Here is a 144,179-nt window from a genome sequence, read left to right as displayed (position 1 = left end):
GAATTATTGATAGGGCCTTCAGTGGAATTATAGGGCTCCTATTTTGCAAAGCAAGTGGTATTGCTATTATTGAGTTGCATGCTAATGGCATTATTATTGGATTAACTAATGCTACCTAAAGGGTGGAAAAAAGACTTGGAAAAAGCAAGTCTTTAAACAAAATCAATAAGTAGTTTTTAGACAAATTTTGAAGACTTGAATTGGAGGATAACATTAAGGATGAGGATTTTCCCTTAGGGTCAGATTCCAATAGTGAGCTAAGCGAGTTTGATAGTGAAACAACTAAAAGGAAACACAAAAAGAAGTTGAGGAAAGACAAAGAGTCCTCTAGTAATGCAAGGAAAGGGAAGGATAAAAAATGAAAGACATCCTTGGAAAGGAGACTTGAGAAGAAAATTAAAAAATAGTTGATGAACATAAGGGTAGTGAACACTCCATGGAATTTGAAAGCCTACACCATTTATAAGAAAATTGGACATGAGGCAAAAGAATACAACTATAACCCAAATGTTAAGAATGCTAGGATTCCATTATCACTGCAAGTAGCACCTATAAATAAAATTTTACTTGAGATGATACCACAAAGAGGATTAATAGGGTTTGCTAGAAAAGGTGAAGCACCAAAATAGTGAAACAATAACTAGCCAAGTCTATGGAATGATGCACAACAAAGACCAAGAGAACCTTGCTACTACTATGGAAGATAGGGACATATATTAGGATTGAACTGTGAGTTATGGGTACACCGTAGGGGTGAAATAGGGATGCATATTAGAAATGTAAACAACAGGAGCACCATGTTCAACAACCACTAGAACCTATAATAGCAATTTTCATAGAAATATTTGAATAGATCATAGATGGTTAGTCTATAGGCTCACAATAGCTAAAGGAAAAAACCAAGGAAGTTGAGTCAATGAAGATGTCATATGTAAAGAGGAGAAACCTAAAGGTCATTATGTATTAGCACAACACATAGGATGTGATTGCTTAAACTGTAGCATAGTTGAAGAATTTCCAAAGGAGCCATAAGTTCTAAGTATTACTAGAGCTAAATCCAAGAAAAAGATAGATTTGGATGTGTAAGAGATAGCTAAGGGAGTAGTATCAAAAGAGGTGCAATGATTTTAGAGAAAAAGAGAGTAAATCTATTTAGCACCACAAGTTTGTTGTAGAAAATGCAAGAGTTAGTTGAAGAAGATAATAGAAAGATAATAATGATGAATATTTAAGTCTATATGAGTGGCGAGAGGGCTCTCATGAGTTGTTTAGAGCATTGGCTAAGTCTTCTTTTTAATCAACTCTAGAAAATATTCTAGATCGTATTCTAGGTTTTAAAGAAAAGTTGATATCAAGAATCATGACTAGCCAAGGGAAAGTATGGCAACAATATGCTTAGGATGCAAAGGATATGTCAGAATGTTAGCTAGTGATTCCTACAGTGATTGCTGACGGGAGAAGCCCAAGTGGAAGTATGAGTAAGTGGAAGTAAGAGAGGTGTGAGCTATGGTAGGTGGAGAGAGACTCAAGATGTGGGAACTCCAACAGTCATAATGTGTGATTGGCCTTTCCTTTATTAAAATGTAATTGAAAGAATAAAGAATGAAGTGACAGTGATGGGCACTTGTTGCCTGCAATGTGTAGGTGTAGGTACTATCAGTGTAGTAATACACTGGCGGCTAGGCACAGATGCCTTTAACCCCAATAACCTTAAAGACAAATGTACCTTGAGTGAAGAGGGAATAAGAAAAAAAAAGTGACAAGTACAACATGATGAGGAATAGAGGTCCTCATCCAGCGCCCATTAACTTTCTAAGGAAGGAAAAATGCTCTACTAAGAGACTTTTCGTGAGCAAATCTGCAAGATTTTGGTCAGTTGAGATCTTGACAAGGTCAACAACTTGTCCTCACCCTCTTTGATAGAGTGGTATGCACCTTAATGTGCTTTGTCTTTGCATGGAAGACCGGATTCTTGGCTAATTGGATAGCACTCATAGAATCCAAATACAAATGTAGGAACCACGTCAGTCGTACCAAGGTTTTCCACCAGACGACCTAACCAAAGAGTCTCCTTACAAGCCTCAATGGTTGCAACATACTTAGCCTCTGTAGTAGCAGAAAGGGATGTGCCTTTTTTCACCCTAGACATCTAAGAAACAACACCCCTAGCAAAGGTAAATACATAGCTAGAGGTGGATTTTCTACTGTTTGCATGTCGTGCATAATTAGAGTCAGTGTACCCCATGACTCTTGTATCCTGGCCACCTTAACATATGCACATATCTGCTATCCCCTTCAAGTACCTCATGATACCCTCCTTGACGATATCCCAATGCCACATGCCAGGTGTAGCCATATAGCGTGCCACAACTCCCACTGCAAAAGCTATGTGAGGATGAGTGGATATCATGGCATACATCAAACTGCCCATTGCAGATGCATAAGGGATCTTGGACATCTTAGCCTTCTACTCATTAGACTGCACAAAATCGACGTGGCTTACCTTCACTGAGAAGGCAAGAGGATAGCCAATAGGCTTAACATCCTGCATATGAAACCGCTCAATGACCTTTTGGATATACTCCTTTCGTGACAAGTAAAGAAGCCCCTGAGAGCGGTCATGCGTAATGTGCATCCCTAAAATATGTGAGGCATGTTCCATGTCTTTCATCTCAAAGCTCTTCTTGAGCTGACTTTTTAGAGCATCCAGCTCATGAGGAGCTCTCCTAGCAATCAACATGTCATCCACATAGAGTGCCAAAATCAAAAGGTTGCCATCATGAGCCAACTTTGTGTATAAACACGAATACGTATCACTACGCCTATAGCCTTGTGAATTCATAAAATCATCAAACTTGTGGTACCATTTTCTAGGTACCCGCTTAAGGCCATAAAGACTCTTTTTCAATCTGCACACTCGATGTTCCCTACCTTTTTCCTCAAAGAAGCTAGGTTGCTACATATAAATCTCCTCATGTAAGTCCCCATGTAAGAAAGCTATCTTAACATCCATTTGATGAAGCTCTAGATCTACCTGAGCAACCAATGCTAGTACCAGGAGTAGGGTAGTCATCTTGACTACAGGAGAAAAGACTTCCTCAAAGTCAACACCATGCTCCTGTTTAAAACCCTTAGCAACCAATTTGGCCTTATAGGTAGGCTTGGGGTGTCCATGGGTGCTCTTCAACTTGTATATCCACTTGCATGGCAATGCAGGCTTTCCACTCAGTAAAGGAACCAATTTCCATGTATGATTTTTTTGTAAAGAGTCAAACTCTAACTACATGGCCCTCTCCCAAAAGTGACTATCACCATGACACATGGTCTCATCATAAGTGAGAGACTCACCTATATTTGTCACCATCACATAATCAACGAAGGGCTCAAACCACTCTCAGGAGGACATCTAGCTCTAGCAAAGTGTCTCAAGGCAAGTCAAGGAGCCTGCACATTTTGTCTAACATCATGGTCATCATGGGCCACTAGAGTATTAGCTGCTATTGTAGGCTGTCTAACTGGCTATACGGGATTAGGAGGCTCCTCCTGAAATATAAACCTACGTATCTCAACTATTCACTCATACTGCTTATGCGTCTTTTCCTCATGGAAAACTACATCATGGCTGTGGATGACTTTTCGAGCTTGTGGATCCCATAGGCGAGAGCCCATCTCACCTGCATCCCCATAACCAAGAAAAATGCATTTCACGGGCTTAGGATCCAACTTTGTGTGCTTGTCCTTGGGTAAATGGTAGGAAGCCTCATAATCAAAGACTTGGAAATGATCATACGGGGGAGGTTTTCCAAACCACACCTCCTCTACAACCTAAAAGTTAACAGAACTGAAAGGAGATCGATTAATCAAGTGTACGGCAGTAGTCACTGCCTCAGCCCAAAATTATTGTGGTAAGCCTTCTTGGCTAAGCATATTACGGACCCTCTTTTATATTTTCCTATTTATGCACTCTCAGCCACATCATTCTGGGATGGGGTGTATGGGGCAGTCAATTGACGCTTAATACCCCTCTCATCGCAAAACTTCTTAAAAAATTTAGAGACATACTCATCCCCATTATCTAACCGTAGGCATTTCAATCTATACCGAGACTGGTTCTCAAAACTAATGGAAGACAATGCTAAAAGGTAGTCAAAACATTAGATTTTAGCTTTATGGGATATGCCCAGATCTTATGTGAGTAATAATCAATGAATGTAACAAAGTACTTCACATCTCCTAATGACTAATAGGGTATAGGTTCAAAGACATCAAAATGAACAAAAGCCAAAGGCTCACCCATGCGTAGAGTTCTAGCCAAAGTATTTTCATTTCCTTTAAGGATGTGTGCCCAAGGTGATGATGCCAAAGAGATACATGTGGAGCTATAGCCATAGACAAAACATGATCTATGGATCCATATACAACCAAGGGATATAAAGTGTTAGACTTGGCACCATGTGCCAGAACAAGGTTTCCACCCATGGGTTATTTTCCAAGAAGAATCCCCAAAGGAAACAAAGTAACCCTCATCATCTAGTGTGCCAACAGATATAAGACTCTTCGTGAGAGCTAGTACATGTCGAACATTATGCAAAGTAAACATACTACCTGAACCAAATTGCAATTGAATATCACCAATACGAACTATTTGCAATGACAAGTCATTCCCCAAATGGATAGATATAGTCATACTGCGATATGAGTGGAGCCACTCTCAATGAGGGTCACATGAAAGGAAGCCCCTCAATCCATCAACCAATACTAAGTAAAACTAGGCAAAGGTATCGGACAACTGTGACTCATCTAAAGAATCTAACTTTTCAATGTTGAAGATGACACTATCATTTGAATGACCAGCCATACTCTAGGAAAAAGAGGCATAATATAGACCAAACAGGCTACTGTAATACCCGCAAACAGTCCCAAAACCACTACCAAAAAAGCTAAAAAGCAAGAGGTATGGACCAAATAATAAGCTATCCACAAACTATGACCAAAATAACATCAAATTGAGGAGATTGCTCTCACAAAAAGTACAACAGTCTGCAATGACGACATGCTAAAAACAAGGTACAGCATACTCGAGCTCATTGCAAATAAAATCCAAAGCTCAATGTAACATCCAAGTGTCAAGTAAGTGGCTCCCACTGTAACAAAAGTCAAATGCCAGATGAGAAAACAAAGCTCAAATCCTCATGTGAGTGGCATCCAAGCATCCAAGCTACATGAAGTACATAGCCGAGAGCATAAGACCCAATAAAAGCTTCAAGCTCGTAGGGTCATAGACATCAATAGCATACGAGAGCATGTCCAAGTATGTGGCATCAACCATAGACATCGATATATCATCCCAAGTAGCTGAGAAGCATCAACAAACAATAGGCATATGCTTGCACTGATAAAATAACATTGAGCCCTGCTTATTACAACAATAAAAAGAACATTAAAATTGAGCCAAATATGGGCTCAAATCAGTCCAATACATTGGCCAAACATTCCCCAAGTGTCCAACATCAAATGAGCATCACATAAGCCAAGAGCATGATATTTCCCAAATAAATAACATTAAGCTCTGTTATGATAGTAGTGATATCTATGAGAAAATTGAGCTAAAAAGTGCTCAAATCAATCCAATAGCATCTCAAACCAATGACATATGATCCCCCAAGTATCTGGCAACAAAACATAGGTATATAGATATCTAGAGAAGCATATACAAGCTCCACACATTGAAGATATGGCTATCCATGTTTTATGACAGCATGTTGCCCTATTTGCATAGTTAATAACTAAAGATCAATGACTCAAAACCAATGCTCAATGTTAATTGTCAATGTCGGGAGGACTGGTAAACAATGCGAAAGCCTTTGTCCACCAATGCTACGGAGTGCTTGAGCAAGCACAAGTGCTTGAAAGTGGCCACCGCTGAAAAAACTATTTGTATTTCTAGACCTAAATATTGAGTTGAATACTCCTTGAAATAAGCTCAATGTAGGCTCAAGATTGCCCTAAGATAGCCCTAATAGGTCTTGAGAAGTCCTAGAGCAATGAGAGCTCAATATGAACCTCAAGAGGTGGAGCTATGGCTACCAATGGTGAAACCTTGCTATAGGTAACTCGAATGAGAGCTAAAGCAATCCTGGATTAAGCTCAAGCTCACTGAGAATGTGGCTCTGATACTAGTTGAAGGGAGAAGCCCAAGTGGAAGCATGTGCAAGCAGAAGTAAAAGAGGTGTGAGCTATTGCAGATGGAGCAAGAAATCAAGAGAGAGAGACTCAAGATGTGGAAACTCCAAAAGTCACAATGTGTGATCCACCTTCCCTTTATTCAAATATTACTGAAAAAGAATAAATAATGAAGTGATAGTGATGGGCACCCATCGACTAGAGTGTGATGTAAAGGTACTATTAGTGTAGTAATACACAGCCAGCTAGGCACAAGTGCCTCTACCCCCAACAATTGCTACTATGACACATGTAGTAGATTGCAAGGTATCCACCATGTAAGTGGAATAGTTGGGAATAAAAATGATGATATTTTACTAGACACATTATCAAGGAATAATATTATCCCTAGAGGATTCTATCTTCCTCATAAGTTATAAGGATTGGTGCTTGCACCATTTTAATTCAAGATGGTTGACTAGAGCAGACTTCAACATTTGGGAGTCTTGAGGTGATGAGAGTAGCATGTTTAAAATTTAGAGTAAACTTTGTTGCACTTTGCATGGAGGGATTAGGTGTTTCTTATCATATGTTGTTGGGCATACCATGATTTAGGTTATCCAAGCTTAAGCAATATTGGGGAGCACATACATTAATTGTCTCTCATGGTACTAACAAAGAGGTAAAGCTTTTTCCACCCAACCAAGTGATTTTGAAACCTAAGTTTAGACATTTAGTGGCTCAGAAAATAATCTAGCACTAAAAATAGGTGATGCTGAAGAAGAATTATTTATTCAAGCTAATCCAACTGTGATTCCATTTTTAAAAGTGGACGAGGAAAAGAGTTTAGTAGAATATAGTCCATGATCTATAAATCCTCTACAAGAAACTACAAATTCTATGAAAGAAATCATTACTCCTATACAGGGAAGTGATAGCCTTATGCAAGAAAGTACAAGTTTTGAGGAAGTAATTAGAAGTCCTATGCAAGGAGGCTAGAAGACTAATGAGACATTGCAAAAACTGCAAGATCATCAACAAATAGAGATCGAAGAGACTTTGGATAAATGTAGTCAACAAGCAATCATTCAAGTAGAGTTGAAATTTGAATAAACCACAAATAAATCAACTATAGAGTTTTCGAGAATGATGTACATGAGGTAGATTTAGACCTTGTCATCACTACTTCCAAACGAATTAAGATGAATTCTTATGTAGATGAATATTATAAACAATAGTTAGCATAGCTTTGCCAAGAGTTCCATGATATTCACATAGGAGTACATTCATATGAAAGGCTTCATCCCTAAGGTATGCTAACACCAAATTAATTTGAAAGAGCATACTAAACAAATAATGCAAAAGAGAAGTACATTCATATGAAAGGCTTCATCCCTAAGGTGTGCTAACACCAAATTAATTTGAAAGAGCATGCTAAACAAATAATGCAAAAGAGGTATCTAATGAATCCCAATTATGTAAATCAAGTAAAATAAGAGATTGATAAGTTCTTTAGACTTGGTTTCATTGAATATATTAATGAAGCTACATGGTCCCACAGAAGGATGGGAAGATTTGGTTTGTGTGGATTGAAGGAAGTTGATTGCAACTACTCTAAAATAGATTCTTTTCTCTTCCATTTACTAGTTCTCTATTAGATGATATTGTTGGACATGAGATATACATTTTTATTGATGGAATATTTGGGTATAATCAAATTAGAATGCACTTAGATGTCATGGATAAGATGACATTCATTACAGAATGGGGAGAATTTGTAAGCATAGTCATGAGTTTTGGGCTTAAAGATAATGGTCCATCTAAATTTTGAGGAGTAATTTACCAAAACATTGACCCATATCTTACAACCTTTATGAGGGTTTTTATATATGATTTTTGTGTCTTTAGGAGAAGTGTGGATCATTTGTAGCCTCTAAGGTTATGCTTTGAAAGATGTAGAAAGTTTGGAATGTCATTGAACCCATTCAAGTCTATCTTTGCTACTAAGAAGAGAGTATTGATTGGGCACATTACCTTTGAATATAGGATGGCTATTGACACTTGGAAGGTTCAAGTAGTTCTGAAAGCTACAAAGCATTCAGTATATTGAAAAAAATGTTGGTACTAGCTTCAATTCAGCAACCCTCGTAGTGCGATCTACCATTTCATGAGTTTGTTAATGCTTTTGAGATCCATGGAAAGCAATCAAAGACATGGGGCAAGATACCTTTGTATTGGTAACCTTGCAAGGCGAAATCATCATAAATGAATTTAGATTGAAGAAATTATTCAATTAAATTATAATAATCCCAAAGATGGTTCAAGAATGAAAAAGGAAGTAGAAATTAATTTACTTCAAGTGATTATTGCATTTCCTCAAGCAAAATTGTAGGATTTAGTGGTGGATATTCATGTGTTTTATAAGCATTTTGGTAGGAATAGATTTCAAGTACTTAATTTTACCTTGCTTTGTGACACATTAGTGGTGGTGGATATTGAATTTATTGATTTTGATTTGTCAAAAAAATTTACAATCCTATTGCATGAAATGCAGAGTTTTGAAAGTATTACTGGAGTTTCGTTGTGGCGGGAAGGGTAGTATTTTCCCATTTTGAAGGACTCATCTTAAAATCAGTTTTTTGATGCTTACTAAACTAGTAATTATGGTAGCTCCCCAAAAACTCATTTAGCAATTATAAGTCAATTTAAGGACTTTCATAAAGACATTATGATGCATGTATTAATGGGTTATGATTATCTTAAAGAAAATGCATGTAATGTCATTCCTCATGGAGTTTTGTAGGATGATGTAGTGTCTTAAAAGGATGTACAAGACTCTTAGTTTAAAAATGGTGAGAAAATCCATGATTCCACTCAATCTTCACAAAGTGATGTGGTCAAAATAGCAAAAAGTATGGGCAACCAAGGTTCAACAAATTCATGGCATGCTACCATTATCATATCTTCTTCCTCCTCTTTAAGCAAATATCTCTCCTTCTTTTTTAGCCATCGCAAAGATTAGAACCGGAAAGCTCTCGAATGCCCTACCCTTACCATGTGAATGGGGGACTTGAAGGGAGGGGGGGATTAATTTTTTTTTAAAATAAAACATTTAAAAAATCTTAAACCTTTACTTACTTGCCCGCTATCTCATTATGTTATTGTTCTTTGTAGCCTGCCATCCATTGCCATGCAAATGCGATTGTCTACCTCATCCTCACCTCCACAACTCAATCGTCTTTTTCCCTTAGCATCTGTAATGTCTCCATTACTTAGTTTATTTTAATAAACAATGTGCGTATAAATTCCAAAGAAAATTGATTTATGTTGCACATTTTTAACTAGGTGTAATTATGAAACTAGCTCTACTTATGAAGATAATTGTTACTATTAATGAGGTATTATATGTCAATTCATGGAAGAAAGACTTGGAAAACCCTCCTAAGACTAGCTTATTAAAACTATGTTTGTAGTATAGAACAATAAAAAGAACTAGCCTAGAGGATAGTCACTTGGCAGTTAAGTGCACTTCACTGATGACACTGTCTGGATGGGTGACCTCTCGGGAAGATTTTCCTACAAGCTAGTGGGAACTTCTCATGCACAACCAATGATGCCAATGAAGCTTTCATAGCCCGAGGTTACCAAGTATGCCAAGGCCAAGATGCCAAGGTTTATGCCTTGGTCGCCGCCTTACATGATGTGTGTTGTCAAAAATGCTAAAAGAAAGTCTCCTCTCTTTATCATCGATAACATAATTGAAAATGCTAAAAAGCAAGCGTTCTCTCTTCACCCCCCAATTACTATATAAACAGAGGTAGAGCATCACGTTAGAAAGAAAGAGAGACAGAAACAACAATGACCCATGCAGAAGTCTTTCTGCTATTGACGCGGCGAAGCTTTGCTGCACACACACACACACACACACACACACTCTCTCTCTCTCTCTCTCTCTCTCTCTCTCTCTCTCTCTCTCTCTCTCTCTCTCTCTCTCTCTCTCTCTCTCTCTCTCTCTCTCTCTCTCCATACCTACACGGAAGTGCTACTTGAATCCATCAAGCTTCTTCCATGGCTCCCAAGAGACGTCGAGATGTTGAGCGAGGTCACACTCTGAGAGCTCCTCAACGTGAGGAAGTAGTCACTATTGTTGAAGCACAAGCAGAAGTTAACCCCTAATCCATTCAGCCTGAAGGACCAGTTATTCCACAACAAACTGAGATTGTGGCCATAACCTGTAATCACGATTGATGGCCGAACGGAGATAATCAGGTTTAGTGCATAAGAAAAGGATTACTTTTTAAAGCTATTAACTCTACAATTTCCTAATGAGGGATAAGCTAGTGTGTTACATAGATTACGATTAGTTAGAACATACTTAAACTTACAAAAACATGTTAGTATTATCAATTTCTTTTCAGAAAGGAACATGGGAATTGAAGGAGGGAATAGATTCCATGCATCGCATACTTTGGCAAGTGCCTTAAAAATCATCTTATAGTTATGAATGCTTTTGGATTTGTGAATGATGAATTATGGCTCTTATGATTCTGTGCTTGCATAGATTGACAAATTGTGGATTATGGTGGTTCGGGACAATGGGGTCCCCAATCCAATGCTCCCTAGCACTCTGTGGAGTGTGGAAAAACTCACATGCGGGTTGGGGTCCTACGCTCTTCAGGGAGATAGGTGTTTTTTATTTTTGATCACTCGAGCATCTGAGAGGGCCGAGGGCCGAGTGAGAAGTGCCCCTATTATATAAGACGGCTTCGGAGGCTCAAGGAAGCTTAGAGGGGCTTTGAGCTAGTAACTTTCCTGTTGACCGCGGATGGAGTGCGATCACATATAACCCAATCGTGAGGGATTGGAGGGTCCTATCCTAGGCTGGATGGTGTCTTTCTATAGAAAGACCGTTTTGTACCACTCTACGCAGTGATGGTGAAATAAAGTATCTGATGTTCGAATTGTTTGTTATGTGCTAAAGATTGAATTTAATAAACCCAATACACGGAGTAATAAAAAGAAGCTGATTTTATATATCTAAATAGTGTGGTAGTATGCTTTGCTAATTAAAAAACTAAGCAAACCCCATCAAGGAAAGTGGGAGGCTTCGTTCTTGACAATCAAACACCTATGGCTCGTTGGACTCGATAAGTCAGGTAACTTTCCAACAATAGATAGAGCTGATTAAATCGTGGATCCTCCCAATATTGATAAAATTAGTTACTAGGTTTAACACCGTTTTAGGGGACCGAAGCTGAGATTTTACCTTATGGGTAGGGGAATCAAGTTATACTCTCCCTCATCTCTCACTCTCTTTTGAACTAAATGCGGCGTTAACCTCACTCCTGCCTTTAATCGATTACAAAGTGGTCTTTCTTAGGTGGGTGTTACTATTGTTGTTAGGGGTGACTTGTCCACACTTCCCATGTGAAATAGAAATGAGTTTCCCATGTTCAACTAAGTCCAAGGTTTCCCATGGGGAGATGGGATGGTGATGAGCATGGATATGAATTTCAATCGACTATTAAGAGGACTCCTCCGGGTCTATTGGAGGAGGCACCCCACAACATCATATGAATCACCTAGCCTATTGATAGTTCCCACCCCATGCAACCAAACACGAGCTATGCACATTGATAATTGTTGAGATAACGAGCTCAATACATGCAAACTTGATGATGGACCATCTGGTTAGATCAGTATGCATGTGTGCACTTAGAATGTCGATGATCATTATAACTCTTATATGGCCACTAACTTATCACTTATTATATTTGGTTTGTTACACCTATCTATAGCTAGCATAGTTATAATGCCATTCAATTAATATAGTCTATTATGTATTACTTGACTTATTAGGCCACTTTCTTTTATGTTGTACCTTATTTTTACTTTGTGTCAATTAGTATAGGTCGTTATGCACTACTTGACTTAGTAGGTCACTATCTTTTATGTTGTACCTTATCTATTCTTTGTGTACATTGACAAGTGTGTAATAGGAGAAGAAGCTTCATATGAGAAAGGAAAATGTAGGTGTGGTCATTATAGTCATCTATGTGGATGACTTGATTATTATAGGTGATAGTGACAATGGGATTGTTGAAGTCAAAGACCTTTTGAAGAAGAAGTTTGAGATGAAGGATTTGGGTGAGCTGATGTACTTGCTTGGTATTGAGGTAATCAAATGTTATGATGGTATATGGCTATCCCAAAGTTGAGTATTGATATTGGAGATGAGATAAAAAATCCTACTATATTCAAGAGGATTGTAGGGAGTTTGATTTACATGACTATCAGAAAGCCAAAACTTGAACTATGGTATTGGCCTTATTAGTTAGTTTATGCAAATGTCTAGAAAGTCTCATTTGGATGCAATTAGACATATATTGATGGAGTTATGTTTGATTTAAAATTTCTTTAAACATCACTAGTTGTTTTATCCTTTCAAAACCTACTTAAAAATTCATTTTAAGTGCATCATAAGTAGGAAAGTTAGCAAAACCAAAACTATACATACTATACCAATCCATCGCCCTCCCTCTAAAAGTAGTAGTAAATTGTTGAAGTTTATTAACTTGATTCCCATACAAATTGTTGAAACCACTGGCAATCCACCTAGAAATCTTGATCTTCTTTACTTTTGGCTGAAATTTAAAGGCTTTAACCTTAGGGTTAAATAGTGATTATTGAGCCATTGGAGGATACTTAACTTTCTTCTTCAAAAAGGGGTGAAGGATTGAAACTCAAGGATTTCCTCGATACTACTACACAGGTTTGCAATTAATACCATATTAGAGATTTTGGCAAGCTCCCAAGTTTCACTTTCAAATAAGGAGTAAAGATTTAACCAAGTGGCTAGATCTTAATCCCATATTTGAGAGTGAGACTTAGGGGAATTGCTTATATAGTATCTAGTAAAAATTTCACATTAAAGTAAGGGGATAATATTTGACCATGTGTCCAAATATTAATCACATTAGGAATTCCCAAACTTTAAGAAAATTTCCAAGTTCCTGAATATGTGGTTAATTTGATTGCACTACCAAAAGTACTAGTGTTGTAATCCTTCAAATACTTGATGAGGAGTAGTCTAATCTTGAGTGAGAGATACTATTGCCTCTTCATCTATGGAACTAGTAGGAGTGTGGCATACCAAGGGTATTCTCCTAGAGGGACCATCGTATAGGTAATCCTCTGTATAATTTATGTATCTTTCCTCATCTAGTGTTGCAAATCCTCTTGCATTTTCTCCTTCATTCTACAGTGGCTTCCACTCTTGTGTTGTTGTATTGCCCATAATTCTCTTAACTCTCTAGATTTTCTTCTTGCCAAAATAACCTTTGATGGATAAATATAGTTTTCCAACATATAAGTAGAAAGACAAAACTAGTTTCTTAATCTGCATTATCGTACTAAATAGGGTACACTGTTGCTTCAAGATTTGCAAGACATTACAGAAAAAATAAACTTAAAAATTGGCCTTTTAGTCCATTGCCTCCTTAAAATAAGAAAACATGGAGAGAAAAATAGTAAAATAATCCTCTTCTCTCTCCACTTTTGTAACGTCTTTTTGCCTTTTTATATTATCCACATATGTTTTCTCAAACTCCTCTTTCTGTATTCAATAACCCTTTTAAAACTAAATTTTATATTAAAAAAGAAGTTAGTTATGGGAATATGATGCTTGGTTTGTAGTGTAAAATGATTAATAGATATGAAGTATTTTACTTTTTAATAAGACATCTTTAAAAATCAAGAGTTTCTTTTAAGATTTTCTACGGATTCTTTATATTTTGGTTTTAGTCTCAAAAAACAAGCCTATTTGTCAAACTTTTCATTATTTGGAAATATTTTTGGAGATAATTTTGAATTTACTAAAATTTGAAAACCCTTAGATATCTCTTCTCTCCAAGCTATTCTCCTCCATTTCACTACTCTCTCATACCTTTATTGTGAGCTCTTCTCTATGTCTATGCAATCTACCTTGACAAAGTGAACTACCTTGACCTTTCTTGCTCATAATCAATCATATACCAAGTGTATGCAATTCTATCTATATATATGTACTTTGTATTCATGCCTAACTATTCTATTTTCATTAATATCTCTATGTATCGATCCATTCTATATTCATATGCTAAGTTCCCTACTTTCCTTTGATATCTTTGTGTATTTATCTATCCATCTTGTCTTCATACACTAAGTTACCTACTTTCCTTTGATATCTTTATGTATTTATCTATGCCTCTCCAGTGTATCTCCTCAAACATCTAGCCTCCTATCTTTGTGTGTCTATTTGTGCCTCTCCAATCTACCTCCATAGAATCTAGTCCCCTAATACCATTATCATTGTGATATCTCCACCCCTTCCCATGTGACAAGGGACTAGAGGAGGGAGTTTAAAATAAAAAAGAAACCTTTTTTATGTCATTGCTAGCCCACCACCATTAGTCAGCACATTCATCCTCCCCACCATGCCATCACCACTACTCAATCATCCACTCCAACACAGAGAATGTATCAACCTCCTCCACTTGCTATGCGAACACAAAAATCGATGAGCTACCTTGATAATAAGGAATTGAGAGAGGATACCCCCTCTACTAAGGCTATAAAAGCCTTAATGATTAAGGCTTTGGGAGATGGATTTGTTGGGTTGGGATGTTGCACATGAACATAAATAGATAAATAAATGAATATATATATATATATATATATATATATATATATATATATATATATATATAGAGAGAGAGAGAGAGAGAGAGAGAGAGAGAGAGAGAGCGAGAGAGAGGAAAAAAATAGAAATAGGTGAGGTCGAGAGAGAAAGGTAAAGTAAAGAAGCAGATGATGGATCTTGAAGAAGAATAGAATAAATTCACCATCTTCAAGACCTCTTTCTATCAACACATACTCCATCTCTGTATCATCACAAGTGCTAAGGAAGATAAAAAGAGGTGAAGCTTAGAGAAGGCCAAGACTTCAAGCTAGGAGACAGTTCTCTTGAAGGACTCTAGTTGTTCCTCCTCAATGATTTATTGCTTTAACTAGTGGTAATCAAAGAGTTAAGATTATAGTTGTCTTATGGTTCTCTTTATTTCATGGATCATGGTTTTAATTTCTAAATACCTAAATTAGTTGATATTGCATAGAAATTAGAAAATGATCACTCATTAAAAGTAAAGGCTATTTATGGGATTAGAGAAAAATATTGTGATGTAAATAAAAGACTAGAGATGTGTTATTTTAGCATGTGACCTAGGTACTAGGAAGAATGGCTTATGTCACTTTATGTGACCTAGGTATTAGGAAGAATGGCTTATGTCACTTTATGTGATTGCACTCTAAGGAAGAATAAGTTGTTATGGATTGATATTCTTTTGTGAAGTATTCAAAAGACATTGTTTTGGTTTGTGAAATTTGTCTTTTTAACATAAGGTTTATTGTTTTGGAAAAGAGTTGGTCTTCTTAGCCAAAGATAAGTTGGTTGATTATTATGGAATATTCAAAGTGATTGTTTCGATTGATGTTATGGACAAGAAACATTTTCTTAGCTAATAACAATAGGCTGGTTGCCTTGGTTGCATATTCTTATAAGGTTAAAATAAGGATTGTAATAGACCTCCCCTAAGGTTATTCGCAGAACCATTCACCAACAAGGGGGTTGGTTTTACTGCTTCGGAGAGCTCGGGTAAGCCCCGATGTTGAGATCACTCCATAGGGATTAGGTAGGAGGTGGTAAGGGTGCCAAGGGGAGCCCTAACTAGTAGATTTCTTATGCACCTACTAGGAATTGCCTAACCCCTAACCTCCAAGATGGTATTCCTTGAAATCCCTTATACTATTTAAGGATGGATTCTTGATGGGATTGAACCTTCAAGTTGTTACTTTTTATAAGTAAAATGAGAAAGTGTAATACTCTTGTATGGGCAGGAAAAGAAAAAATCGTAATAAGAAGATGAACTAAGGAAATGTTTGGTCTTGTTTGACAAATGACTTTTTTATCATGATTGAGTGTTATGATATAAATTATGTAAATAAACCTAGTGACCTAAAAGGATAATTAAGAAAGCTACCTTTATGTATTGAAATATAAGTGTAGTAGGTAATTAAACATCTAAAGTTGATCCAAAGAGAGAAGTAATTGGGAGAGATTCCCAATAGTCCCCATCCTAAGGTGCTAGGGTGGTCTCAGTTTGCCAAGAGCATTTTCTCTTAACCAATGAAAGATAGGAAATTATATGAGGGCTCACTAGTCAATCAAGTAGAACACTAACTCGTGTGAGCTATTAGATAACCTTAGTATATCCTAAGAACTTGGATTCAGGTTGATCCTTGTGGGGTACATTTGGAATCTTCCATTGTGAAGTGGAATCAAGTAGACCTATGTGACCAAGCTCGTGTTATTCTAAGGAGTATTGGTGGGTGGTACCATTAAGAAATATCTCTTGATGAGCCACTAAAATCATGTCATTGAGGGCGTTTTAATGAAGCACATTACATGTGGTATTAGATAAAAACAAATAAGTAAGTTAGTAATAAGATATACATGTGTTGCCTTAACATTTTTCCTTGTAATTCAGGAGTGAAAGAGTTGAAGCTCTCTTAAAAGCAATAGCCTAAATGATATGACCTTGATTACCAACCATCTTCTATCGACATGGATACTAAGCTACGAATACATTCTCTGCCATTTGATCAATACTTTAGTACCAAACTGAACTGCATATCTTTGCACACACGCTCCATGTCTCCATTATCATGGGTGCTAAGGAAGATAAAAAGAGGTGAAGCTTAGAGAAGGCCAAGACTTCAAGCTAGGAGACAATCTCTTGAAGGACCCTGGATGTTCCTTTCTAGTCCTTCCTCTTACTTTGTGATTTATTTCTTTAACTAGTGGTAATGAAAGAGTTGAGATTATAGTTGTCCTATTTTTCTTTTTAACTATAGGTCATGGTTTTAATTACTAAATACCTAAATTAGTTAATATTGTATAGAAATTAGGGAATGATCACTTATTAAAAGTAAAGGTTATTCATGGGTTTAGAATGAAGAGTTATGTAGGGATTTTGCATGATAGAATGATGAATCATCTAGAAAAAAACCTTGTGATGTAAAGAAAAGACTAGAGATATGTTATCTTAACATGTGACCTCAGTACTAGGGAGAGTGGCTTATATCACTTTATGTGATTGCACTTTGATGAAGAATAGGTTATTGTGGATTGCATCTTCTTTTACGAAGCATTCATAGGACACTATTTTGGTTTGTGGAATTTGTCTTTTTGAGATGAGATTTATTATTTTGAGAAAGAGTTGGTCTTCCTAGCTAAGATAACTTGATTGATTCTTATGGAATATCCAAAGTTATTGTTTGGATTGATGTTATGAAAATGGAATGTTTTCTTAGCTGATAATGACAATAGGCTGGTTGCATTGGTCGTGTATTCTTAAAAGGTTAAAAGGAAGGATTTCACTAGACCTCCCCCAAGGCTAGTCATGAAACCCTACACTAAGGGGATTGTTGTTTATTGCTTTAGAGAGCTTGAATCGGACCCAATAGGAAGAGGTCACTCCATAGATAGGATGTTAGGTAGGAGATGTAAAGGGTGCTGGGAAGATTCTAGTCCGTAAATTTCCTATGCACCTAGGAATTTCTTAACCCCTATATGACCTAGGATGGTATTCCTAGGAAGCCCTAATACTAGTTAAGGGTGAAATCTTGGTGAAATTGAACCTTCAAGTTGTTACTTCTGTATGGATAGAATAAGAAATTATGATACTCATGTACGGGCATGAGAAGAAACCATAATAAATAAGATGAATAAAGGTGCTATTTAGACCTATTTGACAAAGGATTGTTTTATCTTGCTTGAGTATTGTGATATAAATTACATAAGCAAACCTAGTGATCCAAAAGCATAAGCTACTTTTATGTATTGAAACATAAGTGTGGTAGGTAATTAGACAACTATAGTAGTTGATCCAAAGAGGGAAGTGGGAGAATGAGATCCTCCACAAGTCTGTCCTAAGGTATCATACATTATAGGCATTTACAATAGTATCCAATTTCTATCCTTGTCACCTACATGAAACATGTTTACCTTGTTCACGTTCATGTGGCTAGATAGTGGTGCAGTTCTAAGCTTGAAGATGAGCCACAAAGCAACAATATTCAATAGTTGAGGAGTAGAACTAAGAGCATCAATTGTTAGCCAAGCATACAATAGCTAATGGGCATATGATTTAGAAGCTTTGTCCATATATATAGTCGAGGATTAGAACTAAGAGCATCAACTCTTAGCCAAGCATACAATAGCTAATGGGCATACGATTTAGAAGCTTTGCCCATATATATAGCCGAGGAGTAGAACTAAGAGCATCAACTCTTAGCCAAGCATGCAATAGCTAATGGGCATATGATTTAGAAGCTTTTCCCATATATATAGTCTCCGCTATGGAAGGAACCAAATCGGATGAAGCTAAAGATCCTTGTTCCAAGAAAGAGTAATGGCTTAGTTTCATACAGAAGCAACTACTGGTGGTTACAAGAGAGTAACACAAGTAACCAAGCCACCTTCAATGGAAGGGACTAAACTAAATAAGACTCAAAATCCTTATTTTAAGGAGAGAGTTATGGACTTAGCTCAATAGGTAACTTGGACAAAATCAGTTTTTGGCATAAGTAAGGCCATGTTCAATGGAAAATTGCCTAATATTACGTTCCTCTTATATTATAAAAAATTTGAGGCCATAGTTAGAGAGTAACATGTAAGTTGAACTCATAAGCCCTATTGAACCACTTAAGAGAAAGAGCCATGAAGGTTTTTAATGAAAAGGGAAAGCACTTAAATCCCCTAAAGTTACAATAGCCCACAAATTAGTAACCCAAACAACAATAATAAATCCTTCAATAATTTCTAAACAATTGGGTGACCACATTGTAGCTTAAACCAAACAATAAACATGTCTGAATAATGAAAGGGAAGCCATCAAATATCAAGCCTGATAGAAAATTGCAAATAAGGGGACTAAATTAGTATAACTTATTCACCAAGGGATTTTGCGCTAGGAAGTAAGACCCAATGATAGGGGCATTTTTTTACAAATCATCATTTCCCGAATAAGGATTACTCATTTCGTGTGGATAAAATAAGGGGTAGGGAAATGCTTCAACCTTGTTGTGTGCAATAACAATTAATTTCTTTAGTACATGAGAAAAAATTAAATGCAATAAGGAGCTTAATTGTTGCAAGCTAAGAAGATAACTAGAAATATGGCCCTCTTGTATACCCATCATAGCCTTAAACACTAAGAGGGTGGTTGTAGTTTTCATGAAATGGATTCACCCTTAAATAATTACATTAGAAATGTACAAACTACGGAAAGAGAAATTACTACTAACATACAAATGAAGATTTATTAAGAGAAGTATTGTAACTATTACCATGATTCCATAACGAAAAATTAATGTAAGAGAGGATTGAGAAGGGGGGGTGAAATAATCCTTGCAAAAGGCTAGATTGCCTACCTACATAGGCCAAAAGTCAGGCATAATGTCAAATTGCAATCTGCCAAGTGAGGACATGCCTAGGTCCAAGCCCAAGGGAGTTAGTTATACTACCATGTAGGTAAAAGGCCTGCAATACTTGAGCTCAAAGGGTACTAGAGTGTAAGTAAATCTGTAGAAAACTAGACTTTTAGGAGTTCCTTGAATCGCATGCTAATAATAAACCTGCATTGCGGGCGTAAAGCTAAATCCATTGGAAGCGGGAGTTTATAATACATATTATAGCTTGCATTTACTAGTAATACGCAGACTGCCAGCCTGTATTGAAAGTGCCACCGGAGAGATCGTAGAATCGTAGCCATCATGCAGAGAGCAACGCATAAGAGAAATCAAGTGAGAAGAAGTACAGTATTTCCGGCAACGAGCAGGAATTTAAGGTACCCAGTAGCTCCCTTTTGCCTGTATTAGGTGGACCGAATGCCTGCAGGTGCCACAAGACAAGACCAAGCGGAAAAACCGCAGATGCATGCGGCGCAGGAGGAGCTCCAAGTCAGCAATCTGACATGCCATGCAGCCAATGCCGATACCATGGCTCCACCATGCCATAAACATGGCATGGGAGGTTAGAGATTAAAAAAGGGAATGGAGAGGGCAGTCAGTGAAAGAGAGGGAGGGTTACCACCCCCTCTCCAAGGCTATAAAATCCTTAGAAATATATAATTTAGCATTATGAGATAGTCTTTTTGACTAGAAACATCACACTACTCATATGCACACACACAGAGAGAGAGAGAGAGAGAGAGAGGAGAACTCCCAAAAAAATAAGCTTTGGAGTCTTGCAAAAGCGCTATAATTGAAGTGGGAAGCTTAAGGATAACATGATGATGCCTCAAAACCTAGCTACTTCATCCAACAAAGCAACATCCAAACCATAACTCACAAAGGATCCCTCATACTTGTTACGCTTCTACTCCTATTCTTGATAACCTCAAATCCAAAACATGATTGAATAGGAAAGGAAGAAAGTTATCCATTATCTTAATCCTAAGAGGAGAAGAAAGCAAGTTGCCTTCTATATAAACTTTTCTTATATTTAGTTTGAATTCCAGTGATATTAAATTGATCATGACAATTGTATGAAGGAACAACTAGTCATTGAAAGCAAATGTTATTCATGGGATTAGAATGAAGAAAATTGTGTATGGATTGTATATGAAAGAAAATGTTATTAATGGGATTATAATGAAGAAAATTGTGTATGGGCTGTACATGATAAAGTGTTGAATCATTTAGGGAAAAATATTGCAATGTAAAGAAAGGGCTAGAGATGGTTATTTTAATAGTGACTAACATGTACTGCATTGTAATTACACTCTAAGGAAGAATAAGTTGTGGATTGTATCTTCTTTTGTGAAGTATCCAAAGGATATTATTTTGATTTGTTAACTCTATCTTTTAAGATAAGGTTTATTGATTTGGAAAGGAGATGGTTTTCCTAATTTGGTTGATCCTTATGGAGTATTCAAATTGATTGTTTGGTTGATATGATGGAAAATGAATGTTTTCCTAGCTATTAATAATAGGTTGATTGATATGACGGAAAAGGAATGTTTTCCTAGCTATTGATAATAAACTGATTGCCTTGGTTGTGTATTTGTACAAAAGTTATTGTGCTCCCATGGGTGGATTTATAGTAATGCACTAAACATCCCTCGAGGTTATGGCAAAGGCCCTTCAGCAAGGGGCTTGTGTGACTATGTTGGAGGCTAGGATCAACCCAAATGCGAGAGGTCTCTCTATAGGGAGGACTTTAGGCTAAGAGGTGATAAGGGTGCCAAGGGGATTTTGGCAATAAATCCCTTGTGTTTTTCGAGGACCAGCTATCCCCTATAAGCCCATGATGGACTCCTTGGAAGGCCATAATGATAGATAAGAACAGATTGGTGGATAGTGTGCTATGAGATTTGGACATGATTCCCAAATTAAGAGATGAAATGTCAAGTTGATATTGCACCTTGGAGAAGATGTGGATAAATATTCTTATTTTACAACTATTTTCCAAAGAATGTTTGATATTGTCTTTGTATTGTGAATTAATTTATATGAAGGAATCCAATGCCCTAAAAAGTTAATTAAGAAAGTTGTCTTTATGTGTTGAAACATAAGGATAGCCTGTAATTAGATAATTAAAGTTGATCCAAAAAGGAAACCGGGAGGATGGAATTCCCGATATGTCCATCCTATGGATGGGTGGTTTTGATGAGCCAAGAGTTTTCCTTCAAGGCACTAGAATTAAGGAAGACCGAATGCTTGGCTACCAAGTGTGTCATCTTATGTCCTGATCAACGCTTTTTTAGGGGACCAAAGTCGAGACTATACCCTATGAGTAGAGAGGTTGACACATATCCCTTCCCCTTGTTTCTCACTCACTATGAACCAAGTGCGGTATTGATCATCTTTAGTTCAAGTTGACTTGCAAAATGATGTGGCTCATAGCTAATTCTAGGTAAACCAATAGGTGACCTTAGTCTACTCTAGGAACCGAATTCAAGTTGGGATCGTTGTGGGCTATGATTGGAATCTTCCATTGTGAAATGGACTCAAGCAACGAACATAGGTGACAAACCCCATGTTAATCTAAGGAGTACTAGATGATGCCACTTAGGATTATCTCTTCATGTGCCATTAAAATCATGCCATTGAGGGCTCCTCAATCAAGCATGTTACAAGCTCAAAAGCCACATGTAAAACCTCATTGTTGTGACCAATATTTTGATAAAGATGAAGACCTCAAATGTAATGCTAGTCCACTTAAATTTATTAGAAAAAATCTAGACCCACTTTTGGGCCTTGTAAGAATTATTATATCATTATCTTATTTAAAAAGAGGGGTCCATAAATAACTACATCCATTGTACCTCAAAATTATATCATATGTAACATCAAAAAGATCTTGATTAGAGGATTCTAATGCACCAACCTTTGATAAATATGGAGTTTGTATGCTCAAGTTATGGACTCGTGATGACCAAAAAGCAACCTCAAAAGTCCTATAATTGAAGCCTTGCCCTAATCTATCTTTATGCAATATTTCCTAGAATCCCAAAGAGTTCGCCCAAAGTGAATCCAAGTTTCCCCTGATGAACTCAATCAAAGCATGACGATCATGCAATACATAAATCAATGAGATAACGATCTTGATCTCAGTTTTGATGAGTAGCACATACCATTTATTGTTTCCACATTCCATCTTGATACCGATGATGCTAATATCTATACATGATTCATGCAAATTGGCCTTCTCCATAATGTTGAATCACCATGGAATGAATGGTCTAATAGCTCATATGCAATAACCCAAATGGACATAATTAGGAAAACCGAAAAGGTAGAAAATAAACTTGAATTTACTCCTTCATTAGCCTCTAATGTTTTTAATCTTGTGTATAATGATAATGTGAAGCATTAGCAATTTATGAAAGCCATGCAATCGAGTTTGGGCATCCCACATGTACAAGAAACCAATATATAGTTCATTAGCTAGACTCATTAAGAAAGCATAATATCGAGTGCTTTATAGAATGATTTCTTATTTTCATCAAGATAGATATCACTACTTGTTATACATGCAAAATCCTATGGTTTGTTGAGAATAAGTGCAACTATTTTATGAGCCCTTATTTGGAGTTTTTGCAACTCTTTTTGGAGGTTTTTGGGAGTATTGTGAAAACACGGAGTTTTTCCATTCAAGTTGTCTTTTTGGGGAGTATTATGGTTGCCACACATATTTATAATTAGTTCAATTAAATTACATACTCTGTTTTGTTTTCAAGTAGTGTGATCCCTGAGTTGCTACATTTATAAATAAGAATCACACATTTATAATCATGCCATTGATAATCTTGCAAAAGTAGAAACCAAGATGATAATCAACAAAAATGAATGTTAAAGTCACTATTTACATACTAACACCTTGAGACAATTTTTTCCAAAACAAAGCAATTGATATTTTCATTAATACATCGATCCATAGCACACAATGACATTATGATCTAAGTATGGTTGGCATGCTACATGTACTAGAATGATTGTACACAGTGAAGTCTCCCTCTAGACACACAATAGCGTCACAATTTTGCACATACTTTTCCTAGCCCTCCCGAACTTGCAAATGGCTTTGATATATGCATGTATAAACACATTGATACTTGTCATGCTATGTATCCTATGAGATTTATGGATAAGTGTAATCATAATCATAATGCAACTAGAATTGACATAGTTGGTGCTCTATTGTGGGATATGAATTAAAATCACTATAATATGTGCAAGAAATACCAATGAAACTTTTGGACATAGTTTTGGTGTAAGAAGCTGGGAATACTTAGAATACTAATAATATGCCATGTCACATTGACACTGGTATATAAGGAGAGAAGTTGTAATTTTTCATATCTTTTGACATATCAATACATTTACAATCTTTCTCTCCCTTCTTGCTTCAAGCTTCCATGGCTTCTACATCTTTCCTGTCTTTCTCTCTCCAATTCTAGTCTTTCTCTCTCCTCGTCACTCTATTTCTCTCTCTTCCTGCAGTCTTTCTCTCTCCTCTGTAGTCTTTCTCTCTCCTCTTTCTCTCTCCCTAGTTCTCTCTCTGACAAGTGGTATCAGAGCTTCAGTCTTTGATCCATTATTTTCTTCCATTTTCACTCCTATTTTCCTATTTCAAAACCAATTTCAAACAAAAATGGTACAAGACAGTGACTAGTGGAGTGCTGCAGGACAACTACAGTTAGCAATGACTACATCTGGAGTTATTCAAGGTCAGATATGGCGGGTAAAGGCTTAAATGGCTGGACGTCATCAAATTTCATGCAAAAATGGAGGTAACTAGGGTAAAGAATGGTTAACCGGGCTTAGTTACAGACTAAACTACAGTTACTTTTCAAAAGAGAGCTTCTCTTCTCTCTCCTTCAAGCTTTTGGCTGAAGCTTCCATGGTGGATGTCAATAATCTTCACAAATCTCTCTCTCTGTGCTGAATATCTCATTGCCAAACCATGGGGTAAAGATTCCTTGTGTCATAAGCTTCAAGAGGAGTACCAGGCTTGACCATTGTTGAAGAAGATTGGCCAGGAAGCAGCCCGAAAAATGCGCCGAAAAATGCGCTGATTTTCCTGCTCCTGCTCCCTGCTCAGCTTGCTCCACTACCTCAACCATTAATCACAGCTCTTGAAGGCTTCATCAAGCACTGATTGGCAACAATCTTTAACCTCTGAAGTATTCTGATCAGCCATTCCTCTGTTCAAACCCTAATACACAGCAGGGCAGCCATAGCCACAGACATGGAAGCTCAAATTTCTCAAGATTTTGGACTTTCCCGACCTTCAAGGCTTCTCTAAAGCTGAATACAAGCTGGATAGACTTCAAGATTGAAGACATTGAAGAGATTTCAGCCCGTGCATGTCAATGAAGCTCAAATGGAAGGAATATTTTGGGGCTTTTCATCAGAGAGCTTGAATCTTTGAAGTTCAAGTGTTCAAGCAAGGCTGGAGTATTGATCTTTCAAGGATTTCATCATATTGAAGCATGTATGGACTGATTTCATGGAGATTTCAAGCTTTATGTTGGATTCATGGTGGATTATGAAGAACTCTTGCATCAATCGGGTTAAAGCTGATATCCATCATCATTTTCAAGCTTAATGGAGGTATTTTCTTTTGCTAATCTCTGAAATCTCTCAATAATCCTATTGCTAATGGCTTTTCCACTTGTTGATGAGAGGTTATTGATCAATTAATTCACTGGATTGATCAATAGATCAGAGAATAGTATTAATTTTCTTCAATTTCAGCCTATTTCATTGAATTCCTTTTGATTCAAAACCATTACTCATCTTAGGTAACATTTGATCAGCTTGATGCATAACCTTGATCTGTTTTGTTGAAATTCTCTCTTATCCAAGCTGAAATATTGTAAAAGGGTAAGTACTAGCAATCAGTGAGTCACTGAATTGCATAGGTAAACCCTTCTCCCATCTCAAGTTCTTTTATCTCAATCAATTGCATCTCATGAAAGGCTGAATGAATATTTTCCAAATGCATATCATGCTGATTGCTTAGTACACTAGCCTCTGCCATGTTGATATTCCCACCGAGGAAAAAGGTGGATGCCGGGGGAGATAGTGGGACAAAAGAGAGGTGACCCTCCCTCACTATCGAAGATCCCGAAGGGGTGCAACCAACCGACCCGGGTGGAACTTTGCCCACCTCCCGGTGATTCGGAGCCCGTGTAGGGAGCCCGTCCTGCCGTTTTATCCCTCACACAGGTACAGCGAGTGGAGAATTGAAGATTGAAGACTTTCCAACGACTCAAGTACCTATTGGAGTAAAACAGGGTAAAACAGGGCATTTTCAGGTTACCCACAAGGTATTTACAGGTGGATACAGGTACACCATTTGATACTGAAGTACAGGTGCAGGTACTACAGGGTACCCACAGGTCCTATATACCCCTTTGCAGGGTTTGGTAGCCTTTGGAGGTTACTTTCTTGCATTACAGGGTCAAAACAGGGCACTTACAGGTCTAAACAGGGTGCAGGACTAGACAGTTCAGACTCTGAAAGTCTGTTACAGAATTTTCTGTCCTAAACCTGTTATAGCGTGCTATAGCTCATCTCGAAGAGGACATTGTAAGCTTCGATTCGCACAAAAAAGTTTTTCAATCGGAGTTTTCTAGCCAAAGTTATAGCCGTTTTACTGACAGGGGGTACTGCAGGACTGCACTAGTATGGCAGGGCATAAAGGCAAAAATAAGGTCCAGGAGGACTATGCACAGCAAATCAGGGATTCTATGATGGAGAGCACACTTCAAGAGAACCCTGAAGAGCCTCAACAAGGAGAGATTAGTATTCTCAATGACGCTTTGTGTGCCCATGAACTAAGACATAAGGAACGTCATGAGACTATTTTGTCAGCAATGGAGCATATGATTTTATCATTTGATCAAACGAAGTCTACTGTTGAGAAGATGATGGAATCAACTAACCGAACCAATGCTTCCATTGATAAGTTGGTAGAATCTAATGCCCAACTTATGGCACAATTTTCTCAACTCATGCAGTCACAAAAGGGATCAAAAGAAGCAAATGAGAAGGCTTGTTCAAATAGTGACCCCTCAGTTCCACTTCAGCCATCCAACCAAAATGGTTATGGGGATGGGATAATAGGAAGAAGAGGCATACCCAATAGTCAATATGAAGTGGGAGAAGCTTCACAAAGGCATGATGACTATTTGGGCAGTTTGAACAGCGCCAATACTCAAGCTTTTGGACTGCATACTCAGCATTCTAGGGGTGCTTTACCAACAGGAAGATTACAGGGTAATTCTCAGCCACCTGTTGGAAGATTTCAATCTCATTTTGGGGGTTCTGTACTTAGAAATTCCGATCAGCCAGTTTTGGGACAGCAACCTTTCCATGATAGAGAATTCAAGGATAAAATTGTTTTATCCAAATTCAATGGCCAGTCATCTTCACCATCAGAATTAGAGGAATGGACTTCTAAGATGGAGTCTTATTTCGACATATTCCCTAAAACTGATGACATGAAGATACATTTTGCCTCCCTCCACTTAGAAGGATTTGCTCACACTTGGTGGAGGTATATCAAGAAAGAGAATGTACTTATTGAGAATTGGGAAGCTTTCAAGGCACTTATGGCTGAAGTCTTTGTTTCACCTCTTGAGAAAGAGAAGTTAGAACGAAGATGGTATAACTTGGAACAAAGGAGCCTAAGTGTAAGGGAATATACAAACCAATTCCTCAACTTGACCATGTATGTGGAAAACATCAGTGATGAGGCCAAGTTACACAAGTTCATGTATGGTTTAGAACCATCCTTGTCAGCTGATGTTATGGCACAGAATCCTACTTCACTTTTCAAAGCTATTGAGCTTGCAGAGCACTTTGGAAGGAAGTATAGGAAAGAGTCTTCATTTCAGCCAAGTTATGGACAGCCAAGGACTGTTTTAAAGCAAGGGCAAGTTGGTAACAATTATGGCAGCAACCATATGCCTAGTGGGAGCTTATGGATACCAACTTATTCCCCATTTAATGCTTCTAGGCTTCAAGGCAATTTCAGGACAGCAAACAGTCCAAAGGTTGAATTTAAGCAAGGTGACAATAAGCCTAAGTCTACTTCAGCCAATACAAATTCCAGAAATATTCCCATGGATCTTTACAAGGAAAGAAAGGACAAAGGCTTATGCTTCAAATGTGGAGAAAAGTATACTCCTAACCATGCTTCAAAGTGTGTATACAAAAATGCCAAGCCAAAAATTCAGAGTATGCTAGTTCTTGAGGATCTTGAAAATGACATAGATGAAGTTAATGCAGTCCCAATCAATGCTGAAAATGAAGATTTCGAGGATGATGATGGACAGGAGTACTTCTATGATCCATCTGACTCTTTTCCTTTTGATCCAGGTGGTGATATCCCATTTGATCCTGGTGGATTTTGTAATGAGTTGCCTGCTGCCACTACTTGTTCTATCTCTATGGATGCTTGGACGGGATCTAAGAACCCTAATACACTTCGTATGAAGGGAAGCATATGTGGAAAGCCAGTGTTCATCCTGATAGATAGTGGCAGTACCCACAGTTTTGTCAATAAATCCATTTTATACAAGTTGAATTGTATTCCCACCGACTTACAGCAGCCCATTAGAGTACAAGTGGCTAATGGTGAAGAGGAAATCAGCACACAGATTTGTCCACAGGTTTCTTTGCAGATGGCTGAAAATTTTGAAGTCAAAGTAAACCTGATCACTTTGGAAATGGGGCCCATAGATATTGTACTTGGTTGTGACTGGTTGATGACCTTAGGCAGGATTACTATGGATTTCTCACAGTTATATATGGAGTTTTTCTCCAATGGACAGCTCATCCGTTTACAGGGGATCCCTAGTAAATATGATTTTCAGCTTATCACCATTCAACAACTCAAGAAAGAGTACAAGAAGCGCTCACAGATATTTGTATTGCATTTGAACAAAGAAACTCAGGATCAGCCCAATAATTTAGCAAACCATCCAGCCTTCACAGCTCTTCTTGAGGAGTACAGAGATCTATTTGAAGTACCTACTTCATTGCCTCCTAAGAGAGCGGTGGATCACCCCATTGATTTGGAACCCAACTCAAAGACGATCAATAAGCCACCTTACAGACTATCAAAATGTGAACGAGAGGAAGTAGCCAAGCAAATCAAAGAGCTTCTTGAAATGGGATTCATTGAACCAAGTTCTTCACCGTATGCATCCCCAGTCTTGTTAGTCAAAAAGAAAGATGGATCTTTCAGAATGTGCATTGACTACAGGGATCTTAACAAGATAATAGTGAAGAACAGGTATCCTATACCCAGGATAGATGATTTGCTTGATGAGCTTAAGGGGGCTCGATTCTTCACGAAGATTGATTTGAGATCAGGGTATCATCAGATTCGCATGAGAGAGGGTGATGAGGTCAAGACTGCTTTTAGGACTGATCGTGGGCTTTACCATTTCTTGGTGATGCCATTCGGCCTTACAAACGCTCCAGCTACCTTTCAAATCCTGATGAATAAGATTCTACAACCTTTCCTCTTTCAGTTTGTCTTGGTATTCTTCGACGACATTTTGATCTACAGCAAGACTTTTCAGGATCATTTGTTGCATATGAGGAAGGTTTTTGATGTGTTGAGACATCATAGGCTTTTTGCTAAGGAGAAGAAGTGTTCTTTCATGCAGACTGAAGTGGAATACTTGGGACATATAGTCAGTGAAAAAGGAATACAGGCTGATCCCAAGAAGGTGCAATGCATAAAAGATTGGCCAACGCCTACTACTACTACCTCTCTTAGAGGATTTCTTGGTCTATCTTCATTCTATCGCAGATTTATAAAGCATTATGCGGCAATTGCAGCCCCTTTAACTGACAGGTTGAAGAAAGAGGCTTTCTTTTGGGATTCTTTTGCAGATAGCAGCTTCAACCAGTTAAAGGAATTACTTACCTCCGCTCCTATTCTTGTATGCTCGGATTTCTCTAAAGAGTTTACTATACAATGTGATGTTAGTGGCCATGGCATTGGGGCTGTTTTCCTTCAGGAGCATGGAGTAATTGCATTTGAAAGCCGTAAGCTTACTGATAAGGAGATGGCCATGAATGTTTATGATCAGGAAATGTTGGCTATTTTGCATGCAATCAAGAAATGGCACCATTACTTATATGGCAGCCGATTCAGAGTACATAGTGATCATCGCGTACTCAAGTATTTCCTTACTCAGTCAAATCTTACTCCAAAGCAACGACGATGGGTAGAAACATTACAAAATTATGACTTTGACATCACTCATACAAGGGGCAAAGATAACATAGTGGCTGATTCTCTCTCTCGTATGTGGGCCTGCAAAGTATCAGCCATGACGGAATTACATGGTGATTGGATTGAAGAGCTACAAGAGGCATATCTATTAGATGAGGAATTCAGCCAAATCTTTCAGAAATTACAGCAAGGTCTCATGGAAGAAAACTCGCACTACCAGCTTAAAAATGGTCTTATTTGGTGGAAGGGCAAGATTGTTATTCCCTCTACTTCTTCTTTCAAGCGAAAAATTATGGAGGAGATGCATTCTTCGCCTTTAGCTGGACACTTGGGAGTTTTCAAGACTTATGACAGGATCAGCAAGAGCTTTTATTGGAAAGGACTGTGGAAAGATGTCAAGGACTTCGTTATGAAGTGTATGCCTTGTCAGCAAAACAAGGATAGCACCCATAAGCCAGGGGGTTTATTGCAGCCATTGCCTATTCCTACGGGTAAATGGACTCATATTACTATGGACTTTATCACTGGCTTACCTACTACCAAGAAGGGGTGGAATAGTATTTATGTGGTGGTTGATAGACTCACCAAAGCAGCTCATTTTATCCCAACAAAAATTCAGTTTACTGCTTCTCAGGTGGCCAACCAGTTTATGGAGCATATTTTCAGATTACATGGATTACCGCAGGTGATTGTCCATGATAGGGACTCAAAGTTTATGAGTAACTTTTGGCAAGCGGTATTTTCATCTATGGGTACCAGGTTGGCTCCATCTACGGCTTATCATCCCCAAACTGATGGACAAACAGAGAGAGTTAATAAATGGTTGAAGACTTATCTTCGCCATTTTTGTTATGATGTCCAAACCTCATGGGATTCTTGGTTACACCTGGCTGAGTTTGCTTATAATAATTCCACTCATGCGAGCATAGGAGTTTCACCCTTTGAGGCTTTGTATGGTTACAAGGTGCCCCTACCCACAGTCATTTTTAATGAAAAGATCAACCCTCATGGGAAGGAAGAGTTGGATAGAATGCAGACCCTTCTTCAGCAATGCAAGGTGAATCTAAGGAAAGCTCAAGATCAGATGAAGATGTATGCTGATGAGAAGAGGAGGCCTTTAGAGTTCCAGGAAGGAGAGCTGGTTTTGTTGAAGGTGCCCAAATCCAAGTATTCTACATTGAAAGATGGATCCAGTAATAAGCTTGCCCACAGATTCTATGGCCCTTACAGGATCCTTAAGCGGATTGGAGATTTGGCATACAGACTAGAGCTTCCCTCTTCTACAAAAATTCATAACGTCTTCCATGTTAGTCAGCTCAAGCCCTATTATGGTGATCCAGTGGATTTAGTTGATGAGCTGCCACGTATTGATGAAGATGGTATCGTTCAGTACATCCCAGAGGCTGTTATAGGTTAGCGTGAAAAGAAGCTTCGATCACGTTCTATTGTGGAATATTTGATTAAATGGAGAGTTTTACCCTCTGAAGAGGCTTCTTGGAGACCTGATTCAATATTGGATGAGTATCCATACTTGAAGGATACATTGGTGGCTGAAGCCTATTGCTTATGGAGCTAGTATTGGTGCAGACTGGTTCAGGACAGCACGCTGTTTTAGAACAGTTTTTGTCATACTTCATTTTCAGAATTGAGCTATCTGCATAAGCTTAAAGTACTCTTCAAGAGCTTCGTTTTGATATGTGGTACACTTCATTTGGACACTTCTATCAAAAGTTATGGCTGATTTGGTCCAGCAAGGACTGTTATTTCAGCAAGCTGTCTACTTTCTTCTGGAACTATTTGTTGAAGATTCTATGGCTCCAATGGCTTCTAAAGTTCTTCAAATCATGTATATAGCAGGGTCCACTTTCCGTACTTCAAATTCAGCCCTTGTAATGATAAATTCTTCACTCATTCCCTATTTGTAAAGCTGTAAAACAGAGTAGTACTCTGTTCTATCCATCTTTTCTTTAGCTCTTTCTAGTTTTGTTTTTGGGGACAAAAACTTTTGGGAAGGGATGGATTGTAAGAAGCTGGGAATACTTAGAATACTAATAATATGCCATGTCACATTGACACTGGTATATAAGGAGAGAAGTTGTAATTTTTCATATCTTTTGACATATCAATACATTTACAATCTTTCTCTCCCTTCTTGCTTCAAGCTTCCATGGCTTCTACATCTTTCTTGTCTTTCTCTCTCCAATTCTAGTCTTTCTCTCTCCTCGTCACTCTACTTCTCTCTCTTCCTGCAGTCTTTCTCTCTCCTCTGCAGTCTTTCTCTCTCCTCTTTCTCTCTTTCTAGTTCTCTCTCTGACATTTGGGAAATTTTGGGGTGTAATATACTTGTCCTAATATATATCCATATATTCATTTCCGTTTCTTAAAAATTGTAGCAATGTATATTCTAACACATGTCTAAAATACCAACCCATATTGCGAGGTGTATACCGCCATTGGTGAAAGGTAACAACCAAAATTCACTTTTCTTCCTCACTTTAGTATCACTAAGGTTGTAGGTATGCCTAAGACTTTAGTATCACCCCACTCTCTGCCTCATGCTCATCTAATAGATATAGAGGGCAATTCGTACTCACTCCATCCAATTCGGATGACTCACATCACTTCATGGTTGTTAATGAAGATTAGCTTCAACTTGTTGATGATGCCAAACAATAGTGGAGGGGTGTATCCAAGGAGGTAGCCACCGATAGATTAGGAACTTGGAATGGATGAAGATCTTCCATCTATTGTAGGACTTAGGCATTCTCTAGAGTCACAAGGACAAAACACACCAAGGGAGGTGGCTTCAAAATTGTACCCTAGAAAGATTATCAAAAGGTTCACATGATCTCGACTGCAAGTTGTCGCCACCTCTTTCACAACTAGCCTCTCGCTCAAGCATATTTGCCATCTTTTCATGGAGCGGGGTCTGTTAGGACATGAAATTTCTTCATTTTCTCCCATAACATATTGCATTCTTTTCTTTTTCTTTTTCCTCCCTACTTCTAAGGGTGTTTTCACCTTTTCACAAAAAGTAAGTCAACAAGGCAAGGATGGAAGTCCTTTTCTCCCATAATCAATATGTTTTTTTTCTTTTTTCTCTTTTTAATTTATTGTTCATATTACATTAGCACTATGGGTCAAAGCCATCCTCGCCACATTTGGAAGGTTATCCTATAGGGACTCAGAATCTCCAAGCCACTCACAAAGAGGACAATCTCAACTCAATGGTAGGAAAGTTTGCTTCTATGCCATAGACCAACTGGAAGGGTGTCTATCCTATTGTGGCCTTATGGGAGGTTCTCTACTCCTATAGAGCCTCTATAAGTCAATTGTCCTAGTCACAACTATTTGTAGCAATCATCCTTGTTAAGATCAAATAGAGGATGCAATTGGTGACTTCAACTTGGCAGTTAGCTCTAGGGTAATATGGTGTGGACTTGCAACGGAGGATCTTGTAGATCTTTGTCAGCTCATCCATGATCTTTTTCAAAAAGTGAGTGCCACAATCACTTACCAACTCCAAGGGACTATCAAACTCTGTGATAATTTTCTCGACATGAATAGGGCCATGATGTTGCCATCATCTCACTTGTTTTTGTCCAAAGCATTAGAGCTCAATATTGAACCTATTGGTGGTGCCAATGAATTCCTGCAACCACATAATTGAGACAATACTAGGTGATTTCTAGGTAAAATTTGGTCAAGATAATAACTTTGCTGACACGGGTAGCATGTGCAGTTTGGGTAGGGGTTGGGACAATTTGGATAGTTGTCCCAGTAACAATCGTAGTAGGCTGACTAACTATCTACAAAGTTTTGTTTTGGCTATGCTTATGGCCACTCAAAGCATGTCCTAGCAGAGCATGGTGAGACTTGAAGTCAAGCTTGCTTTGGTCAGAGTTGGAGGGTTCTACTGCAAAGGTGGACTAAGGGGTGGCATGGGTGGCTTCTATGGCTATAGGATTGTCCTCACTAGCACCCTTTTTTGGGATGTCCTGTAGAAGTCATATCCATCTTCTCTTATATTGTGTTGGATTGTTTGTTTCACTAAGCCCGAGAGCAGTAGCATCATGTGGGAAAGAAGGAGAAGGGTTGTCAACGTAAGTAGTGGGAAGAGAGGGGGCAAGATCCATGATGGCAGCAAGGGGGAAGAGGAAGTGAAATGTTGGCCACACATGACTGTCAGGACTTCAAATCCAAAGGATAAGTGGCCACACGCAAGCGTTCAAGAAAGACTCATGCCTAAACTATGGCTAGAGTATCAGGCAAGAAAACTATGGAGGCCACCCTACAAGAGATGCTAAAGGCCTTGGCCTACAAATACAGAGCTTCTAGAAAGAACTTGAGTATCTCCTATTTAGGCTTGTGGTTGCCCAATATACCACTGAGGTGATACTTGTTCTTTGTGGCAAGGCTAAAGATGGCTTCCATGTCCTCGTGGGTGGGGAGTAGAGAGGGGGTCTCTAATGACCCATCCATGGGGAGGTGTAATTGCTCCTACATGCATTGGGGGATGAGATTGTAGGTATTCCCTCCCACTTCAACATGAGGACCATCGTGCAGTTGCTAAAGGATAAACTCGATCTCAAGGTGGACTGGGGTGCTCTCCTACGGCAACACGAGGAAGGCATCAAGGTGCAAGTAGTGAAGCCATAGCTTGAGAGTCTCCTTTCGTTTGGGAGCACTAGGGTACCCCTGTTGAGGTGAAGGATAGAGGAGGTGACCATGGCTATCAAGGGCAAGAAAATAGCAATGAAAAAGAAGGTAAGATAAACACAGTGTGTCGAGAGCACAAAGTGGCAATGATAAGAATAGACAACAAAATGAGGATAAAGATGATGAGCAAAGTGCTTTTAGGGGGGCTTGATGCATGGAGGTTGAGGTGTTTGAATGTGACCAATATATATGTACCACATCAACCTTGGTGACCACAAGGAATAATGAGTGTCATGCACTTCTTGATACATTGTACCACCACCTATAATAGAGATCAAGCTAGAATATGATGTGACACATTAAAAGAGGAGCCACAACACCATTAGTGGTGGATTCAAGATCAAATTCAATTTGGAATCTAGCAATCATCAAAGTTTCAAGATCAAATTGGAAACAATCAGAGTTACGAATGGACAAAGCCACTTTTGGGCCTTAAAGTGACTCCGAAAGTGATTGGAAAACAAAACCATTGTCATCAGACCCCACTATTCTGGTGATTTCTCTTTGATTCAAAGGCCAAGTAATTGACAATGTCTTACTTGACAATGGCTCAAGAGTCAACATCATCATAGTGACAACTTGCCAGCATTTCTTGCTAATGAATTGGGAATGAGCCCCTTTTTGGTCCATATGGCTATTCAACAGAGAGTGTAGCCTCGTGGGATTGCCCACACAGTCTTCATGGAAGTTGCTAGTGTTCCATTCTTGATTTCTTTGGTAGTGCTGAATATGGAGCATGTAGGTGAGGATTGCCACATCTTGCCTGGACGGCCCTAGTTGCAACAAGCCCATGTCAGTAGTCATAACTTGGATTGTGATCGGCTGACAATCCAAGGAGGTTCTAATTTTTTAGGTGATGATGAGGAATTTTCTTTCCTAGTAGCCAATGCGCATTTGGAACCCTTCTGTCTTGTGGAAGTAATGCAAATTAGTTAGCAATACTTGGGTCCACACTCCCCACTTTATCCTGCCTCGAAGAACTGGTACCCACATAGAATCTGATTTTCCAAGATATAGAAATCCTGATTCTGGATTCCACAGCAGAAGTGGCTCAAGTTGTGGCTATAATTGGATTAGATATAGTAGAAGTGCTTAGATAGGAAATAGAGTTTAAATCACAAATACAAAGGTGGCTAGGGTCACAGAGGATGCACTTTCTACAGTATATCTTGGTCCATAAGAAATGAAGCTAGCCAAGATCAATGCTCATTTGTAGTCTAAGTTCCAAGAGCAACTCATTGCCCTCCTAACATAATTTAAAGATGTATTCACATGGGATTATGTTGAAATGAAAGGAATGGGATTCTAGGTTTATCAACATTGGATGCCACTCAAATCAAATGTTTTTCCAATCCGCATGCAAATGTATCGCATGAATTCGCACATGGCCAAATTGGTAAAGGAAGAGCTAGATCGACTCCTCTAAGTTGGATTCATTGCTCGAGTGGATCGAGCAGAATGGATTTTCCCAATTGTCATAGTCTTGAAGAAAAATAAGAAATTAAGAATTTGTGTGGATTATAGAAACTCGGATGTTGCAACTTGGGGACCCATTTCCCATTCCATACCTTGAGAGCATTCTATGTGAGGTTGCTGACCACGAAATATATTCCTTTCTAGATGGCTTCAACAGATACAATCAGGTCTAACTTGCTATGGAAGATGAATCCAAGACTACCTTCATTACAACATGGGGCATTTTTGTCTATATTGTGATGTGGTTTGACTTGAAGAATGCTCTAGTCTCTTTCGAGCGGGATATATTGTAGGAAATCTTTAGGCCCTATTTAACCAACTTCTTGTGGATATTTTTGGATGACTTTAGTATCTTCAATACAATGCTCCTCCACTTCCATCACTTTCAGCTCTGTTTTACCAAATGTCGTGAAGTAAGCCTCTGCCATTATCTTTGTTGTAAATGGTGGTGTTTTGTTGGGCCATGTCATTTCAAGAGATGGCCTTGCTATGGACCCCCATAAGGTGGTTGCCATTATGCAAGCCATGATTTTGGATTCCCCATCCATTGTATTGTGGTTTCTGGGGGCAAGTTCACTGGCATGGATAGCGTCTACACCTCCGAGCCCATGTAGTTATCCCTCTACATCAATTGGCCCACATTCGTAAATCTGCCTTCACCTAGAATGAGGTTGCAGATTTGGCCTTCCAATCTCTCCAACTATTACTTTTAAAGGCCCCAATTTTGGTCCCTTTAGATTGAACCAAACCATTCCATGTCTTTGTGCATGCAGCTTGATAGTGTAGTCATGCAACATGATACTAATGGATGGTTTTGACCCATTTTCTATGAGATGAGAATACATTGGGATGCTTAGCATGTCATTGCTAATTTCCTCTCCTAACTTCCCAAATGCTCAATTGTTTTTCACAATTGTTGATAGTCTGATCAAACCTAACCCACCTAATCCTCGCTGGACTTGGCACAAGGAAATGTTGGTCTTCCTAGACTCAAGACAAGTCCCTGACCACATGTTGATGGACCAACACAAATGATTGGCTCTTTAGAGTCAAAAATTTGAGTCCTTGTCTCTTATGCCAACTTTACCATCAAACCTTGTCTAGAGTGTCGCATCGTGTGGTTCTTCCCATGGAGCAAGATGTTTTGATCAAAGAAGCTCATCAAGGAATTGTAGGTGGTCACTTTGCGGTTGATGTTGCTATTAGGAAAATTCACCAAGTAGGACTATGGTGGCCTATTATGCATGGAGATGTCTGCAAGTTTATCAAAAAGTGTGATTCTTGCCAATGGCTCAATCACCCCTTTCTCAAGATCGGTTACCCCTTTATCCAATCTTGCCATTGGAACCTTTTCATAAATGGGGACTATATTTTTTCGATGGTCCTATCAAACCTACAACATCTTACACCAAAAATAGATATATTCTCACTACAATGGATTAATGTGGTAAGTGGGTAGAAACTTGGGCAGTTTTGAACCATTCAACCTAGCCAATGGCTAAGTGCCTAATCAAGGATATTTTCACCCACTATGTTTTATCAGTAGAATTGATGAGGGATCAAGATGGCCACTTTATTAATAATGTCATTAAGCATGTGAATACCTTCTTTACGGTGCTTCATAAGAAATGCTCTTCATACTACTTGCAAGAGAATGGCCTAGTCAAATCAATTAACAAGACCACGTGCGAAATTCTTACCAAGCTAGTAGAGCAACATAGGAAAGATTGGGATACCAAACTCCTAGTACCATAATGGGCTTACCACACATCCTTCAAGGTGGCAATGGGCTTGACTCCTTACAAGCTTGCGATTGGCATCGAGGCAATCACGCCTTTGGAATTCATAGTTCCCAGTCTTCGGATTGCTATGGGAGACTACCTTCTTTCATAGCAATCTCTCCCATTTCGGATTGCAAGACTTGCAAAGCTAGATAAACATTGGATCTAAAGTTCCTATGTCTTATCCAAAATTCCAATTTTGACAGAAACACCAAGCAGATCACCTCTCCAAGGAGCAGCGCTTCGAGCGAGGACAAGCAATGTTGATCTTCAAGACTCTGATAGGCAAGCTTCTTGGAAAACTAAAGATGCATGTTTTGGATTTTTCACACAACCCCAACCAATTCCTTTTACATTACTAATTTATGCGGAAATCTTCTTCCACACCTATTCAACAGATTCTGATTACTGCCATCCACATAGCCACCTAGTGGTGGCACACTTTCTCTTGCTCTGCCCATGGAATTCCTGTATGCTTCTCCTTCCTTTGAGATTTTTGCCCAACCAGGTAACCACATTGACTTTCGGCTCAAATAGCTCTTAGATTTCCACCATATTGATCAATAGTAGGGAATTATAATCCTGACTTTGCCCCTATTGAGCATCATATTGTTGGCCTTTCAAATACTCTAATCTCTAGTGTTCTACCTACATGCAAAAGAAACATTATTTGTATGAGGGGTAGTAATTTTCTCCTTTCCTTGCTCTATTTCTTCCTCGTCCTCCACAGGCCATGCTAGGAGATGAATAATCTTGTTGGGTGGGTGCCACTACTGTAGATGGATTGGGGGTATTCCAATTGATAGGCTACACTCCTCTCGTGCCTTACCAACTAGCAAGCTTTGCTCCTCTTGTGCCTTACCATGACCCAACAAGAAGTCCCATCTAACTCCTAGCACTGTATAGGTAAACCTATATATTATGAGTAGCCATATCACAAATACAACATCATCATTGATTAAGACTGGAATCAAACACCAGATGACCTGAATTTTGCAATTGGTATACTAGAGGGTTTTGGTTGCAGGCTTGCAAGCATCCTCAAGGGTTTGTAGCTCTTTTCCTTTCGAACTTTATGGACTTTTGGCGTCCCTCATCCTCGAAGTCCTCTTCCTTACTACTTTGCAGGACTACAAAGTCCTAACATGCTTAGATACGACACAATGATATGCTAACATCACACGTATATCAGTCATAGTATATCAACAAGAGTCTATCTAGATAGACAATCATGGACAATACTTGACAGAAACAGAAATGCCCATATATTCAAATAGCTCAGTTGGTATTGTTCATACAACACACCGTGGTTACTCAAGGAGATGATAATAAGAATAGATAAGACTCAAACCAATGGATACGTTCAAAGGTTTAACCACTTAGAAATACAAGGCATAAGCTAGATGACCATGGTTGCAATCGCGGCGCAACAATGAAGCTAATTGTGAGTGTATGGAGTTGTATATCTAGGGGTAAATTGGCGTTGTAGTCATGCCAATAGATAACCAAGGATGCAACCCTCATTTATAGTCCTAACCCCCATGACACACTCTCTCTCTCTTTGCTCCTTATATAGTCTTTGCTACCTATGGTGCCTTGAAGTCATGTCGTTATCTTCAACTAGACCGTCGCCTTCCATTACTATGCCACTGCCATCCACATTGATTACCACTTTAGCCATCAATTTTTCCCATTCCCTAGCAAGCCCAAGCTTTATTTCTTTTGTAAGAAACAAAGTAATCAACTCCTCAAAGTCTAGAATCACCTCATAGAAATAGAGGTATCTGAGGACTTATATGAAAGCAAGCCCATTTAAGGTAACTAAAACCAAGTCATCATCATGAATAGTTGCATTAATCAAAGCAAGATCCTCTGCAACCTACTTAATTTTTGCACAGTTACTAATGCTTTGGTTTTTGACCATGTAGCCTTTGCGTTAATTGTATCTTTCTTGCCTTTATGCGAGTGCCATACATCTACTCAATGATCTTCCATGCATCTTTACACGTGCTAACTTTCTTGATGTATGATATCAAGGTCTCTAAAATGCAAACAAAGATTCAATGCAATACTTTCTTGTTTTTGCATATCCAAACTTTATAAGCCTTCTTTTGTTCTTCCCTTGATTTATCAAGGTTCTCAAAACGTGCATCTTCACCCATTACAAGGTCCTATACACCTCTTCCAATCAAAAAAATTTCTATGCAATAGGACTAAACACTAAAGTTATCCTTAATCAATCTATCATTAACAATTTGCATGATTTGTGCAATTTTCAACATTATGACTACTACAGTTTTAAAAAACCAACAATATACAGTGTGCCAAATCAATGTTCAAGAGTATAAGTCAATCCCGAGCATCAATCACTCAATTATCAAGACAAACAAACATTGAAGAGGCCCAAAAAATACATATAAACCAAATTCCAAAAATATGACTATCATAATTATTTTCAATTGCTACCAAATACATCGATACAATATGCTCACATGTCGTGCGCGCGCGTGTGTGTTGTCCAACAAGAGACTAAATTCGAAGCTCAAACGGTGCTTGTACATCCAAAAATGCATCAAAATATGAACAAAAAAAAATGTTTCCTATTGTTTTCCTATAGTTTTTTATGCTAAATATGAAGTCCATATGAAGTTCACCTCCCAATAATTTTCTTGGATTTTTTAACATGTTTTCTCTTTCGAAATGTCACCCAAAAATTACATAAAAATCGCCCTTTTTTGCATTCAAAACTAGTTCACCTCTCTACAATGTAAACACTCAAACTATGAGCCAACTTAATCTAAACTAGTCTAGCCCAATTCAATGTGAAAACAATTTGCCAAATAACCAATTCATGACATCTCCAATGTGAACACAAATAAATTGAAAGAGTTCAAAACTTGTTAGTGTGAGAAGGGGTATTTCGAGGGGAGGGCTTTTTAAAGCTAAGGTTATTATTAATCTTAAGCCTATTAAACAAAGCCTCGCATTCTTGCACGTTGTCGTCTCTAACTACTATCAAATCTACTAGGTCTTTAGGACTTTTTTGACGAGGTCAATCTCGACGAGCACATAATTAAGTACTAATTAATGAGATTTTGAGCTTAAAGCTACTTTTATACTCCCAATCACAAAACTTCATCTATGCTTCTTTTCAACAAATAAGCCCTTGGTTAAGTGATCCTTGAGCTTAAGCAACCCCCAAGCTTCTGAGTATCAACCAAGAACCAATTTGAGGCCGAAAACAAATCAAACCATTGTTTTTAAGCATTATCTATAGTCTTCAATGGCTTACAAAATACATCCAAAGTTTTCACTAATGCCCAAATTCCAAGCCATAATGACTCATCAAATTTGTGTACCTGCTTTGAGTAATCCAGTTGGAGAATTGTACCTAATTTGTTGTAGATAACAAGCTTAAGATCAATGTAAGTCTTGTTTGATGCACTCCTCAATCTGATTTTTCACACTGACTCTAATACCAACCTCTCTTTACTTGATATATGCATAAGCTATGGACTTAACCTATGTCTATATCATCTTTCTCAAACAATTTATCCAAGAACAACTGCTTTCGCTACATACGACTCTTTGAGTCGCATGGATTTGAAGACCTATTTGGCTTTGCTTAAGAGCACTAGTTAACACACTAAGTGGTCTAAAGATACACCTCTTTCCCAATATGATGCTCTTACTAGTATAAACTCTAATATTACATAGACCGTTGCCACAATGAGTGACGCAACTACATGTTGGTTCCATGCCACTCTTCAAGATTTGTACTCCCAACTACTTGCTCTTGTAGATAAGGACCCTAATGCCACTACCTAGTGTCAAATCTATCTTCCAATGGATCCTATAGTTTATGTGGCTCTAGAGTTTAACATGAAGTACTCATCTACATGACAATAGACAGGCAACTCCTGTACCTCGTTGCCTATACCTCGAAGATGTACTTTCTTGGGATTCGTTTTGGCATCTTTGTTTATCGTTTAAAGGGAATGGGAGGGAAGGAATAAAGCACATGTCATGCACAGAGAACTCACAAGAGAACGATCTTTAAGATAAGTATACCATTTAGCCAACATCCCTTGTCACGTTGCTGACTCCAGTTAGTTCAAAAAAAGTGTCATGCTATTGGTATCCAGCATTTTATTAGCTCCTCTATCCTAATAGCGTGGCTTTACTCTCTTAGATACCGTCTAATGTCCACCGATCTAGTGAATGAGAGAATCCACTGACCAGGTAATAACGCTAGAGACATACCTGGCCTTATAACCGTGCATAAAGGGTCTTTTCATTGCTTGTTTACCTTATTTTAGATCTCATCACCATGGTTTCATTTAGACCCCGCTTTAGCTTATTTTAAAGCCTGCAACATAACAAATTAAGCCTAACGAGATGGTCACCGTGGGGTAAGGCATAGGACCCTGGAAAAATACCAAACAGGAGCATAAAAGGTAAAGAGAACTTGGTGACATAGTGGTTCTTGCGCTGGTACACATGGTAATCATTCACAGCACCAAATAAACACTCGCCACCTTCATTTCAATGAGCTATGGTTTATATGAAGGAGGCTCACCAATAACTTATGAAAGAAGAGTGCACTATTTGGAGTACAAATAACATGACACGGAGAAATGCATCGATCGTCCAGATTTTGATACAGAGAGTCATTGGAGGGAAAAAAGTCTTCTCAGGTAAGGTGACGACCCATATGTTGCATCTAGGCGTTTGAAATATTATTTGAAATTCGGCTGAGAAATATATATCACTCTGGGGCAGTATTGTCCATCGATAAATTAGCTGGAAAATGCATCCACCATCGCATTAAAGAAGAATGACACTATCGACCTCCCATGCGCTTTTCCCATCTTTCCCATGGCTGGCCTACTAAAATTCAACACAGTTAGCATGGCTCATCAGAAGCCGTGAATGTGTCATGTTTACATCAGTCAAAGTTTGCTTCAAGCTAAAAATCTCATACACGGCACAGCAATGTCGGTCTTTGTAACCTGAAAAGGATCATTTAGGATATCGAATTGCTTCTGCTCTTGTCGACAAAGCTCGGGGACGTTAGCGATCCACTTGGAAAGCCAAAAAAACTTTGACGCCAGATTCTCCCACTAAACTTAGGCATGACATCTGGAAGCTATTTGCCACCAGCACCTTGTGCTTCCAAAACTTTGGGACACGAAATGCCCAAGTTGAAATCACCTATCGGCACTATGCCAGCAGCACTTTGGACTCCAAGATACAGAATTCAGGGACATTAAAAGTCCATCTTGAAGTTTGTAACCAGCACTCACCTACCAGCAATCATCTACAATTTCATGTCCCTGTTGAAATTAGCTACCAGCACTTTGTGCTTCAAGATACATAATTTAGGGACGTGCAACGTCCATGCTGAAGTTTGTTACCAGCACTCACCTACAAGATGTAACTCAGCTACATACAGATTTCTCAGCCGACAACTATGCTCCACATAGAAGACTCAATCAAACCAAGCAAAAGGATGCCGATTTGAATACATCCACTTTCTTGTCTTAATCTTAATCGTTATCACTATCTTCCATCGATTGCTCTGAATCAACGGCACCCTCTTCACCCTTTCGGCCACCATTTTCGAGAACTACATTATCATCGCTGTCACCACTGTCCCCTTCTTCTGCAGTGTCAACTTCCATAACATCCTCAACATCTTCCTCACTCTCATCATACACTACTGCAGCTGTCATCTCCTCTTGCCTGTCCAACTTATTGGCTGATACCTGACAGGCAATAGAAAATTTGAAAATATCCAAAATATCGTACAGTGCACCTTTAGTCAAACAAAATCTTTGCAACAAACTCAAATTACTAAACCAGATTTACCTGTGCCATTAACAGATCAAGTCGGCCTGACAGTGATAGCAGTGGCCTAAAAACAGACAACCTTGCATCAATAGCCTGCAAACACAGGTGGCAGCCATGAGCTATTTTAGGGACCCAACAGTGCTGCAGGCAGTATAATCACTACCTCCCTATCTTCCTAAGCTACCTATGAAAGAGCACAACTTGAGAGAACAGAAGGTTTCACACCCCAACAGCAATATGATCTGACAAACTAATGTATGAGAACAACATTGAGCATGGGAATCCGGTAGCAAAAGGGCACCACCCCCTTTAAGGATACATTGACTAAATAAAAAGGAATTCTCATACAAAACATAGAGCAACAAGGTCACTCCATATTCAGTCAAGAAAGTAAACATTATGAGCTTATCAGATGATTCATTTGTAAGCCCCTAAAATGAAGAGAGATGCCCAAAGGCAGCAGTGTTAGCAAACACTCTGCTAATAAATTGCGTAAGTTAGAAACCATTGAGGCTAAAATTCGTCTTTAGGACAAAAACAAATGAAGAAACATGAAACACTACCTGATAAAGAGAGCTCAATATAGGCTGTAAAGAAGGATTCGACATTATGTAAGAAGCATGATAAAGAAGCACTGCTTTTATCCATGGCACCAGCAGCAAGCCTCTATTCGTTCTGTGTACAAAATAAAAAATAAAAAAATACATATTCAGTATTAAATGTCATGCCTGAAACAGGTTCAGCATTACTGAAAATTTTGATGTCCAACTCTCTAGCTACAGAACCTCCCTCACACAGATGTATATGTATTATTTGGTGCAAGTAGGCTGTGCATTTGGACTAAGGGTTCTAGGCATGCAATTATAGAGCACGAGGTGAGCTAAAAGGAGGAAGAATAAAGAGGAGTAGGCACAGGAAAGAATAAAGAGGAGTATGCACAGGCAAGTGTGTTATTGGTAAAATGCCCGTGTGCATGTGTGTGCAGAACTTGTAATGGGTAAAAGGAAATCTTCTGGTTCACATCGCCATCAGTGCATATATTTTGGCATCAATTAAGGGTAAACTGTTCAATAATACTTGATCAAATTAGGCAGTGTCACAAGATGAACACATTTATTGCTAGATTCATGGCTCAATTAGAGACATTGTGCCTTTATTGAAATTGTAACATCTGAAATCATTGTGAAAACTAAAATAGAGACAAATCGGCCCAGTAAGCTTGCACAGAAACCAGACTAGTCACAACAGAGTCCTGACCAGTGTACAAATCAATCAAACTGAGAACACAAGTGCAAACAAGCTCCAAGCATGGCATTACACAATCCCTTCAGCATATGCATGTCTTCTGCCCTTCAATATTTGGTCTCAAAGTAACTGATAGCAGTGTGGAGACTGCAAACAACAAGATCCCTCAACAGACAATCGTTTTTGAAGAGATCAGGCTGGTATAACAGTACGGGATCAGAAAAATGTAAAAGGCAGAGGAAACCAAGCAGCGAACAAAATATATAGCAAACTTCTTCTCTCACAAAATTTCCACCAGAGGAACAGTTCCTAGGGGAAAACAAAACAGGCTAGAGTTTCTACTTTTTTTCTCATTCCCCTCCTTTTTAAAGAATCATACAGAAAATCTCATTCATGCTCCATTCTGGCAATATTTATTTCATGGAGCTAAATACTGAATGCATAGATTAGAGTCCCTCCGCTCATTTGAAGAGTCCAATGCCATGTTGCTGGAGAAGGAGATGCAAAGAGCTGTGATGGAGCAATGGTGGAGAAAATGCATAAAGAAAGAGAATGATGGAAAAAACGACACTCCAAAGTTTGTTCAGAAGGCAAAGACTCCATCAACATTGCTAAATCTAAGATATAGCTGTTATTTGCGATTGGGGAGGTTTGTTCCTCTGCTCAGACTCAAAAGGCAGATGACTCTTGGGTGTAGTGGAGCTCCCACCACATGACAAGTAAGGAATGGTACAATTCTCTAAGGCCTCCAAGAGAACCCCTTCATAAGACAAACAAGGGCAATGCAAAATGCCCAATGGAACGAATAGGCTTGTTTCTCTTCAAAGACTGAATTAGCTACTACTTCACGAGTTAAAACCAATACCGTTTCTTGGAGTGATAGTAGCAGTTTTGAATTTTGGACATGGCATATTGGAAACACTACATTCGATCTTTTTCATCCACGTTATACTCCAGCAAACAGAATAAAGAAAACACTCATCTTGAGGCTGGTGTTTGAACTTGAAACCCACAGCAAAGCATAATAAAAAGCAAACAGAGGTTATACCTTGAATCAACCTTGAAGATTGAAAGCTGAAGAAACTTTGCAGCATCCAAGGGATTCAACATCCTTACTGTCTTTGCAATGATCTGAACAGAACCATAGAAATGATGTTGGATTTATGTTGAAACCAAAAAACATTTCAGCTACAAACCCTGAAGACACTTACATTAGGGGTAACATCTAAACACGACTGCAAACTAACACATAAGGGTGAAACGTTGAATGCATCAACAAAATGTTCTGGCACAACCCACAATATAAGGGTTTTATGATCAGTCAAGATCCTCAAAAATAACCATTTTTTGACTTGTCTAGCATATTTAGAACTTCCCACCTTAACCCCAGCTTCATTGTCATTTGTAAGCCAATTGATTACACCTTCACTTTATGACCAGAAAAATATCCCATCCATGAAACCAAAAGTATTATCAAATCCCTTTCATTTTCCAAATCAGCTAAAAACATTGTTCTCGCTTGCAAGCAAATGTCCGTGGCCAGAGTTTCCTAAATTTTCCCCAAGAAAACCATCACAATTTTCTACCCACCAATCAAATCAGTCTATGAATATCTCAACTGGAGACATCTAGTAACTGCTGTTAAAGAGGCAATAAAAGGCCACAACAGACACATTTGATAAATTTGCAACTAAATCTAACAGCTAGTAAGAAATGGTAAGCGGTCAATTATCTGTAATCATGTCCTACCTGCATGTTGCTGGAGCCCATACAGTGTTCAAGCAATTAGAACTTCAATACAGCAGAAACTTTAACACATTATCAACATCAGAGACTAACACATCATCAAAGGTCTGATAATTACAAACTCACCTTTTCGTCAGTCACATGAAGGCACTGTTCAAGAAGTGCCTTATCATCTGACTGAAGCGCTTGTGTCATTAAGACCTGTAAAGAATCTGCTTTGACAGGGGCTGCATGATCTGGATCTCTTTCTACTTCATCCGTTACAGTATCCTCAATTATACCTAATGCTTTTAGCTTCTCTTCCATCGTCTCCTCATACTCGTCCACACTAGCATCCGAAACACCTTGTACAGCATCTGACATGAAGTTTCAGATGTCTCAGACACATCTTGTGTACAAACAGAAAGTTGCAAGATACTTTGATGAATCTAGCCTTAAAAATATTAAATCTCCACATATACTCATTTCTTTTGTGCTCTCGTCACAAGACACAGAAGCACCACTTGGATACAGTTCAAATGAGAAAAATAGTAAAAACTGATATTTAACAGTTGAACTAATTCAGTGAACAGCAACTTTTGTCTGCATGCTTTCTCATGAAAAGACAGAGAATCACAACTCTGACACAATGAAAGTGAAACAACCTATTAAATAGACGAGAATGACTGGAAGGTTATACGTCACATGAATGGTGAGACAATAATGCCAGTTGGCTCTTGTCATAGGTCGACGCAGAATGTTCTGACAAAGTGAACATCGCTAACTTGAGAAAAATAAATTTGCAGGCCCATAGCACTCTTGGGTCACATATACAATTTTTGTTCTATAATACAAATTCTAAATTTGTAAGCAAAAAGCACAAAGACTTGATGAGACAACATGACTAATCTTTGTAGACTAGAGTATTTTCCAGGATATTTTGTGGATTTCAGGAAGCAAAAACAAGCTATTCAAGTTAGTTTTCCCCTGTTGTTTAGCATATTCTTGATTCAGAAAGAAGAATCGGCTTTTCAATTCAGGGAACTGGGAGCAGGACTATTTAGGTAGCCGCTAAGGGGGCACACTAGAGGAGCATTTAAAGGTGCATTTTGCAAGATTTGAAGCATTTTGGGTGGATTCGCAAGTCGTTAAGAGCATGGAATGAATCAGAGGGTAATGAATTTTTAACTCAACAGAGTCAAGAAAAAACATGTTTATGTATGCCATAACATCACTAGAAAGACATAAGGATAAGCCATTACTAAAACTAAAATTGCCCACAAGGTTTATTTTTTATTCGCATGCAACAAAGCCCCTTATATGGGCTCATTCACTGGTGGACACCCACCCTAAAACATCATTAAAAACCTGTCATAAGAAGTCCGTTCCTTTTGGGACTATGTCCCGATTTCCAATTTGACTTTGCTAGTTTACCTTTTGTGAAATTAGACAGTGGAATTCTGAGAATAAGAGTTCAGAAACTAGTGGAGCAATGCGGCACCATAAACGCTAATCATAAGCCTTGGTACGAATACAGGATCTTTACTAGTTGCACTACTACATCTCAATTACTGTTTTAATATCAAACCTCTGCTGTTAATATTTAGCCAATCAATACTGGTTCATTATGAAAGTGTAAAAGCTGCTACAAGCCTGAAAAAGTTCAATGTGATGTACCTGATGGATTAATGCGATCCACATCCACTGTTTGTCCTTCATCTAAAGGTGAGTCAGTTGTAGCCCGCCTCTTCTTATGGGAGGACTGCTTGTTTACCAAAGGAGTGCTTCCCTGTTCCACAATTGTTCTTGGTTGTGTGGCATCAACAGCATTGTCAGGACCCTTGATATTTGCTGCGGAAAAAACAGTTTCTATCTTTTAGCCACAGTCAAACTACCAATTCTTGTAAATGTGGCAAAAAGTTGAGGAAAAGTGTTTTATTATCTTTTCTCAGACTAAAAGTGTGGATTGACTTTTGAGATGCATTGATATCAGCCTTGACTCGTAAAGAATTTTCTGCATAACGCTACTTCTGAAACTTGGCAGGAGTAGCATGACAGATATTACTTATTTAATCAGTCTTAATCAGCAATGCAGAGCTGAAAGTAAAGGATCTAACAGAAACGACAATCATTCTGCGCTAGCCAGCTCTGCCGAATTCCATCCATGACAAACAGCGCAAACCAAGAATATCTTACAAAAACAATTCTCTGCTAGCCACTCTGCCTCATCGCATGGCTGAGGACGTAGTTCCTTATCGATGAAACATAGAGCAAACCAAGAAAACCTGATGAAGATGATCCTCCTCTTTTGTCTCATCAAGATGGCTGAGAAATTTGCAAAATGGAAAATCCAGAGCAAAAACTTGGAAACTCAAGCAAGATGACCTTGCTTTGCAAAAGACAAAATTAGAGCAACCTTGCCAGATAAACTGTTAGCAAGAAACCTCATCTGCCAAAAACAATAAAACATGCAAACTGAAGGAAAAAAGCACGGCACGAATAGTTCATGACAAGAAAGAATAATGCAGGGTCCCATGTTTCCTTTACACATGCTAAGGACCTAATTTTTAAGTAACAACAAAGGAAGCTCTTCCTAACAAATCCCGATGGATCATGGGAACCTCTCCCTTTTAGAATATTTTTATAAGGTCTCCTGTACTGCCATTCAGCCTTGGCTTTTGAGCAATTCCACTTTCTTGGCATTTTTCTCACCTTGAAGTCTGTTTCAGTTTTCATCAAAACTTGATAACTTCTAATACTAAGCCACTGTTTTTTGAAAGCATAGCTCCTCAAGTTCCAGATTTGAAAAGAATGTATCAACTTGGACTTTTAAGTTAAGATGCTCCTTCTAGGACTACAATATTCTACTTTCAAGAATGATGTAAATATGCACCTTTCTGGACTTAGCCAAATATTTGATTTGCAAAAGTGATTTCAAGTAAACTGAAAATAATTGCATAGATTCAAGCAATGCGCAAAGTACACAAAGAAAATGTGTGTATACAACTCATATGGATGCATATGGATGAGTGGACCATGCATATTAAGAATTTTCCTTTCAGCATCATAATTGTTAATCCGCTCAAAGTTTGAATGCAAGCAATAATGTGAGAGTGTGCAATGGAAAAAGAACACGAACACAGAGAGAGAAAGGAAGAGAAAGGCTGCAATGAAAGAAGAGAATTGAAGTGATAAATCTGCACTAAACTCCAAACAAATGCTGAATACAAGGTGGACTGATCAGTCCCTGCATGCATCCCAAAGTATGAATGACTGGACCAGGCTAATGACAAAAGGCAGCACTAGAAGACGGATGAGAGTCCTGAAAGTCAGTGTGCTGAATCTGCAAGACAAAATAACGACTGGCCAGAATTTGATGGCTATAAATAGCCAGAGTTCTGAAAATCTGGTCGACTTCAATAAAATAATGGGAAAATGCTATAGCCTGTCACCAACTATATGGGCTTATCTGCTCATCAATCTGGTGTAGTGTGAACACGCTAAACGACATTGAAAGTGCGACGCACTATATTACACTCTCTAAAATGGGCTAAAACAATTAAAGCTCCAACGTCCCTATCAGACTTTGATGGAGCTCACAACTAGGAGATGATAGACTAACATAGTCCAAGCTTACAAATAAAGCCATGATATGTCCATTACTAGGCTCAAAACAAACACATCAAAACCAATGTCCAAGAGTACTCCTTTGATATACTACTCTCAAATCCTAATCCCTACATCAATTTTAGAAACTAATCCCCCTAAAATATCCTTAGGATCCTATCATGATCCCTTAGGTCATTCTTGATACCCACGAAACACACATCACATTTCCAAATGGGATGCAAAATCTTAACACATAGATTAACATTTCGTTATTTTATATGAATACTAGTTATTCCTCCCACTATGATTGCACTTGCCTTCAACTACAACTCACAAGTGACACTTCTTCCTAAGTCTGCAACAAATTTGATAGTCCTTTTATTTATTCTTATTGATCCATTTAGCATCACTTAAATCTAATTGTTGACCTTTGCTAGATATCTTCTCAACATCAAATCGTTTATAATTTTTCCCTCTTTATCATAAATAATTTGCTTTGTCTCAAGCACTTAGCTCATCTACTAGATCTTCAAACCACTTTATCATGTGGTTCCTTTGCATATCTTGCCGAAAGCCTTGCATGAAAGCATTCTGAACCTTCAAATGCTCTATCACTACCATCCTAAGCAACCTCTTTGATTCTAATGTGCAGTCCAAAAAGGCCTATAGAATCACTTCATATAAAGGCTTTTCTTATTGTTTCTTCAATCTAGCTTTCTCAAACTCAAGCAAAACCAAATTGCCTTCTTATCATTCCACATACTTTCGACCTTATCTATAGCTTTCTTTTGCACAACCTTTGAATATCTATTTGCAATCTTCTTTGGGCTAATTTGAGACCTTTCAGTACTAATTTTAATTTGTCCAAATAAAGTATCAAAATTCCAAACAAATTCATCAGTTGCAAAAACTTAAACATAGCAACAAAGAAACGTGTTTCTCTAAGTTTGAAACTTACAAAACGTTTCTTCAAGTAAGGAATGTTTCTTATAGTTAAAAATATGAAAAAAAAAAATTGGTTTGTTTTGTTTTGTTTTTTTAATTTGGGACAAAAAGCATGGCTTTTTTGACAAAAAGTATTGGGCAATGTTAAACATGATGATGATGATCTCATGAGGCCTCAAGATTTTGAATGAGAGACTTACCTTTTTGGGATTTTATTTAGTTATTGGGCTTTGTCACTCCAGTATGTATTCTTGTCTCAAGAGTTAATTGTTATATGACTTTAGTCTCATTTATAAGTGATTTATGATATATTATGATTCATTTTAGATTTTTAACATTTTGACAGTTTGTTTTGGAATGAGAATCGTGATGTTGCAACTTGACTCATTCCATATTGTTCATGGACTATTAACATGTTTATTTTAATTTTTTGTATGTGATGTATCAATCATAATGTTTGAGGTCTAAACCATAGTATAGCTTGTTCCAAGTCTAACTTTGACATAAGTCAATAACGGATCATGAACATGTAACGTACATGTAATGTATTATTCTCAATTGACTCTCATGTATCATCACTTAAGCTCGATTGACTCTCATGTATCATCACTTGAGCTTGATTTACCTTTTTTTTATTTGGAGAAAGTTCCATAGAGGTTTAAACCTCTTTCCCTAGTTAAAACTATCAAAAAACCCACATTTCTTATTTTACCCCCTCTTGAAAGAAACTTATGAAACACATTTCTGACGTTTTGGATGTTTACGCTTAATCTTTGGTATTAATGGACAACAATCATAGCTTTCTATATATGAACTTGGATACAGTTTGGCCTGTGGATATATGAGTAACATTCATGGAATAAACTCTTGTAGCATAAGCAAATGCTCTTCTTATTCATTCCTTCTATGATGGCACTAAAATTCTAACAAATCAAGTATCCATAGGTTTCTTACCTCACTATGCATGCCTATGTGTGATGCAAACAAAAATGTTGAGCCACCATTTTCCCTTGGCATCCGTACTGACAAGGGGCATCATTCAATATCGGCCTGCTTTTGGTAAACTATAAAAGAGCCCCTTTCCCTTTGGGCAAAATCCAAGTTGTGAGATGGCTACACTTGAGGCTCGAACTCTCCTCTCAAATTGGCACGTTGTGTGAAGCATACCTAAAGACACAAGAGTTTCTAAATAAAATATTGTTTTGTCATTAAATATCAGTGCCCCTTGGCACATGACCAAGACATGCCTCTATACATGCAACAGCCTGCAGCAAGCCAATAAGTAATGTTAGCCACTTGCTAGTCCACCCCTTGCTCTTGGGTCCCCAATTTGCTCTCTTTGCAAGAAGGTGCTTTGCCACATTTGGTAGCTCTTGCTACCATCATCTAGTCAGCCTAGATATTCAGCTCTAATTTGAGGTTTATGATGCTTCCCTCTAGTTACCTCCTCTCATGCGAGGTAACGTACATTTACTATTCTCTTTTTCTTCATGTATGATCCTGTTTACAATCTTGTGATTAACAGATTTATTTATTTGACATATCTCACGGAGCTTTGGTTAAGTCCTTTGGTGCTCACCAGTGATTTCAAGGGTTTCAGATTGCTTTGGCCTTTGAGGACCCTTTATTTCCATTATCATGTGGCAAACCAATGCTCATGTATGGTGTGACTCGTTGTTACTTCAAAACACATTCAAGATACAACCAATCTCTTCTTGTTGGAATTGGTGGCAATGGTTGTTTTATGCATTGCCACTGTTCATGATGGCATGGCAATGTAGAAAGGAATGGTGGTATTATGCATTGCCACTGCTCATAATGGCAATGTAGAAGGGAATGGTGGTATGATGCATTGCCACTGCTCATGATAGCAATGTAGAAGGGAATATGGGAGAACAAAGTAAGCAATACATTTTCAATGATGGGGATCAAAAGATACAGGAAACATTACCATTGAAAATCTCTATGGAATATTTGGCAAACTGCAAAATATTCCACAAATGTACATTCCATATGCTTTTTCAGGTAAGGAACAAAACCATTCCAAACCCTGCTGCTCCAAAAAGTCATGCAGGATAAGGGTATTGATGTAACAGGATTTTGGTTTGGTTTTTTCATGGGACTTTACACCAGATGTGATGTGATCAGCTTTTTAGTAACTTGTTTATCTCATATGTTTATGGCTTTTCATCACATTAATATAACTCTTTCACTTTCTTTTCGCTCTTGCCCGCCTGGCACCATAGAACTGTTAACGCACATCTAATGTTTACATGTTTTTATGAACTGCCGATAACTGAGAAATGCGATTTGTTGAAAGCTGTCATTGAAAAAATGACTCTCACCATATGCAAGAAATAAATACTTGGCAATAAACAAGTACCTGCTTGAAGCCCTCTGTTTTGAACAGCTGAAGCACCTTGTGAAGCAGGCAAGAGAATTCCATCTTCATTAGCTTGCAGCAGAACATTGGTTCCCTGGCCTACCAATGAAATTTGTTCAAAAATTGGTTTTACAGTGGACCCATGTGCAATCATAATAGAGCCAGGCCCTTTTTCACTTTCTCCCATTAGTTGCCCAGCAAAAACAGCTGGCCTTGAGCTCTTCAAGCTTTTACTTGCAGGAGATGTCTCATCTTTAGAATGAAGTACACTGATTTTGACAGGCTTTGCTTTGGAAAGTTCTTCTATACTAGAGGCATACCAAACATAGCCTGCACCTGCTTCAGAGATTGCTAGCACGCGCAAGGATCCAGAAAGTTCACCACTGCAGTGAAGAGAAATAGCAGGGTGCTCCATTGACAGGAAGCAGGCTGCTGTCGTGCCTTTCTTCATGCCATCAACCTGCCAAACAGCCACATGCCTCTCCCCCACAGCAGATGAAATAAAATGCTGATGATTCCCACTGAAGACAATGGCCTTCACAGCATCCTGGAAGGTAGAGCACAAGTTATCTTACATAACATAATAACAACTTAAAATCCATCAACTCCACGTTATCAAGTCACAAGACAGAACTCACAGGGTGACCAGTAAACTTGCAAACCCGCTTCTTGGTAACCAAATCAAACAGCTTAATTTCTGCAGATCCTGCTGCCAGAAAACTGCCATCTGTACAGCAAATAACAACAATGACCCAGCTTCAAAAAGAGTTCAAACATTACGTAAGTTGTGCCAGTGTAGAAAAAGAAACTCATGTCTGCAAGAGACTATTCTGTATTCATGCATGTTTGAATGAATAAATGGGCAAATACATGTTATGTTTATCTTATTTTACCAAGCATTTACTTTAAATTAAAAAATTCAATGTTTTAATGTCAATCAGTAGTACTTGTGACCTTTCGTACCTCCTGACACTGCAACACATGAAATAGCTCTTTTAGAAGCTCTAAATTTGTTCAGAAGCTCCCCAGAATCAACATCTAATTCGCAAACATTTCCATCAGCTCCTGCAGTATACATAATACTCCCAGACTTGGCAAATGTTAAGGACTTCACACCCCTGCAGGAATTTACAAGGTCCATTTGGTGAAACAAAGAGAAGAAATGGATGGAGAGAGAGAGAGAGAGAGAGAGAGAGATTCACCCTGAATGACAATCTTGGACTCTCCATTTCAGCTGTCCAAGAGCAGTATCAAGAAGAAGAACATCTCCTGAACCTGTTCCTAAGCCTAAGAGGAATGGTGATCCATGCCCCCCTGACTTCTTTTTAGCCTACAAAGATTGGAAAATCTGAATTAACATCCTTGATATAATCAAGTGTGCAATTACTACTGCATTTCTGGAATGGAGAAAATAAGCAGAAAAACACACACATTTAGTCAGTACTTTGCTAACCCAACTGACAGATATATTTGGAGAACTTTCAGCTACACAAAGAACTTTATTTATTGTTGGGAATATCATGTAAAGGAGTCTTGCTCGTGGAAACTACTTCATTGTTTATCCATGCAACACTAAAGTGATTTATCATTGTTCTGAAACACTTCAGTACCTCACTTTACTAGTGAGAAAAACCATTATGAGCTACTTGAAGTGGATGCCCTCAGGTCTGACACTTTAAGGACACTTAGCATCACCAGCTATGACAAGCCATGGCAAGACATGCTCACACTTATAAACAACTGTCTCCTATAAAAGGAGCTATGCATTATTTGATTTCTTATGTAAGCTAGCAAGAAATAGACTCTGGTGTTCATTGCTCTTGTAGGTTAGGTATGTGATGCTTTATCTTGTTATGCCTCTTCCTCATTATCTTCTTCAGTAGTAATCACCCCTCCACCAATTGGTATCAGAGCCGTGATGTGATTGGTCTTAAATGCCTCAACTCTCAATCATTTCTCCTACTCAGCACTTGCTGGTTATTTTGCTTCCCACAATCTACACACTTCAAATTGGGGGGTTTACTCTCAATTTCACAATCCTAGCCTTGCTTCAAGATGTGACAAACAAACATACAGCCATGATGAAACAAAAAAGAAAAGACCAATTTACAGTCCGTGAGGTCCAAGCAAAGAGAGAGGAGAAGCTCCTTCTATAGGAGAGGATCAAGAACAAAAAGCATCATGTTTCATTAAACAAGGATTGCAAACCTTGGTGTCAACATGCCGATCATCAGTTTGGATCAATCAATATCCCCCTTTCTTCAAGGAATGCACCAAACAAATCGTGCTCCACACTATGCCTTCTTTCACACCACCATTTCATCACTTGCTAGTGTTCTTCAAACACAATGTTTAAGCTTGCTGCATTTGCGGAGGGGAAAAGCCATCATCCAAGAGCTTGGAGTAGCATGCAAGCTTGCAGCTGATGCCCTACCTTGTCAGAAGTGGATGCACCAAGAGTAAACATGTGCTGAAATAAACTACTCAACACAAGATAAAAGAGAAAGGAACACTGAAGAACACAATACACATGAGAGCTCAGATGTATGCTCAAGAAATAGAATCCATATATCCAACATGAAACAGTCGCATATAACAATGAGTCCCTAGCTATGTGGGCACCGGCACCGACTCCTCTCTCCAATAGAAGATCCACACATGTGATGGTGACTGGGTGACTGAGGACGAGCCTGAATAAATAGGACAAAAATATGTCCTCAATATGATCAGCTCAGCCAGTAATAAATGCTAAATATTACCAAAATGAAGACCATAAAAAATTCCTAAATAATCTACATAATGCCCAACCCTAAAGCATGCACAAACTCATACATGAGCTGACATATCTACTAACACCCTCTCTCAGATCATGGGTGATCTGATACGATACAATGGTACAATGATAATGAATCATAAACCATACAACATAGAACCACCAAGTAGAACCATGAATACCCAAGTAGTGGGTGCACAAGCCACCACCAAGGTGCCTTGAAGAAAACCGGATGTCAATGTCGATAGTACTAACACATAAAAATAGAGAAGATTGTAGCATATCTTTGTGTTTATCACAATGTCTCTCGGTAGCATACATGAGCATCCTGTCAAAAATGCCTCTAGAGTATATGTGACCACGGATTCCCCGACTGCCAAAGTGTCCCCTCATGTGAGCTCATGACAAGGAACCAATCCCATTCTCTGTCAAACAACCCATCATGAACCTAGATGTCAATCCTAGCTCCAAGATTTGAACCTTCGTCTTCTACTCCTGCTTCTTGAAAGCCGCCAACTCTTTGCAATCCTCCCGTAAATGTCCTTTCTTCCCTCACTGGTAACACTGGGTCTTCGACTTCTTCTTCGAACCTCTCTCTGAAGTTACAAAAGTCTCACTCGAACCTCTATACGGTAATGAAAGCTTCCCCTGTAACTGCAAAGACGCCTCATGCTCAAGTAGCATCAAGGTCATGTGTAAAACTGACAGGAGTGGCTGATGTCTGCACCCTCAAACCATTCGCCACTCCATCAAACACCGGAGGGAGTTTGGAGAGTACGAGTCCAATGAGATGAGCCTCTAGAAGTGCAGATTGCATTTGCCAAAGCTGGTCTTGGATCTAGATCACACAAAGAAGAAAAGACTAGACAGTGTCTTTAGCCTTGAACGTAATTCGCCAGAGCTGTTCATAAAGAGAAATTGCCCTCCTAGTGAAAGGTGCCGCGTACATCAATTGTACCTTCGTCCATACTTCAAAAGATGTCCTACAAAAGTAACTGCCAATAGGACTTCTTCAGAAATACACCGAAGCAAGGCCGAATAGGCACGTACATTGTCTGAATCCCATGTAAGCATGGCTTCCTCATAGTTATCTTCATCAAAATCATCCGATGTCGGAGTAGAATGATAAGGACAAGGAATAGCTCCACATACTACATACCATAACCGCTTTTGCACAAACCAAGCTTTCATCATAGCACTCCATGTGAGATGATCAAGTCCATATAACTTATTATTAGTGGATGTGCACGGAGGAGCCATTTGTAGAGGATGAGAAGAGGAGCAGAGAAAAGAAGGTATTTGGAGAGGAAACACAGCCAAACCACAAGCACAGACTACAAAAAATGAGCGTTCACATGCAGTATTCACCCAAATCTGACAAAAACAAGAAGAAATCCGCTGCTAAAAGTCAAAAAAAAATAGCCAAAAACTACCTGAAAGAGCAAAAACGGCCTAATGATGAAATCGCCCAGCCAAGAGCAGATGCAAAAGCACCAAAATGCAGGCTGAACACTGCCGCCAACGAGAGAAAACTATCGTAAATGCAGGCTGGATCAGAAATGCAGGTAGCAGAGGGGCTGATGCAAGTTGTACAGATGCTGATGGCAGCAAACCCAGCATTAAACGCAGGAAAACAGGTCGGCTTGATCAAGACGGCAGTTGCCTGATTAGTAATGGTCAAAACAGTTAGCAAGAGCACAAAACCTAAAATCTGATACCATGTCAAATGTGGATGCAACAATGGAAGCATAAACATGTGCTGAAATAAACTATTGAACACAAGACAAAAGAGAAAGGAACACTAAAGAACACAATACAGATGAGACACATGTGATGGTAACTAAGTGATTGAGGAGGAGGAGCCTGAATAAATAGGACAAAAATATGTCTTCAACATGATCAGGTTGGCCAACATTTAATGTTGGTCAGCCAACAATAAATGCTAAATATGACCAAAATGAAAACCAAAATGCCTAAAATAATCAAAATAATGCCCAGCCCTAAAGCATGCACAAACTCACACATGAGCTAACATATCTGCTAGCATACCTCGCTAAGCCCCCTTCCCTAATGATGTATGGGTTTGGTAACACATCCTTGCAGGCAACACTTCTGTCAACAATATTGCAAATCACCACACCACCATTTCAAGGCACCATTCTCATAGCAAGTCGGAAGCACAAGATCTTGATAGCACGACTAGCGCGATTGCCAGTCAGACAAATTTTAGTTCCTCTCGCCACCATAAGTCAATCTAGTCTTGTTGAAGTTTTCTTTTGATTTAGTTTGTATCTTTTATTTGGTCAAAACCTCAATACAAGTCTATCCATTATAATGCATGTTTTTTAAAAAATTCACCTGCCCACCCAATTCTCTGAATTTGAGCTTTCTAGTTACAATATTAGGACCTGCTCAAGGCAAAGTCTAAAAGTTTTGGACCAAATTGTGTTCCCTACCTGTAAATCTGATCTTGCTCCTCAATTTCTACAATTTGGACCTACTATGTTCACATTTGGGCCTTACTTTGTTCACATTTGGGCCTTACTCCAAGGTGTAGACTCTTATTAGCACTTGTGCTTACTCATTGACGGAAATTTTTTAAACGGTGTTGAGAACCAAATTCAAGTGCACATAACTGTTTTGGGATGTTCACGGTCATTTCTATATGTAAGTTGCATGGGATCTCCAACTTTTGGAGTGCTGAGAACAAATTCCAACATGCAATATTTTTTTGGGATATTTATGGCCATTTCTATACACCGCTTCACATGAGATCTACCAATTTTTACTCTTCTCCATTTAGGTGTGTCTTGTACACACAAATCCACAAAAACAACTAATGATACTTTCAGAAGCTATTTTCGGCTTTTAACACAAGCATCACATGCAAGCGCTAGTTTCTATGCAAAAGGCATGAGTTTGTCAAAGTGCAACGAATGAGAAAGCATATGGACAAGACTGAAAGGAGACAAAAGAACACAAAAATCTGCAGTCAATGCATGCTGAAATGAAGAGGGCAGATGTACAAGGCATGTTGGTGTATATCCTCGAGCCGGATCTCCCTCACCAACCCAAAATGAACAAGTGAGAATGGCAGGTTGCATGAATGCTATATAAAGCACAAAAGAATGCATGAAAAATAGGCAAGTCGGCCAGCAAAATCTGATCAACTGCTGCCAGATCTGGCTGACCTGCCAAATCTGGTTAAAACACCACTAAAATGCAGTTGACAATGCTGCAATAACTAAGATCTTCCTAGCCTGTACACATGGCACTGAACTACTTGCCGAACTTTCCCAAACAGTAGCGACTACTGAAAAGAATGCCCAAATAAATGACAAGAAATGCTTAAGTCCCTCCAAGAGGATTGACTACACCAACTGTATCTTGAGAAATGCTAGTCCAAGGGATGACTAATCCTTAACACCCCCTCTCAAATCCTTGACACGGCATAAGGCTCAAGAATCTGAGGTGCTAGAGAACAACATGAGGAAGCGCCTTCATTAAAAAATCTACTAGATTATCCTCTATCTTGCGGTAAACCACATCAATAGTCTCATCCAAGACCTCTTAAATGAAATGGTGATTGTATTTCAATGTGCTTTGAGCGAGCGTGAAACACTAGGTTTCATGCCAAAGCAATGCAACTCTCATTGTTGCAATGAAGGGTCGTAGGACTTGGCTAAATGGCAGCCAAGTTCTCCTAGTAATCTCCAAAGCCACACGTGGTAGATGATACTGTGTGGTAGAAGATGCCGCTCTATGCTCCACCTCCGTGGAAGAAAGGGCAACAATGGGTCGCTTCTTGCTACTCCATGAGATAACACTTACACCCAAAGTAAAGCAATATCTTGTAGCGGACCTCTGTTGGTCAACGTCTCCGACCAAATCTGAATCTGTCCAACCTGTAAGAACCAAAGAAAAATCTCCAATACCTATTGAATAATGAATCCCAAGATTGCGGATCCCCATCGAGAACCGCAAAATCCTCTTAGCAACCTTCCAATGTACCATCTTGGGTTCACTCAAGAACTCAACCAACAAACCTACAAGAAAGCACAAATCAATTGGAGTGTCGAGAAGCCAAATCAAGGACCAATCAACTACCTATAGCAGGAAGCATCCGCCACCGATGAATTTGCATGGCATAGTGATATCAGAGGGTTTTGGAAACAGGAACGGGGACTAGAATTGTCATCCCCTCTCACCATCAAAGGGGGCTCCGACAAGGGGATGGTGTTGGGATGGTTGGAGAATAGTCTAGAACTGGGATGGCAAGCTAGGAGATGGCCATTCCATATCACTACCCTACATGGGCCGTAGCCTTCCAGTTCAAATCCCTAGGAGTAGAAATGAGCTTACATCCCTCCATCCAAGCGCGGCCAAAAGCTCTTGCACATACCACTGCTCGGAGATGAAAATCCCCCTTGGAATCTGGTAAATCTCATGGCCTAAGAGGAAATGGAGTAAGCCCATATTCGTCATCTCGGACACCTCATGTAGTGTCTCCTTGACCTTTTGGGCATGGTCACCTATTAAAAAAAGATCATCCACATAAAGCACGAACGTGTATGTAAAGAAATACTCTGACACAAAAACACAAATAACAATCGTACAACAAAGCACAAACTGATAAAAGAACACAGTTAGGGTTAGAGTAACTCAGAGACAGTGAACATAGAAAATAACTGAAGTGATATAACTACTGAATATACAATGCTCATGCAGCAATCACACTATGCAGTGAATGAATATTGACCCTCAACTCCTGTATCTCAAGGATCAGGGCAGGGGTAATGAGTTGAAGAGTATGTCGTACTCTGAACAGATCCTGAATTGCAACAAGGCAGCCTTTGGATGTCAACACTAGCAAACGCAACAGTGAGAAGCTAGATCTGATGCAACGGTAGTGAGGAGAGAGAAATATTAAAAACGCAAGCTACAAGAGAGAGAGAGACTAAAAATGCAAGCACGACAGCCTGAGGACAACCGGAGAAAAGAGAAAACTACCAAACGCAGGCTAGACAGCCTCGAAACAGCCTGCAGAAGCTAGGCAACAGTGGTGGAGAGAGAAAATTGCCAAACGCAGACTGCAGATGACGTGGCACGCAATACGGCAACAAGTCTATGCAAGAACAGCAATTGCATGGCTAGGATCAGCTCCAAACTGCGAGAAGAGGGCTGGAAATCAAGCACCAACTGATGTAGACACCAATGAACAGCTTCGGTTGAGATGTCCTCCGCGAACGAGATGTGGACAAGAAGCTAAAACACTTGAAATCTGCAAAAACGAGAATAAGGGCTGAATGGAGGGCAACATATGTATTTATTTAAAGTTTGGGCCCTCCCAAGTGGGTTTGTGCTTATGGGACTCAAAAACTCTCTAGGATCGCGTTTCTTTTATATAAACAAGGTTTCTTCATTAATTAAGCAAGCTTTGGGATTATTTAAGTAAAGTTAATGCAAATTTAGCTCAACACACCCTCTCATGCCCAACAACGGTGCCACAAGAAAGATCTTTTATCCCAAGGCATCCCACCCCAAAGCAGTCAGAGCATCGGACAAAGGGTGCACATCGGCTACCCAATGGCCTACTAAGACTACAGAGGTAATGGTTATCTTACCAAGGGAGCCCAAGTGATCACCCCAGAGAGGATAAGGCATCGGACAAAGGATGCATGTCGACTGCCCAATGGCCTACCAAGCCCTACAAAGGCAGATGGAATCAACTATGGACTTCTTTTTTTTTTAAGGGCTTTTTTTTTATAGATTTAGCATTAAGTGTGGGATTCAAATTAGTTTTCGTCCTATTGAGTATCTATGTCCCAAACGGAAAATGATAAAGGATGGTCAGATCCAAGACCTTCACAAAACAAGCATACTATCTGTACCATTACTGGGTGTTGATGAAGAAGAATAAGACTAAGGTGTGGATATGGGAAATGCCACGAATATGGTGGATCCAGAGTCAACCACTCCAAAAGACCGACAAGGGATAAATGCGCACAGATATATGTTTATATGAACAGAATGCCAATGCATGAGGTAACGCAAAGGGCAATTCAGGATATCATACTCACGCAAAATGTAATGCAACGGTGCCACTTGGACAATACCCTCGCAAGGGAATTGTTCACTTGCCGAAGCGCCCTTTTACAATCATATCATCCTGACAGTGGAGATGAAGTTATAAATGTCCATACATAATACAATACAGAAAAATAAATAAATGAGTGTCTTAAAAACTGTAAGCATTATCACTGTCACTGGCAAGAGTAGAAGCTACCTCCTCTCAAACTGGAAGGGAAAGCAAGAGGGAAGCACCCTCTCCCCGTAAAGCTGAAAAAGTAGGGGAGGGTGTATCCAAACCGATCTTGGATAACAGGTGCTGAAAAATTGGCTGGTTGATCGCTTTGGTCAAAATATCTACAAAATTGTCGGATGTAGACACAAACTCTAAGCAGATAGTACCTAGCTCGACTTGCTCTCTAGAAAAGTGAAAGTGGACTCCTTCTCCATGGCCTCTCGCCATGGAGGATGCTGAAGAGCCTCCTGCCATGTATCCGACTCAGAATGTGCTATGTGATCCGTTGTAAACAGCGATGCAAATGAAGCCTGACGAGCAAATCTTGCATGGTCTACTGGTACCAGCAAGGTAACGCATCTCCTAGAGAGGGCCTGGGAGATGAAGAATCTACAGTAATGTCAGGAGCGAGAAGTAGACCAGGCTCAGTAGGCATGATCTTTGATGATGTGGAAGATGAAGAATCTACAGTAATGTCACGAGCGAGAAGTAGACCAGGCTCAGTAGGCATGATCTTTGATGATGTGGAAGGAAAAATAAGAGCGGAATCTTGTGCAAAGGATTGTACGATATCCCTCTCGTAAAAAACAATGTCACTTCCAACGATCATCTTGTTTATTCGAGGATCGAACAAATGATAGGCTTTCGCTTCAGAGGAATATCCGACAAAAATAAGAAGATCAACTCGAGAAGTGAACTTTTCTATATTATCATCAAGTGTATATGTGTGTGTAGACACGATACGCGAAGACTCTAAAGTGGGAAATGACAGGCCGAGAGCCAAAAAATTCCTTACCCGGTCTTCTGAAGAGGAGCCATAGTTGAGCACCAGTTGAGAATGTACACCGAAGTGTTAACAGCCTCGACCCAAAGGCGCTCAGGAAGCTCTGCTGCGAACAGCATAGAGCGTGTCATTTCCATGACTGTCCGGTTTCTACACTCTACAACTCCATTCTGAGAGGGAGAGTTAGTAGAGGTAAGCTGACGTGAGATACCATGCTTCAATAGAAACTCAAAAAACTCGTGGGAGATAAACTCACCACTGCTATCACTCCTCATGCAACCAACACAATGTCCAGTCTAGTTATGAACCAGCAACACCCAAGCAGAAAAATATGTGAAAGCTTCTGACTTATGCTTGAGGAAGTATACCCACATGTATCGAGAATGATCATCCACTATCAAAAAAAAGTACAGCGCACCATTCAAGGCGGCGGTGGATGTCGGCCCACAAGGATCAATATGAATCAATCTAAGAGGCTCCTCAACACGACATGTAGACTAATGAGGGAATGGAGTACGGTACTGCTTTCCAAGCTAACAAGCTTTATAGATATCACGAGCTAGTTTTAGGCAAGGAAGGCCCTCAACTAGCTCATAGCACAATAACTCATAAAGAGAGTCATAACCAATATGCCCTAAGCGAAAGTGCCAAAGACGCTCATTATTCGTAGGATCCTAAGATGTGGCAAATGCCTAAAAGCTATGGAACACAAAACCCTGGACTGTCGGCTCGATCAGAAAGTCTGTCACATGGTAAAGGCCTTTAGGTTGTGCCTCACCGCAAGCAATCACTGAACCAGTCTAAGAGTCAAGGATCTCGACTGTGGTCATTGTAAAGAAAACTCCTAGCCCCAACTGGCAAAGCTACTAAACAGATAACAAGTTCACTCCAAGCTGAGGAGCATGGTATACATTGTCCAGCGAAGACAAATCTGAACCCTTGTTAGTGGCAAAACTGTCGCTACCTTGAGCCTGAATCTATTGAAGCTCTGCTGGGGATGTACAGCACTTCGAGGAGTGAGCATGACGGAGAAAGAGGGAGAGAGAGAGAGTGTGTGTGTGTGTGTGTGTGAAAGTACAATTAGATCTGAGTATACCAACAATGTATATATACACAAAGAATAAAATGTATTTATACTTGAGGCATATAAGGGTGCATTCACATGTATAACTGAATAGTGTGTGTATACTATACACAGAGGTCAAACGGGCCTTTATCCCAACAATCTCTCACTTAAAGGTCCGAAGTGAACCTCTAACCAACTTCTACTAGTCGTATGCAATGCTCATGCTGAGCTCTGCTTAGACTTTTAGTGAGAACATCTGCAAGGTTGTCCTGTGTTTTGATCTTGGTCAATGTGATTAAACCATCTTCCAAAATATGACTAATAAAGTGATATCGCACATCTATATGCTTTGAGCGTAAATGATACATGGCATTCTTAGCCAGGTACACAGCACTCTAGCTATCACATCCCAAAACTACAGTACCCATAAACATGTCAAGACCCTCTACAAGTTTGCTCAACCATATAGCTTCCTTAGAAGCTTCAGTAGCTGATATGTATTCAACTCACTGCGACGATACTCTACAACCTGGAACACCAAGAAACGGCCCCACCAGCAACTATAAAGACATACCCGCTGGTGGATCTACGAGTTTCCAAGTCACCTACCAAATCTATATCACAATAACCCTACAAACTAAGTGCACCCTGCCCATAGCAAATACACTTTCTTTGTGTACCCTTTAGGTATCGAAGAATACACTAGACAAACTCCCAATGTGTTTTGCTAAGATTTGACATAAACTTGCTAACAACTCCCACTGCATGAGCAATGTCTGGACGAGTAGCAACCATAGCATACATAAGAAAGCCACAAGCTAATGCATAAGGGACTCCCTTCATAGCATTTGCTTCCACGTCATCTTTTGGGCTATTGGCTTTACTAAGCTTAAGATAAGGAGGTAAGAGTACCCCAAAAGGATTAGCTTCAGCCGTGTTAAATCTGTCAAGTACCTTTTCAATGTACTTTTTCTAAGATAAAAACAGTAATTTCTGCATTCTATCTCTACAAATCCTAATGCCCAAAATATGCTCTGAATTCCCCAAATCTTTCATGGAGAAGACTGATTTCAGCTGATTTTTTAGAGCATCCAAGCTAGTCTTTCTTTTCCCAACTAGCAACATATCATCCACATACAAAACAAGTATGATGGGGCTGCCATCTGTATCCTTTTTCATGTACAAACAATGATCTGCATGGCTACGAGTATACCCATGAGATAGCATAAAAGTGTCAAACTTTTTGTACCACAGCCGTGGTGCTTGCTTCAGCCCATACAGACTGCGTTTTAGTTTACACACCATCTGCTCTTTTCCAAGAATTACAAAGCCCTTGGGCTGTTTCGTGTAAATTTCCTCATCAATGTCACCATGCACGAAAGTTGTTTTTACATCCATTTGGTACAACTCTAAGTCCAATACGGCAATGAGAGCAAAAAGCACATGTAGTGTGGTCATCTTCACAACCGATGAGAAGACCTCTTGGAAGTCAATCCCTTCCTTCTGTGCATACCCTTTAGCAACCAATCTTGCCTTGTACTTGGGTTTCCCATCAACTGTCTTTACTTTGTAAACCCATTTGTTTAGAAGAGGTTTCCTTCCTTTGGGCAACGACACAAGATCCCAAGTATCATTAGCATACAGAGATTTAATCTCTTGCTGCATAGCTAGCTTCCGGTTACTGCTGAATCGGCATTACTTGGCCTCTTTGTATGTAAGAGGCTCATCCTCATTTGTAAGCATCACATAATGCAAGGAGGGGTCAACTTGTGTGGTTGCCTTCTTACACGTGTAGACCTGTGTACACGATGATCTACATTTTCAGAAATTGGATCTACATCTGGAGGTATGTTATTTTCAGCATAAATTAGCTGCTATAAGCCATTTTCAGCACGTTGTTCATGTTGTGCAGCACCTTCATTTTCATTACCAACAGCTGCATTTTCATAATCAGCAAGTCTATCTTGTTGTCCATGACCTCCTTGTGCTCCTATTTGTTGTTCATCATCATATGGCTCAAAAACAACAGGCTGATCATCAGTTTCAGCTTGTGGTATAGCACCATGAGGCTCATTATCTAAAGTAATGGGTGGCTGCAAATTCTGAAATTTGATATTTTTCATATCTTCATTAGAGGCTAAAGTACCTTTCAGCAACTTTGCCTCATTAAACACAACATTACGGTTGCGAATAATTTTCTTGGACTAAGATAACCACACTTTGTAACCAAATTCACCCTCGTCACCATAGCCCATGAAAATACCTTTGGTGGATTTTGGGTCAAGTTTGTTCCTCAGCTCATCTCTAACATGCACAAAAGCATCACAGCCAAATATGCGTAAATGGTCATATGAGGCCGATTTGCAAGACCAAACCTCCTCAAGGATGCCATTATTTAAGGACCTGGTTGGAGAGCAGTTGCAAATGTGAACCGCGGTTTTGAGTGCCTCTCCCCAAAATTCATGAGGGAGATTAGCAGTGGACAGCATGCACCGCACTCTTTCACATAAAGTCCTATTATATCTTTCAGCCATCCCATTTGATCAGTCTGTAAGGAGCTATAAGCTCCCTCTTAATTCCATACAAGTCACAAAAGGACTTAAATTCAGTAGATGTGAACTCAACCCCATTATCAATCCTCAAGCATTTCAGCTTTCTACCTATCTGAGTGGTCACAAATGCATGAAAAGTTTTAAAAACAACAAACACTTCACTTTTCTTTTTCGACAAGTATATCCAAATCTTTTTGAAACAATCGTCAATAAAGGAGATAAAATATGCAGCACCACCCAACGATTTCACGGGCATACTACATACATCAAAATGCACTAAGTCTAAGACATTGAACTTACAAGAGACACCAAAGTAAAATGAATTTTTTATTTGCTTTCCAAACTGACACTCGTTAAAAAAGTTAAGTTTAGAGCCTTTTTCATCAACCCTCTTCAAAGAGGTAAGGACATCAAGTACTTTCTAGCTCATATGGCCTAATCTCTTATGCCATAACTCCAAATGACATCCAATTTCAGCAGCTGCAAGAAACTTGCCATTCAAGGCTTTACAATGTAAACAATACAAAGCGGCCTTCTTGGTTCCTTTTGCAATCAACATAGAACCCGTTTTCACTTTCCACAAACCACCACCAAACAGTGTAGTATAACCATGCAAGTCAAGCTGACCATAGTTGCCTTCGTACGTGGTACGGACTGGTTCATACCGTACGAATTCGTACCTGTTTTTTCGCCTGATTTGGCCACGTCGCCTGCGCCGCCTAATCCCGCATTTTCTGTGCCTCTTGGATCCGCTTTTTCTATGTATGCCTACATGGCACTTTTTGGGGGGTGGGAAGCCTTGGATACCTCAACCCATCCCCTTTTCCAGCCATGCACTCCCCTCCCCAGCCCTCTTTGGATTCCTTCTAGCTAACAATCCTCTCTTTGACCGTTGATCCCTCTTTGACTGCTTGAACTTTGACCCTTCTCTCATCTACAAAAGGTGCTCCTCTCCTCCACGCTTCCACACCAATTCAGCAAGCACTTGTGACTTACCATTCTCATCTTCCTCTCTTGGATCTTGTTGCTCAATTCTTGAATGGACATGTGATTTGTCATTCTTGAATCTCACGAGTCACCTCCCATCTCCTCTTTCCCGCACCCTATCGAAGCATTTGCCATTCTCGAATCTCATCTCTCATTCCCTCTATCCCGCACAGTGCACCCTATCAAAGCATTTGCCATTCTCATCTCCCATCCCCTCTCTCTCACTCTTGCTCTTTCAACTTTACCCCAACCCTCGAGTCTCTCAAGTCACCCTCTCAATTTTCAAGAGTCCAGACTCGAGCATCTCTCTCTCTCTCTCTCTCTCTCTCTCTCTCTCTCTCTCTCTCTCTGTGGCCTCTTTATCCATCATCGGCACCATGACTCGTGAGAAGCACGAGGCCTTCAATTTGCATGCGATCCATGTGGAGAGGGACACAAAGAAGTCCAACTCCCACCATTGGACATGCAAGTATTGCGGGAAACACTATGCAAGTGGTGCAACTCGGCTTCTCCAACATCCTTCCAAGATGGGGGGCAAGTTGCTCCATGCAAGGAGATCCCTCAAAACATTGCGGAGGATATTCTCACTAAGATGGGAGGGAGATCCACAAGAGGAGGAGGAAGTGGCTTATCGGCACCCGTCTCTCTCTCAAGCTCCCGGTCATGCGCATGGATCGATTGTCTTTCTTAGAGAAAGGCAACGACTTGCGGACATTGAAATTGCACGCACGGTGATTGAGTGCAATCTTGCATTCAATGTCCTAAAACAAGAGCAATGGAAGAAGATGGTAAAAGCCATTGCCAATGTGGGTCCATGTGAAGGATGGACCGGTGTCACATACAACAACATGAGGACGAGAAAGATTAATGAAGAGAAGGAGAGGATTGATAGAGCCCTTGATCCTATTCGGGCTGCATGGATAAAATATGGTTGCTCTATCCTCACCAACGGATGGAGTGATCATAAGAAATGGAACATCATCAACATACTCGTCTCATGTCCACTTGGCACTTACTTTTTGCGGGCCGTAGATACCGGCAAGAGGGGGAGAAAAACAACGGGCGCATTCATCTACCGCCATATTCGACAAGCTATCATTGAGGTAGACATTGCAAGTTGTGTTTTAAATTTGTTTCACTTTCTTTGAATGTGACAATAAAAGCCCTATAGGTTCAAAAAATTCGAACCATCATGCAAACGTCGCAAGTGCATTTGTAAGCCCAAATGGCATGACCAAGAACTCATATAATCCAAAAGCGGTCCTAAACGTTGTTTTATGCACATCTTTTGGCCTTTTACGTATCTAATGATATCCACTTTTAAGGACTATTTTGCTAAAGATTGCATTTCCCTCTAATTGATCAAGGATATCATCAATCCTCAATATAGAAAATCTATTTTTAATGATGTTTTGTTCAAGGAGCAATAATCAATACAAATTCACCATGAACCATCCTTTTTCTACACAAGGAATACAGGTGAGCAAAAGGGTGATGAACAGGATTGAATCAACCCTTTTTACAACAACTCATTAACCTAACTCATTATTATTTTTTGTTGGGCAACACTTGCGCTATAGGGTGGCCTATTTGGAGGCATAGTACCAGGCACAAGGTCAACAGAATGATCCTCTAGCCTTTCATGTGGTGATTCTCCATGTAGGGAGTCAAAAAAACAATCTTGGAATTCTTTTAAGAATTATGTATGTTCATTATTCAGCATTGAAACACTAGACTTAGCATCATCTTTACTAACATCTTTTGCAAAAACTAAGTATGCAAAAAGATGATTTTTCATTACTGAAGAAATTGCTAAAGCAGAAACAAGAGGAATAGACTCTCCCTTCAACTTTACATCAACATGTTGCCTTCCTTTATAAGTGAGAGCAATTTTCCTATTATAGACATCGATCATTGCATGCACTCTATGATACCATAGAATACCCAATAAGGCATCGCAACCCTTCAATGGCATAATGTGAAAATCCTCACTATCGACATATGACTGCAAATGAATTCGAAGTTTTCCAATGATAGGGGTGACTAACTCTACACATCTAGGACAAGCCAAACTAGTCTCGCCCATGGAACCCATCTTATCATCTCTAATGCCCAACTTGGCTGGCCAATTTTGGGAAAATAAGTTGGCATGAGCTCCTGCATCAAAGAAAACAAAAGCATGCTAATCCCTCACTTTGCCCCATGCATGGCATAGCTCTAAAGCATCCGTGTTTGGTTGCTCACCAACAAGATCAAATACCAATCCACCAAAAGTTTTATGCTTCTTGCTTTTCTAATCTTTATTGTCATCTGCATGGTTTTTAGACTTACAATCTAGGCATTCATGTGCTATATGCCCCTCTTGTTCACAAGCATAGCATTTGTTTGTGTCATACAATGCTTTTCTTTCAGCAGCTTTCTTAGTACTAGCAAATGACCTTTTGCCTTGTCTACCTTTTTAAAAGAATGACTTTGACTGATTTTTGGCATGTTGACCCGTTCTTGAGGATTTAAACTTGCTGTCCAAAAATTCAATCTTGCTACCTTTATTTTCAGCATGGTCCTTTGAAGCATCTTTGCTGCCCTTAAATCCTGTGACATGTCCTTTCATCAATGCGTAAGTTGTATCTACATTTTCAGTCAATTGTGCCATGCTGGTCACTTTTGTCTTGGCACAATAGCCACAGATTTCTTTGGGTAGACCACAATAGTAGGTCTTTATTTGCTCAGCCATTGTGACCTCATGAAAAGAGCTAACTAACAACAAAGTTGCCCAAAATTTGCTTGTGTACTCTTCCAAAACAACACAATGAATTGCATCCAATTTGTGCCAAGCTATTGTCACATCCACTTCAAAAGTGTTTCTGAGCCATTGAGAAGGGAAAACCTCTTTGAATTGCACCCAAGTTGTTGGTGCCTTACCTTGCATTAGCAAGTTTTTTCCCTTTAACATCAAGAACTAACTGCATAAATTCAGCAAATTGAGGTTGCTGAATTAACTGTTGAAAGTTCATAACAATACTTGCTAACTCAGCCATAAACATTGCATTTGCTTCTTGAGCACTTTGGACTTGTGGAATTACATGTGATTGAGCTGCATGCTCACCAATCACATTTGTTGCTCACTATCCTAAAGCATTTTCAGCATTTGGAGTCTCAAAACCATGTGTTGAGTGCCTTTCAAAAAGGAATTCCTATTCCTCACTCCTACCACTGTTATGTGACATCTTTTACCGTTTGCTCATTGCTATATACTGTTTTCAAGGAGTATACTCCTTGCTGTAACTGAATTACAGCAAACCACAATGCATGTATTTGCTCCTCGAGACGACCACAAGCTCATCTCCTTCAAAAAGTTGGTGATGTCTCCATAATGGAACCATGAAACCACCTTTGGAAGCCCAAAGGGCAGTAAACCGCATTTTAGCAAACACTTAATTCAGCTTAATAGTGAATTCAACAAGAAAATTCCACACACAACTAGAGCTAGAGTGCTCTTGCACCACACATTGACACTTGTTGACCCCAAACCTTGGTGCCCCTTTCGGTATTTCTTTAGGTTATTGAAATATGCTCGAAAATGGTTACAAATGATTGTATTTCAATGATTTCTCGCAACTTAATTGATCTACCGGTGCACAATGGCCTTGACACCTTCGTCGTTGGCCTCCAACTAGCTATAAAGTGTTAAAAACTACAAACGATACGAACCCTAAAAATGACAACAAGCATTTGAACCCAATTTTGCAAAGCATTTGCCAAGATAACTCTCCTACTGTAGGAGCCAAAAATGTCAGAAACGTTTAGAAACAAAACATTAGAAACGTGTTTCATTCATAAGTTTCTTTCAAGAGGGAGTAAAATAAGAAACTCCGGTTTTTTTATATAGAGATCTTTAAGAGTTTTGACTAGGAAAAGAGGTTCTAAACCTCTATGAAACTCTATCTTAAACAAAGAATGGCCAATTGAGCTTGAGTGATGATAGAGTCAATTGAGAATAATACATTACATATCCATCATTAATTATTGACTTCTCACTTATGTCAAAGTTAGTCTTTGGACAAGATATACTATGGTTTAGAACTCAAACATCATGATTCATATATATCATACAAAGAAAATTAAAATAAACATGTAAATAGCCTATCTACAATATGGATTGAGTCAAGTTGCAACAACATAATTCTCATTTCAAAACAAACCGACAAAATGTCAAAATTAAGAATGAATCATAATATATCATAAGTAACTCATAAATGAGACTAAAGTCATATAATAATCAACTCTCAATACAAGAATAGATACTAGATTGACAAAATCCAGTAACTAAGCAAAATCACAAAAAAATCGGTCTCTCATCCAAAATCTTAAGCCTTCACGAGTCATTACACATCATCATCATCATGTTTGACATTGTCCAACAATTTTTGTCAAAAAAAACCATGTTTTGGATTCCAACTTTTTTTTAAAAACGTTTCATACTCTAAGAAATGTTTTGTAAGTTTCAAATTGAAAGAAACGTGTTTCTTAACTGCTATGTCTCCTACATAGTCCCCATGCAATCCTACACTCTTCCTCTCACCATTTTGGGGAGGGGAGAGAGAAAGATTCTCTCATGATGAAACTCTGATAATGTCTTTTTCTTTGTGACAAAATTACCCAAAAAGTACACTAGGCTTAAGATCTCAAAGAAAAAGAAACAATCTTAGTCCATAGTAATGTCGTAACCCGTTTTTCTGATATTTAGCTCAAAAACAGCAACATGCCTTGTTATATATGGAATTACGAGGCTGCCTAATAAAATCCCCATGCCAAGAGGAGAAAAATCGTTTGCTACCCACGCTCCATCTATCCTGTAAGCTCATTCCATAGCTGAAATCTGCAATTTTCTACAACAAAAAAGAAAGAGAAGAGTGACTATCTCGAAACTTGGGTTACCCCAAAATGAGAGAGAAGCAGTTCCAAATAGCCAAGATAAGCTTTTCAAATGAGAAACCAACTGCTCATTAATCATCCCATCCTTTTATTAAGTGCTAATTAATGACTTATTCATTAATCATAAGTGAGAAGCTCACTAGGCAAAACTTTAGCTCAATGTATACTTAATAACTTAACTGCCCTAAGTAGGCATCACATCCAAACACCCTAAAATAAGATAAATCCGACTTCTATCCAAAATAAGCCTTCAAAGGTGTCATACCAACCATGGCCAAGAAAGAGAAACGATTAAGTATGTGGACAGCTAAGGCCTCTCCTTTGACCCAAAGACATTATGGTGTCTGCCAATGCTCCATCATAATTTGTACCATCTCGATCACATTGTGATTTTTCCACTCCAATATGCCATTCTCCTGAGGGGTATTTATATTGGCAAACTCCTAGTGAACGCCACAATCTACACAAAAACGAGTTAGCTTGTGAGAGACTAACTCCCCTCCCTTGTTAAAACACAAAATCTTGAGTTTCCTACAAGACTTGTTCTCTTCAAAAATTAGTCAATCCTTAAAATGTGAAAATGCTTCAACTTCAAGGCCAAGAAATACACCCATATCATCTTGCTAAAATCATCAATTAGCATAAAATATACTCTCTCCTTAAGAGACTCCATTCTCATGGATCCACATTAGTCCGTTGAAACAAGCTCCAAGGGCTCCTTAACTCGTTATGAAACCTTGCTCGAAATAGTATTCCTATGTTTCTTGTCATGAATGCACAAGTTACCTTAATAATCTTAAAGATTGGGTACCATGTTGGCCCCAAAATTAGCACCCCTTTGGAAATTTCTTTAACTTGATTGCTAATAGAATGAGTACAAGTTGAGATTCACAATCTCCTTTGTTGTTCCAAAAAGCCTCTTTGTTGTAGCAATAATCAACAATCAATTTGGGCCAATTATCCATTGCTTTTTCACCCAAGACTTACACAAATGGAACCACCAACTAGCCAAATGCTGCCCCAAATTACAATGAATGGGCTGGCATCTGAATTCCCTGACAATTATACAACTTTCAAGTGCTAAATTCATTGTACAATGCTTTCAACAATTTGCACAGGTCCTAAGGTGGCTATCAAACCCTAATTTCTGCAAACATTTGGGGTTTACGATAAAGATCTCTGTTGTCCACCAAATTTAACTGAGATCTGCTCAAAATGGCTCAAAAATATTGAGATCTCTTAAGAATGGATTGAAAAAGATGAGAGAAAGCCAAGATGAGAGAGAAATCTAATTTTCTTTGTGAGAAAACCCTAAATTCTACTTGCTATCTGCTCCAACCTGCATTTAATACAGTCATCTACTACCAACCACCTCCAAAATGTTGTCACCTGATCAACAATGCAATTGTCAGCCCCTAGAAGGTGACTTCCTACTATCCCCTTCCTATTGAGGCCCCCAAATGGCTATCATTTGCAGCAAATTGTCGTTCTCTAATCAAAAAACAGACTAGCAAATCTCTCTCTCCCTCTCACAAGCTGTAAACTAACTAAATAACTAAGATCTAGCCCCCAAAAACGTTTTCTCAGTTTGCATAGATATGTTTGAGTGGCAATCTTCAGCATTATCCAATCATTTAATTAATTTTCATGATTAAATAATCTTAAAGATTAATTTCAACCCTTCTGACCTTGCCCAAAATTAAATGTGCCTATCCATAATTAAATTGGCTAGGCCATTTGCAACCTAGAGTGGTCCCCAATCTTTGCTGACCCTTAGATTGACATTAACTAATTAATTAATGCTACTCCCTAGTATCACCACCAACACTTATTGGCCAAATAACTGTCCCAGGGTCAAAACTAACACCAACTTAATCCCCAAAGCCCAACCCCCATGACTTATCACAATTTTTGTCTTTGACACCCACTACATCCTCAGGGTCCTTTGCCTGTTACCATGAAATAACTGCCATGTGCATCACATGTGCTTAAACAACCTTGCATATTTGATTAATAACTTAATCAAATGTTATCAGCAAGATTAAAAGGATCTCAAAATTTCGCGTCCTCATGGCACGTACCAACTAACCATGAGATATCTTCTATAGGGACTCGTAGTTGAGGTGGCTAAACTAAGCATGCTAAAGCTCAGTCTAAGTTTATGAAAAAAGAAGAAAATAAGCAAAGACACAAAAAGGCCACTTCTTGTAGACTCCATTCTCCTCATATCTTGCACAAAAAAACCTGTCCAGATACACCATCAACTTGAAAGGAGTCCTTACCAAACTCAACTATCAAACCAAGAGCACAGATTCTATGCACTGAAAGCAAATGATTACCATAGACCTGACACATAGAGCGCCTCTAATGTGTAAACATCACATTGCCCATTCAAAATCAACTGTATATCACCCTTGCCTTTGATAGGGACCGAAGAATTGTCACCTAGGATTCTCCCGTACATCAAATACATACGAGCAATCCCTTTTGAAGAAGGAATCATATGGCAAGAAGTGTCATTATCCACAATCCACTCACGAGACTATCAAGCCATCATAACTACATCAATGGCCGTCCAAGGAACATCCTCTAGCACCTCCAAATGAAGGAAGGGAGTCAATGGAGTAGCAACCACTGCTCGTAAGTTCTTTGTAATCCTCTCCTTCTTAGTGTCCTTTTTGTCCTTATGGGGCAATCTTTTCCAATGACTTGTCTTGCCACATATGTGACAAATAGACTCCTTAGCTTTGTCATGCTTGGGCTTCTCGTCCTTCTCCTTGTTATTCTTCTTCTCCTTCTGTTGGAAAGACTAACCAATCAAAGCTGCCAACTTAGAAGTATTCTAACCTTTGAGTTGTTCCTTTTGGTCCAAGAACACAAGAACCAACTCCTTTCACATAAGGGTCTCTGTCCAATCTAAACCAATCAAGGCAAAGAAAATGCATTGAATCGAGGCGGTAACTAAGAATGAAGAGTTATCGCCACGGCCTCTGAGGTAATCTCCTTCCTTGCATTCTGGACCTACATTTGCGACTTGTCTTGCCACATATGTGACAAGTAGACTCCTTGGCTTTGTCTTGTGTGGACTTCTCGTCCTTCTTCTTCTTCTTGTTCTTTTTTTTTTTTTTGGGAAGACTGACCAATCAAAGCCTCCGACTTAGGAGTGTCCCGATCTTTGAGTTGTTCCTCTTGGTCCAAGATCATAAGAACCAACTCCTCCCACTTGGTCTCTATCCACCCTAAAGCAATCAAGGCACAAAAAATGCATTAAATCCAAGCGGTAACTGAGAAAGGACAGTTATCGCCATATCCTCTAAGGTAATCACCTTCTCGCGTTCTAAACTTACATTTGCAATTATCAAAGCTTATTAACATACTTCTGCAAAGAATAAGACTTATGAGGACCCAAAGTCCTCATCTAAACCTCCAATGACACATGCTTCATCACGGTCATCTAATTGTACATTTGATCTAGCTCCAGCCATATCTCTTGAACCAAAGTCGAGTGCTCAATGTGAGCAATGACGGTTGGAGTACGAGAGAGAGAGAGAGAGAGAGAGAGAGCAAAGAATGGATACGGACATTCAATTTGTCCCAATGTGCCCATACCTTCATCAACTCAGCTTTGTCATCTATAGAAAGCTTAGAGACATCACATGCTATAGAAGGATCTGTAGCCTTGGTCACGAGCTTCGCCAAATCATAAAACGCCAAGATGAAAAGCATCATTACACACCAAATACAAAAATTCTCTCAATCGCTCTATCCACTTGTGCGCTTGCATTGTGAAGCTTAGATGGCAATCTAGACAAATGATAGGTGAAGAACTTAAGGATAGCTAAAAGAAAAATTGACGCTTGCTATGAAGGGATCTTCCTTTTAAGTTTTGTAGCCTAGAAAGGTAGTCTAGTCGACATGTCCGACTATATTATGAACCTAGTCAACCGAGGAATATTATTCCCAAGGAATATTCCATTTACCATCGCATCGGGCCAAGGGTACTGCGCACGAATCCCCATCAATGGGGATACTAGTCTCCCCTAAGACCCCCCCAGCTAAGGGCCACTTCCGCAAAACCCAAAATAGGGACCCTTGATAACTCTCACACCCCATAACTCGATACATTGTGCCTCGAGTTGCTACCAACATAACTACTCTATCTAACTCAAAGGCTAAATCCACAAAGATCACCTTTTTGCCATCCGATCACATAGACCTCATCTGGCATACAAGTCAAGACCCAACCAATGTCCATACTCACATATGCCCTCTCCTCATAATGGGAGCCTTACAACTTAGAGCACCATGGATCATTGGTGGTGCCTTCCGAGGGTGGGACATTGAGTTTATCTAAAATTTTACCCACAGTGGTAGGGGAATGTTGTTCCATCTCCTTGAAAATAGAAAAGCACGTTCCACCCCCTAAAAAAGACTAAAGAACAGAGCAACCTGAAGGAACAATGTCTAGTAAGAGGAACAAAAGAAGCACAAAGGGAAATGTCCAAGCTACCATTCCACCAAAGGGAAACATGGAACTTCATTATTAATTATTGGAAAAGAGGAAAAAACCTCGCGTGTATTGGATGTCTATGCACCATCGCTTTTGCCTCCCCCCCCCCTCAATAGTCATATGCAGACCAATTATTCCACTCAAATAGATATACAACTCTCTCTCTCTCTCTCTCTCTCTCTCTCTCTCTCTCTCTCTCTCTCTCTCTCTCTCTCTCTCTCTCTCTCTCTCTCTCTCTCTCTCTCAGCCACAGACATTGTCACGGTTTGAAAATTTGAAAACGAGTACATCTTCGACACCTTCAATCTATAAGACTTTGTCACTCCCCCTGTAATCCATCCCGCCCCCACCATGGATCCATGCATAAAGCCCATAATCGATCATATTGCTTTAGAACTAGCACCATTCTCAAGCCAAGTCTCTCCTCTTCATGAGCTGCCACATTGTGTATGCACAAACGATCAGCTAAGCAGCAGTTGTGTAGTCTAGCTCATTTCTCTCTACCATGTTCACACCTTCATACACCATATGACTCAAGGTGCATCTATGTCTATTGCTAACTCCCAACTATGAACGATCATATCAACGATATGGAGCAAATTCGGGATAAGCTAGCATCCCAAAACATGATTATGACTCTCTTGTCACATTTGCAATGAGCCAGATTGGCTCAATTAACATGAAATACTAGAGAGGCACACAAGCAAAATAATTATACAAACTATGACAGCAATTAAAATCAAAACCAATATAATTCATGCAAATTGATTACCATTCCTTGGTTATTACTCAACAGCCATCCTACTTTAGAAATTTTGTGCTTTGGTAGCTTCAAATGGAAGTAATGATTTTGATTTTCACCTAGTGGATCTAAGTAAAAGAAATCTGAACGGAGGTGTTAGAAGCAAATGCAACTTTGCGGCTCAAGTCACCTCAAGTTACAAATCAAAAAGTCTCGGACTAATCCACCAGTCCAAATTCAAATCATTACTTCCATTTGACACTAGCAGAGCACAAACTTAGCAATAAGGAAGTCTGTTCAGTAATAGCCAAGCAATGGTAATCAATTTGCATGAAGTAGAACGAGTGCACTTTAGCAAATAAGTTTGGTACACCATCCACTTTTAATGATTTCACGGCCCTTTTAAGTTCAACATCATACCATGCACATTCTGCTGACAACAGTTTCTTTTGGTTTAGATTGCTTTCTGGCATTTCATGTTAACCGAGCGCTCATCATTATTAAGAAAACACACAAATAATTTACTCAGATGGAAGTGAAAGTACTCAGAAGGCTTACCTTTCTAACAAGAGGACTCCATAACATACAGTTATAATCTACTGCAAGGTGGCCATCGGCTTGTCCGACAGTTCCGCTGCTTGAAGATGCTATGTCAGCAAAGTCTACCTTCAATGAGCCGCTAACGGTATCCCATATCTACACACACCGCCATTAGAACCATGTCATATTGCGAGCCTTGTAGAGCGGTTTACAGATAGCACTTCGTGCTGTCCTGAGAAAATTTCACCTTGACCCGGCCATCCCCTGAGCAAACAGCAAGCAAGTCTCCGTTTGAACTGAAAGCCGTTAACAAGTCCTTTATTGCAGCAGGTGCCATGTCCGCTAAGCAAGGCGACAATGGCAATGCATGAAGTAGGAAGCAGAGTGACTATGATGAGACCGAACAAAATACTTCCCCTCGCAGGGGCTTTAGTTCTCTATCTAAACCCTCGCCAATTTTAAAAACAGTGGTGAAAAAGGAAACGTAGGCAAGTTTGGTTTTTTCAGTTTTATGAAGAAAATTTTCATTGTAGAAGTTCTCAAAATTCCCCACAATCTTTCTAGATTATCATTTTTCTAAACAATACTAGCACTCACGCTTGGGTCATTAAGGCTTCGTGATGCTCTTTAACCCCGGGCCCCCCTCTCTCTCTTTCTCTATGTCCAAAACCCTAAACTTACTTTTTGCAATATGCAAACAACATACCACCCTTTCTTATTGTTGGATTTAAGGTTGCAAGAACTAACATTCCTTGCGTGGGAACACTATACCGCCGCGAAGCGGGGAGCGAGGAAAGTGAAGCTGCTGTGCGATAGCTTCACTTCCCTATCGCACAGAGGGTAATGCTATCACAAAAACATCACATGCTTTACTCTCCTCTACTCACAACCCCTCTATCTCTCATCCCATTTACACCTCCCCCCTCTGTATCCACACACACACACACTCTCTCTCTCTCTCTCTCTCTCTCTCTCTCTCTCTCTCTCTCTCTCTCTTGCACACATGTATAAAAGGCCAAATATGCATTTGCATCAAGGAGTACATAGACTCATATATACATGCAATGACCATGCACCAAACTTATAAACTTGTATCTATACTTGCTCTGCACAACAGTTAGAAACAACTTGTATCCTTGGATACTACAATGAGAAATAACATTCCTACGGTGAAACAAACCACAAATGAAAGATGTATGAACCACACCACAAATTTAAGTTTGTCCAAGCATTGCATGCAAACTCTCAGTATTAATAACCCACATAGGTGAAGCAAAGCCCTACTTAACATTAAAACAACAATACCTGCTATGCGCAATAGCTAGAAGTAGCTCTACATGATCATTCGATGTTACAATCAAAAATAACATTGCTACGCTGAAATGAATCACAAAGTGTAAGCATATCCAAGCATCAAATACAGATAGGTAAAGCAAAGCCCAAGTACCACTTCTTGATTACACCTATGATAAATAGATATAGATACATCTACATCCAAACGCTACAAAGATGTTAAAACTTTCCATGGAGCCTAACCAAAATGAAGCTTTCTTTTCTTTGAGGAATCACTGGGAAAATTTCTATTCTCCAACACAGCATGCTCAGGAGAAGCAAGTCCCATTGCCACTCTTCGTCCCGGTGATGGTACAGGGGACATGATAGTCTTTCCTCTCTTTCTTGCGTCTAAATTTTTAAAAGCTCACAACGTAAACATGAACACATCCAACAATTGACAAAGATTACTTAACATTGGAATAACAATACCTGGCTTAATACTTGCAAACCACTTGGTAGGCATTGTCACAGCTTGATGTAGCATCACAAAACAATTGAGGTCCTTAAATTCATACGCCGGCCACCCCCTCAGTATTCTATTAGTGTGAGATCGCCAAAACCTCTTGTCATGCTCAGTTTCACCCAGATGCACTCGAAAGCACTAAGTATACCCACAATGCACCGCCTCAATAAAGACTGGAAGTAAAATCTCTATGTTGGCATCATCATACAAACGCTCAATGACCCTTACAAGCGTTCTTCTTATAATATCATCCGTTGTCACTGCGCGCAACTTAGGCTGCAGTTCCTTCTGATACTCAGAAGCTGGATAATAACCCCAACTTGGAGTAGACATCTGCAAAAGTCAAGCAAACACTTATATACACTGTAGGGAATATATACTCAATTAACCATCGAGTATATGCCAACCGAATACAGCTTTGAGGCTATCTCACATACGCACCAAGCAAGGACTACAAAGCCATCAAAATTCAATAAATACATCTCTAAAAAAATGCAAGCATATCTTCCACTCTCCAAAAAATTCATCTCTGTATGCATCTTTGCAAAAAAGCAATGCACCTCATTGCATCTTCTGAAGTACCTCCTTATACACAATGTTTGTCGTGACATTCATAGTGCTTCCATCCTCATCCAATAACACCCTCACACCGTATGAGGATTTCACCCTTGAAAATACAACATACAACTGTCCATGTGTGTAAATACTGGTGTCCTTTAGTAAAGACCAACAACAGACAATGTCTGGCCTTGCGACTTATTGATCGTCATAGCAAACGCTAATCGAATAGGAAATTGCCTCCGCCTCATAGCAAATGGAAATTGCAAGATGCTAGGAATAAAAGTGATCATAGGAATAAAAACCCATTCCCCTACATTTATCCCTGTTATTATTTTAGCATCTATCACCTTTTTATTGAATGCCTTACACATCAACCGTGTACCATTACACAAACCTTTTGCTGGATTTAAGTTCCTAAGTAGAATAATAGGTGCATTCATCTTTAGCAATAATAGATGGGGAGGAAATCCACCTCCAAGGTCCAGTGTATTTAAATACTATACAGAGTACAAAAATGAGCTATCACCCATCTCTGCAATTGAATCTGCACTATAGTACTATATAACTTCTCCTGGCATCGATTGCAATGCACAATGATTCAAAGAAGCCACCTCTATATTCCACGCTGCAAGTATAGAACGCTCACTAAAATATGCCCCAAAGTCTCTCACCGTAGACACTTCACCGTACACACTATTAACCAAGGTTTCAATAAAGCACCCTTTCAATACCATGCTAGATGGATATATGTAACTTATCACAATTCTCCGTAATACCCACTCCATCCCCTATCCCTTGAATCCAAGCAACAAATCCATTATCCATTACACCACTAGCGGTTAACATCCTCATATTCCCAGACAACCTTAGTACCTTAACATACTGCCATAAATGAGAGCAACATAGTGCCGCATTAGCAATATCTTCACAGGAGCCCTTCATCACGACGGGCAAGATTGATGCTAGGAGGCATATTTCACGGTGGATTCTGTAAACTTTTATTACCGGGGCTCATACACAAAGTGGATTCTTTGTGCGAGAAGTCGATGGGGACGCCTATCCTTTTCAGCCGTTTTGTTAATTTAGTGTGTACATGGGTGATTCCATAGCTGGTGATTCCGCAAAATACATATTTAAATTAATAAACGTTTATGAGTTTAGAGCACACACTCGTGATAAATTAAGGTTAGGATTGATTTCTAACCAATTTATTTATTTATGTAGCTGAAGACTGCTAGGTATTCACTTTTGTCGGTTTAATTATATTATTTTACTAACGATTATGAATGCTTCAGTTGAATGTAGAGATAGCAGCGGTGGTAGTGGAAAGCATTGGAGGATAGCGTGTATTCAAATTATCGTTAATATTTTGATAGGCGCATACCTTAGGCATGGCACCTATATTTTGTCGCGCTTATTTATCAAGGCGCTTGATATTTATTTATTATTTTTGTATGTGTATGGGCGCACGATTTAGATATTTGTATTTGGACATTGTATTTGGGTACGCCTGACTTCTTGGACGCCCATTAGCTTTATTTCTATTTGGTACAAAAGCAAACTCAAAAGCTAAAGCGTGTTATTTTGTAATTTGGGCTATTATTTGAGCTTGAAGATGATTAATATATGAAATACATGCTTTGTGGAGCGCTCACACAAGGCATGGTGGAGATTGCACCCAATTTGTCTCTTATTCATGTCGGGCAAGCTTTCTACATTGATGTGTGTGCAAAAAGTAGAGTTCTTTTGTTATTGGGGACCTTCTGACGCTCACTACGCGTGCTTACGGCATCCGATCTGTGCACTAGTGATATCAGAGCGAAGCTGAGATCAAGAGCTTCCAATCGCTTATCATCTTGCGCAGAGGCGGAGCTCCTGGAATGATCGGGCTCTACAGTCAGTTTCATCGCGAACGATCGATACGCGTAAGTTCTTGGCAGTCAAGAATCCCCTTCTGCACTCTCTGATTGCGAAGGACCGACCTGAGGAGGCGGAGGACCACATAGACATCTCTTTCTACAAGTCGTCTTCAAACAGAGATAGTAAGCTTCCATAGCTACAAAGCTTAAAAGCTTTATTTCAAAGTTGATTAAGCCTTAGTAATAAGCTTAATAAGAAGCTTTAAAAAGCTTCAGCCACGAAATTCGTCATCGAGCGGCAAGAATATGTGCTGGGCGGCATTAAAACGGCCATCAATGTCCTTATTTACACGAAAATCACGCTTGATTCAGAAGCTTTAAGCTCTCTAATCCACTAAGTCTTCCAAGTTTACCAAGTTCTGCAAGTCACCTAAGTTCACAGTAGTCATAAAAGACTTACTTTAACCATTCCCATAAAGACTGTTCATACGCAGAAGCACAGAAATCGTTTGTTGCTCTCTGGAAGACCCTGTTCCTATTTCCAGACTTGCTGAACCAGTTTCAGTAAATGCAGAAGGTCATACAAAGATTATACGCAACTTCTACGAAGACAACGAATACCGCAATTGCAAAAGAGAAAGACTATAAAAGCCAAATAAAAATATATAAGCCTTGTATACCCGACTTTGAGCTATGCTCATCCCACTAATCAGATTTCAAGAGAGTGAGGTCTTTTGGATTTTACAGGATGACGGAACAAAACATGGACGATTTTATGGCTAAAGGTGATTTACCCGAACCAATGATGGAACAAAAGTTAGATTTAATTATGATGCAGCTTGATGAAGAACGAAGAGCCCAACAAGCTTTGCAAGTTCAATTGGCCAATTTACAACGATCTACCACCGACAAAGATGGACCGCAACCCGAAGATCTTATACGACGTACCATCAATGCGACACTTGAAGCCCAATCCATCTGCAAAGAAATAAAGATAAGTAAAAGAAATTTTAAATTTCATACTTTCAATGGATCACGAGATGGAAAGACTATACTTGCATTATCAGTTAGTTTGATGATTACTTTCATAAAGAGACATATGTTGAGAAAGACAAAATTAAATGTGTCACTAATCATTTAGTCGATCGAGCATCTCTATGGTGGACTGTGGTTCGCAAGAGCATTGATTGCCCCACTACTTGGGAGAGTTTCCAAAAGAAGTTTTTGCAGAAGTTCCTTCCTCCTCAATTCCATGAAAAAGCCATTAAGCAATGGGATCTTCTTCAGCAAAGAGATCGCGAACCTATTTTCCAATACACTAAACGCTTTTGGAATGCCCTACTACAACTACGCATGCTTGAAGATGTACCTGAAGCAACTCACAAACGCAAGTTTATGTTCGGCTTACTTAGACATTACTATATTGAAGTCAATATGTTCAAGCCAACAACCCTTGAAGATGCAATTTCTTTGGCTCATGACACTGAAGACAAGATTCGAGGAAGAGACAAGTGTCCACAACAATTTCAAACTAATGGTAACTATGGTTCCAAGCAATTCAATTTAAATTTTAGAAGATTCAATCAAAGTCGTTTTCTTCCATCTTCATTCTGTAAGTCTTGGACATGACCACCTACTTTGCCATCAAATACCAATCCTAAGCCATCCTCACAGCCAAATCCCAATATTCCTAGACTTCCTGCCATTACCAACAATGTATCTAAAGCCAAACCCATAGTTTGTTACAAATGCCATCAACCTGGACATCTAGCAGCCAATTGCCAAACCAAAAAGCCACCTGTCCATATCAATTATCTTGGAGCAATGGAAGAAGAATAACGTGAGGAAATGCCTGACTTTACGAAAGATGATGACGACATTGGTACTACTTCAGATACTTTGTAAGGTATGCTAACTCCACATTCTTTGTTGACAATGAAATGTTTTGTGCATGGTAAAGAAAAGATTATTTTACATGATGATGGTAGCACACATGATTTTATTTTAGCAAAGTTAGTGAAAGAATTGAATTTACAAACTATTTCTACACATTATCGCATTAAAACAACATTCCTAGGCACGAGATATAATGGAACACAAGAGGTGCATAGCTTAGAAATTAAAATTGGAAAATACACTGAACGAATAAATTTCCTAGTTGTACCTTTGCAGTCTAGTGACATTATCTTAGGTATGCCTTGGCGTCATCAGCATAATCCTGACATAGATTATTCTACACATTCAATTAAAATTTATTTCCAAGGAAAACAAATCACATTGCATGGTATGCATGCTTCTAATAATTTTCCACTGCTTACTCATACTCAAGCTAAACGTACATTACGTAAAAGTAGCAAATCTTATTTAATTTAGGTGAATGAACTTCAAGCTAAAGAAAAACATATGCATCCTAGGCATACACAAATTCTTGCTCAATTTAAAGATTGTTTTGCTGATGATTTACCACCTGGACTACCACCCTCACGTCCTGAAGATCACAAAATAGATTTAATTCCTGGTACACAACCACCATGTAAAGCACCGTATAGGCATAACCAAATTGAACAAAAAGAAATTCAAAATCAAATAGAAGAATCGCATAACAGAGGATTAATTAGACCTAGTCGTTCTCCATTTGGTGCACCTGTTTTATTAGTAAAGAAGAATAATAATACTTATCGCATATGCATTGATTATCGTGCCTTGAATAAAATTACTGTTAAGAATAGATATCCGATTCCTAGGGTAGATGATCTTATGGATAAACTACAAGGTTCTGCCATATTTGGTAAGATAGATCTTAAATTTGGTTATCATCAAGTAAGATCGGATAAATCTGATATATTCAAAACTGCATTTAGAACACAATTTGGACACTGTGAATTTCTAGCGATGCCTTTTGGTCTAACTAATGCACCAGCTACATTTAGTCGCATGATGAATCGCATATTTCTGAAATATCAGCATTGTGTCATAGTATTCTTTGATGATATATTGGTTTTCAGTAAAAATGAGAATGAGCATTCTGAACATCTATCTTTAGTTTTCAAGTTGTTAAAAGATAATCAATTGTATGCTAATCCAGAAAAGAGTGAATTCTTTCAAACAGAAATTGAATATCTAGGACACATTGTTTCATCAGAAGGTATTAAGGTTAACCCTAAAAAGATAGAAGCAATTTTAAATTGACCCGTATTAAAAAATGTGCATGAGTTACGTTCTTTTCGAGGTCTTACTAGTTTTTACAGAAAGTTTGTGCGAAATTTTTCATTACTTGCATTACCTTTGACTAAACTTTTAAAGAAGGGTATTGTGTATCACTGGTCTGATAATCAACAAAAATCTTTTGATTTATTGAAACATGCTTTAACCCATGCTCATGTATTACAACTACCTGATTTCACTAGACCATTCTTTTTAGTAGTTACTGATGCTAGTGGATCTGGAAAAGGAGCCGTCCTTATGCAAGATAATCATCCCATAGCCTACTCTAGCTGTAAACTGAAACCATCCGAACCTAAATATTCTACATATGATAAAGAATTGCTAGCTGTAGTACAAGCCTTACGTCAATGGAAACATTACTTAATGGGTTCTGAATTTATGATCAAAACTGACCAACAAAGCATTAGACATCTCCTTAGTCAACCCCAAATATTTGACTGACATATTAAATGGGTAGCTTTCATTCAAAGTTTTTATCCCCTTATACAATATCAACCAGGAAAAGAGAATGTTGTAGCCAACGCTTTGAGTAGAAGACCGACAATTCATAATATTTCTGTGATATCATTTGATTTCCTTATCCCTATGAAAGATACTTATCATCAAGATATTACTTTTCATGCTGATTGGAATAAATTAGTTGCAAATAATTGGATTCCTATTGATTCACTATCTTACAATAATGGATTCATGTTTTATGAAAAAAGATTATGCGTGACAGTTCCATTTAGATCTTTTGTTTTGCATGAGATTCATTGTCCTCCATATCAAGGTCATAGAGGTATTATATCTACTTTACGTACATTGACTGAAGATTTTTATTGGCCACATATGGACACTGATGTATCTAACTTTGTATCTGAATGTTTGGTTTGTCAACGAGTTAAAAGACACCATGGTAAATAATATGGTTTACTAATGCCATTATCTATTCCATCACGGCCATGGGAACAGATTTCTATGGATTTTATCACTGGTTTACCTAACACTAAAGCTAACCATGATATGATTTGGACTGTTGTCCACAGGTTTAGCAAACAAGCATATTTCATTCCATGCAAGAAAACTCTAACTGCATCTCAAGCAGCTCAATTGTTTTTGAAAACTGTGTTTACTAATCATGGTTTACCAAAAGTTATTATTTCTGATCGTGATTCTAGATTCTGTAATAATTTTTGGATTACTTTGTTTGCTAACTTAGGCACAAAGATTGATTTTTCATCTGCATTTTATCTTGAAACTAACGGTCAAATAGAAGCTACTAACAGTACTATTTTAGATCTTTTACGTGCTTATACTATTTCAAAACCACACACATGGGATACATATCTACATTTACTTCAGTTTGCATATAACAATACACCGCATACATCTACAAACAAAGCACCATTTGAAGTTATTTATGGATATAGATTGCCTACACCTGTTGCATCATTATCAAACAAAATTCAGACTGTTGATGATATTGCTAACATACACGCTACTATTTTTGATGAAGTTAAAGATATGATTGCCAAAGCCCAGCAATCATATACAAAACAAGCAAATAAGAAAATACAGGCCATGAATTTCAAAGTTGATGATTATGTTTGGTTACGAATAGAAAAACGTAGATTACAAAGTGTAGATAAACACCCAGTTGTGAAATTAGCACCTAGATTCTATGGACCATTCAAGATCATACACAAAATTAATGACAATGCATTTAAACATAAACTACCACATATGGACACTGATGTATCTAACTTTGTATCCGAATGTTTGGTTTGTCAACGAGTTAAAAGACACCATGGTAAACAATATGGTTTACTAATGCCATTATCTATTCTATCACTACCATGGGAACAGATTTCTATGGATTTTATCACTGGTTTACCTAACACTAAAGCTAACCATGATATGATTTGGACTGTTGTCCACAGGTTTAGCAAACAAGCATATTTCATTCCATGCAAGAAAACTCTAACTGCATCTCAAGCAGCTCAATTGTTTTTGAAAACTGTGTTTACTAATCATGGTTTACCAAAAGTTATTATTTCTGATCGTGATTCTAGATTCTGTAATAATTTTTGGATTACTTTGTTTGCTAACTTAGGCACAAAGATTGATTTTTCATTTGCATTTCATCCTGAAATTAATGGTCAAACAGAAGCTACTAACAGTACTATTTTAGATCTTTTACGTGCTTACACTATTTCAAAACCACACACATGGGATATATATCTACATTTACTTCAGTTTGCATATAACAATACACCGCATACATCTACAAACAAAGCACCATTTGAAGTTATTTATGGATATAGATTACCTACACCTGTTGCATCATTATCAAACAAAATTCAGATTGCTGATGATATTGCTAACATGCACGCTACTATTTTTTATGAAGTTAAAGATATGATTGCCAAAGCCCAGCAATCATATACAAAACAAGTAAATAAGAAAAGACAGGCCATGAATTTCAAATTTGATGATTATGTTTGGTTATGAATAGAAAAACATAGATTATAAAGTGTAGATAAACACCCAGTTGTGAAATTAGCACCTAGATTCTATGGACCATTCAAGATCATACACAAAATCAATGACAATGCATTTAAACTAGAACTACCACAACACTGGAAAATTCACAACACCTTTCATATTAGTTTATTATGACCCTTTAAAGGCCAATTACCTGTATACCCTGTCTATGAAAACCCACCTTTGCTAGATGAAGAGACTGAAATCCTTGAGCCTGAAGCTATTATAGATACTGACTTCATGACCACTAGAACTGGCCGTAGATATTCTAGATATTTGATCAAGTTTAGAAACCATCCTGTTGAAGAGGCCCAATGGATGTACGCTAAAGACTTAAATGATTTCCCCACTCTGTTAGCTCCACATTGAGCTAATAGCAATTGAGGAAAATTGCTATCCCACCCTGGGGGTATGATGCCAAGAGGCATATTTCACGGTGGATTCCGTGCCACGGTGGATTCTGTGAGGTTTTACGGTGGATTCTGTAAACTTTTATTACCGAGGCTTATACACAAAGTGGATTCTTTATGCAAGAAGTCGATGGGGACGCCTATCATTTTCAGGTGTTTTGTTAATTTAGTGTGTACATGGGTGATTCCATAGCGGGTGATTCCGCAAAATACATATTTAAATTAATAAACGTTTATGAGTTTAGAGTGCACACTCGTGATAATTTAAGGTTAGGACTAATTTCTAACCAATTAATTTATTTATGTAGCTGAAGACTACTAGGTATTCACTTTTGTCGGTTTAATTGTATTATTTTACTAACGATTGTGAATGCTTCAGTTGATGTGTAGAGATAGCAGCGGTGGCAGTGGAAAACATTGGAGGATAGCGTGTATTCAAATTATCGTTAATATTTTGATGGGCGCATACCTTAGGCATGGCGCCTATATTTTGTCGCGCTTATTTATCAAGGCGCTTGATATTTATTTATTATTTTTGTATGCGCATGGGTGCACGATTTAGATATTTGTATTTGGACATTGTATTTGGGTACGCCTGACTTCTTGGGTGCCCATTAGCTTTATTTCTATTTGGTACAAAAGCAAACTCAAAAGCTAAAGCATGCTATTTTGTAATTTGGGCTATTATTTGAGCTTGAAGATGATTAATATATGAAATACATGCTTTGTGGAGCGCTCACACAAGGCATGGGGGGAGATTGCACCCAATTGGTCTCTTGTTCATGTCGGGCAAGCTTTCTACATTGATGTGTGTGCAAAAAGTAGAGTTCTTTTATTATTGGGGACCTTCTGACGCTCACTACGCGCGCTTATGGCATCCAATCTCTGCACCAAGGATTTGCCTAAAATCACCCCCAAGCAAAGTAACCTTTCCACCAAATGGTTTATCACAGCTCATAATATCTCTTAAAGTTCTATCAACAGCTTCAAATGCAAACCTGTGCATCATGGGAGCCTCATCCCACAAAATAAGGCTCGATTATCTGAACAGTTGAGCAAGATCACTCTGAACAGGAATATTATAGGTGGATCGATTACATAGATCCAATGGAATTTTAAATCTCGAGTGAGCAGTACGACCGCCCTGCAGAAGCAAAGCAGCAATGACAAATGATGCCGTTGTCAATGCTATATGACGATCATTGCGCAACCTAGCAAGCAAACACTTGTAAAGAAATATCTTTCCAGACCCATCGAGACCATCCAAAAAAAAAAATCCCCAAAGTTTCTACCAATGGCACCTATAACTGCATTATATGCAACCCTCTGTTCGCCCACACATCTCAGATAGACTCCCCATGGATTGCACAATCGGGTCTTGAAATAGCAATATTGTAGTTGTAGGATGAATATCCATTGCAGGCAAAGCATGCAAAATGGAGCAAAAACCCCCATTTCGAGCACTAAAGGTTGGAGCACTATTGACACGTGACTCATTAATCACAGCATTTCCTAGGTTTTGGTGATTTTCAGCAACACAATTATAATCATTAGCAAATTGCTGCTCAATCAAACTATGAAGTCCCTCACGAATCAAGCTATCATGATTTAGAGCCTCTCCTTGCAAAACGTTCCGGCACTCAACTATAGTAGAACACATCTCTTTATACCCCCTCTCGTCATGTCTTGCCATTTGAGCCCTAAGCCTAGCAATCTGTCGTCGTCTATATCGTGTAGAGTTGAGTCTATGCCTATGAATACGCAACACATAATCCCTGCTAGTTCTCTGATTATTTAATCGCATATTGTTTGGATTCTCACAAAGCCTGCACATCAAGAGAAAACATGCATTCTTTTAAGCAGAGACTTGATTGGGATTAGCATTTCCAAAAAGACTTAAAAGCAGAATCAATCTAGAATCACATATTTACAAACTCTTGAAAAGAGAAAGAATACACAATCTTATTCCAATCCATAGCAAGTACCGAGACATTGAAACGTATTTTACAAAGGATATTACTCTTTGATATGTACTACATTGCAAGACATAATAATTATATCTATAAATAAACTATAGATCAATGTTTACAAACTCTTTAAAAGAGAGAATAATGCATCACCCCTAATAAATTGAACCAAACACTGGAGAGAGAGAGAGAGAGAGAGAGAGAGAGAGAGAGAGAGAGAGAGGGAGAGAGAGAGAATATTACAATTAGACCATAGAATTAGAAAATATTACTCACATGCATTACACCATAAAAATGAATAAAGTTATATATCCACATTGTTTGATATGATATCAAGCGTCAAGAAACAGACATCACACCATACTGTAGATACCCAATACAGTTTACTCAATTTAGCCTTGTTACAAAAAAAGGGGACACACATTATCACAAAAAAAGCAGTGGCCCAAGTATTTCAATATCTTCATAAGCGAGACAACAATAGATCATAACCTTCATTCAAATGTTGAAGAGAGAGACAAAGAGAGATCAAACCTCAAGAAAGAGGTATCACATCGTTACATTAAAACCAATATAAGTTTCACAAAAAGGAAGCACACATCATCACAAAAAAAACATTGGTCCAAGCACTTTCAAGTAAGATATAAGCGAGACGATAATAGATCATAAGCCTTAGCCAAGCAAATCCTCCTTAATTGGGACCGTTCATTTGACGACTCAATTGTTGTAGCAAGGCATTGAACCTATTAACATTCATTTGGAACTGCAAAAATGGTAGTCGACAACCCCTCTAGCAAATCACAGGCTCGTGGTCATCTCCAAGCCCCCAAAATGATGCCCACATATCATTCAACAACAAATTCATCAACCTACTTGTCTCAGAGACAATTGCCGAAAGTTCCCTCACTTCACCACCCAAACCACTCGAGACTTGTTGAAGAACACTCTGGGTGTGCTTTGTCTCGCACACAACACCATGCAAACCCTTAGCTTGTTCACGCAATTCTGCAGAGTAAATAGCAAGTGCATGATCGACACGTGTGGATAAACTCGTCTACAATTCTGTCAACTCATTCATCTTGGTCTCGAGGCGTTTAAACTCCAAAGAACTTGAAGCAGCCTTTGGGTTTCTTCGGATCGATGATGTCCTTGTGGATTTACTAACATGCCCTCCCTGTTGCCTCGCTAGTTCTTTCATCTTTCGCACATTAACTTTATTCACTTCATTAAACTCCACATTTTGGTTGCAACAAAATACACAAATGACTATCTCCCCAAAAAGAACACAATACCTTGGTGAAAATACAATTATTAGAATAACTATCTCCCATACCCATGCGAACGGCTCCAAGCAGGCAAGCGTCGAAGAGATGATGTTGTGGCTGTATTCTTTGATTCAACCAAATCAATTGCATTCAATGGAGTCGAATGCACTATGCCTGGAACATCGTCCATAGCTTTGCTTTGTTCCATGATGACTACACAAAACTTTCAATAGAGTATAAGAGTCCCAATAGAGAAATCTCAAAGCCATTGAAGACAAACACATTTCCAATTGAAAACCCTAAATTGAAAGTGTATTGGACTCAAAGACAAAAAAATAGTCATGCACAAGCACGTGTAAATAATCATGCATGAGCACATGACACGCACCAAATATATAGCCATGCCTTACCTCCTCTCCTTCGACGCTCTCTCTCTCTCTCTCTCTCTCTCTCTCTCTCTCTCTCTCTCTCTCTCTCTCTCTGTGTGCAAGCCCTACTAATACGTCTTGCCAAAGGCTCGAATGTGTTAAAGATCCAAAGATGTTCGACGCTTAGTCCAAACACTTTCATAGATCAACTAACAAACTATTATCATCATCATAGCATATCATAATCATAATATAATAATAATAATAATAATAATAATAATAACAACAACAACAACAACAACAACAACAAACTAACAATACATATTTATAATATAATACAATATAATAACTAACAATAACAAAGTTAAAATAACAACCATTAACAAAACTATATAACTATATAATATAACAATAATAATAATAATAAAATAATACAATAAAAAATTGTAATAATAATAATAATAATAATAAAAAATACGATAATAATAATAATATAAAATAATATCTAATCTAAACAAAATAATACCACGATAAATAAACTATAAACTAACAATAAACTAATAAACAATACAACAGCAATCGCAATCATTATCATTATCAGTATTATTACTATTATTATATTATATTATATAAATTATATTATATTATATAAATATAAACTAATTAGATATAATATCTATCTAAGCGAGACGATAATAGATCAACTAATAAACTATTATTATGATAATAGATCAACATTGGTCCAAGCACTTTCAAGTAAGATGTAAACTATTAAAATGAGATAAAAAAATCTTAATAATTTGAAAGAGATAGACAATGTTTTTAAAATTGAGATTTTCATCAATCGAATAAAACACAACTCATTTAAAAAGTCTTGCAAAGATTATATATATCAAGCATGTGGCGATTTTCAATTTGGAAGAGATAAACAATTTTTTTCAAAATGGATATTTTCAAGGACGTGCTTACGTAGCGACGACTCATCCAAGTTAACATTGCCAAAAACCTATCTAGATAAACCTTGAAAGAAGCAAATTGCACATCAAGGGCAATGCTCTCAAGTGAAAGGGAATGACCCCACACGGTGATTCATCTGGGTTAACATTACCGAAAACCTATTAAGGGAAACTTTCAAAGAAGTAAGTTGCACATCAAGGGAAACTTTTTCATTCTTGTGAGCAATTAACTCATATACGCCATCCTCTATATGACCAGCACTGTCAATAAGATCTTTCATCTTCTCATCATGATCATCCAAAGATCCAATACGCGGCCAATACTTTCGGACAAGGTTGTATATCTCCCCTATGTAAACCTTGATTTCTTCCAACTCATCCTATATCCTCACCCCATCACAAAGGTTTCCTTTGTATTTCTCCTCCAAAATTCTCTCAATCCTTTGTAGACGGCTATCAATGCTCTCACCAAGAGAAACTGAAGCCCTTTGACGTCGAAATAGTGCCTTTACTTGCTTCTTAAGCCCATCCAAGCGATGAATGACTCTCAAAAAACGAACAGAACTTTCATATCCTCCAACATGCCTGAGTGCACGACGAACTGCCTTCTTCCTTATAACCTCTTTCCCTTTGCACACATTCATTTGCACACTGGGAGTGCACTGCACAACATTTGCTACAGACACATTTTTTTCCTCCATGCTGCGCAAAACACATGCATCAACATCAAGGTGCATATCAACTATTCTTATCTTATATTAAAAAATAAAAACTGTGAAAAATCCTAGATGACATTAGATTAACTTCCAATGCATTAAATTTAAACATATGTGCATTAGACCATATGATTGACTATCATAGAATTTGCTATAGTAAGTAGCATCTAGAGTGAGGTTTCAATTTGTTTATCCCACACATAAGACTCAAGTGGGTCTTCAAGATGCATTTGGATTATTTCAAGCAAATTCTCATGGTTCCCTAGTTGAGAGAAGATTAGGCTTTTTGTCACAATGGATGTATCCAGTCAAGGATCAAAGCCAACACCACAATGACCAATGAGTTGGTGTTTTAGGTGGTGCACTACAACTATATCATTACTCACTATAACTATAACTAATTATTTTATATTATCACTATTCACATTATTTTATATTATTATTATTATTATTTTGTATATATATTTATATTTTTATACTAATGTTTATACTAATAAAATAATAATAAACTAAATCAATCAAAATACAATAAAAACTAAACCAACAATTAAAATAACAATAACAAAGTTAAAATAACAACCATTAACAAAACTATATAACCATATAATATAACAATAATAATAAAATAATAAAAATATAATAACATAATAATGATAATGATAATAATAATAAACAAATTAATTAACATTCACATTCACATTAACAATTTAACATTAACATTAACACATTCACATTAATAAACTATCTAAACAATAATAAACTAATAACATCATAATCATATCATAACATAACATAATTACTAATAAATAAACTATAACTATTAACTAATAATAACTATTAGCTATAACATTAACTATTAACATAATAATAAAATATAATAATAATAATAATAATAACTAAAAAAATATCTAACTCTAAATAAAATAATACCACAATAATAAATAAAATAAACTATAAACTAACAATAAACTAATAAACTAATATCATCATCATATCATATAATAATAATAATAATAATAATAACAAACTAACAATACATATTTATAATATAATACAATATAATAACTAACAATAACAAAGTTAAAATAACAACCATTAACAAAACTATAATACCATATAATATAACAATAACAACAACAACAACAATAATAATAAAAAAATACAATAATAAAAATATAATAACATAATAATGATAATGATAATAATAATAATAAACAAATTAATCCACATTCACATTCACACTAACTATTTAACATTCACATTATTCACATTTTAACATTCACATTAATAAACTATCTAAATAATAATAAACTAATAACATCATAATCATATCATAACATAACATAATTACTAATACATAAACTATAACTATTAACTAATAATAACTATTAGCTATAACATTAACTATTAACTATTAACATAACAAAAAAATATAATAATAATAATAATAATAATAACTAAAACAATATCTAACTCTAAATAAAATAATACCACAACAATAAATAAAATAAACTATATACTAACCATAAACTAATATAATAATAATAATAATAATATAACAAACTAACAATACATATTTATAATATAATACAATATAATAACTAAGAATAACAAAGTTAAAATAACAACCATTAACAAAACTATATAATATAACAATAATAATTAAAAAATACAAGAATAAAATGTAATAATAACATAATAATGATAATAATAAATTAATAATAAACAAATTAATTAACATTCACATTTACATTATTCACATTAACATAATAAACTAATAAACTAATATTATCATCATATCATATCATAATAACATCATATATAATAATAATAATAATAATAATAATAACAACAACAACAAACTAATAATAAATATTTATGAATTATTATAAATATAAATTATATTTATATTTATATAAATAATAATAAACTAATAATATCTAAATAAGAAACAATAATAATAACATATTATATAAATTATATTATAAAAATTATATAAGTATAAACTAATTAGATATAATATCTATCTAAACAATAATAAACTAATAATATCTAAATAAAAAACAACAATAATAACAATAAACAATATAATAATAATAATAATAATAATAATAATAATAATAATAATCATAATCATAATCATAATTACTAATAAATAAACTTAAACTATAACTATTAACTATCTAAATCTTATCTTAATCACAATAAAAGAATACCACAATAAACTATAAACTAACAATAAACTAATAAACTAATAAAATAATATCTAAATCTAAATCTAAATCTTATCTTAATCTAATCTAAATAAAATAATACCACAATCATCAATTATAAACTAACAATAAATTAATAAACAATACAATAGCAATCATCATCATCATCATCATTGTCATTATCATTATCATTAATATAATTAATAATAATAACTATAACTATTTAACTATTTATAATTATCATTATCATTCACATTCACATTCACATTTAACATTTAACATTCACATCCACATTAACTATTTAACATTAACATTCACATTAACATCACAAACAATCACATTCATTCACATTCACATTTAATATTTAACATTCACATCCACATTGACTATTTAACATTAACATTCACATTAACATCACAAACAATAACATTAACTATTAATAACTAACAATAACTATTAATTAACAGATAATAACTATTAATAACTAACAATAACTATTAATTAATAACTATTATTAAAGTAATAATAACAATAACTATTAATTAACAAATAATAACTATTAATTAATAACAAACAATAACTATTAATTAATAATTAATAACTTAAGTTTGCCGCGGGGGGGGGGGGGGGGGGGGGGGGGCGGGTAGCGGCTTGGCAGCGGGAGGTGGCAGCGGATTGGGAAGGCCAGCGGCTTAGTGGCGAGAGGCCACCAGCGGGAGGGAAGGCGGTAGCGGGAGGGAAGGCGAGAGAGAGAGAAGGCGGCAGCCAGTGGAAGGGAAGGCGGGAGAGAGAGAGAGAGAGAGAGAGAGAGAGAGAGAGAGAGAGAGAGAGAGAGAGAGAGAGAGAGAGAGAGAGAGAGAGAGAGAGAGAGAGAGAGAGAGAGAGAGAGAGAGAGAGAGAGAGAGAGAGAGAGAGAGAGAGTTTTGCACCTTCATGATCACGAAGAACGAAGCTTCTCCTAGATGAAGCTCCTGAATCTCCTGGATCTCCTGGACGAAGCTCCTCAACGAAGTTCCTCAATGAACGATGAACGAAGCCTTCTCCACCTGCATCTCGTCTATATCTAAGTAATCATCCTCATCATGAGAGAGGGAGGACATGAAGACATGGGGCATTAAAGCCACCTCAACCCCCATGCATGCATGCAATTCAAATTCAAATGAAGATTCGGGAGAAAAGTGGAGGCTTGGGAGAAAAATGGAGGTTTGGGAGATAACGGAACCTCCAGCCAAAATAAGAAAGAATAGATACAAAACTAAGAGAAGAGGAAGCTTCAAAGTGCATAACTAAAAGTATATTGAGATGTATGGAAGAAGAATAGTTACAAGACTAAGTACGCCCTAAAGTGAATAGGCATGCGTATATACAAGGCTGGGGAGAAAAAGCCTCCTAAAGAAAAAAAAAAGGTGCCTTGGTTGTCCTTAGTGTGTTCACACACATCACTATAAAATATGGTAACAAATACCCCTTGGGAGTGATGCAATGAATAAGAGTTGGCACTCATGTATAAGGAAGTCCCAAGCCCAATAGACTTAATCAATCGACAAAGAGAAGTAACTCCAAAGCTCTGTGGAAGGCTTCAAACTTCTAATGAGGCAAAGCCTTTGTGAAAAGATCTGCAAGGTTGTCATGTATTGGTGGTACATAGGCCAAGTTGATCTCTCCCTAACATGATAATAGTACACCTTAATGTGCTTAATAAATGCATGGAACACTGGATTCCTTGCAACTTTTGATACACTCTAACTACTAGTGAAGATGCAATACCCGAATCAGCTAAAGGCTAAGCCAAAGACCAGGCTCATCCTCATTACACATATTGGAAACAACTAATGAATAATAATCCAATACATAAAAGACACTATGAGAGCCTGAATGAGTACAACTAGCCAACGGTGCATCCAACTTAATATCACATAATGTTTACACCAATTAATTTGGCATACTCTTGGACTACTCAATCTCTACTCTCTTATTAATAAGTATATCATTCACATCCACACCAAAATAGTAATCTATGTTATCACCAGAAACTTGCATAGGCTAAAAATTTACCTCATTTGATATTGCATGTGACTACACACCATTAAAAAGAGACCACAAAGTGTCATAAATATCCTATGAGCATACATATATCTCTTTTGTAGATAAAAGTAAAGATTGAAGAGTATATTCCACAATGAAAACATCATGGCTAATCAAGTTGTAATTACTTTGTGGATGGTATAACTTATAACCTTTGCTTCCGTTACTATACCCAATAAAAACATATTTTATAGCCTTGTCATCCAACTTCTTCCATTACTCCATTGGAACCAAAGCATAATCTAAGCAACCTAAAACACACAAATGAGCCACATATGGCTTTTCGTTATGCCAAGCCTCATACAAAGTGATAGATTGCAAAGGCTTGGTGGGATACATATTAAGTATATATGCTACACATAAAAGAACGTCAAGCCAGAAACTGTGTGGCAAAGCTTGACTCTTAATCATTCATCGCCCCATCTCCATGGGTGATATGTTTTTTCTCTTAGCTACGTCATTTTGTTGTGGTGTATGTGGCACTAAACATCAATGTTTTATCCCACATTTAACTAGATATACATTGAAAAGACATATACTTATATACTGCCCCCTTGATCTTAATGAAAAATGCTCACTTTACACCCCAACAAATCTCAACCATGCTAACAAATTTTTTGAAGCACAAAATTACTTTCAACTTAGCTTTCAAACCATACACCCATGCATGCTTGAAATAGTCATCAATGAAAGTCACAAAGTACAAGTAGTTATCAATAGATGTTGTTGCATTGAAAATATTGTTGCTGTAAAAGTTGTAATTTTGCAAACAACTCTCGTTGAATCATCTTTTGGAAATTAAGAACACTACATTTGCCCAATATGTAGCTTTCACAAATGTGTTTTCCAAGTGCCTTAAGAGTAGGCAATGAAGACACCATATTAGATTTTTGCACATGTAGCAAACTGGCAAAATTCAAATGACCAAAACGTATATACAAAAAATAGATTGTGAATTTGCAATTATATATGCCACATCTTTCACACATTTACCATAATAACAAAGCACATAAAGTCCATGAAATAGTGAACTAGATACAATAAAAGCATCACTACAAGTGAGATCATGTTGTACATCGTCATCGACATACTTCATGATGAAGCCAAACTTGGCAAGTGTAAAAACTAATGACACATTCTTTTTGATCTCTAGTATATATAAAGCATCCATAAGTGTGAAAGTACTTTTGTTTATGGTAGTCAACATCACTTTTCCAACTCCTTTAATAAGATAATAGGGGTTATTAGCATATATCATAATATTTCCTTAAGAACAGGCTTTAGAGAAGTGAATAGAGTGCATGAAAAAGTAATATACTTTGTACCACCACTATCAAATTAGCATATATCGAAATCCACAACAATCATACAAGAATCATGTAAAGAAGGGCCATCACTAAATTGTGCACTAAATGCCCACTCTGTGTCTTACACAACATTTGCAAAATTTGGCTTAAAAGGAGAGGCATCTGCAATAGCCATGCTAGCATCTTTCTTCTTAGCCTCCTTTGCAACTAATTTAGGACAGTCCTTACTAACATGATATTTTGTCTTACAGTACCTACAAAACATCCGACTCTCTTCTTTCTTCTCATTCCTATCATCTTTCTTTGTGTGAGTATCATTTGCAGATTTCTACTTACTAATAGAAAATGAAGCTTTTTCTTTACCTTTCTAACTAACGACAAAAGCTTGATTTGTAACATGTATAATGGACATGTTTTGCCTAGATTGTTCCTTTTTCAACAAAATAGAAACTAACTCATCAAATGACAAAGTAGTTGGATTACTTTTTATAATCAAATGTAAGTAGATGCAAACATTTAATAAGTATTAGGAAGACCATTGAGAACAATTTGCACAAGTGAATTGTCTTGCAAAATCTCATCTATAGATGCAAACCTTTAATAAGAATTAGGAAGACCATTGAGAACAATTTGGACAAGTGAACTGTCTTGCAAAATCTCATCTGTAGCAATCAATTGCTCCTTAAGATCTTTGACCTTTGTCAAAAAATTATCCATGGTGTCACATTCATCCACATGTTCACTCTCTAATTGCTTACATAGGTAAGCAACATGAGCCTCATTTCTTCCTTGATACAAACATGCAAGTATATCCCACCTCAGCAAACGTAGTTGGTTCTTTATACTCCATAACCTTCATTGTGTATGCATAGTGGTTTGCATAATATCATTGTATGTGACTCTATCCCCTAGGTATCTGATCATTTACAAGTGTCTCAACTATGGTGCACTGATTGATTCCCCTCTTTCATGAGGTGGAACATACTTGCTCTGCCACAGATGGAATACCAATTTCACTATCAAGACTGTCAGTTGCTTTAGGATCCAATATCTTACGTTTCTCATTAGGGATATGAACATAGGAAATATAGCAAAAAACTTTCATGTGACTTATGTCTAGCTTGTGCCCGTAGAGTTTTTGGTATGGAGTCAGGTCATGTATACCTGCAATGGGGGTTTGATTGAGCACATACATGGTTGTCATAATAGCCTCAGCCCAATAGTACAGTGACATGTTTTTTTCATTCAGCATCACATGAGCAGTCTCCATAAGCACTATGCTCTTTCTTTCAGTCATGCCATTTTGCTATGGAGTGTAGCTACATATGAGTTGCCTATGAATGCCATTTGTAGTTAAGTATTTGTCAAACTCATTAGATACATATTCCCCACCACTCTCGGATCTCAAGCATGAGATATAGCAATCAAATTCCTTCTTAACTTGCCACTTGAATTCTTTAAAAATAGCAAACACTTTGTCCTTGTGTTTCAAGATACACACCTAGGTATATCATGTGAAATCATCTATGAAAGTTGCATAATATTTAGATCCTCCAAGAGAGGCATTATGGGCTGGTCCCCATACATCAGAATGTATCAATTGTAATGGTCTCGTATTGTTTCGAACATGCTTTACAAATGGAAAGGGAGATTGTTTGCCAAATTGGCATGCATCATAGACACGATTGATCTCACTGTATGCAAACTTTGGCAAACCTGTCACAAGCTGCTTTCTCTACATAGTTTTTTGCAACCGTTGAATATTTACATGAACAACCCTTTTGTTCCAGATTTCCAAATCTCTAATAGTGCCCTTGCCTTGCACAAAATATGGCTAATTTCAATTGAGGTAATGTTGCATCGAATGTGAACATTCTACCACGTTTGTGACCTCAAGTAATGAGTTTACAACTATTACCAAACTCTTCTATGAAGTAACCATGTTTATTAAACTGAACATGCAAGTTTTGTTCAGTCATTTGACCAATTGATAACAAGTTTTTTGTAATGGAGGGCACATGCAATACATCATGCAGACTTTTCTTTTGCCCATCATGAATGACCAAGGGTACTACACCCTTACTCTCAATCGTGTGTTGAGTATCATCCCTTGTACACACATATCCATTCTTTTTAGAAACCATATATGTAAACCAATCGCCATGAGGTGTCATGTGATTTGAAGCTCCATAATAAATGTACAAACATTATGTGTTTTAGCATCCTTAACTACACAGTTTTGAACATACGTCATGGCAAACATTTTGTCAGTGGAAGCATCCTTTGTATGACTCGATGATGCATAATGTCCCTATTGTTTGCCTTTTTTATTAGCCTATTTTTTCCAACACTCTTTGGCAATGTGTCCATACTTGCCATAGTAGTGACAATCCTTATCTTTATTCTGATTCTCATGAGTATGTTGTGACTTCTAGGATCCTCTGCCCCTAGGACTAGATCTCCCCCTCACTCTAAAATGACCACCGCCTCTTGCATGCTGACCCTACAAGGTATTAATATTGTGAGATGCAGTTATGTTCCTCATCCACGAGCAAGCCCTCTTCCTTGACTACCACAACCTCATTGATTAGAATAGAACACAACATATTTGCTTTAGAGCTACTTGATCTTGTAGTTAACCCCATATTGAATTCTTCATGGATCATCAATGACAAGCTCATTGAAGTCAGGCATTTCATCCCGCATGAATATAGATGTGTCAAAAGATTTGTACTCAGGTCCCAAACCATTTAGGGTAACAGTCACTAAATCCTCATCATCAACATTATCTTCGACTAGCACTAGCTGATTTGCAATGGTCTTAATTTCGGTCACATAGTCCTGTATGCATCGACCTTTCCTATCCATATTGTTGAACATCTGCTTTAGCTGGATTTTGTGAGCACTAGTGGTCATGCCATAATGTCACATCAAAATATTCCAAGCATCCTTTGGTGACTTGCAATTCATTATCTACATGACCATTGCATCAGAGATGCACAAAGATAACCAGTGCAACACTCATTGAGCTCTTTCCATCCACACTTGATGTGCCCATCTTTGTTCAATTGTAGGATTTATGCCTGGAAGTTCGGGTTTGGCTTCAACACCTGTAACTAAATCCCAATAACCCTTTCCAATCTTGAAGTTCTTCATCTGAAACTTCTAAATAGCATAATTGTTGTTATCAAGTTTGTCGCCCACTATCTGAGTTATATTATCAGTTTTCTGTGCATTTGCCATCTTGATAGCTCTATGTATTCAATGCAATAATAAACTATTACTGCCTAGCACCTTGCAAAGCAAGATACACTTTGCTCATTATAATATATTCTATTCACTATATATTTAGGACAGTTTCAGTCCTTTAGTTTTCAGTATAAATTCATTGCAGTATGCACATTATCTCAGCTTCCAAACTTGTCCAAACATGTATAATATTAGTTGAGCATCAACACATAAGCATTACAGTCATACTGTAACACAAGCTTCTCGTATTCATGTAAGAAAAACTCCAAGCAATCAGAAATTGCAGGGAGTTGCAGTATTCAATACAACCTTAGCTTACAGTTTGTGCTCATAGCAAGTCAAATAGGATGACATAATCATATAACAACACCCAAGCATGTATGAGCATCAAGTCATGCTTTTGATGAGCTATTGGTAGTGGAAAACAACATGTCCAAACTTCCTTACAGCATATGAAATGCAAGTATTCCTTCAATTTGTTTTGTAATGTGTCCGCTTGACCACTTGTGGGACACGTCTTAGCAGCCCATCGGGAGGGGAGTCTAGAAAGCGCCACCTGGCACTTGCAAGGAATGCCACAGGGTTTGCGATCTAGGTCTTCCCAAGTTTGCCCCGAAGCAGAAGTATCCGGCCGTTCCCACTTAGGACCGACCTGAAGTCATGGTTTCTTTTCTATCAGCCAAGTCTTTAGGAAGTAGCTAGCGTCGAGCTCCAGATGAACCACTTTCGTAGGAACAACATAGTCGAAGCGGATTTATGTTGCACTTGGTTCAAGGAGAATGGGAAATGAGAGGGATGCAAAGCTCAACCTCTCTGCCCATAAGGCATAGTCCCATTCTGCTCCCCTAAAACAACATAAATCGGGATTCTAACTCTATCGACTCTAGGTCTTCATAGTTTCGTTATTATGTCTTTTGAGAAAAGTTCCTAGCTAACTGGGACCACCCTTCCGTAGGACGGACCCAAGTCACGTCCACCGCACTTTCCTCGATAGCTTTAGTTGTCTAATTAGGTCCTACCACATTTATGTGCGACATTTAAAATCAGCTTCATTAATTAAGCCTTTTAGGGTACAAAGTTCATTCACGTAATTTACAACGCATACACAAAAACAAAACAAGCAGTCCTTTTATCAAACAAGTTCCTTAACTTATCTTTAAGTTAATCTTTGTCTCCTGCCCATACAGGAGAATTATGTATCCCTTTTGTCCAACAGAAGTACTCGGTCCAAATCACATGGCACCAAAATTTCCATCCTTTATCTAGAATAGGATCTTCCAAAGTCCGAGACGTTGGGCTGACGGGGATCTCCAACTCCATTCTGGACAGGCAATGGGTGTCCAGAGCTACACCTGACCCACAAGCAGTCTAGGAGTGAGATGCCATTTTCGTGGTTAGCCTTTTCACCACTCGACCATCGGCCTGTGAATCGAGCAGTGCCCTCTCAAGATAATCCGCGATGTGATCTTGGAGATGATCCATGTGTGCAAAATATCATTCCTTAATTAATCCAATTAAAATTCAAGCACAATCAAAGCAATCAGCCCTAATATCATATTCTAGAAAAACATTCCTTTATTCCCATGGCAACTTGTCATTACAGACCCTTACCATTCATTTGCCATCAACACAAGCCTTGGAATATTTATCCAAATCACAATGCAACAATCCCTTGATTGAAAGAAAAACATTTAGGGTGTTGTTCAATCAGCAAACAAAACTAATTGTATTTTTCCCAAACAATACAATAATAGACGCGACAATAATTCCATCGCATATTCACTCTCCCCCTTGGGGCCAAAGAATAGAATTTACTTAGTATTCCCTCCTTTAGCCTAAGGCATATGCTAAAGGTTCCAATACTATACATGACGTAACTCCTATCATTCCAATGCAAATTAATCAATCTAGCAAGAGCATTTATGCCTCTTCTCTAAGTGACAATTATCTTTTGGCATTTTCCTACTATGCAACATTTTTTCTTGGCTTTATCTTCCTTTCTCCTAAGGCAAGGAGTCGCATGTCATTGATGTCAAGTTTACATAATCTCTTCCATGTATGTACCGTGTATATGCATTTGCGAACTTTAAACAATATTATCCTCAGTAAAGATTAATCAAAGTCTCATCGATGCTCAATACTTTAGTGTCCCATATGTTGCTTATGCTATGCATGGATTCATCACATAGCAACTAGGTGTAATTTAACTCCCTTTGATACAAGCACATCACAAACTTCATCTTTGAATATTTGAGATGCGATTTATCCCTTTCAATGACCTATTCTAGCACTACAAGGTACGGAGTCTAATGCATCTGTTTTGAGCATTAAAACAAGCATCTATCAATTTGAAAATACATTACTTACGACCGGTACCGCAATTGGATTGATATTCACCCAAAGCTCTGTTGCTAGTTGTAGGATTGTCATCCACACGCGACATTCTTTGTTTAGAGCCCATCGTTCCGCAAGTAGACTCAAGAGATTAAGAAGGTGGAATAGATTCGAGATGGGAGAGCGAAAGAGAATATGGTTAAATCAAGGATCGAGATAGAGGGAAATTATGCAGCCTCTCGGGGTAACTCTTCTCTCTCTCTCTCTCTCTCAAGCTCTCTCTCACAATCTCTTAGAGGGCGATACTCTCTCTCTCCCTCTCTCTTGCAGCCTTTCGGGGTCTCCCTATGCTCCCTTGTGCCTCCCCATACCTCATATTTATAATGAATTAGAGAGGAGGGGATAAGTCTGAGAACAAGAGAGGAGGGGATAAGTCTGAGAACAAGAGTGGAGGGGCTCTTAGAAGACTCAGTGATCTAATGCTCAAATCATAAATCTGATGGTTGCATTGGCTCCAAAAGCGGGGTAAAACCCCAAGACACTTGTTTAGAAAGCTCTTAGTTCACTCCTTCTTCTTTTCTCTGTTCGAAGTGCTGTTTACTGCCTGTAGATTGCGATCGCAGCGCCGCGATTTTGCTAGTCACTTTTCTTTATTTCTCTTTTTATAAAATCTCCAAAACTAACTAAAACATCACTTGTCTTTTCTTTTAAATGAATTTTAGTTCTATCTTTTTAGGATAATATCTAAAATATAATAGTTCCCCCCCCCCCCCCCCCCCCAAAAGAATCTAATATTTTTGGACCATTCAAACTATACACATTAATACTAGTGATTAATGTGGCTCATAAGTCCTGTTCACATTGTACTTTCGTGAAGGGTGGCTACAGTCCTTATCAATCCGAGAAAAATGTCAGATTTATGACTCTCAATTTTTTAAAATATATTTTTAATTGAATGAACATTATTAGTTATTAATGCTAGTTAGTTTTTACCTTAGTTAGTCTTTAGTTAGTAATCTTACTAACTTATTAATTGACTAACTAACTTTCGAACTAACCAACTAACTTTTATTGCATGGAAATATTACATGTTTGCTTAAGTATTCAACCACATAAGTTGCATGACAAGTTCAATGCCAACATTTTACTCAATGTCCAAGTTCTATTCTTTTTGCACTAATCACTGAATATGGCTGGTCCTTTCAGTCATACATAAGAGCTGATTCTGATAATGTCACTCTACTGAATTGTAGCCATCAATCTCTAATAGGCTTACAATGATGCCAACCAACCAATGCCACATATACCCAATGTAGGCCAAGAGAAGCTTGACTTATTAATAGTAATGTTGCCCATACATTGGAGACAACACAAGTACTACCTCTAGGATGCAAACATAGAATTCTCAAATAGTATTTAGTCCTTAGGATGATTCACAAACATCAAGAAAGCATATTGTTGCAGCTCACAAGAGCTGATCACTAACTTAGTATTCCAGTAAAATATGGGCTCTCAATCCCATGTACAAAAACTCCATGAAATTGTGCCTTATGCTCCTAGAGCATAATACCATTTGTGATTGCTTGAGCTTGCTAATTTGTAGATCTAATGCCACGTTGAAATCCATCTTAGATTTGGCTCTGACGCGTATGCATTTAAGTCCACGACCATTAGCCATTGCAAGTTGCATATCACTCAAGCATTCTTTGCTTGATAAGCATTATACCTTTATTACTCACCAAGCATTAGACAAAAGCAATAATTTGTACGTATAAAACACCTCTGAACCAGGCGCCAATCAGCTGAAAAAATGTAGATCTATTCTTGCTTGACCTTGACCTCAATAGGCACACCCAATTACTCTGTCATATGCCATGGACTCCTCTTCAAAAGGCATCAATAAGTTCCAATCACACTAGCCATAGGAGTACCTTGGAATGATGCATTCTAGCATGACAAAATCTCAAATGATGTCTACACTGTCAACCAGGAATAGGTGCAATCTCAGATTTGTTCACACTAGTCAGAAGCACCAGAAGCACACGTGTTTGCTGTTGGTTGATGCTCCAATAGTCAAAACTCACCATTATGGATTCCCTTGTGAATGCCTCACACAGGCCCTGATGAGAATATATATTAGCTACACACCTCTTACCTGAGATTGCCTTTGACTGCAATACATATCCAACTCCCAGTTATGCCTATGCTTAGCAAGACCATGCTCTAATACCATGTTGAGAGAGAGAGAGAGAGAGAGAGAGAGAGAGAGAGAGAGAGAGAGAGAGAGAGAGAGAGAGAGAGAGAGAGAGAGAGAGAGAGAGAGAGAGAGAGAGAGAGAGAGAGAGAGAGAGAGAGAGAGAGAGAGAGAGAGAGAGAGAGAGAGAGAGAGAGAGAGAGATGAGGTCACACAGAGCTAGCATCTCTCATTTTCTTCATCATTATTCAAGTAGTCCCACTCAACCTTGGTAACCTAATACATCTAGATTTGAGTGATCAAAACCATAATGATCTACTAACTATAGTTAAGTCATAATCTGACTTATTCAATGATACACACATGTTAGAGATAGCTGGACACATAGTTGTCATGTTGGGCATACATGCAGCTTGAGCTTGAAGTCTCAACACCAAGCACACTCCTATTGAGTATCATCAAATATATTAGCCAAATCAAAGTGAACATCCACATTCCAAATCTTTTATCTCAACATTGTTTTCTCAATTACAACCTTAACTTCCTTGCTTTTTTGTAGAGCATTTTGTACCTTTAGTTCTACCTCTCAAACCTTCCTCTAAAGGTCAAAGCCTTGCTAAGATTCTATCCAACAAAAATTTCTCATATGCTAAAAAATGGAAGAACCTTGAAGTACATCACATGTTCTACTAATCGCCAAATGAAGCCTTAACACAATGGCATTCCAAGCCTCCTTAGCAACAATCATTACATTGTCTTTCACTCTCGCTCTTCTACACTTGTTATGATAGATCCTTCACCTTCAACATCTAAATCATGCAACATCTATCGTTAAAAGTGTTTTGAAGGTAGTAACATTTTTCTCAACATTGCCAATTCCACTTGCAACTCAACATTATTCTTAGCTAAGATCTTACATTATTGCTTTGTCTTAGTTTTTAATCCATTGACTAAACATCTTAGCAAACATTTTACTTGCAACACTTAGTGTAAGTCTTGCATTTGCTACTATATCTCCTCTCAAGCTTCTTTCAGTGGTCTAGGGGTTAGATTTTTGAATGTCATTGGTAAGGCAATGATATATCCTCAAAGGCCTATACTCAAGACAATGGCCAAGTGTCAAGTGGTGGAAAGGCCAAACATGAGTGATGCATCCATCCTTATGGTGCATGGAAAGCCATTGGTCTCTAGCTTGTAATTCCCATGGCCTTACTTAGAATAGAGAAACCAATAACCATGTACCCTAATGTCATAGGGTGGACTCTAGTAGTGCAAGAAACAATTAAAACAATTGGATCACAGTAGGAAATAGGACAAAGTCCCAATTGTAGTATGTATTTATGGTATTAGAATTTTGGCTTAGATTCAATACAACATAGATAGTCACACTTAGGCAATGATTTTGAGATTATAGCTTAGAGAAAAGTCGATTTGATTCAGCCAATAAATCCAAGCTCAAAACAATGCATTTCTATCCCAAAATATGGCTTCATACATGCATAAAATAGATTGGGACCAAAGCAGCATGTATCCTTTCAAATATCCTATCCTATCACTTTAAATAACCTTTTTTAAAACTAAATTCCCTACCTTGGATTATCTGCAATAGTGTGAAAGACAAAACCCAAATCTATCTACCAAAACCTTTCAATCCAAATCACATTTGGCAATAGAATCACCCCAAATCAAGGTAGAACCTTCTAAGCAAGCAGTAAACAAACTATTATCTCTATGTAGATTAGTCCACAGTAGTCCAAAGTCTCTTAGATCAGTCCTTCCTCATGCATCAATCCACCACTAATAGTCTTCCCTTAATCACTTCCGATTATGCTTTGTTTTCTTCCTATGATTGATAAATAAAAAAGTATCCCCAATAATCACTTTTCCCAGCCTGAAGGTGCCATGATTAGGCCAAAAATTTGTGCAGAAAATGTGGGGGTCGCTCTTGTCAAATTACACTTGAAACTGGTCATTAATTTTTGTCAAAGGTGAATACTTGGGTCACTTACCTTCTAGCAGAGGACATATCACTTGTTAAAGAACATTAAGGTGCGAATTAACTTTCAAACATTTCAACATTTGGCAATAGACTAAGTAAATTTAAGCATAAACAATGGTGCACAAGTTCCACATATAAAATCCAATCACAATAGTCATCATGTAAGTTTTTAATATGTAGACATGGAACCACGTAATATCCACCCTCTCTCTAAACTTACACATCCTCTAGCATGTGTCAATATCTTACTCTTTAGTAGGTTTGAGGTCTTCTTCTTCATCCACAATGTCATCCTTCTTATCTTCTTCACTACTCTCATGTATATTTTTACCTTCATGGTCTAGTTCTTCATAAGTGTCAAATTTCCTTATCTTGAACAACTTGATCTGTTTGCTAGTATGGGTATCTTCAATGCAATCTGATCCAACTTAGAAAGAGAGTATGTGGCATTATTGTAAGCATGTAGTATAATATATAAACCAAACCACATCTTAGAGACTTTCTTGATAGTACTTTATTGATATTTTTAGCTTCATGGTCCAGTTTTTCATAAGTGTCAAATTTCCTTATCTTGAACAACTTGATTCGTTTATTAGCTATGGCTATCTTTAATGCAATCCAATCAAACTTAGAAAGAGGGTGTGTGGCATTATTGTAAGTGTGCAGTACAATATGCAGACCAAACCACATCTTAGAGACTTTCTTGATAGTACTTTATTGATTATCCGAGCTAGTATCATACACAAGTACCCAGTCTCCTTGCTCTATAGCTCTTTGCCTAAGCCTAAGCCTTTTCATTGCAAGCTTTATGTCTTTCGATCTTCTTTCCAAATGTTGGATCTTGAGAGTTAACAAATCTTCCATGCTCATCCCTTCTTCCCATGGCAAGACATTCCATGTAGTAGCCACTTCTTCTAAGGCATGATTGATTTCTACACATACATAAGCTCTCTTGGTATATACACTATCATAGTACTATGAGTAGTGCGATTAGCCCATAATGCACATGAAAGAAATATAGCCACTCTCGATTTTTTATGTGCCATGCCTTTGCTAAGGCCTTGGCTATTGGAGGGTGCCCTCTTTTACTTTTTCCATTTCCCTTTAGATTATATGTTGAAGTTAGTGCAAGTTTGATTTTCAATCTTGAAAATAAGTCTCTAGCCTCATTAGCATTAAGCTCTCCTCTATCAATAGTAATCTCGCCCACACATCCATAATGACAAAACACATCATATAGAAGATATTTGCATACAACATTTAGTCCTCAAAGCTTGGCCTTTAACATGATTTGTAAGGTCCTCATGTGGAAGAACAATATATCTCATCTGTGCCATAGACCCATAGGCTTGGTCATTAGATCAATAACCCATTCGTAATGCATCTCAAGAGGATACATAGGATGCAAATAATCTCTATGTCTTATAGAAGAATACATCTAACATGTGTTGCAAGTCTACAAAGTATGAAACATCCCTGTACATAGCTTTCCACAAGTATCTCTCTTTGATATTCTCACAGGCAACTCAAACACCCTTTTGACTAGTCCATAAGCTCTCATGAAAATCTCACATAATCTCAATTGAGTCTTCCTATCACACATCACTTGCAATGGATAACCTCTTTTGTTCTTTGGATCATGCATAGAACCAAACTTTTTATATGCGAATTATGAATCTACTTGCCATACAAACAATGATCACATGAGTCAAAATAAGAATAATTCGAGGGTGAAAGATACTACAAATGTGTCAATACTTTCATTCCTTTCAAAGACATGTGCCGAGAAGGAAATAATACCATAAGGATACATGTGAAATGCCGGTCACAATCAAAACATGGTTAACAAACCCAAAAATAAGCAAAAGGTAAAGGCTACCAACCTTCCACCTCTAGCAAAAATAAGACTCACACAAGTGATCTTCTATTAAGAATCCCCAAAAGATACATAGTACCTAGCATCATCTAACTATCTTGTTGAAATAAGGCTTTTTGTCAAAGCCAAGATATGGCAAATATCATGAAACACAAAAGGAGCACCAGTACTGGTATGGTAGCTATGAAACAAATGGTAAAGCAAGATAACATGGAATAAAGCCCTCAAATAAAAAAGCCAACACTAAGAGTAAGTGGATGGTGTATCAGTCAACTAAGTAGAATCAAGAGATAGAGCTACAATAATATAGTCATCAAAACTATACTCAAGAGATGAATGTAGTCATCAAGACTATACTCTAGGGCATTTATCTCCTCCATCTTCACACTGGACTTAGGTACAATCTCAATGAATTGTACTCATCAAGAGATGAATATGCAAGAATGTAGTCATCAAAACTATACTCCAAAGCATTTATCTCCTCCATCTTCACACTGGACTCAAGAATAATCTCAATGGACTTTGTATCCCCCAAACAATCGGGCATCAATAGGTACCAAATCGGTTAAGTAGAAGTGCCCAAACAAGCATAGCATTAGATGCCAATGTTACTTCTGCATAACATGACTGTGGACTGTGGCAAATAGTCCTGGAATTGTAGAGATTAGACCCAAATCCGATGCCAATGATCAAGGAGGCTTCAACACATGTTAGAGACCATTGCCAAGTGCATTGCCAAGCCCGAAGAAGCATGACATAGCCATCACTGAGGAGTAGGTGAGCTGTTGCAGTATGCTATCCAGATCAACCAAAAAAATGGTGCAAATTTGCTGATATCTACTTTTGCTATTGTGCATCCATGTGGCCTCAATGGTAGTGGTTAGAGGCTCCAGGGGGTGCCCAGGGAGGCACACAACAAGCCTCAAGTGCCCAAATGCAAGAGGGAGCAAGATACAAGCTCCAAGGTTTGAGCTATGGCTGCCTTGATTGATTGCAACTTGAGAATTGAATAAAAGCACTATAAGAACATTTCAATACCTCTATAGCAATGCCCTGAGGGTGCCTCAATAGGCCAGGAAGATGGTCGGGAAGTCGGGGAGGGACAGGAGCTTGGGAAGGTCGGCTATGGCTGCCGGGAAGGAGACCCAATATGGTAGGGATTTGAATGGAAGCTAAGAATGCCACAAACCAAGCCCGGGAAGTCAAGAAGCCTCGCTCTGATACCAATTGAAAGGAGAGAAGGATTTAAGTTTGCTTGGAAGCGAGCTATGGCGGAGAGCAAGAGCAAGAAGAGAGAGAGACACAAATGGAAACTCCAACAGTCCCAATGTGTGACCGAGCCTTCCTTTATTCAAACTGTCACTAAAAGAATAAAGAATAAAGTGACGGTGATGGGCACCTGCCACCTGTAGTGTGAAGTGGTGGGTACTATCAGTGTAGTAATACACAGGCGGCTGGGCAGAGGCGCCTTTACCCCCAATAGGAATAGCCATCACAAGGGACCAAACATAGTAGATGGATCAATAATAGGCAAGAAGAATGCCAAAAAGAGATGAAAGCATGTAAACTCAAGTTAAAAAGGAAAGGCTTAACCACTCAATAGGGCATAACTCCTATATCGAGGTGTAAAAAGTGCAACAGTAGCACCACAAATGGAGAAAGCTACAATAGTGAAGGTAGAAGAATATCTTGACCCTAATAATAATTGGGCATGATTGATAAGGTCAATGAATGGGGGCAAGCAACACCAACAAAAAAAAGAAACTACCTTTAAAGGTGGAATGGAAACCATCAATCTGCCCCGCCTCTAAAAACTTTGCGCATAAGTGTCTACTTACTTAGCCTGCAAACTTTGGAAACTCCACAATGGATCCGCTCTATTTTGGCCAATAGTCACACAAATAAGAGACTGTAATTCCACACAATATAGAGTAATGTAGATTTCATTATGAAGAGATAGAACCTAGTGTAATCTCAACCCTTGCATCTGCCAATATCTCCATTTCACCTGGAGTCCTGATGAAAGGAAGCCCCTCCATATGGCAAGCATTCAAACATTGGACGGATATCATAAACTCTACATTGTTAACCCTTCATAACTTAGAAGAACTTTTGGAAGATGAGACTATTGAGCAAGGCTTAAAGACTGAGTGGCAGGATGTCAAGGATGTCATCTCTATGTTTGTCAAGAGATAAAGAATACCATTTATGATGCATGTTGGGTCTATACTTTCAGTTACCATTAGTAAGGTTATAGAGCATGCAAGAAAGTAGCTTATGTCTATAGCTGCTCTAGTTAAAGAGGATGTAATGAATGAACCAGTTAAGCGTATGTGAGACCTATAGTTGAAATTTGCAAGGATGGAATAAAAGTGTTTTTTTGTTATACCAAGAGATTTGATGGGTTAGTCTACTGCACCAAGAGCCTTGATTCAACAAGGCTTTGTATGTCAATGTATTTGCTGTGATAGTACAAAGTATGAGGACAAGGATTATAAGACTTACAAAGATGCAATAGAAAAAAACTGTGTTTAGAAAAATCCTCATTGTGTTGCTATATCTAGCAAGAAAGTGAAATTTGGTCTCATGTTATGCATGCAATAGAGAAGCAAAAAGCCCTAGGGCTAAATTGAATGATGCAGAAAAGAGTATCCATGGGATGACAAGTTTGGATGCTCTAGTGGACTCTTTTTTTTGTGTATGTACATCTTGCTAGATCGCAAAATACAGATGTTATTGTGAAAGAGAATAGAAAGAGGGATTATGGCAATCTCAATACATCTAAGAGGGTCATTAAAGGGAATGGTAGATATGATTCAAATCAACCACCTCGTGCTAGGCCTATGCCTACTAAGCATACCATGGAAGATGTTGCAAAAGAGAAAAAGCAAGAGCATGCAAAGCCGAAGGGGAAACAACTCGGATACAAATTGCAATTAAACATTGAAATTGCAATGGATTTGAAAAAGGTTATGAAGAAATGCATCCTAAATAGTAAAGTTGAATTCACACTAGGAGAGATTCTTGGCATTGCTAGGAGAGTGCTCCACAAGAAAATCATTGATATTATCAAGAGAAAGAGGCAATTTGTTGGTGAGTTGATGCATGCTATGATGTAGGGTGAAGAAGAGCCTAGATTACAAGGTATTCAATTTGTCCATGAAGATGATACACATGTTGTTATTGAATTTGCTAAAGATGGAAATGTCCTTGTTCATTATGGAAAGCCAGTTGATATGGATAAAAATGCAAAAGTTTGGAGTAATATACAAAGGGATATAAGATAGATGCACTACAGTGATGAGAAGGCTTCAGATATGATACCTAGGACTCACTACACACATAATCATTGGGCTTGTGCATCTATAGAGACAATTGTCAAGGTTATGGATCTTAAAAGCCCTTATATTGTGTTCATCGATCATGGTTTGAAAATTAATGTCATGGTTTGGAGCTTATATGAGAATGGCAAATGGTTGATAGATATTGATTATGGATCAAGGATGACAACATCTAATAATTCACTAGGGGATTTGTATGCAGCTTGCTCAAATGTCAAGATTACTATAGGTGATTTCCAGCTCGTGAGCATTACTTTTTTCGTATAGGATTCCTCTTCTCATCCCATTATTCTTGGACAACTATACATCATTGTTGTACGTATGGAGACAAAAGTGTTAGATGATGGATCAGCCTATGCATAGATTAGGAGTGGAGATGGTAGGAGGCTTGTTCAATTTTTTACTATTTGTATTAATCATACTAGGAATCAAGATACTTTAAGAGATTATCCATTGCCATCAAATGTAAAAGAATCCAGAGAGCTAAGTTTTTAATGAGTACCATTGTAAAGTGGGACTACAATGGTGCTAGTTGGGAAAAGATCTCACCTCATATAGTAGGCTCAAGCACTTTTTCTTTAGTTTCACTAGGTTTTCAATAGGGAGTTTCATATGCTTTTAGAGAGTTAAGATCATGAACAAGACTACAAAGCAATATGTTTTACAAGTTAAAAAACATATGAAAGAGAATGGATTATTGGATGCAGATGAATGTATTTCTGGCATATATGATGGGTGGTTGTCTTATATAGATATCTTGGCTCAAATTTCAATTATGCTAAGTTTGAGATTTTTTTTTTCTAAAAATGGGTTGATACATTGTATTCTTTGGGCGTGCTATGTGATAATAGATTTTATGATACACAAAGATTTATACTTAAATGACAGGGCTAAAGCTAAAGTTGAAATGAAGTATAAGATTGTGGATAAGAAAGTAAAATCAGTTGCAATGCCATTGCCTCCAAACAATGAGAAGATAATTGAGTTGGATTCGGATCAACCAAATTTGAGGAATCCAAAGAAGATTGGTCATAGGTTTCTTACGAATTCTCTCAAAGAGGTGAAAATTGGATGCAATGAGTTTATTTTGCTTATAAAGAACAATGTTTTGAAGAGATGTCATCTAGACATGGTAGGGTTTTCACATTTTAGCCGCATGAGATTAGTTGTGTAGATCGAAGCATAGTTGCTCCTATGGTGATTTTTTTCTACTCCATATGTACAGTGGAACTTGTGGCCAATTCTAGTTGAAAAGCTCATTTGTAAAAGTTGATTGATCTATTGAATGAAAAGATAAAGATGGAAATTCTAGAACCATCCTCAACTTCTTACTTGAATAGGTGGTTCACTATATCTAATAAAAACAGGACTTTGAGGTTTATACAAGATATGCAAGTAGTCAATAAAGTGACCATCAAGAATGTGGGAGCAGGTCCTATTTTTGATGAATTTGTAGAGACTTTTGCTGGTAGAGCTATATATTCCTTAGGTGACTTATACTCTAGCTATGATCAGTCCCAATTAGCAATTGAAAGTAGAGATCTTATCACCATGAAAACACCATTGGGATCAGTGCCACATGCGCACTTTACCATAGGGGAAAACAAATTTTGTTGCACACATGATGAATGCTATGAACAATTTACTATGGGATCATATACCTCATATGACCATGCTTTTTTTGGATGATGTGCTAATAAAAGGATGTGCAAAAGAGGATAAGGATGAGGAATCGAATGAATAGGGATATAGAAGATTCATTATTAATCATACTATAAGCTATGAGGAGATCCTAGCTAGATTGGAAGAGGTCAATCTAGCTCTCTCAAGTTAGTCCTTGGTGTGAATGAAGTACTCATTATTGGACATATGTGTGGGCCATACTCGGGCCATATGGCAAAAGGGCATCACTAGCAAAAGTGGATGCAATTGACAGAATGGATGAGACTTGCTCTTTAGTATTAGGTGTAAGAAGGGTTTTGGGAATCTATGTATTTTATCTTATTTGGATACCTCATTTTGCACATATTGCAAATGCTTTGTATCAATCACTAAGAAAAGGGCAAATTTTCTAGGAAACAACTATGTAGTCAAGTTTGGTGCAAAAGTGTTCAATGAGAGACAAAGGAGATAGCCACAAACAAAGAGAGAATTGTGGGAAGCTGTTATAGCTCTAAATTGTGATAAAGAATACTTTATTGGAGCACCATTGATTGTGGAGATAGCTTGCTTGCCTCTTCTAGGGATGATTACAAGCTATTCTGCTCTAGATATTACTATGTTGAGGTGGATTGCATATGTAAAGTTTATGAATCCTAAATCCCAACACATTTCAAGGAAAATTAACCCAATCGTAGACATGTTGTCCAAAGCTAGGTATGATGATGATGATGATATGATGGCTGAGGATGATGAGGTTCAAATTATAGCTACTACCTTGTTCATGATTGTCATATTTCTTCAATAGAAAAATTTTCAAAGGAGCTATATGATGGGAAGTGGCTGTTGATTGGATACTATTTGAGTACCTTGACCAAGAGGGATAGATGGAATGACGAGTTCAAAAGAATCAAGAAAAAAGCATATGGCTACTTCTTGAAGAATGATGTTCTTTTGGACATCATCTCCATCATCTTTATGTATTGCTAACAATTGAAACATATGGCTACTTACCCACCTTCACCACAAAAACTTGGAACATCATTTGTTGTCTATGGTTCCACGCTATGGCCTGCTACAACCTTATCAATGTCACCTTGCCATCATCATGTTTATAATCTCTATTATCTATTGCCAATCGACTTAACTACAATATTGCATGGCCAATTACCATACCATCATCAACAACATCATTCTAAGAGTCGACAATGATATGCAAGCTAAGTTCTCCATGGCATCATGCCTTTTGCTATCCAATTTGCATCTATAGCAATACAGTTGGGTTACACATGCATCACCTCAATTCTCTTCCTCCCACCAAGAACCCTCTTTGCAACTATCTCCATCATACCTTACACCTTCAACCCACCTTTTCCTCCTACCTCCATCATCATCTTTGTACTCTCTATAACATTTTCTCCACCCTCTCTACCCTTCATCACCCTCACTATGAGAAGAGGAGATTTGTGACACCGTCACAAGGGGAAATAACCTCCAAGGTAGAGGAGGACTTACCATTGGAAAGGAAAAGAACTACCAATGAAAGGAGGAAGAGGAGACACATTTGGAAAATAAGAGAGGAGGAGCCATTGCCAACATGAAAAAGAAGGAGCTATTTCCAAGAGGCTACGTAGAAGCTACCACTATTGCACAAGGTACACCTTTGGTATAGTACACCTATCAATTGGTTTTCCTCATTGAATACTTGGAAAGTGTGGTGCACGAAGAGAGGGAGACTGGAGAGAGGGTGGCTTAACACCCTGCATCTCCTCTTCCCACCTTATTCACAAGAAGGGAGAAAACATAGGGAAGATTTAGAGAAGGGGTAACCTTAATTGCACCTTCATGACTATTAAATCATTTATTAAGGTCAAGATCTTTTAAGTTATTGTGCTTCAAAATTGAAGCATTTTATTTATTTCTAGTTATTATGATCACTGCATGTGATCCACTGTGCACTAAATCTAACCTTGTGCACTTTTACACATACTAGCACATGCACTAGCATATGCATTAACACAACATCATGTGCATTCATGTACATGTGCACTTACAATGCACTTCTTTGCACTTGAGCCTTGCATGCCACCATGCATGTTACAATTGTAGAACACTCACAGAGTACTTGGGCTCTTATTGGGTTCTTCTCTCTCATTTCTCTCTTTGGCCAAGTACCCACCCTATTTGCAAGGGAAGGTTGATGGGTAGGAAGGGGAGGAATGAGGCACTCACACAGTGCCCTACATACCATCCTGCCATTCATTATGGATCCTACATTTGAATTGCACATAGATCCTTTCACATACACTGATTTTTGCACTATTGTACACCCTTGCACACTTTTGTGCACCTATGTGCACTTATGTGGTGTGCACTCTATCATAGCACACTACACATTTCACTAGCGCACTATACTTATGCATACTCACACTATATTACACTTCACCTAGGGCACTACACAACATCACCATCCTCATGCACATACAAGAGCCCCTCTTTCCTCTTTCACAACCCTAACACCATCCCTATTTGCAAGAGAGGGTCAAGGGGGAGTAACGGAGGAAGGTGAGGCATTGCCTGCACTTGCTATATCTTAGTGCACAACCTTGTGCACTTGCACTCACCCAGTGCACTTATGCACTTGCACATGCATATGTGTGCACTTTTGTGCACATGCACTAGAACCTTGCATAGTGTGATAAACCCACCTTCTTAAACTTAAGTACCAACACCATTAACAACTCCACACACACCATAGTGCACTAGCTCCACCCTAGTATACTAAACCTAGTGCACTACACTAGCAGACATGCACTATCACTTGCACTATACTTTCCATTCTAGTGCACTACATAGTGCATTAGCCTTAACCCTCCATATACCCTAGTGCACTATGCATACATGCACTATGCATACCCTTGTGTACTAGTGCACTACATTAACAAATAGACACTCATGTAGTACCCCAGCTTTGTGCACTATACCCTTGCACACATGCATGTGCACTAGAACCTTGAATACTATACTAAATCCAACCTTATACACACTCCATATGCACATTGGTATACACACACACGTGCACGTGCACAATGCATACCATTCACCACACAAGGGTTCACACAAGATCATCTTTCTACTCTCCTTTAACCACCTAACACTACCATGTTTGTAAGGGTGGAACAAGGGGAAGAAGGAGAAGGGAAAGTTGCATCTAGACATGTTTGGCCCCATGCACCACATCCATGCATAGTGCATAGTGTACATGCACACGTGTATAATGCACACACATATGGCACCCCACACTACAACAAAACACCAACATGACTATGGCACATTAAGTTTTTTCTTGCATTTAAAAGGTAGAACAAAAGGTGAAAGCATAAGTAAAAGCAAGAAGGGAGCAAGAGCTATGGAGGTTCAAGCAAGAAGAGAGAGACCGGTATGTGGGAGCTCCAATAGTCACAATGTGTGACTTGCCTTCCCTTATTTCATTGCCACTAAAAGAATAAAGAATAAAGTGATAGTGATGGTTACCTACTACCACCTACAATGTATAAGTGTGTACGTACCGTATACAGGAAAATATAGGCAGCCAAGTAGAGATAGTGGCCTTTAATCCCCAACAACCTCCCACTTAAAGAAAAATGTATTTTAATTAGGAGTAAAGGAAAAAAGAAGAAAAAAGTACAACATGTACATAGAGTACAATAGGATGAGTAACGACACAAATGTTCCACTAGGAAACTTTTTGTGAGCAAATTTCTAGGGTTTGTATTTATAGGCATCTTCATAACTCAATGGACTTATCCTCTACCAACTCTTTAATAAAGTGATAGTGCACCTCAATGTGCCTGGTTGTAATATGGAAGATAGGATTGTGGGCCAACTGAATGGCACTCATCAAATTTGAATGCAGTGTAGGAGTCATAGTCACACTAAGATCTACATTCAGACGACCTAACCATAGGGTCTCCTTGCACGCCCTAGTGGTGGATGCCATGTACTTAGCCTCAACAGTAGATAAGGCTATGCATTTTTGCATCCTAGACATCCAAGAGATAGCACCTCTAGCAAAGTAAAGACATATCCAAAGGTGGACTTTCTACTGTCTAGATGTCTTACATAATCTAAGTCAGTGTAATCCTTGACTCTTCTATCATGGCTACCATAGCAAATGCACATACCCACATTACCTTTAAGATATCTCATGATACCCTTTATGGCATCCTAATGTTGCCTGCCAAGTTTAGATATATAGTATGCCAAAACTCCCACTACAAATGCTATGTCAGGATAAGTGACTATCATGGCATACTTCAAGCTACCCAACTGTAGATGCACATGGAACCTTGGCCATGTCAGCCCTCTCATCATTTCACTAAGGATAATCAACCTGACTAACCTTCACATGAGAAGGTAAAGGATAGACAATAGGCTTGCCATCTTGCATACAAAATTGCTCAAGTACTCGATGAATGTACTCCTTCTAAGACAAGTAGAGAAGTCCCTTAGAATGATTTTGTATAATGCACATATCAAGTATATGTGAGGCATCCCCATATTCTTCATCTCAAATTTATTCTTGAGTTGAGTCATTAAGCTATCCAACTTAGTATGACCACTCCCAACAATAAGCATATCATCAACATAAAGCACCAAGAGAATAAGACTACCAAGTCATGGATCCATATCACTGCAAGAATACCCTTGTGAATGCATGAAAGTATCAAACTTATGGTACCACTCCTTAGGTGCCTGCTTAATCCCATAAAGATTTTTCTTTAATTTGCATAGTAGGTATTTGCTACCTCTTTTCACATAACCGTTACGTTACTACATATAAATGTCATGATGCAAGTCCCCATGTAAAAAAGCTATCTTAACATCCATGTGATAAAGATCCAAATCCAAATGAGCAACTAAGGCCAAGACCCAAAAGTAGGATAGTCATTTGATAAAAAGAGAGAGAATATCATCAAAATAAACTCCCTTTCCCTGATTAAAACCCTTGATAATCAATCCGGCCTTATATGCTAGCTTTGGGTGACTAGAGGTATTCTTCAGCTTATATACCCACTTGTATGGCAATGCAAGCTTTCTACCAAGCAAGGAAACTAAGTCCCATATATGGTTCTTTTATAGTAAATCAAACTCATACCGCATAGCCCTCTCCTAAGAATAAGAATCACCTCTACACATAGCCTCTCAAAGTTAAGTGCTTATTAGAGTCTATCACTATGACATAATCCATATAGAGGCCTCAAAACAATGAGGAGGATGTGAAGCTCTAGTGGAGCATCTCAAAATTGGAAGTGCAACATGTATGGCATGTCTTCTCTATCCAACCTCATGATTTTGCACAATGGTGGATCCTAGAGGTCACTACATCATCAATAACTGCAACAAACAATCTCACTAGGATTGGCTGTATTGTGACATGAGGCTCTTCCTAAAAGATTACCCTATGTATCTCAATCGCCTACTTTGGTCTCATATGCATCTTTTCCTCCTTAAAAAATAACATCATGGCTACGAATAACCTTCCGAGCTTGTAGATGCCAAAGATAATAGCCCATCTCATCTCCATCCCCATATCCAATAAAGATGCATTTGAAAAACATTGAATCCAACTTATTACGATTATCTTTGGGAATATGGTAGAAAATATCACATCTAAAGACTCACAAGTGTGTATACGAGGGAGGTTTACTAGACTATACCTTCTCTATAACTCTATCACCAAAAGCAGTACATGGAGATCTATTAATGAGATACACAACATTAGTAACTGTCTGAGCCCAAAAAGTATTGCAATAAGCCTATCTAACTAAGCACACTATAGACTCTTTCCTCAATGGTCCTATCCATACACTCCACAATACCATTCTAGGGTGGGAGTGTATGGGGCGGTCAACTGACGCTTGATACCCCTCTAATCACATAGCTACTCAAAAGCCTTAGATACATATTTACCCCCATTGTCAAACCATAGATATTTCAACCTATACCTAGAACGGTTCTCAACCATGGAGAAACTTAGGCAAAACATCCAATTTTCACCTCATAGGATAGTCCCAAATCTTATATGAATAATCATTTATGAATGTAACAAAGTACTTCGCACCACCTAAGGACTAACAAGGCATCATGCCACAAACATTGGACCAAATGGAAGGAAGAAGGTGATGATCAACATGTTGTTCCAAGCCAAATGTATCAACAACAATAGCCCCTGATGGTGGTCATATAGGCTAGTGAGGTGAGGATGAAAGTAACAATCTAGAACAAGGCACACAAGGGAAGAAGTAGATGATGATGATGGTGAAGATGTCACTTGCTTTTTACATGTCTAACTTTACTTTTTCTTTAGTTGATAATTTTTTAAAAAATGACCTTAATGCCATATTGGTCTAGTGCAAGTGCATGCCAAAATTCTTGTAGATGCATGGGTTCACACACACACACACACACACACACACACACACACACACACACACACACACACACACACACACACACACACACACACACACACACACACACACACACACACACACACACACACAGTGTGTGTGTGTGTGTGTGTGTGTTAACCCTTCGTTTCCCTGCATAAGATGTCTCTTGTTTTCTCATCAAGCTTCCAACGCATTGTTCAAGATCATTCTTGTAAGCATAAGGTTATGATGCCTGAAGCACATTTGCACATTTTATTTGAATATAATTTTTTACACTTTTGAAGTACAATCCATGTGTACTCATTCTAACTCATCTTTTTGAAATGCTTTTTAATTCATCATAATGATGGTTGATAAAGTAAATTGCAACAAACCTCTATTCCATGCAATACCAATGAGATTTTTGTTCCTATCAGCAAAAATGAAATCATGTGTTTTGGAGTGGTTGTATGAACATTGTCTCCTATTCTACAACACAAAGCATGTGAGCAACTAAACGGTCGTAGTGTCTTGTCTCAGCGATGGAATGAAAATGTTTCGCTATACGATCTTAATGTTTTGGGACCATTGGATAGTCCTATCATTTCAAGGGTTTTGACACATAATATACTTAGGCTAGCTCTCACTTAGCCACTTGTATGATCTACAATGATTTGCTTGTAGTGAGCTTGCTAGGCATTCCATCAAGCATGATAGAAGGATGTGGAAAAACTCCATGATCCAAGTGAGTGCCCTTCGATTCTCCACCTTCTACAGCCTCCTCATGCATGAGAGAAACAATGGAAATGGCAAGAAAGAGCTTGGAGAGAAGATGGAAGAGCTTACTCACTTAGCCTACACACACACACACACACACACACACACACACACACACACACACACACACACACACACACACACACACACACACACACACACACACACACACACACACAATGGGAAGTAAGAAGGCAAGTATGCAATGTTTGCAAACACAAGAATAGAATTTTCCATTAGTTCTCATCCATTTTACACAAGAAATTGCCTACCCTTGGCTTTATCTCAACATTTGCAATGGTTTCATACAAGAAGTTGCCTACCCTTGGCTTCATCTTAATGTTTACAATAGTTTTATCATCCTTTGCTTCTTTATGCTTTATAATGTAGTTGACAGATTTCAGCTTAAGGTGTGGATAGGATTCAATATCACATGTAGCCAATAATAAGGTTGGAATTGGTGGTACCAGGAGTTTGGTCCTTGATACCTTTGTTTTTCAAAACTATCCATCACAAATAATTTGGCATTTGTTGGTCAAGTGGTCTATAGATTAAGGGCTACATGTTAGATTTAATGGAAAGGATTGTTTTGTTGAAGACTTTAATAATAAATGTAGGTTGATTGCAAAAGGAAGTAGAGTTAGTTGCATATTTACCTTGGATATGCTAGAAGTTCTAGTATAAATGTTATTATATATGCTAAAGACAAAGGTGGTTACATACATTAAAATATGACAAAAATGTATTAGACATGCAAATTTTCAAAGGTTGAAATAAATGCAGTTCAAAGGGTTTGCCTACATTTAGAGTTATAGAATTACATAAAGTTTACTTACAAATCTATTAGATATGGAAATCTACAAAGGTTGAAATTAATGCAATCCAAAGGGTTGGTTATAGGTGCAATGCATTTAGAGTTGCATAACTACATAAAGTTTGTGAAGTATGCCCATTTGGGAAGTAGGCAAGGCAATTGTTTTTGTATGATAGGGACGTAAGTAAGAATATACTTAATGTTGTGCATATAAATATTTGGGAGCTTGCCTAAAATGTATCTCTTGGTGGCAATATGTATTTTTTACATTCATTGATGATTACTTTGAAAAACTCTAGATATATTTCATGAAGAAAAAGAGTGAAGTGTTTGAGTAGTTCAAATCCTTCAAGGCTATTATTCAAATGGAAATAGGAATGAAAGTTAAGTGCTTGAGGTTAGATGGAGGGGGAGAAAACCTCATTGAATGAGTTTGGTGATTTTTTGAGGTCTCATGGTATAAAGTGATAGTTTACATGCAACTATATCCCACGGCAAAATGGGTTTAAAGAAAGGAAAAACAAACATATTGTAGAAGTTGCATGGGTATTGATAGGATGAAAAGAATAAGCCCAAGTATTTTTAGGCTGAGGCTATTCAAATTACTGTCTATATTATGAACATAACCCCTATAACTATAATTCATGGTATAAAGAATGTTTTAGAGGAAAGAAATCTAATATATCACACTTGAAATGACTTCATTGTATTGCATATGTATACATGTGCTTGATGAGTTGAGGAAGAAATTGAACCTAAAGGCCAAAAAATATATTTTCATTGGATACTTTAGTAGAAAGAGTATAGTTATTATAACCTTGTTTAATGGTGAGTTTCGAGTGAGTAGGGCTATTATTTTTTATGAGATGAGTAATTGGTATGCATCAAGTGGAGAAGTTGGATGATGTTGATGATCATGATGGCCATATGCATATAAAAAAGCAAAAAGCATGGACCCTTACTGGGTAGAGACATCATTTGGTAGTAGATCTATGGCTTATCTTTGATTTAGGAGACTAAAGAGCAGTCCCACATCTTCAAGAGTACCTCTTAGTGTTGCACATAATGACAAAGGGAAGAAAAAGGTATAAGATGGTAATTATGCATTGATTAGTCATTCAATTCTTGATGGAGACCCTAGTAGGTTAGAGAGTTTGGTATTGCTTCAATGAGGACACCAAATGTACATAGAGCACATAGTAATGTAAAGAATCCATTGAGTAATGTAAAGGATCCATTGAGTAATCCAATCGTACATAGGTCTGGGAGGGTGAGGTACCTTGTTAGAAGATTTGATTTTGTAGGTTATGCAGCTCGCCATTAAGCTTATATGTGGTAAATGTTGTTGAGGATGTGAAGCCCACTTGTTTTGAGGAGGCTATTGATCATGCTCATTAGGATGTAGCAATGGATGAGGAGATGGTTGCATTAATGGCCGACAGGACTTGAGATCTAGTACTATTGCCTAAGGACAAAACAAATATTGGGTATAAGTGGATCTATAAAAAATAAAGTATAATATAGATGGTTTTATTAGTAGGTATAATTTTGAAAGACTATGCATAAGTATATGGCATAGACTATGAAGAGACATTTAGTTTAGTTGCTAGGATAGCAACTATTAATAGATCTGTGATTGCTTTGGCAGCAATGAAAGGTTGGAGTTTACAATAGATGGATATGAAGAATTTTTTCTTGCATGGTGACTTACAATAGAGGTATATATGGATCAACCAGGGTCCAGTAGGTTTAAAGCATTCCACATATGCGTGTAGGTTAAAGAAGATGCTTTATGGGCTAAAACAAGCACCTAGAGCATGGTCTGACAAGATCAGAGAGTATCTCGTCAACATTGGCTTTTATGTTTCTAATGCAAATCATTCTTTATGTGAGAAAGGGTGATATAGGTTAGATTGTCATAGTCATCCATATAGATGACTTGATTATTTGAGATGAAGGATTTGGGTGAGTTAAGATACTCTCTTGGTATTGAGGTGATTAGATGTGTTGATGGTATATGGCTATCCCAAAGACAATATGTCTTGGATATGTTATCTAAGTATTATATGATGGCATATAAGCCTCTTTTAGTGCCATTGGAGCAAAATGTAAAGTTAAGTGCTAATTTTGGAGATGAGATAGGAGTCCCTACTATACTTAAGAAGATACTAGGGAGTTTGTTCTATATCATTATCACAAGACTAGACTTGAGTTACGTTGTCAAACTTGTGAGTTAGTTTATGTAGGTACTTAGGAAGCCTCATTTGGATGTACTTAGATGCATATTGAGGTATGTAAATTACACCTTACATTATGGACTTTTTATGAGTCAAGTAAGGATGTTCAAGTGTTTTGATACACAAATGTAGATTGGTCTGGTAGCATGTTTGATAGAAGATTTACAAGTAGATTCATGTTTTTTCTTGCCAGTGTAGCAGTTAGATTAATAAAAGCAACTAGTGATTGCTTTATCTAGTACAAATGATGAATATAGAGGTGTTTCTATGGTAGTATATGAAATGTTACAATTACAAAAATTATTAGGTGATTTGGATGCGCAAGGAGATCATCTAATTGTCATTCACTATGATAGCATGAGTAGTCTATAGCTGACTAGTAACCTTGTGTTCCATGCTAGGACAAAACACATTGAGGTACATTACCATTTTCTGAGAGAGAAGGTATTTGTAGGTGAGAATGACCTAGTTTATGCCAACACATGGGATTGGATAGTTGAGATTTTCATGAAGGCATTGGATGTAGATAAGCTTCAAGGATTTTGAAGCTTACTCAAAGTTATAGAGATACAATTGAGCTTGAGGGGGAGTGTTGAGATGGAAAGCTCAACATATGTGGACATTGATGATGGAATGCTTGGTTAGATAGATCCATATGTCTACACTTAGCACATCGATGGCCATTATGATCCTCGTAAGTTGGCATAATTATAGCCCCATTGGACTAGTATGGTAGGTTATACATTGTTGCATTTAGTAGGTCACTTTCCTTTATGTTGTATCTTATATATATATATTGTATACATTATATTAAGAGAGGAAGATGGAAGAAAACTAGCAAGAAAACATTTTGGCCTACATCTTTATTTTTTTTTGTTCTTGAGTGAGTTTCTTCTTGCATGTATTGTGCGTGTTCAGTGCAGTAGTTTAAGTAAGTCTCACCATGATGTGATTTGTGACAATAGTCAAATTATGTCTCATGCACAACCAATGGTCCAATGAAGCCTTTGTAGCCCATTGCTAAGTATACCAAGGTCTATGCCTTGGAGGGACATCACGATGTGGTACCCTTGCTTGCTTATCGCACATTTGTTGTCTCTTTTTTTTGAAACCTTGATAAATTGAAAATTATTTTTCTTTTTTTTGAGATGAAAAGAGTGCCACGCTCCACAAATGGAGCTCCCTTTGGAGATCTCCCTTTTTCCCTCCCCCCAAAACAGGGGTAGGGATGTCATGAAAGGAGACAACTCCTGCATATAAGACTCCACTTTGTTGCTAATTGCGATGAAGTTACATCTCCATCTCTCTCTTTTGTCATTTTGTGGAAGGATTACCAGAATCCTTTGAGCTCTTTCATCTCTTCTCCACATAGTGTGGAGCTCTATTGGATTTTGCCAAGTCTATTCCATGGCTTCCAAGAGATGCAAAGATGATATATGGGCTTCCATTCACAATGAAGTGTTTGATAGTACTGAATCTTGAAGCACACTTTGAAGTTGTCCCCTAATCCATTCAATCCAAAGAATTGGTCATTGCATGGCAACTTAAAGTTGCGATCATATAATGTGACAACAATTATTAGCCCATAGAAAAGAACTAGGTTTGGTAAAGAGAAAAATAATTATATCTAAATCTTTGGATTTTATCTTGAAATTTCATAAATTCTTTAATCAACTTTTGTAGTTTCTCATATACATTTCAATGTAATTGATGAAATAAGCTTGAGATGTTAGAAAAGCATGTAGGATGAGTCTTTTACTTCATAAATTGAATATGGATAGAATTTACTATTAGAAATTATTAAAACATACTAGAAGTATGATTTTCTTTTTAGGAAAAAAATATGAGAATTGATGAAGGGATAGAATCTATGCATCATATATGTTAAAAAGTGTATTGAAAACAATGCTTCTATGGTTATATTTGTTTTTGGATTTGAGAATGATGAGGTATGTATCTTATGGTTCCATGCTTGTAACAAATAGACATGTTATGGAATATGGTGGCTCAAGACGTTGGGATCCCCAGCCCAATGCTCCTTAGTACTAGCAGAGTGTGGATATCCAATGCTCTTGAAGGAGGTAGATGTTTATTTTGTTTGATGAATCGAGAACCTAAGAGGAAAAAAGAGTCAAGTGATAAGTGCCCTTGTTATGTAGGATGGCTCCTAAAGTTGAAGGAATTTTAGAGCAGCTTTGAGCTAGTAAATTTCATGTTGATCGTAGATAGAGTTTGATCGTATATAGTTTAATCCTATAGGATTGGAAGGTCCATGGGATGATGCCTTTCTATGAAAAGTCACCTTTGTATCAATCTATAGTTTAAAGCTTTTGATTACTATTACAAAATAAAGTATTTGATTTTTGAATTATTTGTTATGTGCTAAAGATTAAGTTTAATGAACATTGTTTAATGGAATAATAAAAGAAAGTTGTTTTTATGTATCCAAATAATGTGGTAGTATGCTCTACTAATAAAAAAACTAAAGCAAACCCAATTGAAGTAATTGGGAGGATTTGATCCTGATGATTGAACAGCTATGGCTAATAAGCTAGGTAACTTTCCAACACTAGATAGAGCTAATAGATTGTGACCCCCTAATGCTAGTAGAATTAGTTTCTGAGTCTTACATTCTTTTAAGGGGTAGAGGGATTGAGTTACACTCTTCCTCATCTTTCACTCTCTTTGAACCAAGTTGTAGTGTCAATCTTGCTTTTGCCTTTGATTGATTACAAAGTGTTCTTTCTTAAGTGGGCCTAAGATTGTTGTTAGGGGGGACTTGTCCATGCTTTCCCTATTAAATAGAAATGAGATTCTCATATTCAAATAAATTTGATGTTTCCCATGAGGAGACTCGATGGTATTGTGCTTGGACATGAATTTTGATTGACTACTCCAGGACTCCTTCAAATCTATTGGAGGAGTCATCTCACACTTGGGCATCCTGCCCTTTTAGTGGCCATTTTGACTAGACATGGATTCAATTCATTCTTCTAGACCTCAACATTTAACTAAAAATTGACTAACACAATTAACATTTTCAAAGTATTAATTGATTGTTACAACTTGCACAAGTAGGAGCCTGGGTCTCACCAAAATAATAACATAAGCTATTTCAAAGATGTTTCTTTTTAAAAAACTTTTGGGCTTCTTTTCTCTCTTTCCTCATTGTAGTTAACACAATGGAAATGTCAAATCTTTAATTCCCCTTTAGAACCTCGAGATGCTCCCTAGGAACCTAACCCCTCTTGAACACCCAATCCCTTCGAGGCACGCATATACACAAATAAAGAGAGATGGATAACCAATGAGGAGACCATAACCCTAGCCCCCAATCAAACCTTGTAGATGTAGCCATATCAAAAGCTTAGAACCCACCATAGAATGACAACTTCTTAGGACTCTAATAATGCACCATTAGAACCCTCTATAGAGAGAGAGAGAGAGAGAGAGAGAGAGAGAGAGAGAGAGAGAGAGAGAGAGAGAGAGAGAGAGAGAGAGAGAGAGAGAGAGAGAGAGAGAGAGAGAGAGAGAGAGAGAGAGAGAGAGAGAGAGAGAGAGAGAGAGAGAGAGAGAGAGAGAGAGAGAGAGAGAGAGAGAGAGAGAGAGATCAAAGTAAATGAAGTGAAGTTCTTGCATGAGAGGAAAGCATTGTATCATAACAACCACATTTCTCTTGCAATGGTACTCCATGGTAAGATTCCTTGGGTGTGATAGCATACAATAAAAAATAGGTATACATTATTGAGATGGTGTATAGCATGTGTTAAACAAATCCATGCAACACACACACACACACACACACACACACACACACACACTCTCTCTCTCTCTCTCTCTCTCTCTCTCTCTCTCTCTCTCTCTCTCTCTCTCTCTCTCTCTCTCTCTAGCAAGTGGAGGATATGTTGGAGATGGTTGATTCGGCACATTTTCATTAGGATTTGGTGTAGATGCCATTGTTGTGATTATGATTCATTAGATTTTGCAAAGTCTCTCTCTCCCACTTCTTTAGCAAAAAAGGAAAGAAAACTAGGTGCGGTCTTGTAGCACTCATAATAATGTAGTGCACCTGTGTACATCCACATGCATGGCACCCCCCTCTCTCTCTGCCCCCTGTCTATGTGTCTAGACATGTGCATGTAGATTATGTGTATGGGCAACCAATTGGTCATCACTTCATCATTACCACTCTAGTTTGGCTCAACAAGGAAACCATTAATAGAGTTTCAATGTTAACACACTATATCATACTACACTTCGAAATAACGAAACGTTTCTCTTCACAAATCCTTATATATGAAGGAGAAACTTTAAAATCTTTGAGATGATTTTGGTATTGTTTTATGAAATCTTAGTCTAATTGAAGACAAATACGTTTGTAGATGCAATTTTCCCTTGAGAAGGTTATGTTCATCAACTCTTATGATATCTAGATTTGGAATAAAATATGTGTCTTGCTAGAAGCTTTAAACCTTTTTTTAGCCTCAAATGCATGTTCTAGACTTGTTGATAATGTTGAACAATGTCTATTCAGGAAGAGGCATACCTAGGGAGGTAGTCAATAAATCATGAACATGTCGCGACTACTGTAGCTCTCCTACATCTCGAGGATTGGCCCCTTGATGTGCTACTCCAACATAAAGAACAAACATACAAGCTCCACTCTTTTGTATATTGAATGATCCAAGAGTTGATATTTCCTCACTAAACTTACCCCAAGGAACTGCTCGTCTATCCTACAACCTAGGAATCCTCACACACTCCACACTGGTCATTTATTTAGAAACCAATTGCAATGCATCCAGGAGGTGATACCATGCTATGGTTAATGCATGGGTAAATGACCTTTGTGCTCAAACATTCATCATTAAAAATCAACAAAGTGAAGGCGAAATCAGCCTTTTAAAAATCTTACAGCTAAGTGCAAGTGCTGCGTTGATAGAGACTAGCACCATACTTTTCCATGCTACTAGTCCCTTCCTTAAACAGATGATCATCCTATATGTTGCGCATAAACAAAAATATCAAACTTTCACTCATTTCCAACAAGTAAACACACTCAGAAATGCTCTCTCCCCCTATCACTTATGTTTTGCAACGTTGCATAGATGTGGGGTTCATTTTTATGTCATTTTTCATGTAGAAAGCAAAAAAAATGCACTCTAATATAATAAAAAGGCTGAACTGAGGCTTAATCCTCACGCCTCAACCTTGTCACACATTCACAAACGTGGATCATAATATTCCTTATTTATTTATCGTGAAAAACCTAAAATTTTCAATTTTATCTTTTTATTTCTTTAAAAATTATGAAAAAACAAACTTGTGAGCTCTCACTAATCAAAAAGCACTCAGCCCCATTTTTATATTCATTTTCAAGTACAAGCAAGAGCTCATACTCATTGTTTATGCTATCTTCCTCTTCTCTACTGTAAAACATACTTAATTTTGTCCATAGTTGATGTGAATGCACATTAAATCAGCATTTCATATTTGTGGAATTTCCATAAAAGAAGATACATAAAAATGTTGCATGCTTTGTTTTTGCAAGTTGCATATCATGCTCATCGAGCTGAGTATCTTGATTGATGTTTAATAGGACATAGATTTTGAAAAAATTCCAATAAAAAAAATAGAGACGAGAGTGTGTAGGGGGGTTATTTGGTCAATTTTTAACTTAATTAGTGCCAATAATCAAAGAAGGTTCATTTTGAAACCCTTTGGGCACGAATGAGCTTTGTTTCTAAATTATATCAATTTATGTTGTTATTGATACTTGGTATTTGATGGTGGAGATTTGAAAGGCAAGCATAGGATGGCATTGGCCTCGCTTTTGGGCTTGAAGGCAAATGTCTTGTCCCATTTGAAACTCCAAGGCCTTTATGCTCAACCATGAGTACCAATACCTTTTAAAAGTGGTGTAATATTTATATAACCAAAAGTAGAGTAATTACATCATAGGTTTGTCACTAATGATAGAGCTAGTAAGCTTAACAATAGCTCTAAAGGGATATTTTTTCCCTAAATTGGATAATAGCTGCAAAATCCAAGAGATCAACTAATCAAAATGATCCAATGGGTTAACTAAAACCCAAGAAGTACCTAAAAGGATCTATATGTTTCTACACTCCTATAAAGTCATGAGTATCACTCCTTTGATTACATTTTATCATCCTATAAAGACATAAGTATCACCCCTCTCATTACATTCTATCATCATGTAAAGATATGAGTATCACCCTTTGATTACATTCCAAAAGGGTAACCAACCCTAGGCTCATTCTTCTCCTATTGCCTCCTAAGAGCACTTATTTCCATGTAATAACATCATGAAAGCCTACTAAAGTAATCCATCTTAGAGTTATTCATATGTTCATAGTATCCTTGCATTCCCATAGCAAATGGTAAACAATTTCTTCCCTTAAGGTGGTAGATTAGGCACATTGATGGGATCATCCCCCACTTCCTATACCTCTCTCTCATAAATAGTTTCTTCATAGCAACTTTCCAAAGAAGAAATTGATCATGGCAAAAGGGGTAGCAACCCACATATTTTTAAATACTTTTCCCATGGTCTATATTGACCATTGTCGGTCCTTTTCTTTCCAAAATCTAGGAATAGTGTGCTTACAGTTATCACTCTTGCTTTCTACTTTGAGTTTCACTTTGGGAAGCAACATCTCATCAACCATATTAAATTTTCATCTAAAGATAGCATCTGAATCAAGAGGAGATGGCCAATCCTTAATTAGCAATGTAAGGTTTTCTCATAACTTTTCTCTTCCTTAAGCTTAAAATGTTATAAATAGACTCTCGATCACTCCCCAAGAAAACTTGTAAAAGGAAAATGAAAGCCACTAACATGATAATTGACTATAAGACATGTCTTAACACCATGATTTTCCCAAGCAAAAACAAGGGTAAGAAACCCTAGTGCTTGACTTGTGAAAGCTCAATGGTGGCTCCACGATCCATGTAATGATACTTAATTTGCATCCTCTTGTCCATAGCTCTCAATGCAATCTACAAGCATTCGATCTTTGAGAGGAAATGCAAAGAAGAAGAAAGACCACCCGATCTCTCGTCCAATCCACCCAAGAAGGGAAAGTAGAGAAGAGCACTCTCAAGGAAGGAGCTTTAGCTCTCAAGTCCCTCACTCTCACACTCTCACTCTCCTTCACTCTCAAGATGGGGCATAAATGGATACAATAGAAGCAAGAAGAGGAAGAAGAAGAATGCTCTCAAGTTGCACATCACAAGAATGAGCTTATCCATTCACTTTCTAGTTTTTATATATGGGGTTTGGAGTTTGGGCTTCCACTTAAATTGGGCACCCATATCTCCTATTTGGCTATTGGCCAACTTTTCTTGGTTTTCCCTCAACCTTCTCATGCTATAACAATCTGATCATGAGCCCTATGCCAATTGTGGACTCTAGATAACTAATCACCATTTTAGGCCAACATATTTTTACTCAAATTTACTGAGTATAGTGTTATATTCTTCATAATAGAGCTTGAGAACTTCCATCTTAGTGACTAAATCTAGGATCACAGACCTCACAAAAATTACCATAAACCTTGCATAATGTTGAGATATTTCCTTCATCTTGGCTAATAATGTTTGCTTTTTCATCATTAAACACTTTTGCACTAAAGATAGAGCCATTAGGCTTTGGCCATCCTCTCAAGTCTTCATTTGAATCAACAAATCCCAAAACCTAAGAAAAGGCTCAAACACAAGTGCAAATAGGAGTGGAGCCAAGGGGAACCCTTGCTCAATGGAACAATTCAAAGGAATTGCATAATCCTAAAAGTATGCTTTTATATAAAGACAATCATAAGCATTAATTAAAAGAGCATTCACTATTCTACAAAAACCTGAGCCAAATTCCACTTTTGCTAGAACCATCATGATAAAGTCCCAATGTATTGTATCACACATCAAATCATGTTGACCATTTTTAGCCTATTGAAGACATTACATATTTGGCTTAAAAGTATTGCACTAAGCCTTGATAGTATCTTTTCTTTCTATCGAACACATGCCCCTCACATTGATGGGCTCTTTTTTAAAGCATTAAGAAGCTCTTAGAAATCATGCATATTATGTTTATACACTAGTGATAGTTGCATTGGTAGTTAGGAAGCACAAAGGTAAGCATTACAATGATTACTCAAGAAACTTTGTAACATGTAATGTTGATCTTAGGTTGTGATATTCATGTAATTAAATTGAACATCACAAGAGCTTTAGGAAGTGATGATGTTGAGCATCTTGCCCTTTTTGGGAAAATGGATATATCCAAGACTCTAAGGTACATGTCGTGCCACTATTCACACATCATATAAAAAACTCTAGAGTGCGGCTTCCTTATAGATTTAGAGAGCCAATGTCATTTTAGACATTAGTGTTAGTGTCCATGGTTTAAAAGTATTAGATTTTTGGACAAGTTTTAGCCAATTTTTTATCTTCTAGATATTATCTCTTGTAAAAATCCATAAAACTATAAACAATTTCTAGAGTAGGATGACATGTAAAAGAAAGCATGTAGCTTTCAGCCAATTTGAGAGGATTTTATGTAAAAAGAGAGATTGACAAATCGTGCAATGCGTGATCACTGTTTTCAGGCAGTGAACAATACTCCGAAGGGGGAGATGAAGAAGGAGTGATCTAGCAGAATTCTAGCTAGGTGTGCTAGTATTTTACCCTCCTTTCGAAGTTAATGGAAGCATTACATTGACTATCTGAGTAACATAGAGAAAAATATTATTTTATACACGCTTTTTTTCTATTAGAGTTTTATCTTCTCATAATGCTAAAATAAACTAACAAGCTTCATCTCTATCAATATTCTTATTCATTTTCTATTTCTTTTTGGGAGTATTTTTCTACGTGTTCAATTTCTTCAAATCCCTTCTCTTTTGTCTAGTCCTCTCCCTGAATCTACCTTCACCTTGCTGTCTCCTACCCCCGTGGTGGACTCTCGACACAAAATGCATCGACACTGTGTTAAGGGAAGTTTATGCTATCATCAGAGGTGAATTTTGAAAGATATTTGGCTAATTTGGGGTTGCTATCTTCAACCATATTCAGAGAATTAGCTATAGCAATGTTCTTTTAATTTATTTCTTACTCTACAGAAGACATCTTGTCAAAATATGCAAGTATTATGTGCCCCTATAGTAGGGCAATGTTTGTATATCATTCATAAATGCTTTGAGTTGAATTAAGATGATCTTTTTCTCTTGTTTCTTGGTTGCAGTAACTTATCCTTATCATGAACTCAATTTGAAGCTCTCTTGAAGCAAGTCTCTTTGCCCTACAAGCCTTGTAATTAACTCATAAGCTTTTGTCCCTAACAATCTACATTGAATGTAATCTTGCAAAGTTGATTCATGCTATGGCATCATGTATGAATGATGGGATACAGAGTTGTTTATGATACATGATAGCATATTGCACTTGATTTTTATGATTGCTCTTATAGTCAAGAAAACAAGCTTGATTTGAGTTAGAACTTATGAGATTATACTCTTGTGATCTTTGCTAATAACATGCAGTTGGAAGCTCTATCAACATCTTCAAGAACTTGGCTTGAAACCTTCAACCCTTCTCTTATCTCTACCATGTGTGGAGTCTAAGCTCTTGAACCCCCATACATTCTTCTTTCTCAAACCCCTGTGATTGACCGTGAAGTACCTCTTGAACCTTTAAACATTCACTGTAATCTACTTATCTCTTGAAGACACATCTCTATCTATCTTGTTCAGTTTTCTTGCCAAACCCTTGTGGTGACCTTTAACCCTACGCGCTATGACAACGTAAGGATTTTAAGTAAAGAGATTGTAGAAGGAAATGGCTAGACATGATAGGGAAGACATGAGGTTGGGGGTGTTCTCATGAGAATTCTTGAAGCAATTGGAAGATATCAACATTTGGCAAGGCATATCCAAATCACATGGAGCCTTATAATGAAAACATGTATTTATACGCTTTAAATAAGGTTAGTCTTCATAGGCATGCCAATGGAGATTACGAGGAATAAAGTTAAAAAATTTTTAAAAAGCCATATAAGGTTAACGAGTCACATAGCAAATGGACTATTTCGTGTGATAAACGTGGTTGTTCCTGATGCTTTTTGATAGCCAAGTTTGACATGTTGGAAAATTTGAGAGAACTAAGTTGATATTTGCAATTGCATGGGAGAGTTCATGTGTATCACAAGTAGTATATTAGTTGGGGTCAATCATCCTTTTCACATGTGGATAAATACTGTAAAACATAGGCATGCAAGTGCACATTGCAAAAATTGGAAAAAGACTAAGGAAGAGCACCCACCATTAGCCTTGTAAATATAAGATAAGCATTCTAACAAAGAGGATAGTTAATGATAGAAAGGTTGGTCTATCTTGTTCTTTCCTTTCTATGATAATTTGGAGAGTAGAGTGATGATGCACAAATCGGATGTTGTATGCGCATATATTGAAATGCCGAAAGGTCCCCAAGAACAAAGAACTCTACAAAACCTTCATATAAGCAAAAGAGGATTTGCATGACATGAGACAAAAAGACCTATTGGGTGCAATCTCTCCCCATGCTTTGTGTGAGTGCTTCACAAGGCATATCTTTATAAACTTATTTATATTTATGCTAAAAAATAGCCCACTTTACAAATAGCATGCTTTTGCTTTTGTGTTAACATAAATATAAATAATTGGGCTTAAATATAAGTACGCTTGTATTTATAAAGCAAGCTTAATATTTATATTTATAAAGCACGCTTAAATAAATATTAGTGCCATAGCTTTAGTGATAAGGCGTGCGTCCATCAAAAATAGTAATTTTTCTAACCATTTGGATTCACGTCATCATCCGATGCTACCCAATGCCACCGCTGCCTGCTCTACACCAATTGAAGTATTCACAAATGTCAAAAAATAATAAGATAAAACCCAAGTGAATACCTTCAGCTACAAATAATCAAACAGGTTGAAACTCTGTCCTAACCTTAATTAAAATTTGAGTGTGCACGCTAAACTCGTAAACATATATTAATTTACCATGTATTTTATAGAATCACCCATGTGCACGCACATTCAATCAATTTGATGCCCAAGAAGGATAGACATTCCCATCAACTTCTCCCACAAGGAATCCACCTTGTGTATGAGCCCCAGGAAATAAATATAATCACAAAATCCATCGTGGAATATGCCTCTTGGCATCATGGAGAGTGTACCCAATTGGTCTTTTTGTCTCATATCATGCAAATCCTCTTTTACTTTTTTATAAAGGGTTTGTAGAGTTCTTCGTTCTTGGGGACCTTTCGGCATTCACTATGCACGCATATAACATCTGATCTACGCACCAAGTGATCAATTAGATTGCCGCCACCGCCTTCTCCTCCTCCTCCTTCCAAAAAGGAAGAATTTTCTTGAACATTGAATGTGGAATTTATAATGAGTTGGGGCTAGAAGGGAGAGTAAGAGAGTGACCTTCTATATGAAAGTGTCTAAATGTTTGGCATCTTGAGAAATGGGAATAAAAAGTAGTAGAGTTTTGATTTTTATTATCGTTGGACTAGATTCCATTTTCTAAGACTATGTCCCAAAAGCTTGATTTTCCTTTGAGTGAGAGAGCACTACTTTGAATTCAATTGACTCCCTTGTGCATAAAGCCTTTCTAAAACTAGATCAAGTCTCTTAGAATATGAAGAATATACGCAAATAAAAACCATAAAGACCTTCAAACACTTATCAAAGAATTGAGCAAGTACTTGATTTGATATCTTTGGTAGTAAGCATGCCCATTTATAAGACTGGTACAAAAGCAACCCCACTAAGTGATAAAGGTGGTTTTCTTTAGATCATAAGGTGCCATCTTTGGTTGGTAAACCTAAAGTATCCATTGTAGATGTTTTAACTTTCTTGACCAAAACAAGATCCGAAATTTCATCAATATATAGACAAGGATAGTGATCCCTTTAGTTGCAACATTAAGTGGTTGATAGTCAATGCATATACAACATGTTTAATCTTTTTTAGGTTGAACAATCACTAGGTTTACCTATTTAGAATTATCAATTGGATAGGTGATGCTTATTTTGAGAGTAGCTTTTCAATCTTTTCTCTCATTGCATTTTGTTATTCCATGCTCAACAGTCGTAATCTTTGAGAAATTGGTATAGTTTCTTCATTGAACTCAATTAAAAGATCTTCTCCTTTAAAACCTCATATTTCTTTAGAAGAGGTGATGAAAACTCTATGATATTTGGCTAATATGTTTATAAAAGCTTCTTGTTCAAAAACCACAAGTCAATAGATCACATTTTTGAAACATAATTGTCTTGTGGAACTTGTTGCACAAAGGATTGTACTTCCTCCATAGTTTTCTTCTGTGCTTCAATTTGTTGAATTTCTACCTTGCTTTCCCCTTTGACATTTAACAAAAGCATATTTACAATATCATTACTAATGTCGAACGCACTATTCTCTTTATCAGTACTCTCCTTTTTCTCAGGACCTGTTTCCTCTAATTTCTCTTGCTCTCTTTCCCCCTCTACAAAACTTCTTATGTTCACAATGAATTTTTATAATGACCATTTCCTATCCATGAGGGTAGTTATTTTCATAGTCTAATCTTACTCATCTATATCTTCTCTCAACTAAGGTCTACCAAGAAGTGAAAAACCACCCAAACCGAATTATCGCATGACAATCCACTATAGAACGTACACCAAGAATCCTTACATTTATCTGCTCTAGAATACACAATCATTTTACTTTGGATTACTTAGCTAGTCAAATTTTATATCTTGATTCTCCCTTCATTTCAAGTCCTAACCTCTATACAAGCTTGTGTTATATATAACATAGACGAACTCTTCCATATCATCTATGAATTTCCCCTCATTACAAGCATCTACAATAGGCAAATGTCAAATATCATTATAATAGAATAAAGCTTGATATTATGAATTTCCCCTCATTACAAGCATCTACAATAGGCAAATGTCAAATATCATTATAATAGAATAAAGCTTGATATTACCTCTCCTTTTCATTTCTCTAGGAGGATTAACTAACTTCCTCCAATCCCTTAGACAAGGACATTGCTCCAACTAGCTATAGGTAATGTTGACCCCTATTGGTGAGATCACTTTGTAGATAATAATCACATTGGCCATTCTTTGAGGGTTTTAGCATGATAGTATCTTCAAGTTTATCATTTGAAATTAAGAACATCTAAGTATTAATGTCCTAAAAGTTACAAAATTAAGGACAATGTAGCTACCCTTGCCATGTATGATGTAGCCCTCACTCGTACAAGGTTTGCTCATTTGCCTCTCAAGTTACCTAGTTTTCCCACTTCCCAAAACCAAACTTACATTTCCTCACTTAGAGGTGGACAACAAGGTTTTCAAAGGTAGTTATAAGTGGGAGTTATCAAATTCTTGCATGTGTATCCACAATTAATGTCACATACTAGATTTACTAAATCAATATTGGTTGTATGCCACACTTCCAATCTCAAATACTCATTACACAAAAGGGTTTTGGCTATTTGTTTTCCTTATTTGATAAATCACCATGCAACACTCACTTTAGGACTTGTCGAGTTACTTTTCATTCTTCCGACCATTTCTTTCCTTACCATGGTTTGCCTATACAAGCTTAATTGCTCTCTTCTTTCCATGCCAATTGAGACCATAAATGGTTTTACCGAGAACCTAACTTTTCTTGATAATCTTGAATCGCAGCTACCAAAAATGTCCATGACCATTACTCCAAAAGGAATAGATTTGTATTCTCTCATTACAAACTCTAAAATGCTAAGTCCTCCTAAACGTCAAATTTTCTTATTTTAGGGTTTCAAAAAGATAGGCCCTTATAGGCATTGGTAAATTTCAGAGGTAAGCGAGCACCTCTGCACACAATATTTTCACCCCTCTGTCGAATATTCAACTGAGTACATTTAACCTCTGATGAACAGTCCACCAAGAATTGTCAATCCCTTGTGTTACTCTGCTATGAAGAGAAAGCTCTCGGATGAGCTTGACAAATCCAGTCAGTGGTATGATCTAGATGAACTCATAGTAACTGCGAAACTTCGGGGCATTGCTTCTTCTAGCAGTATGAAGTTACTCGACAATGAGCTGATATTTGGCAAAAGAGGTTTAGGTATGGGCACGGAAAGGTAAGATATTGTCTAGGCTTGTACAGTTTTCTGGTCTGGTAGACGAAAACCCTGTAGGCCGGTAAACTTTGCTGTCAAAGCCGATTCTTTGCTTGAAAATATTGTACATCATACAATTGCTTTAACATTTCTGATCCAGTCTCATAACACTCAAGAGTCTAAGAATTCTTCTGAGCCCCGACCCTACAGTGGATTTGCGTTCCTTGTTAACATACACTAGCTACTATTAGATCACCTAAACCCTAAGGTCATAAAACTTAAGAAGCTTGTGATATGGTAATTTTAATTCTCAAATCAAACAAGTCAATTAACCCATAGCTGCTGTCGCATCCTACATCATTTATACCAACCTTGTGTTTGACAGGAATAATCAGAAAGGCAAGGGCTAATGTCTTGCCCCTGTAGCTGGCTATGCGAGGAATCTGTTTTGGTTGTCGGGAGGATCCAAACACAGCTCAGGCAGCGAAACATGGCCTCGGCGTGAAATTCCCCCAATTGTCTGTTAGGGCATCAGAGCGCAAGTGAAGCATCACAGAGCCATCGACAACCGAATGGCCTCAAAACGCAAAACAAGAGCTTCATCACAGCAGTAACAGACAGCTGCAGCCAAGGCTCTCTCGCTCTCCGAGCAAATAAATAAATGTGCGGGACATCCAGGCCCGTGCAGTCAAGACCCGAAGGTCGTTCATGACAAGCAGACAACGCCCGATACATAATACATCATGCATTGGTTTGATGTGCGTACACATAGTCGCGAACAGGCCACAGAACAGAGGACATGCTCGCCGGCTTAATTGTGTACGCCTTACTCGCACAGAAGAAAGCAAGCAAATACAAGAGAGATTCCAGCTCGCTACGGGAAGTTGAGACATAAACACAGATATAAATCACAAACCCTAGCGATGAAGAACTTAAGAATAGCTCGCCGTTCCCGAGTATATCCGTAGGGGATCCTATGAGAGTGCCTTAAGGGCCGTTTCACACTTGGGCAGCAGATGCAAAAGTCTAGGAAACGTTTGTCCGTTGGTTATATTGTATGTTGTCCGTGTGGGTTTCACACATGGCCAGATGGCCTAATGTTAGAGATCTTGCTTAACATCGAAAAGGTAATTGATCCAAATCCTTGTTAATACTCGCTCATTGGCTATTAAATTTTTCAAGTAGACTTGGGCAAGGTGTCCTGGCCATGAGAATGTGGTGGGTCCGGATGGAATGAGTCTTTCCACATTGGAACTTCTCGGATGTCAATCCAATCTGGTCCCTATCCATCCATTGAAGGTGCACCAAGTCCAACATCAGTTCTCCCTATACATAATACGGCTTCATTTTATTGAAGTTCACTTTAATTTTGAACTCTACCCCTTGCAAATGTGCTAAAAGGGCTATAAAGCCATTCTTTCCTATACGAACAATCTTAATTTAAGGACCATCTCATTTGGGTTCCAACTTGCCTGGGAAGAGCTCATGACAGGCATCATAACCTACCTTGAGAAGCTTGCCTAATTCTTCTTGTACATTATGAGTATATTTAGGGTTCATTAGGTAAGGCCTCTATTTAGTGGGCTTGAAATTGGGATCCAAAGGTACTATATGTGTTAGCGCATATAGCAATACCCCCTTGAGATCATTGTAATTCCATACAAACACGTCAATGAATTCAATCAACAACTCAATGAGCTCTCTTTCATCATCCTCCATGAGATCCTTAGTAATATTCATGGGCTTAGGGGGTTCTCTCTCTAGTGTGAGGTTCACCTCCTCAACCTTCTTTGGTCTGCCATTAAGGTTTGCTAGACCTTCTCATATGTGCCAAGCGTCACAATTATACGATCCCCCTTCTTAAATTCGGTGAAGTGCCTTGGGAGATCCCATAATGGATTTTGAACTTCCTCATTAAAGTCTTGTTTTATCTAGACACCCTTCAACCCTCATCCTCTCAAATGTATAGGTAAACTTTTCTTTTAACACTTGGATCAACTAGGTGGTGGGATTATCAGATAGGTATCGATATTATATTGGACTCTTAACTTGTATAGTCTTCATCACTATCCCTTACTCGCTCTACTATGAGAATATTAAGAGTAAGGATGAGGTTTGTGGACTTAAACACCATTTGTTTGTGATCAAGAATCTCTAAGTACTCTAACTAGTCTAATTTTGACTCCCACTCTTACTACTCTGGAATCCACTAGTAGTCCTTCCACCTCCTTGGGCTTAGGATCTATTGTAATCTACTCTATCGTCCTATCATCAAAGTCATAGTCTTGGGACTCTTTGTCTAGCTCGTCCTCCCTCTCATTCCCAACAATGAAGTCCTCCTGACACACTGGTTGAAGCTAGGGTAGCAACAAGACCAGGTTCATCCTCAGTATTACTGCTCATTTGTTATCATTGCACTCATCTCTTAGTCAAGATAGTGGTGCACTATGCTCATGTCATGAGAAAATTTGGGTCCATTCTCAACTATTTGAGCCTCTTACGCCCACTTTTTGACCTAGTCAATGATTTCTAGTTGGCATTCTGTGTTAGAGTATCATTTTTCTTTAGAGGCTACAACCATTTTTATCAATAGGACCATGGTAGCACTCTCTATGCTAGATGCAAGTGTTCTTACTCTACATTGTGGTCTTTCTCTACCCACAATTCCAACATTCAATATGTACTAAAGGTATTTCTCTACCTCATGTTGGGGGTTAAAGGCTGTTTGTGCCTAGCCACCTACTTTTACTTGTATAAAGTATCCACATACTTATACATTGCAGGTGGCAGGCACCCATCACTATCACTTTCTTCTTTTTTCTTTTAGTGACAATAGAATCAAGGAAGTCAAGTCATACATTGTGACTATTCGAG

The 144,179-nt window shown here is 37.9% G+C and overlaps 1 protein-coding gene across 1 annotated transcript; it reads right to left on the bottom strand.

The window, feature by feature from the left end:
• Window positions 1-43,325: 43,325 nt before the first annotated feature.
• LOC148035851 (transducin family protein / WD-40 repeat family protein) lies at window positions 43,326-79,442 on the bottom strand. The gene is made up of 12 exons (XM_087677866.1): window positions 79,205-79,442; window positions 78,976-79,113; window positions 54,967-55,094; window positions 54,728-54,882; window positions 54,403-54,491; window positions 53,765-54,311; window positions 48,505-48,678; window positions 46,975-47,204; window positions 46,151-46,233; window positions 44,421-44,532; window positions 43,876-43,950; window positions 43,326-43,772 (listed from the first exon to the last, which is right to left on the bottom strand). Exons 1-12 carry the CDS (start codon window positions 79,292-79,294, stop codon window positions 43,554-43,556), a joined length of 2,040 nt encoding a protein of 679 aa, XP_087533992.1. The 5' UTR covers window positions 79,295-79,442; the 3' UTR covers window positions 43,326-43,553.
• Window positions 79,443-144,179: the final 64,737 nt, after the last annotated feature.

This window comes from Lygodium microphyllum, chromosome 5 (genome assembly GCF_053477565.2).
Source record: "Lygodium microphyllum isolate KBCC chromosome 5, Lygodium_microphyllum_v1.1.10, whole genome shotgun sequence".
Taxonomy (NCBI): Eukaryota; Viridiplantae; Streptophyta; class Polypodiopsida; order Schizaeales; family Lygodiaceae; genus Lygodium; species Lygodium microphyllum.
Note: the sequence above shows the minus strand (reverse complement) of the source record. Positions and strands in the feature narration are given on the sequence as shown.

Bases quoted from the DNA above. Each gene is read 5' to 3' on its own strand.
- LOC148035851 (XM_087677866.1), bottom strand. From the start codon at position 79,294: ATGGCACCTGCTGCAATAAAGGACTTGTTAACGGCTTTCAGTTCAAAC. The intron at 54,492-54,727 runs GTACGAAAGGTC...TTTGCTGTACAG, and splicing joins ATGTGTTGCAGTGTCAGGAG to ATGGCAGTTTTCTGGCAGCA. The intron at 48,679-53,764 runs GTACTTGTTTAT...TTTTTTCCGCAG, and splicing joins AAACAGAGGGCTTCAAGCAG to CAAATATCAAGGGTCCTGAC.